Source organism: Lagenorhynchus albirostris, chromosome 4 (genome assembly GCF_949774975.1).
Source record: "Lagenorhynchus albirostris chromosome 4, mLagAlb1.1, whole genome shotgun sequence".
In the NCBI taxonomy this organism is placed as follows: domain Eukaryota; kingdom Metazoa; phylum Chordata; class Mammalia; order Artiodactyla; family Delphinidae; genus Lagenorhynchus; species Lagenorhynchus albirostris.
In genome coordinates, this window is record NC_083098.1 from 58,412,306 (window position 1) to 58,556,484 (window position 144,179).

Consider the following 144,179-nt stretch of genomic DNA (forward strand, 5'->3'; position numbering starts at 1 on the left):
TTCATGTAAGGAGAACGCCAGGGCTTTTTCAAAATCAGTGTCTCCCCGAAACCCAAACTGGGGAGTTTTTTAAGCTACGGCTACACATATGTTCATTAAGGGCCTTGGGAAGTAGGCAGAGTCCAAACTTTAGATGATTGAAGTCTTCAGGGTCAGAAGCACTCACCACCGGCTTCCCTTAGGTTACACTTTAACTGTCATTGATAGATGATGTCAATAAAAATATCTATTCTTTTTCCGATTATTTCCCCTTATAGGTTATTGCAAAATATTGAGTGTAGTTCCCTGTGCTATACAGTAGTTCCTTGTTGATGATCTACTTTATACACAGCAGTGTGTATGTGTTAATTCCAAACTGTTAATTTATCCCTCCTCCCACCTTTCCCCTTTGATAATAATAAATTATAAGATTTTATACTTCTCAGAAATGGGGGAGCTGAAAGAGAGGTATCATTTTCAATGGAAAAGCATTTAAAACAAGATTGAAGCTTTAACCAAGATTATTAGATGTACATCCTTGGAAAGAAATCACTTCATTTCTCTAATATTGACCTGACAAATAAGACAAACCTTTTCACTGAACTTGCTTATGATAAAGTGATGGAAATATCAAATGGAAGTGTTAGAAACATCTTATTTTACCCGAGCCTTATAAACGGTTCTATGTTAACTACAGTTTGGCTCACACATCTGTTCATTGAAGTTACAATAGTCTCAATTTCTGTTACTGATCCTCCAGAGTGGACCCCAACAAGTGTCCCCCTGCCCAGTGTCATTGGGGCCAACAGATCGAGACTGAGTTTGGTTCCCAAGCAAAGGAAACTTTATATTTTGATCAGAGAATGGAGAGGTGAGAGCATGCACTACCCCGTGGGCTGTGGGCTGGGCTGCTGTGTAGAGATCCTGTCAGAGTCAGTGGGAGGGAGGGGGCGGAGCTCTCGAGGGCCGGGTTGGCTGCAGCTCAGGCTCTATATCTCGGAGTCTGCACTGGGCCCCAGGAGCTGAGGTGTCGACCCAGCCATTCTGCACTAGGAAATCTGGTCTGAAGTGCCGGGTGTGGAACCTCTGCATGCGGGACCCTAGGAGCACGTGAAATTAGACAAAGCACAAAGGATAAAAAAGGTCAGACTTGACTTTATTGCCCAGATTCTATTTTTATCTCCCAGGGATTTTTAATGGGCTTTGCTGGGGACAAACCCCTCCTCTGCCTTTTGTCCCGTTCCTCATTCTTGGAATGCTGAGGGTGCAGACCCTTCTTCTGTAACTGCTGAGTGCTGAGTTGGGAGCCCTCATACCAGGGGACGAGGGTCAGAACTTCTCCCCAGCAGCCTCCAGGTGACGTTGATTGGCCCCAGGACCCCTGCCTCCCTGCTCGTCCGCCTGAGCACCAGCATTGGAAGTGTTATAGATTCTAATGACCTTTGAGGGTCCAGGAAAGAGATGTGCAGAGACGCTGTGGGGGCCGATTTCACCCCGCCCCACATTTGTTCGGCCACCTTAGGCTGACCGTTTCTGCCAGCCTAGATGCTCTGACCAGTAGTCTGCTCTTTCTTCAATTAGGCCCCTGAATTAACGTAAAAACAGCACCAGGTGTCAGAGCCTTGCCCGCTCAACTCCCAGACAGTCCAGGGTCAGTGGTGATCAAGGACCATGATGGCCACTGAGTCAACAGCCTTTTGAAGTAAACAGGAGTCCAGCCGGTCTTATTGACCACCATCATCACGGTGTCTGTAGGCTTTTCTATGGTGACAGTGTGATATACGGTTCCCCCGCCAAGATTATTAGCTCCCCTCCGGGTGCAGTAAGTCCTGCAAGCAGTAGTCTACTCCTTCGGGACACACTATTGTTGTTTTATGAGAGAAACTCCAGGTCAAGTGATGTTCACACGAGTCGTCATGGTGCCCTGTTGCCCCCGGTTATCTCTCTGGATGTTGGAGTTGGAGGGCCTCCTCACCCGAGGTCGGTGTGCCCACGGAGCGAACCCTGCAACTTCAGGGCATGGTTGGTGATTAGGATCACCACGTGGGGTCCTTTTCCCTTAGGAGGGAGGTGGCCTTTTGGGCTGCTGATTTCCAGGTTTTTAGATACCGCCAGTATCTTGGCCAGATGTGGCAGTGGGCCAAGCCCCTTGGTGACTGTAGTTTATCCTACCTGGATGGCATTCTTGCGTTGTTCCATTTCAAGTGGTCCCAGTTTTTGCACTAATTCTCCAATGGCGATTCACCTTTCACCGGGAATGGAAAGGTCAAAGGGTTTAGCTCAATTAGGGAGTTCCAGGGCAAGGGTCTGAATTGACTGCTCTTTCCATTCTTGAAAGGCCACTTCTGGATTCTGTTCAAAAGGATCATCATCTTTTCCTTTCAGTGTTTCATATAGAGGCCCAGCTAGTAGACTGTAGTTAGGGATCCAGAAGCAGCAAACCCCAAATCCAGAAGCAGCCTCCCCAGGAACCCCTAAGCTGTCTTCTAGTTTTAGAAAGGGGTAAGGCTGCAAATGGTTTCTTCCCTTTCCTGGGATGGGCTTCTCCGACCTTGTGTGAGAATGAAGCCCAGGCAGGTCACCGCAGTCTGTGATATTTGAGCTTTTTCTTGGACAACTTCTATCCTTTATTGGCTTGGTAGCTCAGAGGCCTCCTTAGTAGGGCTGGCGATCAGAATGTCATCTGCATATTGAAGGAGGGTTTCCTTTTCCAGAGGTAGAACTTTTCGGTCTTTAGCTAAGCTTTCCCCAAAGATGGTGTGGGAATTTTTGAACCCTTGGGGCAAGACGGCCCGGAAGTATTGTTTTAGTTGTATGTTGAGTCCTGCCACTCACAAGCCAAAATTTCTTGTGACTCTGGGACTAATGGAATACAAAAGAAGGCATCATTGAAGACTAATACAGAATACCATGTCCTGGTGGTTGGTAGAATGACCAGCATGGTGTAGGAATCAGGAGCAACTGGCGGTATATCCTCGGTGGCTTCACTGACTGTCCTGACATCCTTTACAAGGTCCCCAGCAGCCCATGGGGCTCTCGTGGTCAGGCCAATCCCAGGATATGGAGCTCTCCTGGGCAGGTACCCCACCCCCAACCCAGCCCACGGGGCTCTCGTGGTCAGGCCCCTCCCAGGATACAGAGCTACCCTTGCAGGTACCGTGGCAGGGCTGGGCACACAGGAACCGTGCACATAGCCCTCATTGAAGAGCACCCCCAGCTCACCTGTCGCTCAGAGCTGACACAGAGCACCTCAGAGCAGGACTTGAACTAACAAACAGCAGCTCCGACAGGTCTGTGACCCTGGGCATCACTCTGTGTGGCCTCCCTCCACCTGGTCTTCCAGACACTTCCACTGCACCCAGGGCACCAGGCCTCTGTCTCCAACCACCACCCACCCCTCCTCTCCCTGACTCCTGGGTTCCTCTCATTAGGAGAGGGTTTTCTTGAAGTTGTCTCCTACTCATGGGCCAGATAAAATGATTAGAAAACAAGCCAAAGCTGCAGCCCCTTGTCTATCCTGACTCTCAGGAGCCCACACCTGTTCCTTGGACCTGGCCGGTTCAGCAAGTTCCATTTTCTTCGACTGTGAGCCCCTGAGGGGTGATGATTGGCTGACCTGGGCAGCCTTACCGTGCCGGCCCGCCCTCCCCAGGTGTGCCTGGGTTGAGATCAACATAAATACCACTCCAGGCAGCAAGAGCCCCTGCAGCTGTGCCTGACGCCATTTTCTCTGCCCTGTCAGCAGTCTCGGGGCTGGGCTGGTGGGAGAGAGTGAGAGGCCACGGCTTTGTGGGTGGCCCAGTGTGAGTGGGGCTCTGCTGGACTTTCTGCAGCAGTTGCCAGGCTGCCACCTGCTAAAGAAGAGGATGTGTCACCCATACCTGCTGCTGGAATTTCTCCCTGGGCAGAGGTGAGGAAGGAAAAAAGCAGTGGGGGCAGGGACAGGACGGGTATCTCAGGCAGGGAAATGGGGAAATGGAAATCTTCCAGAAGAGCACCCAGGGCCAGGACCATCCTGGCTGGCCTGCAGGCACCAAGTCAGCTGGCATGCTGTCACTCGTGTGGCTCCATGGCCCTTCCTCTAGGCTTTCAAGTCCTTGTATATATTCAGGTGTTTTACCTGGGAAGGGTGGGAACAGTTCAGCAGCAACTGGCCTGGGGCTCAGCTCACGTTTACTCACAGATGCCTCGGCACGGTGCCCCAGCTTTGCAATGAGGACGCTTGTTGTGTGGGGGCTGCTGGCTGAATGGGAGACGATTCCCCACCACTGACCAACTTCAGAATTGTTTACAACTGGAGCAAGTGCCCTGATACAGTTTTCCTCTGTGTAACTGGTGGGTTCTGTTTTTTTTTTCTCTTTTTCATTTTTGGTTCAAGGTAGATTTTATTCCTCTTTTTTGTATTTACAGATATAAGCATGGAAATAATTTGTTCATATAAATACATGTATGTGAAGGGAATAATTGTCTTTTCTGTTTTATTTTTTAAATTTTATTTCTTTTTAATTTTGAATTTTATTTTATATTTTTATACAGCAGGTTCTTATTGGTTATCTATTTTATACATATAAATGTTTACATGCCAATCCCAATCTCTCAACTCCTCCCACCACCACACCCTCAAGAGCTTTCCCCCCTTGTGTCCATACGTTTGTTGTCTACATCTGTTGCTCTATTTATTCCTTGCAAAATGGTTAATCTGTACAGTTTTTCTAGGTTCCACATATATGCATGAATATACAAGATTTGTTTTTCTCTTTCTGACTTACTTCACTCTGTATGACAGTCTCTAGATCCATCGACGTCTCTACAAATGACCCAATTTCATTCCTTTCATGGCTTAGTAATATTCCACTTTATATATGTACCACATCTTTATGCATTCGTCTGTCTGTGGGCATTTAAGTTGCTTCCATTACCTCGATATTGTAAATAGAGATGCAATGAACATTGCGGTGAATGTCTCTTTTTGATTTATGGTTTTGTCTGGGTATATGTCCAGTACTGGGATTGCTGTATCATAGGGTAATTCTATTATTAGTTTCTTAAGAAACTCCATATTGTTGTCCATAGTGACTGTATCAATTTATATTCCCAACAGTAGTGAAAGAGGCTTCCTTTTCTCCACACCCTTTCCAGCATTTGTTGTTTGTAGATTTTCAGATGATGCCCATTCTAACAGGTGTGAGGTGATACCTCATTGTTGAGTCCATTTCGTTGAGCAAGGGGTAGGTCTTGTCTATTACATATTTGGCTTATGGAACGGTATCTGTGCTAATTTCAAACTCTGGTTTTATGCAGCACCCCAACTCACCTTTCCCCTTAAGCAAGCATAAGTTGGTTTTCTAAACTTGAGACCCTGTTCTGTTTTGTAATTCAGTTCCTGTGTAGCCAAGTTTACATTCCGTGCATTAGTGATACCTTATGATGTTTCTTTTTCTGTGTGACTTATTTCACTTAGAATCATCGTGCCTCAATCCACTCATTATGCTGGTACAGGCCTGGTGACACAGATTTCATTGCTGAGTGGTATTCTGTTGTACGTAAGTACCGCAACTTCTTTATCAATTATTTGTTCTCTGGGATATTTAACTTGAACTGTAGAAGAGGTTCCTGTAAACACAGCCGTCCCGAATTTTGGGGTGGCTGTGTCTTTTTGATTTTAATTTCCCTAAGCTATAGGCCCATAAGTGGAAATGCCCTAGACTCTGTTGCTTTGTTTTCCAGATGTATCAGGAAACACCATACACTTCTCCAGAGTGGCTGTTGGCAATTTACATCCAGCCCATCAGCATAACAAGGCTCCTTTTTCCCCATGGCCTGTCTTGCCTTTCTGGATTTTACACTTTTTTCAGATGGCCCTTTAGACCGGGGGGAAGTGACACTTCATAGTAGTTCGGATTTCCATTGCAAGCTTGCTTGGTTTGCCAAAAAGGGCGTATGTGTTTTTTCCTGAATATATTCAGGAACAAACTCATACGCCCTTTTTTGCCAAGTGCATCATTGTCGATGTTCTGCCTCTTTTCCTATGCTTTAAATGCAAATCCAGTCTACCTCCTGAAATCGGTTTCCTGAAATTCTGCCCTGCTTTCAAGTCCTCTTCGCAGCCTTACTTCAATATATTTTTGGACGTTATCTGTCATTTATAACTCTGCAGGTTTGTGAATTACAGTGCCCCTGAGCTCCTTTCTTCAACTCGCTTTCTTGTGAGCTGGCCGCAAACCTGCAAGACTGCTTCAGGCCCTAATCTGCTTCTGGCAGGGCACGCTGAGCCTTTGGTTAATTCCTCTTCCTGGTGGGAAATGAGTGTTAAATATGCCCGTCCAGACACCTACCTCACTCTCAACCCCTTGGTGATGTGGGTCCTCTGGTTTGTGGCCACCTTTGCTGGGTTCCTCACCTTTCGATGATGTGGCCCCACTAGTGTGAGGAGACTCCTGCCTGGTTCTCATCCACGTGGTTATGTGGACCCCCTGGTGAGAGTCTGTTCCTGGCTGTGTTCCTCACCCTTCTGTGAGGGAGACCCTCTGCTGATAGGTCACTCCTGCATGGCTGGCACACATTGCCTTGGTGAAGTCAGCCGTGTGGTGGCAGTTGGAGCGTGCTGGGAATCTCCTCCCCCCGGTGTTGAGGGCCCTCTTGCGTCAGGCCCTAACTGCTGGGCTCACCAACTTTTCTTAGTGAGCCCAGTGATGCTTTGGCACTCCTCTTAGGATCCCATCTCCATGGGGATGTGGGCCTTCTGCTCTGAGGTCCCAACGGCTGGGTTGTTCACATTTTCATGATGTGGGCTCTCTGGTGTTAGTTCACAGAGGCCTGGATCCCATAGCCTCTGTGCTCTTGGCCGCCTGCTGGGAGGTTCCAACTGCTGGATTCCTCACTTTTTTAATTTTTTGGGCCCTCTGTTGTGAGGATCCTCCTGCCTGCCTCACTCCCAGCCCCTTCGTGATGTGTGTCGTCTGGTTTGAGGCCACATGTGCTGGGTTCCTCACCTTTCGATGATGTGGGACCAATGGTCTTAGGAGACTCCTGCCTGGTTCACATCCCCTTGGTGATGTGGGCCCTCTGTTGAGAGTCTGATCCTGGCTGGGTTCCTCACCCATCTGTGAGGTGGGCCATCCGCTGTGAGGTCACTCCTGCCTGGCTTGCTCACCTCGCCTTGTGGACATGAGCCCTCTGGTGGCACTTGGAGCCTGCTGGGGGCCTCCTCCCCTTGGTGATGAGGGCCCTCTGGCGTCAGGCCCTAACTGCTGGGCTCCCCACATTTTGTGATGTGCGCCCAGTGGTGCGAGGACACTCCAGCCAGGTTCACATCCCCATTGGGATGTGGGCCTTCTGCTCTGAGGTCCCAACGCCTGGGTTGCTCACAGTTTCATGATGTGGGCTCTCTGCTGTTAGTTCACTCCTGCCTGCATCCCATAGCTTCTGTGCTCTCGGCCACCTGCTGGGAGGTTCCAACTGCTGGATTCCTCACCTTTCTTATTCTTTGGGCCCTCTGTTTTTAGGCTACTCCTGCCTGTCTCACTCCCATTCCCTTTGTGATATGTGTCCTCTGATTTGAGGCCACATGTGCTGGGTTCCGCACCTTTTGATGATGTGGCCCCACTGGAGGGAAGACTGTCCTGACTGGTTCCCATCCCCTTGCTGATGTGGGCCCTCAGGTGAGAATCTGATCCTGGCTGGGTTCCTCACCCTTCTGTGAGGTGGGCCCTCTGCTGTGAGGTCAATCATGCCTGTCTTGCACACGTCACCTTGGTGACATGGACCCTCTGGTGGCAGTTGGAGTGTGCTGGGATCCTCCTCCCCTCGGTGATGAGGGCCCTCTTGCCTTAGGCCATAACTGATGGGCTCCCCACATTTTCTGATGTGCGCCAAGTGAGTGAGGACACTCTTGCCATGTTCCCTTCCCCATTGGGATGTGGGCCTTCTGCTCTGAGGTCCCAACGCCTGGGTTGCTCACAGTTTCATGATGTGGGCCCTCTGCTGTGAGTTCACTCCGGCAAGGATCCCTTATCATCGGTGCTCTGAGCCACCTGCTGGGAGGTTCCAACTGCTGGATTCCTCAACTTTTTTATTCTATGTGCCCTCTGTTGTGAGGCTCCTCCTGCCTGCCTCACTGCCAGCCCCTTGGTGATGACTGCTCTATGGCTTGAGGCCACATGTGCTGCGTTCCTCACCTTTTGATGATGTGGCCCCACTCGTGTGAGGACACTCCTGCCGGGTTCCCATCCTCTTGGTGAGGTGGGCCCTCTGGCGAGAGTCTAATCCTGGCTGGGTTCCTCAACGTTCTGTGAGGTAGGCCCTCTGCTGTGAGGTCACTCCTGCCTGGCTGGCACACGTCACCTTGGAGACGTGAGCCCTCTGGTGGCAGTTGGAACATGCAGGGTGCCTCCTCCTCTCGGTGATGACGGCCCTCTGGCATCAGGCCCTAAATGGTGGGCTCCCCACATTTTCTGATGTGCGCCCAGTGGTGCGAGGACACTCCAGCCAGGTTCCCATTCCCATGGGGATGTGGGCCTTCTGTTCTGAGGTCCCAACGGCTGGGCTGCTCACAGGTTCATGATGTGGGCCCTCTGCTGTGAGTTCACTGCGGCCTGGATCCCATAGCCTCGGTGCTCTGGGCCGCTTGCTGGGAGGTTCCAACTGCTGGATTCCTCAACTTTTATATTTTGTGGACCCTGTGTTGTGAGGCCGGTCCTGCCAGCCTCATTCTGAACCCCTTGGTGATGTGGTTCCTCTGGTTTGAGGACACATGTGCTGGGATCCTCACCTTTCGATGATGATGTCCCACTGGTGTGGGGACACTCCTGCCTGGTTCCCATCCCCTTGGTGATGTGGGCCCTCTGGTGAGAGTCTGATCCTGGCTGTGTTCCTCACCCTTCTGTGAGGTGGGCCCTCTGCTGTGAGGTCACTCCTGCCTGGCTGGCACACATCGCCTTGGCGACGTTGGCCCTCTGGTGGCAGCTGGAGCCTGCTGGGAGCCTCCTCCTCTCGGTGATGAGTGCCCTCTAGCGTCAGGCCCTAACTTCTGAGCACCCCACGTTGTCTGATGTGAGCCCAGTGATGCCAGGACACTCCTGTCATGTTCCCATCACCATGGGGATGTGGGCCTTCTGCTCTGAGGTCCCAATGTCTGGGTTGCTCACAGTTTCATGATGTGGGCTGTCTGGTGTTAGTTCACTCCGGCCTGGATCCCCTAGCCTCTGTGCTCTGGGCCGCCTGCTGGGAGGTTCCAAATGCTGGATTCCTCACCTTTCTTATTTTTGGGCGCTCTGTTATGAGGCTCCTCCTGCCTGCCTCACTCCCAGCCCCTTGGTGATGGGTGTCCTATGGTTTGAAGCCACATGTTCTGGGTTCCTCACCTTTAGATGATGTGGCCCTACTCATGTGAGGACACTCCTGCCTGGTTCCAATCCATTTGGTGATGTGGGCCCTCTGGTGTGAGTCTGATCCTGACTGGGTTCGTCACACTTCTCTGAGGTGGGCCCTCTGCTGTGAGGTCATTCGTGCCTGGTTGGCACACATCGCCTTGGCGACGTCAGCCCTCTGGTGGCAGTTGGAGCCTGCTGGGGGCCTCCTTCCCTTGGTGATGAGGGTCCTCTGGCGTCAGGCCCTAACTGCTGGTCGCCCAAAATTTTCTGATATGTTCTCAGTGGTGCGAGGACACTCCTACCAGATTTCCATCCCCATGGGGATGTGGGCCTCCTGCTCTGAGGTCCCAATGGCTGGGTTGCTCAGTTTCATGACATGGGCCCTCTCCTGTGAGTTCAGAGTGGCCTGGATCCCATAGCCTCGGTGCTCTGGGCCGCCTACTGGGAGGTTCCAACTGCTGGATTCCTCACTTTTTTATTCTATGGGCCCAGTGTTGTGAGGCTACTCCTGCCTGCCTCACTCCAAGGCCCTTGGAGATGTGGGTCCTCTGGTTTGAGGACACATGTGCTGAGTACCTCACCTTTCGATGATGTGGCCCCACTGGTGTGAAGACACTCCTGCCTGGTTCCCATCCCCTTGGTGATGTAGGCCCTCTGGTGAGAGTCTGATGTTGGCTGGGTTTCTCACCCTTCTGTGAGGTGGGACCTCTGCTGTGAGGTAACTCCTGCCTGGCTTGCTCATGTTGCCTTGGCAATGTGAGCCCTCAGGTGGCAGTTGGAGGCTGCTGGGAATCTCCTCCCCTCAGTAATGAGAGCTCTGGATAAAACACATATGCCCGTTTTTGCCAAGTGCATTATTTTCCAAGTTCTGTCTCTATTCCTATGCTTTAAGAGCGACTCCCGATACCTCCTGAAATCCGTTTCCTGCAATTCTGCCCTGCTTTCTAGTCCTCTTCGCAGCCTTCCTTCAATATATTTTTGGATGATAGCTGTCATTTAGAACTCTGCACGTTTGTGAATGACAGTGCCCCTGAGCTCCTTTCTTCAACTCACTTTCTTGTGAGCTGGCCGCAACACCGCAGGATTGCTTCAGGCCCTAGTGTGGTTCCGGCATGGCACACTGAGCCTTTGGTTAATTCCTTTGCCTGGTGGGAAATGAGAGGTAAATTTGCCCGTCCAGACACCTCCAGCTAGTCTCTCATGTGCTCTCCCTATTCCTGTTCATTTTCCACAGAAATTGCAAACCGGGCCAAACAGGAGGTTAAAGGCACTGACTCTCCAAGTCGGGAGAGTGTTAGTAAAGCATCTGGAATGTTGCACCCGAGTACCAGGGACGAAAACTGAGACACATTTGGACACGTTTCCCGATCACACGGTGGATCATACTCTGGGTTCCACATGCATGTTTTAGCTGAAGGATGAATCCCTTAAACCTGGAGAGTTGAGACCCATGGAATGGGTACCATGCAATATGACTTCAAAGGGTCTGCATTTGCTCACCGAACCTCACCAATCCTATCACTGCTGCGTTTATGCCACTGTACACATGCTTGATTCTCTTTCGGAGACACATAAATCCATAGGTTTTAAGATTCTTACTAGTCAGGTATATTCTTAGGCGTTTAATATGGGGTGTTGAGTCCACTTCGTTGAGCAAGGAGTAGCTCTTGTCATTACATATTTGGCTTATGGAACGGTATCTGTGCTAATTTCAATCTCTGGTTTTATGCAGCACCCCAACTCACCTTTCCCCTTAAGCAAGCATAAGTTGGTTTTCTACATTTGAGACCCTGTTCTGTTTTGTAATTCAGTTCCTGTGTAGCCAAGTTTACATTCCGTGTATTAGTGATATCTTATGACGTTTCTTTTTCTGTGTGACTTATTTCACTTAGAATCATCGTACCTGAATCCACTCCTTGTGATGCTACGGGCCTGATGACATAGATTTCATTGCTGAGTGATACTGCATTGTATGTAAGTACCACAAGTTCTTTATCCGTTTTTCGCTTTCTGCGATATTGAACTTGTACCATAAATGAGGTTCTTCTAAACAGAGCCGTCCCAAAATTTGGGGTGGCTGTGTCTTTTTGAGTTTAATTTCCCTAAGCTATAGTACCATAAGTGGAAGTGCCCTAGGCTCTGTTGCTTTGTTTCTTAGATGTTTCAGGAAACACCATACACTTCTCCAGAGTGGCTGTTGGCAATTTACATCCCGCCCATCAGCATAACAAGGCTCCCAGTTCTCCATGGCCTGTCCTGCCTTTCTGGATTTTACACTTTTTTCAGATGGCCCTTTTGACTGGGGGCAGTGAGACTTCATTGTAGTGCAGATTTCCTTTGCAAGCTTGCTTGGTTGGCCAAAAAGGGCGTATGCGTTTTTTCCTGAATATATTCAGGAAAAAACGCATACGCCCTTTTTGGCCAAGTGCATCATTGTGGACGTTCTGCCTCTTTTCCTATGCTTTACATGCAATTCCAGTCTACCTCCTGAAATCGGTTTCCTGCAATTCTGCCCCGCTTTCAAATCCTCTTGGCAGCCTTACTTCAATATATTTTTGGACGATAGCTGTCATTTATAACTCTGCAGGTTTTTGAATTGCAGTTGCCCTTAGTTCCATTTTTCAGCTCTTATTTTTGTGATCTTGCCTCATATCCACAGGATTTCTTCAGGCCCTATTTTTCTTCTGGGGCGCCTTGTTGTGCCTTTTGTTAATTCTTCTTCCTATGTGAAATTAGAGTGACATTTGGGCATTGAAACCGCTACAGCTATTTTCTCACTGGTTCCCCCTATTCCCATTCATCCTCCGCACTAACTGCAGACTGTGCGATACCGGAACTTAAAGTCATTGACTCTCCATGTGGGGATGTTTTTAGTAAAGTGGCTGGAATGTTGATCCGGAGCCCCAGGAGAGGAAAATGAGGTGCGTTTTAGAAACCTTTCCTGATCATATGGTATACCATCTGCTGGATTTCCCATGCATGTTTTAGCTGTAGGAAGATTCCCTTCAACCTGCAGTGTTGGGACCCTTGGAATGAGTAGCATGAAGTATTGCATTAAACTTTCGGCAGTTGCTCAGCAAAGCTCACCAATCCTCTCAGCCCCAAGTGTCCAGCCTTATGTCTTATCCAGCTGTGGGTTTATATGTGGTCATTCCAGCTTGCATCACAGCCCCTGAGCGAATTTTGTAAGAAGTTTTCTCTCTTTCATTGTTTCTGCGTTTTGGTTTTAAAATTTATTTCTATAATGGGGTTTAGCTCATTTTTACTGCTGTGTTTGTGCCGCTCTGCACACACTTGATTCCCTTATGGAGATATATCAATACATGGGTTTTAAGATTCTTATTACTCAGATATATTTCTCTGCGGTGTATAGGGTGTGTTGAGGCCAGTTCATTGAGCAAGGTGTAGATCTTGTCTAATACCTATTTGGTTTATTGAACGGTATCTGTGCTTATTTCAAACTCTGGTTTTATGCATCACCCCACCTCTCCTTTCCCCTTAAGCTGACATAAGTGTGTTTTCTAAATGTGAGACACTGTTCTGTTTTGTAATTCATTTTTTGTGCAGCCATATTTATCCTCCCTCTATAAGTGATATCTTATGATATGTTTCTTTTTCTGTTTGACTTATTTCAAGTAGTATTATCGGACCTAAATCCACTCTTTATCCTTCTACTAGCCTTATTACATTGATTTCATGGTGAAGAGATATTCCATTGTACATAAGTACCACATTTTCTTTATCCATTGTTCTCTTTCCTGGGATATTTAAGGTGTACTGAAGTTGAGGTTCTTGTAAACAGAGTAGCCCTAAAATGTGGTGTGCTTGTGTCTTTTTGATTTTTAGACTTCCCTAGATATACTCCCATGATTGGAAGTGCCCTATGCTCTGTAGCTCTGTTTTTTAGATGATTTAGGAACCACCATACACTTCTCCAGAGTGGCTCTCGGCAGTTCACACACTGTCCAGCAGCGTATAAAGGCTCCCTGTTCTCCATGGCCTGTCCTGCATTACTGGTTTTTACAATTTTTTCAGATGGCCCTTTTGACCGGTGGGAAATGAGACTTCTTTGTTGTGCACATTTGCATTGCTTGCTTGCTTGGTTGCCCATAAAGGGCGTATGCGTTTTTTCCTGGATATATTCAGGAAAAAACGCATACTCCCTTTTGGGCCAACTGCATCATTGTCGAAATTCTGCCGCTTTTCATGTGCTTTAAAGACGAGTCCAATCTATCTCTTGAAATCTGTTTCTTGCAATTCTGTCTTGCATTCAGATCCTCTTCTTTGCCTTACCTCAACATATTTTTGGACGTTAGCTTTCATTTATAACTCTGCAGGTTTGTGAATTGCAGTGACCCTGAGCTCCATTTTTTAAGTTGCTCTTTTGTGAGCTGGCCTCAAAGCCGCAGGATTGCTTCAGGCCCTATTTTGGCTCCGGCGAGGCGGGCTGAGCCTTTTTTTAATTCTTATTCTTAATGGGAAATTAGAGTGACATGTGCCCGTCCAAACCCCTACAACTATTCTCTCATTGGTTCCCCCTCTTCCCGTTCATCCTCCTCACAATTTGCAAAATGTGTGAAACAGAAGTTTAAATGTGCTGATTCTCTAAGTGGGGAGATTCTAAGTAACATGGCTGGAATGATGAACAGGAGCACCAGGAGAGGATAAATGAGGTGCATTTTAGACACATCTCCCGATCACATGGTGTACAGTCCTCTGGGTTTTCCATGCATGTTTTAGCTGTAGGAAGATTCCTTGAACCTGCAGATTTGGGACCCATTGAATGGGTACCAGGTAGTATTACTTTAAAGGGTGTGCATTTCCTCACCCAACCTCACATTTCTCTTAGCGCGAACAGTTTCCAGTCTTATGTCTCATCCTGCTGTGGGTCTAGATGTGTTCAATCCATGTTGCATCACCGTCCCTGAGGAAAAGTTGTAAGAGGTTTTCTCTGTCTCTCTGTCGTTTATTTTTTGCAATTTATCACTATATTGGTTACAGCTGATTTTCAAAGCTCTGTTTCTTGCTGCTGTACATCCACTTGATTCACGTACAGAGAGACATCAATAAATTCTTTTTCAGATTCTTACCAGTCATAGATATTCTTTTCCAGTGACTTGAGTGTGCTGAGTGCAGTTCTTTTAGCTACCGTGTAGGCCTTGTTGATTATCAGTTTGGTATTTGGAATGGTATCTTTGCTAATTTCAACCTCCTGGATGATGCCTCACCCCTCCCCACCTTTCCTGTTCAGCAGCCTTACGTGTGCTTTCTACATATTTGACTATGTGTTTGTTTTGTAATTTATTTCATGTGTAGCCATGTTGGATTCCACCTTTAAGTGATATCTTATGATATGTGTCTTTTTCTTTTTGAATTCTGTCACTTAGAATGATCATACGTAACTCCTCCGGAGTTGTTACAACTGGCCATATCTCATTGATTTCCAGGCTGAGTAATATTCCACTCTACATAAGTACCACATCTCTATCCATTTTTTCCCTCCAGAGACATTTAAGTTCTATCCTAGTCGAGGATCTTTTAAACAGAGAGGCAGTAAACATTGGGGTGCCTGTGTCCTCTCGATTTTTGTTTTTCCCAAGATATACGCCCATGAGTGCAAGTGCCCTATGCTCTGTAGCTCATTTTTTAGATGCTTTAGTAAACACAATACACTTCTCCAGAATGGCCGTTGGCAATATACATTTCCACTATAAGCCTCACAGGGCTCCCTCTTCTCCTTGCCCTGTCCTGCATTTCTGGTGTTTACACTTTATGAGGATGGCTCTTCTGACTGATGCGAAGTGATATCTTTTGTAGTATTGATTTCCAGTGCCCACCTGTTTGGTTGGCTAAAAAAGTGTATGCCCTTTTCTTGAATATATACAGAAAAAAACGCATACAGCCTTTTTGGCCAACTGCAATGTTGGCAATGTTCAGCCCCTTTTCTTGTGCTTAATGGCGAGTCCTTTCTACCTCCTCAAATCCCTTTCCTGCCATTCTCCCTTGCTTACCAATCCTTTTCTCTGACTTTCCTCAAGACATTTTTCAGTGATAGATATTTTCAACTCTGCAGTTTCGTGAATTTTACTGCCCCTGAGTTCCATTGTTCAACTTGTGTTTATGGGAACTGGCCACAAAGCAGTGGGATTTCCTCAAGCCCTATACTGTTTCTATGGGCAACCCTAGCCGTTGGTCAATTCGTCTTCCTGATTGGAAATTAGAGTGACATGTGCCTGTCTGAACACCTAGGCACTCATTGTTCCTCATCCTTCCGCTTCATCCTCTGGACAAATTCCAAACTGTACGCAACAGGATGTTGACAGTGCTGACATCTCCAAGTGGGGAGACTGTTAGTAAAGACGCTGGAGGGGTAAACCCGAGCACCAGGAGATGAGGAGATGAGATGCCTTTTCCAAACTCTTCCCGATCAGACGGTATACCATCCTCTGGATGTGACAGACATGTTTTAGCAGTAGGAAGAGTCCCATTCATGTAAGGAGAACGCCAGGGCTTTTTCAAAATCAGTGTCTCCCCGAAACCCAAACTGGGGAGTTTTTTAAGCTACGGCTACACATATGTTCATTAAGGGCCTTGGGAAGTAGGCAGAGTCCAAACTTTAGATGATTGAAGTCTTCAGGGTCAGAAGCACTCACCACCGGCTTCCCTTAGGTTACACTTTAACTGTCATTGATAGATGATGTCAATAAAAATATCTATTCTTTTTCCGATTATTTCCCCTTATAGGTTATTGCAAAATATTGAGTGTAGTTCCCTGTGCTATACAGTAGTTCCTTGTTGATGATCTACTTTATACACAGCAGTGTGTATGTGTTAATTCCAAACTGTTAATTTATCCCTCCTCCCACCTTTCCCCTTTGATAATAATAAATTATAAGATTTTATACTTCTCAGAAATGGGGGAGCTGAAAGAGAGGTATCATTTTCAATGGAAAAGCATTTAAAACAAGATTGAAGCTTTAACCAAGATTATTAGATGTACATCCTTGGAAAGAAATCACTTCATTTCTCTAATATTGACCTGACAAATAAGACAAACCTTTTCACTGAACTTGCTTATGATAAAGTGATGGAAATATCAAATGGAAGTGTTAGAAACATCTTATTTTACCCGAGCCTTATAAACGGTTCTATGTTAACTACAGTTTGGCTCACACATCTGTTCATTGAAGTTACAATAGTCTCAATTTCTGTTACTGATCCTCCAGAGTGGACCCCAACAAGTGTCCCCCTGCCCAGTGTCATTGGGGCCAACAGATCGAGACTGAGTTTGGTTCCCAAGCAAAGGAAACTTTATATTTTGATCAGAGAATGGAGAGGTGAGAGCATGCACTACCCCGTGGGCTGTGGGCTGGGCTGCTGTGTAGAGATCCTGTCAGAGTCAGTGGGAGGGAGGGGGCGGAGCTCTCGAGGGCCGGGTTGGCTGCAGCTCAGGCTCTATATCTCGGAGTCTGCACTGGGCCCCAGGAGCTGAGGTGTCGACCCAGCCATTCTGCACTAGGAAATCTGGTCTGAAGTGCCGGGTGTGGAACCTCTGCATGCGGGACCCTAGGAGCACGTGAAATTAGACAAAGCACAAAGGATAAAAAAGGTCAGACTTGACTTTATTGCCCAGATTCTATTTTTATCTCCCAGGGATTTTTAATGGGCTTTGCTGGGGACAAACCCCTCCTCTGCCTTTTGTCCCGTTCCTCATTCTTGGAGTGCTGAGGGTGCAGACCCTTCTTCTGTAACTGCTGAGTGCTGAGTTGGGAGCCCTCATACCAGGGGACGAGGGTCAGAACTTCTCCCCAGCAGCCTCCAGGTGACGTTGATTGGCCCCAGGACCCCTGCCTCCCTGCTCGTCCGCCTGAGCACCAGCATTGGAAGTGTTATAGATTCTAATGACCTTTGAGGGTCCAGGAAAGAGATGTGCAGAGACGCTGTGGGGGCCGATTTCACCCCGCCCCACATTTGTTCGGCCACCTTAGGCTGACCGTTTCTGCCAGCCTAGATGCTCTGACCAGTAGTCTGCTCTTTCTTCAATTAGGCCCCTGAATTAACGTAAAAACAGCACCAGGTGTCAGAGCCTTGCCCGCTCAACTCCCAGACAGTCCAGGGTCAGTGGTGATCAAGGACCATGATGGCCACTGAGTCAACAGCCTTTTGAAGTAAACAGGAGTCCAGCCGGTCTTATTGACCACCATCATCACGGTGTCTGTAGGCTTTTCTATGGTGACAGTGTGATATACGGTTCCCCCGCCAAGATTATTAGCTCCCCTCCGGGTGCAGTAAGTCCTGCAAGCAGTAGTCTACTCCTTCGGGACACACTATTGTTGTTTTATGAGAGAAACTCCAGGTCAAGTGATGTTCACACGAGTCGTCATGGTGCCCTGTTGCCCCCGGTTATCTCTCTGGATGTTGGAGTTGGAGGGCCTCCTCACCCGAGGTCGGTGTGCCCACGGAGCGAACCCTGCAACTTCAGGGCATGGTTGGTGATTAGGATCACCACGTGGGGTCCTTTTCCCTTAGGAGGGAGGTGGCCTTTTGGGCTGCTGATTTCCAGGTTTTTAGATACCGCCAGTATCTTGGCCAGATGTGGCAGTGGGCCAAGCCCCTTGGTGACTGTAGTTTATCCTACCTGGATGGCATTCTTGCGTTGTTCCATTTCAAGTGGTCCCAGTTTTTGCACTAATTCTCCAATGGCGATTCACCTTTCACCGGGAATGGAAAGGTCAAAGGGTTTAGCTCAATTAGGGAGTTCCAGGGCAAGGGTCTGAATTGACTGCTCTTTCCATTCTTGAAAGGCCACTTCTGGATTCTGTTCAAAAGGATCATCATCTTTTCCTTTCAGTGTTTCATATAGAGGCCCAGCTAGTAGACTGTAGTTAGGGATCCAGAAGCAGCAAACCCCAAATCCAGAAGCAGCCTCCCCAGGAACCCCTAAGCTGTCTTCTAGTTTTAGAAAGGGGTAAGGCTGCAAATGGTTTCTTCCCTTTCCTGGGATGGGCTTCTCCGACCTTGTGTGAGAATGAAGCCCAGGCAGGTCACCGCAGTCTGTGATATTTGAGCTTTTTCTTGGACAACTTCTATCCTTTATTGGCTTGGTAGCTCAGAGGCCTCCTTAGTAGGGCTGGCGATCAGAATGTCATCTGCATATTGAAGGAGGGTTTCCTTTTCCAGAGGTAGAACTTTTCGGTCTTTAGCTAAGCTTTCCCCAAAGATGGTGTGGGAATTTTTGAACCCTTGGGGCAAGACGGCCCGGAAGTATTGTTTTAGTTGTATGTTGAGTCCTGCCACTCACAAGCCAAAATTTCTTGTGACTCTGGGACTAATGGAATACAAAAGAAGGCATCATTGAAGACTAATACAGAATACCATGTCCTGGTGGTTGGTAGAATGACCAGCATGGTGTAGGAATCAGGAGCAACTGGCGGTATATCCTCGGTGGCTTCACTGACTGTCCTGACATCCTTTACAAGGTCCCCAGCAGCCCATGGGGCTCTCGTGTTCAGGCCAATCCCAGGATATGGAGCTCTCCTGGGCAGGTACCCCACCCCCAACCCAGCCCACGGGGCTCTCATGGTCAGGCCCCTCCCAGGATACAGAGCTACCCTTGCAGGTACCGTGGCAGGGCTGGGCACACAGGAACCGTGCACATAGCCCTCATTGAAGAGCACCCCCAGCTCACCTGTCGCTCAGAGCTGACACAGAGCACCTCAGAGCAGGACTTGAACTAACAAACAGCAGCTCCGACAGGTCTGTGACCCTGGGCATCACTCTGTGTGGCCTCCCTCCACCTGGTCTTCCAGACACTTCCACTGCACCCAGGGCACCAGGCCTCTGTCTCCAACCACCACCCACCCCTCCTCTCCCTGACTCCTGGGTTCCTCTCATTAGGAGAGGGTTTTCTTGAAGTTGTCTCCTACTCATGGGCCAGATAAAATGATTAGAAAACAAGCCAAAGCTGCAGCCCCTTGTCTATCCTGACTCTCAGGAGCCCACACCTGTTCCTTGGACCTGGCCGGTTCAGCAAGTTCCATTTTCTTCAACTGTGAGCCCCTGAGGGGTGATGATTGGCTGACCTGGGCAGCCTTACCGTGCCGGCCCGCCCTCCCCAGGTGTGCCTGGGTTGAGATCAACATAAATACCACTCCAGGCAGCAAGAGCCCCTGCAGCTGTGCCTGACGCCATTTTCTCTGCCCTGTCAGCAGTCTCGGGGCTGGGCTGGTGGGAGAGAGTGAGAGGCCACGGCTTTGTGGGTGGCCCAGTGTGAGTGGGGCTCTGCTGGACTTTCTGCAGCAGTTGCCAGGCTGCCACCTGCTAAAGAAGAGGATGTGTCACCCATACCTGCTGCTGGAATTTCTCCCTGGGCAGAGGTGAGGAAGGAAAAAAGCAGTGGGGGCAGGGACAGGACGGGTATCTCAGGCAGGGAAATGGGGAAATGGAAATCTTCCAGAAGAGCACCCAGGGCCAGGACCATCCTGGCTGGCCTGCAGGCACCAAGTCAGCTGGCATGCTGTCACTCGTGTGGCTCCATGGCCCTTCCTCTAGGCTTTCAAGTCCTTGTATATATTCAGGTGTTTTACCTGGGAAGGGTGGGAACAGTTCAGCAGCAACTGGCCTGGGGCTCAGCTCACGTTTACTCACAGATGCCTCGGCACGGTGCCCCAGCTTTGCAATGAGGACGCTTGTTGTGTGGGGGCTGCTGGCTGAATGGGAGACGATTCCCCACCACTGACCAACTTCAGAATTGTTTACAACTGGAGCAAGTGCCCTGATACAGTTTTCCTCTGTGTAACTGGTGGGTTCTGTTTTTTTTTTCTCTTTTTCATTTTTGGTTCAAGGTAGATTTTATTCCTCTTTTTTGTATTTACAGATATAAGCATGGAAATAATTTGTTCATATAAATACATGTATGTGAAGGGAATAATTGTCTTTTCTGTTTTATTTTTTAAATTTTATTTCTTTTTAATTTTGAATTTTATTTTATATTTTTATACAGCAGGTTCTTATTGGTTATCTATTTTATACATATAAATGTTTACATGCCAATCCCAATCTCTCAACTCCTCCCACCACCACACCCTCAAGAGCTTTCCCCCCTTGTGTCCATACGTTTGTTGTCTACATCTGTTGCTCTATTTATTCCTTGCAAAATGGTTAATCTGTACAGTTTTTCTAGGTTCCACATATATGCATGAATATACAAGATTTGTTTTTCTCTTTCTGACTTACTTCACTCTGTATGACAGTCTCTAGATCCATCGACGTCTCTACAAATGACCCAATTTCATTCCTTTCATGGCTTAGTAATATTCCACTTTATATATGTACCACATCTTTATGCATTCGTCTGTCTGTGGGCATTTAAGTTGCTTCCATTACCTCGATATTGTAAATAGAGATGCAATGAACATTGCGGTGAATGTCTCTTTTTGATTTATGGTTTTGTCTGGGTATATGTCCAGTACTGGGATTGCTGTATCATAGGGTAATTCTATTATTAGTTTCTTAAGAAACTCCATATTGTTGTCCATAGTGACTGTATCAATTTATATTCCCAACAGTAGTGAAAGAGGCTTCCTTTTCTCCACACCCTTTCCAGCATTTGTTGTTTGTAGATTTTCAGATGATGCCCATTCTAACAGGTGTGAGGTGATACCTCATTGTTGAGTCCATTTCGTTGAGCAAGGGGTAGGTCTTGTCTATTACATATTTGGCTTATGGAACGGTATCTGTGCTAATTTCAAACTCTGGTTTTATGCAGCACCCCAACTCACCTTTCCCCTTAAGCAAGCATAAGTTGGTTTTCTAAACTTGAGACCCTGTTCTGTTTTGTAATTCAGTTCCTGTGTAGCCAAGTTTACATTCCGTGCATTAGTGATACCTTATGATGTTTCTTTTTCTGTGTGACTTATTTCACTTAGAATCATCGTGCCTCAATCCACTCATTATGCTGGTACAGGCCTGGTGACACAGATTTCATTGCTGAGTGGTATTCTGTTGTACGTAAGTACCGCAACTTCTTTATCAATTATTTGTTCTCTGGGATATTTAACTTGAACTGTAGAAGAGGTTCCTGTAAACACAGCCGTCCCGAATTTTGGGGTGGCTGTGTCTTTTTGATTTTAATTTCCCTAAGCTATAGGCCCATAAGTGGAAATGCCCTAGACTCTGTTGCTTTGTTTTCCAGATGTATCAGGAAACACCATACACTTCTCCAGAGTGGCTGTTGGCAATTTACATCCAGCCCATCAGCATAACAAGGCTCCTTTTTCCCCATGGCCTGTCTTGCCTTTCTGGATTTTACACTTTTTTCAGATGGCCCTTTAGACCGGGGGGAAGTGACACTTCATAGTAGTTCGGATTTCCATTGCAAGCTTGCTTGGTTTGCCAAAAAGGGCGTATGTGTTTTTTCCTGAATATATTCAGGAACAAACTCATACGCCCTTTTTTGCCAAGTGCATCATTGTCGATGTTCTGCCTCTTTTCCTATGCTTTAAATGCAAATCCAGTCTACCTCCTGAAATCGGTTTCCTGAAATTCTGCCCTGCTTTCAAGTCCTCTTCGCAGCCTTACTTCAATATATTTTTGGACGTTATCTGTCATTTATAACTCTGCAGGTTTGTGAATTACAGTGCCCCTGAGCTCCTTTCTTCAACTCGCTTTCTTGTGAGCTGGCCGCAAACCTGCAAGACTGCTTCAGGCCCTAATCTGCTTCTGGCAGGGCACGCTGAGCCTTTGGTTAATTCCTCTTCCTGGTGGGAAATGAGTGTTAAATATGCCCGTCCAGACACCTACCTCACTCTCAACCCCTTGGTGATGTGGGTCCTCTGGTTTGTGGCCACCTTTGCTGGGTTCCTCACCTTTCGATGATGTGGCCCCACTAGTGTGAGGAGACTCCTGCCTGGTTCTCATCCACGTGGTTATGTGGACCCCCTGGTGAGAGTCTGTTCCTGGCTGTGTTCCTCACCCTTCTGTGAGGGAGACCCTCTGCTGATAGGTCACTCCTGCATGGCTGGCACACATTGCCTTGGTGAAGTCAGCCGTGTGGTGGCAGTTGGAGCGTGCTGGGAATCTCCTCCCCCCGGTGTTGAGGGCCCTCTTGCGTCAGGCCCTAACTGCTGGGCTCACCAACTTTTCTTAGTGAGCCCAGTGATGCTTTGGCACTCCTCTTAGGATCCCATCTCCATGGGGATGTGGGCCTTCTGCTCTGAGGTCCCAACGGCTGGGTTGTTCACATTTTCATGATGTGGGCTCTCTGGTGTTAGTTCACAGAGGCCTGGATCCCATAGCCTCTGTGCTCTTGGCCGCCTGCTGGGAGGTTCCAACTGCTGGATTCCTCACTTTTTTAATTTTTTGGGCCCTCTGTTGTGAGGATCCTCCTGCCTGCCTCACTCCCAGCCCCTTCGTGATGTGTGTCGTCTGGTTTGAGGCCACATGTGCTGGGTTCCTCACCTTTCGATGATGTGGGACCAATGGTCTTAGGAGACTCCTGCCTGGTTCACATCCCCTTGGTGATGTGGGCCCTCTGTTGAGAGTCTGATCCTGGCTGGGTTCCTCACCCATCTGTGAGGTGGGCCATCCGCTGTGAGGTCACTCCTGCCTGGCTTGCTCACCTCGCCTTGTGGACATGAGCCCTCTGGTGGCACTTGGAGCCTGCTGGGGGCCTCCTCCCCTTGGTGATGAGGGCCCTCTGGCGTCAGGCCCTAACTGCTGGGCTCCCCACATTTTGTGATGTGCGCCCAGTGGTGCGAGGACACTCCAGCCAGGTTCACATCCCCATTGGGATGTGGGCCTTCTGCCTTGAGGTCCCAACGCCTGGGTTGCTCACAGTTTCATGATGTGGGCTCTCTGCTGTTAGTTCACTCCTGCCTGCATCCCATAGCTTCTGTGCTCTCGGCCACCTGCTGGGAGGTTCCAACTGCTGGATTCCTCACCTTTCTTATTCTTTGGGCCCTCTGTTTTTAGGCTACTCCTGCCTGTCTCACTCCCATTCCCTTTGTGATATGTGTCCTCTGATTTGAGGCCACATGTGCTGGGTTCTGCACCTTTTGATGATGTGGCCCCACTGGAGGGAAGACTGTCCTGACTGGTTCCCATCCCCTTGCTGATGTGGGCCCTCAGGTGAGAATCTGATCCTGGCTGGGTTCCTCACCCTTCTGTGAGGTGGGCCCTCTGCTGTGAGGTCAATCATGCCTGTCTTGCACACGTCACCTTGGTGACATGGACCCTCTGGTGGCAGTTGGAGTGTGCTGGGATCCTCCTCCCCTCGGTGATGAGGGCCCTCTTGCCTTAGGCCATAACTGATGGGCTCCCCACATTTTCTGATGTGCGCCAAGTGAGTGAGGACACTCTTGCCATGTTCCCTTCCCCATTGGGATGTGGGCCTTCTGCTCTGAGGTCCCAACGCCTGGGTTGCTCACAGTTTCATGATGTGGGCCCTCTGCTGTGAGTTCACTCCGGCAAGGATCCCTTATCATCGGTGCTCTGAGCCACCTGCTGGGAGGTTCCAACTGCTGGATTCCTCAACTTTTTTATTCTATGTGCCCTCTGTTGTGAGGCTCCTCCTGCCTGCCTCACTGCCAGCCCCTTGGTGATGACTGCTCTATGGCTTGAGGCCACATGTGCTGCGTTCCTCACCTTTTGATGATGTGGCCCCACTCGTGTGAGGACACTCCTGCCGGGTTCCCATCCCCTTGGTGAGGTGGGCCCTCTGGCGAGAGTCTAATCCTGGCTGGGTTCCTCAACGTTCTGTGAGGTAGGCCCTCTGCTGTGAGGTCACTCCTGCCTGGCTGGCACACGTCACCTTGGAGACGTGAGCCCTCTGGTGGCAGTTGGAGCATGCAGGGTGCCTCCTCCTCTCGGTGATGACGGCCCTCTGGCATCAGGCCCTAAATGGTGGGCTCCCCACATTTTCTGATGTGCGCCCAGTGGTGCGAGGACACTCCAGCCAGGTTCCCATTCCCATGGGGATGTGGGCCTTCTGTTCTGAGGTCCCAACGGCTGGGCTGCTCACAGGTTCATGATGTGGGCCCTCTGCTGTGAGTTCACTGCGGCCTGGATCCCATAGCCTCGGTGCTCTGGGCCGCTTGCTGGGAGGTTCCAACTGCTGGATTCCTCAACTTTTATATTCTGTGGACCCTGTGTTGTGAGGCCGGTCCTGCCAGCCTCATTCTGAACCCCTTGGTGATGTGGTTCCTCTGGTTTGAGGACACATGTGCTGGGATCCTCACCTTTCGATGATGATGTCCCACTGGTGTGGGGACACTCCTGCCTGGTTCCCATCCCCTTGGTGATGTGGGCCCTCTGGTGAGAGTCTGATCCTGGCTGTGTTCCTCACCCTTCTGTGAGGTGGGCCCTCTGCTGTGAGGTCACTCCTGCCTGGCTGGCACACATCGCCTTGGCGACGTTGGCCCTCTGGTGGCAGCTGGAGCCTCCTGGGAGCCTCCTCCTCTCGGTGATGAGTGCCCTCTAGCGTCAGGCCCTAACTTCTGAGCACCCCACGTTGTCTGATGTGAGCCCAGTGATGCCAGGACACTCCTGTCATGTTCCCATCACCATGGGGATGTGGGCCTTCTGCTCTGAGGTCCCAATGTCTGGGTTGCTCACAGTTTCATGATGTGGGCTGTCTGGTGTTAGTTCACTGCGGCCTGGATCCCCTAGCCTCTGTGCTCTGGGCCGCCTGCTGGGAGGTTCCAAATGCTGGATTCCTCACCTTTCTTATTTTTGGGCGCTCTGTTATGAGGCTCCTCCTGCCTGCCTCACTCCCAGCCCCTTGGTGATGGGTGTCCTATGGTTTGAAGCCACATGTTCTGGGTTCCTCACCTTTAGATGATGTGGCCCTACTCATGTGAGGACACTCCTGCCTGGTTCCAATCCATTTGGTGATGTGGGCCCTCTGGTGTGAGTCTGATCCTGACTGGGTTCGTCACACTTCTCTGAGGTGGGCCCTCTGCTGTGAGGTCATTCGTGCCTGGTTGGCACACATCGCCTTGGCGACGTCAGCCCTCTGGTGGCAGTTGGAGCCTGCTGGGGGCCTCCTTCCCTTGGTGATGAGGGTCCTCTGGCGTCAGGCCCTAACTGCTGGTCGCCCAAAATTTTCTGATATGTTCTCAGTGGTGCGAGGACACTCCTACCAGATTTCCATCCCCATGGGGATGTGGGCCTCCTGCTCTGAGGTCCCAATGGCTGGGTTGCTCAGTTTCATGACATGGGCCCTCTCCTGTGAGTTCAGAGTGGCCTGGATCCCATAGCCTCGGTGCTCTGGGCCGCCTACTGGGAGGTTCCAACTGCTGGATTCCTCACTTTTTTATTCTATGGGCCCAGTGTTGTGAGGCTACTCCTGCCTGCCTCACTCCAAGGCCCTTGGAGATGTGGGTCCTCTGGTTTGAGGACACATGTGCTGAGTACCTCACCTTTCGATGATGTGGCCCCACTGGTGTGAAGACACTCCTGCCTGGTTCCCATCCCCTTGGTGATGTAGGCCCTCTGGTGAGAGTCTGATGTTGGCTGGGTTTCTCACCCTTCTGTGAGGTGGGACCTCTGCTGTGAGGTAACTCCTGCCTGGCTTGCTCATGTTGCCTTGGCAATGTGAGCCCTCAGGTGGCAGTTGGAGGCTGCTGGGAATCTCCTCCCCTCAGTAATGAGAGCTCTGGATAAAACACATATGCCCGTTTTTGCCAAGTGCATTATTTTCCAAGTTCTGTCTCTATTCCTATGCTTTAAGAGCGACTCCCGATACCTCCTGAAATCCGTTTCCTGCAATTCTGCCCTGCTTTCTAGTCCTCTTCGCAGCCTTCCTTCAATATATTTTTGGATGATAGCTGTCATTTAGAACTCTGCACGTTTGTGAATGACAGTGCCCCTGAGCTCCTTTCTTCAACTCACTTTCTTGTGAGCTGGCCGCAACACCGCAGGATTGCTTCAGGCCCTAGTGTGGTTCCGGCATGGCACACTGAGCCTTTGGTTAATTCCTTTGCCTGGTGGGAAATGAGAGGTAAATTTGCCCGTCCAGACACCTCCAGCTAGTCTCTCATGTGCTCTCCCTATTCCTGTTCATTTTCCACAGAAATTGCAAACCGGGCCAAACAGGAGGTTAAAGGCACTGACTCTCCAAGTCGGGAGAGTGTTAGTAAAGCATCTGGAATGTTGCACCCGAGTACCAGGGACGAAAACTGAGACACATTTGGACACGTTTCCCGATCACACGGTGGATCATACTCTGGGTTCCACATGCATGTTTTAGCTGAAGGATGAATCCCTTAAACCTGGAGAGTTGAGACCCATGGAATGGGTACCATGCAATATGACTTCAAAGGGTCTGCATTTGCTCACCGAACCTCACCAATCCTATCACTGCTGCGTTTATGCCACTGTACACATGCTTGATTCTCTTTCGGAGACACATAAATCCATAGGTTTTAAGATTCTTACTAGTCAGGTATATTCTTAGGCGTTTAATATGGGGTGTTGAGTCCACTTCGTTGAGCAAGGAGTAGCTCTTGTCATTACATATTTGGCTTATGGAATGGTATCTGTGCTAATTTCAATCTCTGGTTTTATGCAGCACCCCAACTCACCTTTCCCCTTAAGCAAGCATAAGTTGGTTTTCTACATTTGAGACCCTGTTCTGTTTTGTAATTCAGTTCCTGTGTAGCCAAGTTTACATTCCGTGTATTAGTGATATCTTATGATGTTTCTTTTTCTGTGTGCCTTATTTCACTTAGAATCATCATACCTGAATCCACTCATTATGCTGCTACGGGCCTGATGACATAGATTTCATTGCTGAGTGATATTGCATTGTACATAAGTACCACAAATTCTTTATCCATTTTTCGCTTCTGTGATATTGAACTTGTATCATAAAGGAGGTTCTTGTAAACAGAGCCATCCCAAATTTTGGGGTGCCTGTGTCTTTTTGATTTTAATTTCCCTAAGCTATAGGACCATAAGTGGAAGTGCCCTAGGCTCTGTTGCTTTGTTTTTTAGATGTTTTAGGAAACACCATACACTACTCCAGAGTGGCTGTTGGCAATTTACATCACGCCCATCAGCATAACAAGGCTCCCAGTTATCTATGGCCTGTCCTGCCTTTCTGGATTTTACACTTTTTTCAGCTGGCCCTTTTGTCCCAGGGGCAGTGAGACTTCATTGTAGTGCAGATTTCATTTGCAAGCTTGCTTGGTTGGCCAAAAAGGGCGTATGCGTTTTTTCCTGAATATATTCAGGAAAAAATGCATACGCCCTTTTTGGCCAAGTGCATCATTGTGGACGTTCTGCCTCTTTTCCTATGCTTTACATGCAATTCCAGTCTACCTCCTGAAATCGGTTATCTGCAATTCTGCCCCGCATTCAAGTCCTCTTGTCTGCCTTACTTCAATATATTTTTGGATGATAGCTGTCATTTATAACTCTGCAGGTTTATGAATGACAGTGCCCCTGAGCTCCTTTCTTCAACTCGCTTTCTTGTGAGCTGGCCGCAACACCGCAGGATTGCTTCAGACCCTAGTACGGTTCCGGCACGGCACGCTGAGCCTTTGGTTAATTCCAATTCCTGGTGGGAAATGAGAGTAAAATTTGCCCGTCCAGACACCTCCAGCTAGTCTCTCATTGGTTCTCCCTATTCCTGTTCATTTTCCGCAGAAATTGCAAACTGGGCCAAACAGGAGGTTAAAGGCACTGACTCTCCAAGTGGGGAGAGTGTTAGTAAAGCTTCTGGAATGTTGCACCCGAGTACCAGTGGACGAAAACTGAGACACAATTGAACACGTTTCCCGAACACAAGGTGGATCATACTCTGGGTTCCACATGCATGTTTTAGCTGAAGGAAGAATCCCTTCAACCTGGAGAGTTGAGACCCATGGAATGGGTACCATGCAATACGACTTCAAAGGTTATGCATTTGCTCACCGATCCTCACCAGTGCTATCACTGCTGCGTTTATGCCGCTGTACACACGCTTGATTCTCTTTCGGAGACATATAAATCCATAGGTTTAAGATTCTTACTAGTCAGGTATATTCTTAGGCGTTTAATATGGGGTGTTGAGTCCACTTCGTTGAACAAGGAGTAGCTCTTGTCTATTACATATTTGGCTTATGGAACGGTATCTGTGCCAAGTTCAATCTCTGGTTTTATGCAGCACCCCAACTCACCTTTCCCCTTAAGAAAGCATAAGTTGCTTTTCTACATTTGAGACCCTGTTCTGTTTTGTAATTCAGTTCCTGTGTAGCCAAGTTTACATTCCGTGTATTAGTGATATCTTATGAAGTTTCTTTTTCTGTGTGCCTTATTTCTCTTAGAATCATCATACCTGAATCCACTCATTATGCTGCTACGGGCCTGATGACATAGATTTCATTGCTGAGTGATATTGCATTGTACATAAGTACCACAAATTCTTTATCCATTTTTCGCTTCTGTGATATTGAACTTGTACCATAAATGAGGTTCTTGTAAACAGAGCCATCCCAAATTTTTGGGTGGCTGTGTCTTTTTGATTTTAATTTCCCTAAGCTATAGGACCATAAGTGGAAGTGCCCTAGGCTCTGTTGCTTTGTTATTTAGTTGTTTCAGGAAACACCATACACTTCTCCAGAGTGGCTGTTGGCAATTTACATCCCGCCCATCAGCATAACAAGGCTCCCAGTTCTCCATGGCCTGTCCTGCATTTCTGGATTTTACACACTTTTAGGATGGCCCTTTTGACCGGGGGGGGGGCAGTGAGACTTCATTGTAGTGCAGATTTCATTTGCAAGCTTGCTTGGTTTGCCAAAAAGTGCGTACGCGATTTTTCCTCAATATATTCAGGAAAAAACGCATACGCCCTTTTTGGCCAAGTGCATCATTGTGGACGTTCTGCCTCTTTTCCTATGCTTTACATGCAATTCCAGTCTACCTCCTGAGATCGGTTATCTGCAATTCTGCCCCGCATTCAAGTCCTCTTGGCAGCCTTACTTCAATATATTTTTGGATGATAGCTGTCATTTATAACTCTGCAGGTTTATGAATGACAGTACCCCTGAGCTCCCTTCTTCAACTCGCTTTCTTGTGAGCTGGCCGCAACACCGCTGGATTTCTTCAGACCCTAGTACGGTTCCGGCACGGCACGCTGAGCCTTTGGTTAATTCCAATTCCTGGTGGGAAATGAGAGTAAAATTTGCCCATCCAGACACCTCCAGCTAGTCTCTCATGGGTTCTCCCTAATCCTGTTCATTTTCCGCAGAAATTGCAAACTGGGCCAAACAGGAGGTTAAAGGCACTGACTCTCCAAGTGGGGAGAGTGTTAGTAAAGCGTCTGGAACGTTGCACCCGAGTACCAGGGGACGAAAACTGAGACACATTTGAACACGTTTCCCGAACACACGGTGGATTATACTATGGGTTCCACATGCATGTTTTAGCTGAAGGAAGAATCCCTTAAACCTGGAGAGTTGATACCCATGGAATGGGTACCATGCAATATGACTTCAAAGGGTCTGCATTTGCTCACCGAACCTCACCAATCCTATCACTGCTGCGTTTATGCCGCTGTACACACGCTTGATTCTCTTTCGGAGATATATAAATCCATAGGTTTTAAGTTTCTTACTAGTCAGGTATATTCTTAGGCGTTTAATATGGGGTGTTGAGTCCACTTCGTGGAGCAAGGAGTAGCTCATGCCTATTACATATTTGGCTTATGGAAAGGTATCTGTGCTAATTTAAATCTCTGGTTTTATGCAGCCCCCCAACTCACCTTTCCCCTTAAGCAAGTATAAGTTGGTTTTCTACATTTGAGACACTGTTCTGTTTGTAATTCAGTTCCTGTGTAGCCAAGTTTACATTCCGTGTAGTAGTGATATCTTATGATGTTTCTTTTTCTGTGTGCCTTATTTCACTTAGAATCATGGTACCTGAATCCACTCATTATGCTGCTACGGGACTGATGACATAGATTTCATTGCTGAGTGATATTGCATTGTACGTAAGTACCACAACTTCTTTATCCATTTTTCGCTTTCTGTGATATTGAACTTGTACCGTAAACGAGGTTCTTGTAAACAGAGCCGTCCCAAACTTTGGGGTGGCTGTTTCTTTTTGATTTTAATTTCCCTAAGCTATAGGACCATAAGTCGAAGTGCCCTAGGCTCTGTTGCTTTGTTTCTTAGATGTTTCAGGAAACACCATACACTTCTCCAGAGTGGTGTTGGCAATTTACATCCCGGCCATCAGCATAACAAGGCTCCCAGTTCTCCATGGCCTGTCCTGCCTTTCTGGATTTTACACTTTTTTCAGCTGGCCCTTTTGACCGGGGGGCATTGAGATTTCATTGTAGTGCAGATTTCCTTTGCAAGCTTGCTTGGTTGGCCAAAAAGGGCGTATGCGTTTTTTCATGAATATATTCAGGAAAAAACGCATACGCCCTTTTTGGCCAAGTGCATCATTGTGGACGTTCTGCCTCTTTTCCTATGCTTTACATGCAATTCCAGTCTACCTCCTGAAATCGGTTTCCTGCAATTCTGCCCCGCTTTCAAGTCCTCTTGGCCGCCTTACTTCAATATATTTTTGGACGATAGCTGTCATTTATAACTCTGCAGGTTTGTGAGTTACAGAGTCCCTGAGCTCCTTTCTTCAACTCGCTTTCTTGTGAGCTGGCCGCAACACCGCAGGATTGCTTCAGGCCCTAGTGTGGTTCCGGCACGACACACTGAGCCTTTGGTTAATTCCTCTTCCTGGTGGGGAATGAGAGTTAAATTTGCCCGTCCAGACACCTCCATCTAGTCTCTCATTGGTTCTCCCTATTCCTGTTCATTTTCCACAGAAATTGCAAACTGGGCCAAACAGGAGGTTAAAGGCACTGACTCTCCAAGTGGGGAGAGTGTTAGTAAAGCGTCTGGAATGTTGCACCCGAGTACCAGGGGACGAAAACTGAGACACATTTGAACACGTTTCCCGAACACACGGTGGATCATACTCTGGGTTCCACATGCATGTTTCAGCTGAAGGAAGAATCCCGTAAAGCTGGAGAGTTGAGACCCATGGAATGGGTACCATGCAATATGACTTCAAAGGGTCTGCATTTGCTCACCGAACCTCACCAATCCTATCACTACTGCATTTATGCCGCTGTACACACGCTTGATTCTCTTTTGGAGACATATAAATCCATAGGTTTTAAGATTCTTACTAGTCAGGTATATTCTTAGGCGTTTAATAGGGGGTGTTGAGTCCACTTCGTTGAACAAGGAGTAGCTATTGTCTATTATATATTTGGCTTATGGAACGGTATCTGTGCCAATTTCAATACCTGGTTTTATGCAGCACCCCAACTCACCTTTCCCCTTAAGCAAGCATAAGTTGGTTTTCTACATTTGAGACCCTGTTCTGTTTTGTAATTCAGTTCCTGTGTAGCCAAGTTTACATTCCGTGTAGTAGTGATATCTTATGAAGTTTCTTTTTCTGTGTGACTTATTTCACTTAGAATTATCGAACCTGAATCCACTCATTATGCTGCTACGGGCCTGATGACATAGATTTCATTGCTGAGTGATATTGCATTGTACGTAAGTACCACAACTTCTTTATCCATTTTTCGATTTCTGTGATATTGAACTTGTACCATAAACGAGGTTCTTGTAAACAGAGCCGTCCCAAACTTTGGGGTGGCTGTGTCTTTTTGATTTTAATTTCCCTAAGCTATAGGACCATAAGTGGAAGTGCCCTAGGCTCTGTTTCTTTGTTTCTTAGATGTTTCAGGAAACACCATACACTTCTCCAGAGTGGCTGTTTGCAATTTACATCCCGCCCATCAGCATAACAAGGCTCTCAGTTCTCCATGGCCTGTCCTGCCTTTCTGGATTGCACACTTTTTTCAGATGACCCTTTTGAGCGTGGGGCAGTGAGACTTCATTGTAGTGCAGATTTCCTTTGCAAGCTTGCTTGGTTGGCCAAAAAGGGCGTATGCGTTTTTTCCTGAATATATTCAGGAAAAACCGCATACGCCCTTTTTGGTCAAGTGTATCATTGTGGACGTTCTGCCTCTTTTCCTATGCTTTCAATGCAATTCCAGTCTACCTCCTGAAATCGGTTTCCTGCAATTCTGCCCCGCTTTCAAGTCCTCTTGGCAGCCTTACTTCAATATATTTTTGGACGATAGCTATCATTTATAACTCTGCAGGTTTGTGAGTTACAGTGTCCCTGAGCTCCTTTCTTCAACTCGCTTTCTTGTGAGCTGGCCGCAACACCGCAGGATTGCTTCAGGCCCTAGTGTGTTTCCGGCACGACACGCTGAGCCTTTGGTTAATTCCTATTCCTGGTGGGGAATGAGAGTTAAATTTGCCCGTCCAGACACCTCCAGCTAGTCTCTCATTGGTTCTCCCTATTCCTGTTCATTTTCCGCAGAAATTGCAAGCTGGGCCAAACAGGAGGTTAAAGGCACTGACTCTCCAAGTGGGGAGAGTGTTAGTAAAGCGTCTGGAATGTTGCACCCGAGTACCAGGGGACGAAAACTGAGACACATTTGAACACGTTTCCCGAACACACGGTGGATCATACTCTGGGTTCCACATGCATGTTTTAGCTGAAGGAAGAATCCCTTAAACCTGGAGAGTTGAGACCCGTGGAATGGGTACCATGCAATATGACTTCAAAGGGTCTGCATTTGCTCACCGATCCTCATCAATCTTTTGACTTCTGCGTTTATGCTGCTATACACACACTTGATTCTCTTTCGGAGACATATAAATCCATAGGTTTTAAGATTCTTACTAGTCAGGTATATTCTTAGGCGTTTAATATGGGGTGTTGAGTCCACATCGTTGAACAAGGAGTAGCTCTTGTCTATTATATATTTGGCTTATGGATCGGTATCTGTGCCAAGTTCAATCTCTGGTTTTATGCAGCACCCCAACTCACCTTTCCCCTTAAGCAAGCATAAGTTGCTTTTCTACATTTGAGGCCGTGTTCTGTTTTGTAATTCAGTTCCTGTGTAGCCAAGTTTACATTCCGTGTAGTACTGATATCTTATGAAGTTTCTCTTTCTGTGTGACTTATTTCACTTAGAATCATCGTACCTGAATCCACTAATTATGCTGCTACGGACCTGATGACATAGATTTCATTGCTGAGTGATATTGCATTGTACGTAAGTACCACAACTTGTTTATCCATTTTTCGCTTTCTGCGATATTGAACTTGTACCATAAATGAGGTTCTTGTAAACAGAGCCTTCCCATAATTTGGGGTGGCTGTGTCTTTTTGAGTTTAATTTCCCGAAGCTATAGTACCATAAGTGGAAGTGCCCTAGGCTCTGTTGCTTTGTTTCTTAGATGTTTCAGGAAACACCATACACTTCTCCAGAGTGGCTGTTGGCAATTTACATCCCGCCCATCAGCATAACAAGGCTTCCAGTTCTCCATGGCCTGTCCTGCCTTTCTGGATTTTACACTTTTCTCAGATGACCCTTTTGACCGGGGCCAGTGAGACTTCATTGTAGTGCAGATTTCCTTGCAAGCTTGCTTGGTTGGCCAAAAAGGGCGTATGCGTTTTTTCCTGAATATATTCAGGAAAAAACGCATACGCCCTTTTTGGCCAAGTGCATCATTGTGGCCGTTCTGCCTCTTTTCCTATGCTTTACATGCAATTCCTGTCTACCTCCTGAAATCGGTTTCCTGCAATTCTGCCCCGCTTTCAAGTGCTCTTGGCAGCCTTACTTCAATATATTTTTGGACGATAGCTGTCATTTATAACTCTGCAGGTTTGTGAGTTGCAGTGTCCCTGAGCTCCTTTCTTCAACTCGCTTTCTTGTGAGCTGGCCGCAACACCGCAGGATTGCTTCAGGCCCTAGTGTGGTTCCGGGACGGCACACTGAGCCTTTGGTTAATTCCTCTTCCTTGTGGGGAATGAGAGTTAAATCTGCCCGTCCAGACACCTCCAGCTAGTCTCTCATTGGTTCTCCCTATTCCTGTTCATTTTCCGCAGAAATTGCAAACTGGGCCAAACAGGAGGTTAAAGGCACTGACTCTCCAAGTGGGGAGAGTGTTAGTAAAGCGTCTGGAATGTTGCACCCGAGTACCAGAGGACGAAAACTGAGACACATTTGAACACGTTTCCCGAACACACGGTGGATCATACTCTGGGTTCCACATGCATGTTTTAGCTGAAGGAAGAATCCCTTAAACCTGGAGAGTTGAGACGCATGGAATGGGTACCATGCAATATGACTTCAAAGGGTCTGCATTTGCTCACCGAACCTCACCAATCCTATCACTACTGCATTTATGCCGCTGTAAACACGCTTGATTCTCTTTCGGAGACATATAAATCCATAGGTTTTAAGATTCTTATTAGTCAGGTATATTCTTAGGCGTTTAATATGGGGTGTTGAGTCCACTTCGTTGAACAAGGAGTAGCTCTTGTCTATTATATATTTGGCTTTTGGAACGGTATCTGTGCCAAGTTCAATCTCTGGTTTTATGCAGCACCCCAACTCACCTTTCCCCTTAAGAAAGCATAAGTTGGTTTTCTACATTTGAGACCCTGTTCTGTTTTGTAATTCAGTTCCTGTGTAGCCAAGTTTACATTCCGTGTAGTAGTGATATCTTATGAAGTTTCTTTTTCTGTGTGACTTATTTCACTTAGAATCATCGTACCTGAATCCACTCATTATGCTGCTACGGGCCTGATGACATAGATTTCATTGCTGAGTGATATTGCATTGTACGTAAGTACCACAACTTCTTTATCCATTTTTCGCTTTCTGCGATATTGAACTTCTACCGTAAACGAGGTTCTTGTAAACAGAGCCTTCCCATAATTTGGGGTGGCTGTGTCTTTTTGAGTTTAATTTCCCGAAGCTATAGGACCATAAGTGGAAGTGCCCTAGGCTCTGTTGCTTTGTTTCTTAGATGTTTCAGGAAACACCATACACTTCTCCAGAGTGGCTGTTGGCAATTTACATCCCGCCCATCAGCATAACAAGGCTTCCAGTTCTCCATGGCCTGTCCTGCCTTTCTGGATTTTACACTTTTCTCAGATGCCCCTTTTGACCGGGGCCAGTGAGACTTCATTGTAGTGCAGATTTCCTTTGCAAGCTTGCTTGGTTGGCCAAAAAGGGCGTATGCGTTTTTTCCTGAATATATTCAGGAAAAAACGCATACGCCCTTTTTGGCCAAGTGCATCATTGTGGACGTTCTGCCTCTTTTCCTATGCTTTACATGCAATTCCAGTCTACCTCCTGAAATCGGTTTCCTGCAATTCTGCCCCGCTTTTACGTCCTCTTGGCAGCCTTACTTCAACATATTTTTGGACGATAGCTGTCATTTATAACTCTGCAGGTTTGTGAGTTACAGTGTCCCAGAGCTCCTTTCTTCAACTCGCTTTCTTGTGAGCTGGCCGCAACACCGCAGGATTGCTTCAGGCCCTAGTGTGGTTCCGGCACGGAACACTGAGCCTTTGGTTAATTCCTCTTCCTGGTGGGGAATGAGAGTTAAATTTGCCCGTCCAGACACCTCCAGCTAGTCTCTCATTGGTTCTCCCTATTCCTGTTCATTTTCCGCAGAAATTGCAAACTGGGCCAAACAGGAGGTTAAAGGCACTGACTCTCCAAGTGGGGAGAGTGTTAGTAAAGCGTCTGGAATGTTGCACCCGAGTACCAGGGGACGAAAACTGAGGCAGATTTGAACACGTTTCCCGAACACAAGGTGGATCATACTCTGGGTTACACATGCATGTTTTAGCTGAAGGAAAAATCCCTTAAACCTGGAGAGTTGAGACCCATGGAATGGGTACATGCAATATGACTTCAAAGGGTCTGCATTTGCTCACCGAACCTCACCAATCCTATCACTACTGCATTTATGCCGCTGTACACACGATTGATTCTCTTTCGGAGACATATAAATCCATAGGTTTTAAGATTCTTACTAGTCAGGTATATTCTTAGGCGTTTAATATGGGGTGTTGAGTCCACTTCCTTGAACAAGGAGTAGCTATTGTCTATTATATATTTGGCTTATGGAACGGTATCTGTGCCAAGTTCAATCTCTGGTTTTATGCAGCACCCCAACTCACCTTTCCCCTTAAGAAAGCATAAGTTGCTTTTCTACATTAGAGACCCTGTTCTGTTTTGTAATTCAGTTCCTGTGTAGCCAAGTTTACATTCCGTGTAGTAGTGATATCTTATGAAGTTTCTTTTTCTGTGTGACTTATTTTACTTAGAATCATCGTACCTGAATCCACTCATTATTCTGCTACGGGCCTGATGACATAGATTTCATTGCTGAGTGATATTGCATTGTACGTAAGTACCACAACTTCTTTATCCATTTTTCACTTTCTGCGATATTGAACTTGTACCATAAATGAGGTTCTTGTAAACAGAGCCGTCCCAAACTTTGGGGTGGCTGTGTCTTTTTGAGTTTAATTTCCCTAAGCTATAGGACCAAAAGTGGAAGTGCCCTAGGCTCTGTTGCTTTGTTTCTTAGATGTTTCAGGAAACACCATACACTTCTCCAGAGTGGCTGTTTGCAATTTACATCCCGCCCATCAGCATAACAAGGCTCCCAGTTCTCCATGGCCTGTCCTGCCTTTCTGGATTTTACACTTTTTTCAGATCACCCTTTTGACCGGGGGGCAGTGAGACTTCATTGTAGTGCAGATTTCCTTTGCAAGCTTGCTTGGTTGGCCAAAAAGGGCGTATGCGTTTTTTCCTGAATATATTCAGGAAAAAACGCATACGCCCTTTTTGGCCAAGTGCATCATTGTGGACGTTCTGCCTCTTTTCCTATGCTTTATATGCAATTCCAGTCTACCTCCTGAAATCGGTTTCCTGCAATTCTGCCCCGCTTTCAAGTCCTCTTGGCAGCCTTACTTCAATATATTTTTGGACGATAACTGTCATTTATAACTCTGTAAGTTTGCGAATGACAGTGTCCCAGAGCTCCTTTCTTTAACTCGCTTTCTTGTGAGCTGGCCGCAACACCATAAGATTGCTTCAGACACTAGTGTGGTTCTGGCATGGCACGCTGAGCCTTTGGTTAATTCCTCTTCCTGGTGGGAAATGAGAGTTAAATTTGCCCGTCCAGAAACTTCCAGCTACTCTTCATGGGTTCTCCCTATTCTTGTGCATTTTCCGCAGAAATTGCAAACTGGGCAAAAGAGGAGGTTAAAGGCACTGACTCTCAAAGTGGGGAGAGTGTTAGTAAAGCGTCTGGAATGTTGCACCCGAGTACCAGGGGACGAAAACTGAGACACATTTGAACACGTTTCCCGAACACACGGTGGATCATACTCTGGGTTCCACATGCATGTTTTAGCTGAAGGAAGAATCCCTTAAACCTGGAGATTTGAGACCCATGGAATGAGTACCATGCAATATGACTTCAAAGGGTCTGCATTTGCTCACCGAACCTCACCAATCCTATCATTGCTGCGATTATGCAGCTGTACACATGCTTGATTCTCTTTCGGAGACATATAAATCCCTAGGTTTTAAGATTCTTACAAGTCAGGTATATTCTTAGGCGTTTAATATGTGGTGTTGAGTCCACTTCATTGAACAAGGAGTAGCTATTGTCTATTATATATTTGGCTTATGGAATGGTAATTGTGCTAATTTCAATCTCTGGTTTTATGCAGCACCCCAACTCACCTTTCCCCTTAAGCAAGCATAAGTTGGTTTTCTTCATTTGAGGCCCTGTTCTGTTTTGTAATTCAGTTCCTGTGTAGCCAAGTTTACATTCCGTGTAGTAGTGATGTCTTATGAAGTTTCTTTTTCTGTGTGACTTATTTCACTTAGAATCATCGTACCTGAATCCACTCATTATGCTGCTACGGGCCTGATGACATAGATTTCATTGCTGAGTGATATTGCATTGTACGTGAGTACCACAACTTCTTTATCCATTTTTCGCTTTCTGCGATATTGAACTTGTACCATAAATGAGGTTCTTGTAAACAGAGGCGTCCCATAATTTGGGGTGGCTGTGTCTTTTTGAGTTTAATTTCCCTAAGCTATAGTACAATAAGTTTAAGTGCCCTAGGCTCTGTTGCTTTGTTTCTTAGATGTTTCAGGAAACACCATACACTTCTCCAGAGTGGCTGTTGGCAATTTACATCCCGCCCATCAGCATAACAAGGCTCCCAGTTCTCCATGGCCTGTCCTGCCTTTCTGGATTTTACACTTTTTTCTGATCACCCTTTTGACCGGGGGGCAGTGAGACTTCATTGTAGTGCAGATTTCCTTTGCAAGCTTGCTTGGTTGGCCAAAAAGGGCGTATGCGTTTTTTCCTGAATATATTCAGGAAAAAACGCATACGCCCTTTTTGGCCAAGTGCATCATTGTGGACGTTCTGCCTCTTTTCCTATGCTTTACATGCAATTCCAGTCTACCTCCTGAAATCGGTTTCTTGCAATTCTGCCCCGCTTTTACGTCCTCTTGGCAGCCTTACTTCAATATATTTTTGGACGATAGCTGTCATTTATAACTCTGCAGGTTTGTGAGTTACAGTGTCCCTGAGCTCCTTTCTTCAACTCGCTTTCTTGTGAGCTGGCCGCAACACCGCAGGATTGCTTCAGGCCCTAGTGTGGTTCCGGCACGGAACGCTGAGCCTTTGGTTAATTCCTCTTCCTGGTGGGGAATGAGAGTTAAATTTGCCCGTCCAGACACCTCCAGCTAGTCTCTCATTGGTTCTCCCTATTCCTGTTCATTTTCCGCAGAAATTGCAAACTGGGCCAAACAGGAGGTTAAAGGCACTGACTCTCCAAGTGGGGAGAGTGTTAGTAAAGCGTCTGGAATGTTGCACCCGGGTACCAGGGGACGAAATCTGAGACACATTTGAACACCTTTCCCGAACACACGGTTGATCATACTCTGGGTTCCACATGCATGTTTTAGCTGAAGGAAGAATCCCTTAAAATTGGATAGTTGAGACCCATGGAATGGGTACCATGCAATATGACTTCAAAGGCTCTGCATTTGCTCACCGATCCTCATCAATCCTTTGACTGCTGCGTTTATGCCGCTGGACACACACGTGATTTTCCTTCAGAGACATATAAATCCATAGGTTTTAAGATTCTTACTAGTCAGGTATATTCTTAGGCGTTTAATATGGGGTGTTGAGTCCACTTCATTGAACAAGGAGTAGCTATTGTCTATTATATATTTGGCTTATGGAATGGTATCTGTGCCAATTTCAATCCCTGGTTTTATGCAGGACCCCAACTCACCTTTCCCCTTAAGCAAGCATAAGTTGGTTTTCTACATTTGAGACCCTGTTCTGTTTTGTAATTCAGTTCCTGTGTAGCCAAGTTTACATTCCGTGTAGTAGTGATATCTTATGAAGTTTCTTTTTCTGTGTGACTTATTTCACTTAGAATCATTGTACCTGAATCCACTCATTATTCTGCTACGGGCCTGGTGACATAGATTTCATTGTTGAGTGATTTGCATTGTACGTAAGTACCACAACTTCTTTATCCATTTCTCGCATTCTGCGATATTGAACTTGTACCATAAACGAGGTTCTTGTAAACAGAGCCGTCCCAAACTTTGGGGTGGCTGTGTCTTTTTGATTTTAATTTCCCTAAGCTATAGGACCATAAGTGGAAGTGCCCTAGGCTCTGTTGCTTTGTTTCTTAGATGTTTCAGGAAACACCATACACTTCTCCAGAGTGGCTGTTTGCAATTTACATCCCGCCCATCAGCATAACAAGGCTCCCAGTTCTCCATGGCCTGTCCTGCATTTCTGGATTGTACACTTTTTTCAGATGACCCTTTTGACCGGGGAGCAGTGAGACTTCATTGTAGTGCAGATTTCCATGCAAGCTTGTTTGGTTGGCCAAAAAGGGCGTATGCGTTTTTTCCTGAATATATTCAGGAAAAAACGCATACGCCCTTTTTGGCCAAGTGCATCATTGTGGACGTTCTGCCTCTTTTCCTATGCTTTAAATGCAATTCCAGTCTACCTCCTGAAATCGGTTTCCTGCAATTCTGCCCCGCTTTCAAGTCCTCTTGGCAGCCTTACTTCAATATATTTTTGGACGATAACTGTCATTTATAACTCTGTAAGTTTGTGCATTACAGTGCCCCTGAGCTCCTTTCTTCAACTCGCTTTCTTGTGAGCTGGCCGCAACACCGTAGGATTGCTTCAGACCCTAGTGTGGTTCTGGCACGGCACGCTGAGCCTTTGGTTAATTCCTTTGCCTGGTGGGAAATGAGAGTTAAATTTGCCCGTCCAGACACGTCCAGCTAGTCTCTCATGGGTTCTCCCTATTCCTGTTCATTTTCCGCAGAAATTGCAAACTGGGCCAAACAGGAGGTTAAAGGCACTGACTCTCCAAGTGGGGAGAGTGTTAGTAAAGCGTCTGGAATGTTGCACCCGAGTACCAGGAGACGAAAACTGAGACACATTTGAACACGTTTCCCGATCACACGGTGGATCATACTCTGCGTTCCACATGCATGTTTTAGCTGAAGGAAGAATCCCTTGAACTTGGAGAGTGGAGACCCATGGAATGGGTACCATGCAATATGACTTCAAAGGGTCTGCATTTGCTCACCGAACCTCACCAATCCTATCACTACTGCATTTATGCCGTTGTACACACGCTTGATTCTCTTTCGGAGACATATAAATCCATAGGTTTTAAGATTCTTACTAGTCAGGTATATTCTTAGGCGTTTAATAAGTGGTGTTGAGTCCACTTCGTTGAACAAGGAGTAGCTATTGTCTATTATATATTTGGCTTATGGAACGGTATCTGTGCCAAGTTCAATCTCTGGTTTTATGCAGCACCCCAACTCACCTTTCCCCTTAAGCAAGCATAAGTTGGTTTTCTACATTTGAGACCCTGTTCTGTTTTGTAATTCAGTTCCTGTGTAGCCAAGTTTACATTCCGTGTAGTACTGATATCTTATGAAGTTTCTCTTTCTGTGTGACTTATTTCACTTAGAATCATCGTACCTGAATCCACTCATTATGCTGCTACGGGCCTGATGACATAGATTTCATTGCTGAGTGATATTGCATTGTACGTAAGTACCACAACTTCTTTATGCATTTTTCAAGTCCTGTGATATTGAACTTGTACCATAAACGAGGTTCTTGTAAACAGAGCCGTCCCAAACTTTGGGGTGGCTGTGTCTTTTTGATTTTAATTTCCCGAAGCTATAGGACCATAAGTGGAAGTGCCCTAGGCTCTGTTGCTTTGTTTCTTAGATGACTCAGGAAACACCATACACTTCTCCAGAGTGGCTGTTGGCAATTTACATCCCGCCCATCAGCATAACAAGGCTCCCAGTTCTCCATGGCCTGTCCTGCCTTTCTGGATTTTACACTTTTTTCAGATGACCCTTTTGAGCGTGGGGCAGTGAGACTTCATTGTAGTGCAGATTTCCTTTGCAAGCTTGCTTGGTTGGCCAAAAAGGGCGTATGCGTTTTTTCCTGAATATATTCAGGAAAAAACGCATACGCCCTTTTTGGCTAAGTGCATCATTGTGGACGTTCTGCCTCTTTTCCTATGCTTTACATGCAATTCCAGTCTACCTCCTTAAATCGGTTTCTTGCAATTCTGCCCCGCTTTTACGTCCTCTTGGCAGCCTTACTTCAATATATTTTTGGACGATAGCTGTCATTTATAACTCTGCAGGTTTGTGAGTTACAGTGTCCCTGAGCTCCTTTCTTCAACTCGCTTTCTTGTGAGCTGGCCGCAACACCGCAGGATTGCTTCAGGCCCTAGTGTGGTTCCGGCACGGCACGCTGAGCCTTTGGTTAATTCCTCTTCCTGGTGGGGAATGAGAGTTAAATTTGCCCGTCCAGACACCTCCAGCTAGTCTCTCATTGGTTCTCCCTATTCCTGTTCATTTTCCGCAGAAATTGCAAACTGGGCCAAACAGGAGGTTAAAGGCACTGACTCTCCAAGTGGGGAGAGTGTTAGTAAAGCGTCTGGAATGTTGCACCCGAGTACCAGGGGACGAAAACTGAGGCACATTTGAACACGTTTCCCGAACACAAGGTGGATCATACTCTGGGTTCCACATGCATGTTTTAGCTGAAGGAAAAATCCCTTAAACTTGGAGAGTTGAGACCCATGGAATGGGTACCATGCAATATGACTTCAAAGGGTCTGCATTTGCTCACCGAACCTCACCAATCCTATCACTACTGCATTTATGCCGCTGTACACACGCTTGATTCTCTTTCGGAGACATATAAATCCATAGGTTTTAAGATTCTTACTAGTCAGGTATATTCTTAGGCGTTTAATATGGGGTGTTGAGTCCACTTCGTTGAACAAGGAGTAGCTATTGTCTATTATATATTTGGCTTATGGAACGGTATCTGTGCCAAGTTCAATCTCTGGTTTTATGCAGCACCCCAACTCACCTTTCCCCTTAAGCAAGCATAAGTTAGTTTTCTACATTTGAGACCCTGTTCTGTTTTGTAATTCAGTTCCTGTGTAGCCAAGTTTACATTCCTTGTAGTAGGGATATCTTATGATGTTTCTTTTTCTGTGTGACTTATTTCACCTAGAATCATCGTACCTGAATCCACTCATTATGCTGCTACGGGCCTGATGACATAGATTTCATTGCTGAGTGATATTGCAATGTACGTAAGTACCACATCTTCTTTATCCATTTTTCGCTTTCTGTGATATTGAACTTCTACCATAAACGAGGTTCTTGTAAACAGAGCCATCCCAAAATTTGGGGTGGCTGTGTCTTTTTGAGTTTAATTACCCTAAGTTATAGGACCATAAGTGGAAGTGCCCTAGGCTCTGTTGCTTTGTTTTGTAGATGTTTCAGGAAACACCATACACTTCTCCAGAGTGGCTGTTGGCAATTTACATCCCACCCATCAGCATAAGAAGGCTCCCAGTTCTCCATGGCCTGTCCTGCCTTTCTGGATTTTACACTTTTTTCAGATGACCCTTTTGAGCGTGGGGCAGTGAGACTTCATTGTAGTGCAGATTTCCTTTGCAAGCTTGCTTGGTTGGCCAAAAAGTGCGTATGCGTTTTTTCCTGAATATATTCAGGAAAAAACGCATACGCCCTTTTTGGCCAAGTGCATCATTGTGGACGTTCTGCCTCTTTTCCTATGCTTTACATGCAATTCCAGTCTACCTCCTGAAATCGGTTTCCTGCAATTCTGCCCCGCTTTCAAGTCCTCTTGGCAGCCTTACTTCAATATATTTTTGGACGATAGCTATCATTTATAACTCTGCAGGTTTGTGAGTTACAGTGTCCCTGAGCTCCTTTCTTCAACTCGCTTTCTTGTGAGCTGGCCGCAACACCGCAGGATTGCTTCAGGCCCTAGTGTGGTTCCGGCACGGCACGCTGAGCCTTTGGTTAATTCCTCTTCCTGGTGGGGAATGAGAGTTAAATTTGCCCGTCCAGACACCTCCAGCTAGTCTCTCATTGGTTCTCCCTATTCCTGTTCATTTTCCGCAGCAATTGCAAACTGGGCCAAACAGGAGGTTAAAGGCACTGACTCTCCAAGTGGGGAGAGTGTTAGTAAAGCGTCTGGAATGTTGCACCCGAGTACCAGGGGACGAAAACTGAGGCACATTTGAACACGTTTCCCGAACACAAGGTGGATCATACTCTGGGTTCCACATGCATGTTTTAGCTGAAGGAAAAATCCCTTAAACTTGGAGAGTTGAGACCCATGGAATGGGTACCATGCAATATGACTTCAAAGGGTCTGCATTTGCTCACCGAACCTCACCAATCCTATCCCTACTGCATTTATGCTGCTGTACACACGCTTGATTCTCTTTCGGAGACTTATAAATCCATAGGTTTTAAGATTCTTACTAGTCAGGTATATTCTTAGGCGTTTAATATGGGGTGTTGAGTCCACTTCGTTGAACAAGGAGTAGCTATTGTCTATTATATATTTGGCTTATGGAACGGTATCTGTGCCAAGTTCAATCTCTGGTTTTATGCAGCACCCCAACTCACCTTTCCCCTTAAGCAAGCATAAGTTGGTTTTCTACATTTGAGACCCTGTTCTGTTTTGTAATTCAGTTCCTGTGTAGCCAAGTTTAAATTCCGTGTAGTACTGATATCTTATGAAGTTTCTCTTTCTGTGTGACTTATTTCACTTAGAATCATCGTACCTGAATCCACTCATTATGCTGCTACGGGCCTGATGACATAGATTTCATTGCTGAGTGATATTGCATTGTACGTAAGTACCACAACTTCTTTATGCATTTTTCACTTTCTGTGATATTGAACTTGTACCAAAAACGAGGTTCTTGTAAACAGAGCCGTCCCAAAATTTGGGGTGGCTGTGTCTTTTTGATTTTAATTTCCCGAAGCTATAGGACCATAAGTGGAAGTGCCCTAGGCTCTGTTGCTTTGTTTCTTAGATGTTTCAGGAAACACCATACACTTCTCCAGAGTGGCTGTTGGCAATTTACATCCCGCCCATCAGCATAACAAGGCTCCCAGTTCTCCATGGCGTGTCCTGCCTTTCTGGATTTTACACTTTATTCAGATGACCCTTTTGAGCGTGGGGCAGTGAGACTTCATTGTAGTGAAGATTTCCTTTGCAAGCTTGCTTGGTTGGCCAAAAAGGGCGTATGCGTTTTTTCCTGAATATATTCAGGAAAAAACGCATACGCCCTTTTTGGCCAAGTGCATCATTGTGGACGTTCTGCCTCTTTTCCTATGCTTTACATGCAATTCCAGTCTACCTCCTGAAATCGGTTTCCTGCAATTCTGCCCCACTTTTACGTCCTCTTGGCAGCCTTACTTCAATATATTTTTGGACGATAGCTATCATTTATAACTGTGCAGGTTTGTGAGTTACAGTGTCCCTGAGCTCCTTTCTTCAACTCGCTTTCTTGTGAGCTGGCCGCAACACCGCAGGATTGCTTCAGGCCCTAGTGTGTTCCGGCACGGCACGCTGAGCCTTTGGTTAATTCCTCTTCCTGGTGGGGAATGAGAGTTAAATTTGCCCGTCCAGACACCTCCAGCTAGTCTCTCATTGGTTCTCCCTATTCCTGTTCATTTTCCGCAGAAATTGCAAACTGGGCCAAACAGGAGGTTAAAGGCACTGACTCTCCAAGTGGGGAGAGTGTTAGTAAAGCGTCTGGAATGTTGCACCCGAGTACCAGGGGACGAAAACTGAGAGACATTTGAAAACGTTTCCCGAACACACGGTGGATCATACTCTGGGTTCCACATGCATGTTTCAGCTGAAGGAAGAATCCCTTAAACTTGGAGAGTTGAGACCCATGGAATGGGTACCATGCAATATGACTTCAAAGGGTCTGCATTTGCTCACCGAACCTCACCAATCCTATTACTACTGCATTTATGCCGCTGTACACACGCTTGATTCTCTTTCAGAGACATATAAATCCATAGGTTTTAAGATTCTTACTAGTCAGGTATATTCTTAGGCGTTTAATATGGGGTGTTGAGTCCACTTCGTTGAACAAGGAGTAGCTATTTTCTATTATATATTTGGCTTATGGAACGGTATCTGTGCTAATTACAATCTCTGGTTTTATGTAGCACCCCAACTCACCTTTCCCCTTAAGCAAGCATAAGTTGGTTTTCTACATTTGAGACCCTGTTCTGTTTTGTAATTCAGTTCCTGTGTAGCCAAGTTTACATTCCGTGTAGTAGTGATATCTTATGAAGTTTCTTTTTCTGTGTGACTTATTTCACTTAGAATCATCGTACCTGAATCCACTCATTATGCTGCTATGGACCTGATGACATAGATTTCATTGCTGAGTGATATTGCATTGTACCTAAGTACCACAAATTCTTTATCCATTTTTCGCTTTCTGCGATATTGAACTTGTACCATAAATGAGGTTCTTGTAAACAGAGCCGTCCCAAACTTTGGGGTGGCTGTGTCTTTTTGATTTTAATTTCCCTAAGCTATAGTACCATAAGTGGAAGTGCCCTAGGCTCTGTTGCTTTGTTTCTTAGACGTTTCAGGAAACACCATACACTTCTCCAGAGTGGCTCTTTTCAATTACATCCCGCCCATCAGCATAACAAGGCTCCCAGTTCTCCATGGCCTGTCCTGCCTTTCTGGATTTTACACTTTTTTCAGATGACCCTTTTGAGCGTGGGGCAGTGAGACTTCATTGTAGTGCAGATTTCCTTTGCAAGCTTGCTTGGTTGGCCAAAAAGGGCGTATGCGTTTTTTCCTGAATATATTCAGGAAAAAACGCATACGCCCTTTTTGGCCAAGTGCATCATTTTGGACGTTCTACCTCTTTTCCTATGCTTTACATGCAATTCCAGTCTACCTCCTGAAATCGGTTTCCTGCAATTCTGCCCCGCTTTCAAGTCCTCTTGGCAGCCTTACCTCAATATATTTTTGGACGATAGCTGTCATTTATAACTCTGCAGGTTTGTGAATGACAGTGCCCCTGAGCTCCTTTCTTCAACTCGCTTTCTTGTGAGCTGGCCGCAACACCGCAGGATTGCTTCAGGCACTAGTGTGGTTCTGGCATGGCACACTGAGCCTTTGGTTAATTCCTGTTCCTGGTGGGAAATGAGAGTTAAATTTGCCCGTCCAGACACCTCCAGCTAGTCTCTCGTAGATTCTCCCTATTCCTGTTCATTTTCCGCTGAAATTGCAAACTGGGCCAAACAGGACGTTAAAGGCACTGACTCTCCAAGTGGGGAGAGTGTTAGTAAAGCGTCTGGAATGTTGCACCCGAGTACCAGGGGACGAAAACTGAGACACATTTGAATACGTTTCCCGAACACACGGTGGATCATACTCTGGGTTCCACATGCATGTTTTAGCTGAAGGAAGAATCCCTTAAACTTGGAGAGTTGAGACCCATGGAATGGGTACCATGCAATATGACTTCAAAGGGTCTGCATTTGCTCACCGATCCTCATCAATCCTTTGACTGCTGCGTTTATGCCGCTGTACACACGCTTGATTCTCTTTCGGAGACATATAAATCCATAGGTTTTAAGATTCTTACTAGTCAGGTATATTCTTAGGCGTTTAATATGGGGTGTTGAGTCCACATCGTTGAACAAGGAGTAGCTATTGTCTATTATATATTTGGCTTATGGAACGGTATCTGTGCCAAATTCAATCTCTGGTTTTATGCAGCACCCCAACTCACCTTTCCCCTTAAGCAAGCATAAGTTGGTTTTCTACATTTGAGACCCTGTTCTGTTTTGTAATTCAGTTCCTGTGTAGCCAAGGTTACATTCCCTGTAGTAGTGATATCTTATGAAGTTTCTTTTTCTGTGTGACTTATTTCACTTAGAATCATTGTACCTGAATCCACTCATTATGCTGCTACGGGCCTGATGACATAGATTTCATTGCTGAGTGATATTGCATTGTACGTAAGTACCACAAATTCTTTATCCATTTTTCGCTTTCTGCGATATTGAACTTGTACCATAAATGAGGTTCTTGTAAACAGAGCCTTCCCATAATTTGGGGTGGCTGTGTCTTTTTGAGTTTAATTTCCCTAAGCTATAGTACCATAAGTGGAAGTGCCCTAGGCTCTGTTGCTTTGTTTCTTAGATGTTTCAGGAAACACCATACACTTCTCCAGAGTGGCTGTTGGCAATTTACATCCCGCCCATCAGCATAACAAGGCTCCCAGTTCTCCATGGCCTGTCCTGCCTTTCTGGATTTTACACTTTTTTCAGATGACCCTTTTGAGCGTGGGGCAGTGAGACTTCATTGTAGTGAAGATTTCCTTTGTAAGCTTGCTTGGTTGGCCAAAAAGTACGTATGCGTTTTTTCCTGAATATATTCAGGAAAAAAGGCATACGCCCTTTTTGGCCAAGTGCATCATTGTGGACGTTCTGCCTCTTTTCCTATGCTTTACATGCAATTCCAGTCTACCTCCTGAAATCGGTTTCCTGCAATTCTGCCCCGCTTTCAAATCCTCTTGGCAGCCTTACTTCAATATATTTTTGGACGATAGCTATCATTTATAACTCTGCAGGTTTGTGAGTTACAGTGTCCCTGAACTCCTTTCTTCAACTCGCTTTCTTGTGAGCTGGCCGCAGCACCGCAGGATTGCTTCAGGCCCTAGTGTGGTTCCGACACGGCACGCTGAGCCTTTGGTTAATTCCTCTTCCTGGTGGGGAATGAGAGTTATGTTTGCCAGTCCAGACACCTCCAGCTAGTCTCTCATTGGTTCTCCCGATTCCTGTTCATTTTCCGCAGAAATTGCAAACTGGGCCAAACAGGAGGTTAAAGGCACTGACTCTCCAAGTGGGGAGAGTTTTAGTAAAGCGTCTGGAATGTTGCACCCGAGTACCAGGGGACGAAAACTGAGACACATTTGAACACGTTTCCCGAACACACGGTTGATCATACTCTGGGTTCCACATGCATGTTTTAGCTGAAGGAAGAATCCCTTAAACTTGGAGAGTTGAGACCCATGGAATGGGTACCATGCAATATGACTTCAAAGGGTCTGCATTTGCTCACCGAACCTCACCAATCCTATCACTGCTGCGTTTATGCCGTTGTACACATGCTTGATTCTCTTTCGGAGACATATAAATCCATAGGTTTTAAGATTCTTACTAGTCAGGTATATTCTTAGGCGTTTAATATGGGGTGTTGAGTCCACTTCGTTGAACAAGGAGTAGCTATTGTCTATTATATATTTGGCTTATGGAACGGTATCTGTGCCAAATTCAATCTCTGGTATTATGCAGCACCCCAACTCACCTTTCCCCTTAAGCAAGCATAAGTTGGTTTTCTACATTTGAGACCCTGTTCTGTTTTGTAATTCAGTTCCTGTGTAGCCAAGGTTACATTCCGTGTAGTAGTGATATCTTATGAAGTTTCTTTTTCTGTGTTACTTATTTCACTTAGAATCATCGTACCTGAATCCACTCATTATGCTGCTACGGGCCTGATGACAAAGATTTCATTGCTGAGTGATATTGCATTGTACGTAAGTACCACAACTTCTTTATCCATTTTTCGCTTTCTGTGATATTGAACTTGTACCGTAAACGAGGTTCTTGTAAACACAGCCATCCCAAACTTTGGGGTGGCTGTGCCTTTTTGATTTTAATTTCCCTAAGCTTTAGGACCATAAGTGGAAGTGCCCTAGGCTCTGTTGCTTTGTTTCTTAGACGTTTCAGGAAACACCATACACTTCTCCAGAGTGGCTCTTTTCAATTACATCCCGCCCATCAGCATAACAAGGCTCCCAGTTCTCCATGGCCTGTCCTGCCTTTCTGGATTTTACACTTTTTTCAGATGACCCTTTTGAGCGTGGGGCAGTGAGACTTCATTGTAGTGCAGATTTCCTTTGCAAGCTTGCTTGGTTGGCCAAAAAGGGCGTATGCGTTTTTTCCTGAATATATTCAGGAAAAAACGCATACGCCCTTTTTGGCCAAGTGCATCATTTTGGACGTTCTACCTCTTTTCCTATGCTTTACATGCAATTCCAGTCTACCTCCTGAAATCGGTTTCCTGCAATTCTGCCCCGCTTTCAAGTCCTCTTGGCAGCCTTACCTCAATATATTTTTGGACGATAGCTGTCATTTATAACTCTGCAGGTTTGTGAATGACAGTGCCCCTGAGCTCCTTTCTTCAACTCGCTTTCTTGTGAGCTGGCCGCAACACCGCAGGATTGCTTCAGGCACTAGTGTGGTTCTGGCATGGCACACTGAGCCTTTGGTTAATTCCTGTTCCTGGTGGGAAATGAGAGTTAAATTTGCCCGTCCAGACACCTCCAGCTAGTCTCTCGTAGATTCTCCCTATTCCTGTTCATTTTCCGCTGAAATTGCAAACTGGGCCAAACAGGACGTTAAAGGCACTGACTCTCCAAGTGGGGAGAGTGTTAGTAAAGCGTCTGGAATGTTGCACCCGAGTACCAGGGGACGAAAACTGAGACACATTTGAATACGTTTCCCGAACACACGGTGGATCATACTCTGGGTTCCACATGCATGTTTTAGCTGAAGGAAGAATCCCTTAAACTTGGAGAGTTGAGACCCATGGAATGGGTACCATGCAATATGACTTCAAAGGGTCTGCATTTGCTCACCGATCCTCATCAATCCTTTGACTGCTGCGTTTATGCCGCTGTACACACGCTTGATTCTCTTTCGGAGACATATAAATCCATAGGTTTTAAGATTCTTACTAGTCAGGTATATTCTTAGGCGTTTAATATGGGGTGTTGAGTCCACATCGTTGAACAAGGAGTAGCTATTGTCTATTATATATTTGGCTTATGGAACGGTATCTGTGCCAAATTCAATCTCTGGTTTTATGCAGCACCCCAACTCACCTTTCCCCTTAAGCAAGCATAAGTTGGTTTTCTACATTTGAGACCCTGTTCTGTTTTGTAATTCAGTTCCTGTGTAGCCAAGGTTACATTCCCTGTAGTAGTGATATCTTATGAAGTTTCTTTTTCTGTGTGACTTATTTCACTTAGAATCATTGTACCTGAATCCACTCATTATGCTGCTACGGGCCTGATGACATAGATTTCATTGCTGAGTGATATTGCATTGTACGTAAGTACCACAAATTCTTTATCCATTTTTCGCTTTCTGCGATATTGAACTTGTACCATAAATGAGGTTCTTGTAAACAGAGCCTTCCCATAATTTGGGGTGGCTGTGTCTTTTTGAGTTTAATTTCCCTAAGCTATAGTACCATAAGTGGAAGTGCCCTAGGCTCTGTTGCTTTGTTTCTTAGATGTTTCAGGAAACACCATACACTTCTCCAGAGTGGCTGTTGGCAATTTACATCCCGCCCATCAGCATAACAAGGCTCCCAGTTCTCCATGGCCTGTCCTGCCTTTCTGGATTTTACACTTTTTTCAGATGACCCTTTTGAGCGTGGGGCAGTGAGACTTCATTGTAGTGAAGATTTCCTTTGTAAGCTTGCTTGGTTGGCCAAAAAGTACGTATGCGTTTTTTCCTGAATATATTCAGGAAAAAAGGCATACGCCCTTTTTGGCCAAGTGCATCATTGTGGACGTTCTGCCTCTTTTCCTATGCTTTACATGCAATTCCAGTCTACCTCCTGAAATCGGTTTCCTGCAATTCTGCCCCGCTTTCAAATCCTCTTGGCAGCCTTACTTCAATATATTTTTGGACGATAGCTATCATTTATAACTCTGCAGGTTTGTGAGTTACAGTGTCCCTGAACTCCTTTCTTCAACTCGCTTTCTTGTGAGCTGGCCGCAGCACCGCAGGATTGCTTCAGGCCCTAGTGTGGTTCCGACACGGCACGCTGAGCCTTTGGTTAATTCCTCTTCCTGGTGGGGAATGAGAGTTATGTTTGCCAGTCCAGACACCTCCAGCTAGTCTCTCATTGGTTCTCCCGATTCCTGTTCATTTTCCGCAGAAATTGCAAACTGGGCCAAACAGGAGGTTAAAGGCACTGACTCTCCAAGTGGGGAGAGTTTTAGTAAAGCGTCTGGAATGTTGCACCCGAGTACCAGGGGACGAAAACTGAGACACATTTGAACACGTTTCCCGAACACACGGTTGATCATACTCTGGGTTCCACATGCATGTTTTAGCTGAAGGAAGAATCCCTTAAACTTGGAGAGTTGAGACCCATGGAATGGGTACCATGCAATATGACTTCAAAGGGTCTGCATTTGCTCACCGATCCTCACCAATCCTATCACTGCTGCGTTTATGCCGTTGTACACATGCTTGATTCTCTTTCGGAGACATATAAATCCATAGGTTTTAAGATTCTTACTAGTCAGGTATATTCTTAGGCGTTTAATATGGGGTGTTGAGTCCACTTCGTTGAACAAGGAGTAGCTATTGTCTATTATATATTTGGCTTATGGAACGGTATCTGTGCCAAATTCAATCTCTGGTATTATGCAGCACCCCAACTCACCTTTCCCCTTAAGCAAGCATAAGTTGGTTTTCTACATTTGAGACCCTGTTCTGTTTTGTAATTCAGTTCCTGTGTAGCCAAGGTTACATTCCGTGTAGTAGTGATATCTTATGAAGTTTCTTTTTCTGTGTTACTTATTTCACTTAGAATCATCGTACCTGAATCCACTCATTATGCTGCTACGGGCCTGATGACAAAGATTTCATTGCTGAGTGATATTGCATTGTACGTAAGTACCACAACTTCTTTATCCATTTTTCGCTTTCTGTGATATTGAACTTGTACCGTAAACGAGGTTCTTGTAAACACAGCCATCCCAAACTTTGGGGTGGCTGTGCCTTTTTGATTTTAATTTCCCTAAGCTTTAGGACCATAAGTGGAAGTGCGCTACGCTCTGTTGCTTTGTTTTGTAGATGATTCAGGAAACACCATACACTTCTCCAGAGTGGCTGTTGGCAATTTACAACCCTTCCATCACCATAACAATCTCCACGTTCTCCATGGCCTATCCTGCCTTTCTGGATTTTACACTTTTTTCAGCTGGCCCTTTTGACCAGGGGGCAGTGAGACTTCATTGTAGTGCAGATTTCCTTTGCAAGCTTGCTTGGTTGGCCAAAAAGGGCGTATGCGTTTTTTCCTGAATATATTCAGGAAAAAAACGCATACGCCCTTTTTGGCCAAGTGCATCATTTTGGACGTTCTACCTCTTTTCCTATGCTTTACATGCAATTCCAGTCTACCTCCTGAAATCGGTTTCCTGCAATTCTGCCCCGCTTTCAAGTCCTCTTGGCAGCCTTACCTCAATATATTTTTGGACGATAGCTGTCATTTATAACTCTGCAGGTTTGTGAATGACAGTGCCCCTGAGCTCCTTTCTTCAACTCGCTTTCTTGTGAGCTGGCCGCAACACCGCAGGATTGCTTCAGGCCCTAGTGTGGTTCTGGCATGGCACACTGAGCCTTTGGTTAATTCCTGTTCCTGGTGGGAAATGAGAGTTAAATTTGCCCGTCCAGACACCTCCAGCTAGTCTCTCGTAGATTCTCCCTATTCCTGTTCATTTTCCGCTGAAATTGCAAACTGGGCCAAACAGGACGTTAAAGGCACTGACTCTCCAAGTGGGGAGAGTGTTAGTAAAGCGTCTGGAATGTTGCACCCGAGTACCAGGGGACGAAAACTGAGAGACATTTGAATACGTTTCCCGAACACACGGTGGATCATACTCTGGGTTCCACATGCATGTTTTAGCTGAAGGAAGAATCCCTTAAACTTGGAGAGTTGAGACCCATGGAATGGGTACCATGCAATATGACTTCAAAGGGTCTGCATTTGCTCACCGATCCTCATCAATCCTTTGACTGCTGCGTTTATGCCGCTGTACACACACTTGATTCTCTTTCGGAGACATATAAATCCATAGGTTTTAAGATTCTTACTAGTCAGGTATATTCTTAGGCGTTTAATATGGGGTGTTGTGTCCACATCGTTGAACAAGGAGTAGCTATTGTCTATTATATATTTGGCTTATGGAACGGTATCTGTGCCAAATTCAATCTCTGGTTTTATGCAGCACCCCAACTCACCTTTCCCCTTAAGCAAGCATAAGTTGGTTTTCTACATTTGAGACCCTGTTCTGTTTTGTAATTCAGTTCCTGTGTAGCCAAGGTTACATTCCCTGTAGTAGTGATATCTTATGAAGTTTCTTTTTCTGTGTGACTTATTTCACTTAGAATCATCGTACCTGAATCCACTCATTATGCTGCTACGGGCCTGATGACAAAGATTTCATTGCTGAGTGATATTGCATTGTACGTAAGTACCACAACTTCTTTATCCATTTTTCGCTTTCTGTGATATTGAACTTGTACCGTAAACGAGGTTCTTGTAAACACAGCCATCCCAAACTTTGGGGTGGCTGTGCCTTTTTGATTTTAATTTCCCTAAGCTTTAGGACCATAAGTGGAAGTGCGCTACGCTCTGTTGCTTTGTTTTGTAGATGATTCAGGAAACACCATACACTTCTCCAGAGTGGCTGTTGGCAATTTACAACCCTCCCATCAGCATAACAATCTCCACGTTCTCCATGGCCTATCCTGCCTTTCTGGATTTTACACTTTTTTCAGCTGGCCCTTTTGACCGGGGGGCAGTGAGACTTCATTGTAGTGCAGATTTCCTTTGCAAGCTTGCTTGGTTGGCCAAAAAGGGCGTATGCGTTTTTTCCTGAATATATTCAGGAAAAAACGCATACGCCCTTTTTGGCCAAGTGCATCATTTTGGACGTTCTACCTCTTTTCATATGCTTTACATGCAATTCCAGTCTACCTCCTGAAATCGGTTTCCTGCAATTCTGCCCCGCATTCAAGTCCTCTTGGCAGCCTTACTTCAATATATTTTTGGACGATAGCTATCATTTATAACTCTGCAGGTTTGTGAGTTACAGTGTCCCTGAGCTCCTTTCTTCAACTCGCTTTCTTGTGAGCTGGCCGCAACACCGCAGGATTGCTTCAGGCCCTAGTGTGGTTCTGGCATGGCACACTGAGCCTTTGGTTAATTCCTGTTCCTGGTGGGGAATGAGAGTTAAATTTGCCCGTCCAGACACCTCCAGCTAGTCTCTCGTAGATTCTCCCTATTCCTGTTCATTTTCCGCTGAAATTGCAAACTGGGCCAAACAGGAGGTTAAAGGCACTGACTCTCCAAGTGGGGAGAGTGTTAGTATAGCGTCTGGAATGTTGCACCCGAGTACCAGGGGACGAAAACTGAGACATATTTGAACACGTTTCCCGATCACACGGTGGATCATACTCTGGGTTCCGCATGCATGTTTTAGCTGAAGGAAGAATCGCTTAAACCTGGAGAGTTGAGACCCATGGAATGGGTACCATGCAATATGACTTCAAAGGGTCTGCATTTGCTCACCGAACCTCACCAATCCTATCACTGCTGCGTTTATGCCACTGTACACATGCTTCATTCTCTTTTGGAGACATATAAATCCATAGGTTTTAAGATTCTTACTAGTCAGGTATATTCTTAGGCATTTAATATGCGGTGTTGAGTCCACTTCATTGAGCAAGCAGTAGCTCTTGTCTATTACAAATGTGGCTTATGGAACGGTATCTGTGCTAATTTCCATCTCTGGTTTTAGGCAGCACCCCAACTCACCTTTCCCCTTAAGCAAGCATAAGTCGGTTTTCTACATTTGAGACCCTGTTCTGTTTTGTAATGCATTTCCTGTGTAGCCAAGTTTACATTCCTTGTATTAGTGATATCTTATGAAGTTTCTTTTTCTGTGTGACTTATTTCACTTACAATCATCGTACCTGAATCCACTCATTATGCTGCTACGGGCCTGATGACATAGATTTCATTGCTGAGTGATATTGCATTGTACGTAAGTACCACAACTTCTTTATCCATTTTTCGCTTTCTGTGATATTGAACTTGTACCGTAAACGAGGTTCTTGTAAACAGAGCCGTCCCAAACTTTGGGGTGGCTGTGTCTTTTTTATTTTAATTTCCCTAAGCTTTAGGACCATAAGTGGAAGTGCCCTACGCTCTGTTGCTTTGTTTTGTAGATGATTCAGGAAACACCAAACACTTCTCCAGAGTGGCTGTTGGCAATTTACATCCCGCCCATCAGCATAACAAGGCTCCCAGTTCTCCATGGCCTGTCCTGCCTTTCTGGATTTTAACTTTTTTCAGATGACCCTTTTGAGCAGGGGGCAGTGAGACTTCATTGTAGTGCAGATTTCCTTTGCAAGCTTGCTTGGTTGGCCAAAAAGGGCGTATGCGTTTTTTCCTGAATATATTCAGGAAAAAACGCATACGCCCTTTTTGGCCAAGTGCATCATTGTGGACGTTCTGCCTCTTTTCCTATGCTTTACATGCAATTCCAGTCTACCTCCTGAAATCGGTTTCCTGCAATTCTGCCCCGCTTTCAAGTCCTCTTGGCAGCCTTACTTCAATATATTTTTGGACGATAGCTATCATTTATAACTCTGCAGGTTTGTGAGTTACAGTGTCCCTGAGCTCCTTTCTTCAACTCGCTTTCTTGTGAGCTGGCCGCAACACCGCAGGATTGCTTCAGGCCCTAGTGTGGTTCCGGCACGGCACGCTGAGCCTTTGGTTAATTCCTCTTCCTGGTGGGGAATGAGAGTTAAGTTTGCCAGTCCAGACACCTCCAGCTAGTCTCTCATTGGTTCTCCCTATTCCTGTTCATTTTCCGCAGAAATTGCAAACTTGGCCAAACAGGAGGTTAAAGGCACTGACTCTCCAAGTGGGGAGAGTGTTAGTAAAGCGTCTGGAATGTTGCACCCGAGTACCAGGGGACGAAAACTGAGACACATTTGAACACGTTTCCCGAACACACGGTGGATCATACTCTGGGTTCCACATGCATGTTTTAGCTGAAGGAAGAATCCCTTAAACTTGGAGAGTTGAGACCCATGGAATGGGTACCATGCAATATGACTTCAAAGGGTCTGCATTTGCTCACCGATCCTCATCAATCCTTTGACTGCTGCGTTTATGCCGCTGTACACACGCTTGATTCTCTTTCGGAGACATATAAATCCATAGGTTTTAAGATTCTTACTAGTCAGGTATATTCTTAGGCGTTTAATATGGGGTGTTGAGTCCACTTCGTTGAACAAGGAGTAGCTATAGTCTATTATATATTTGGCTTATGGAACGGTATGTGTGCCAAATTCAATCTCTGGTTTTATGCAGCACCCCAACTCACCTTTCCCCTTAAGCAAGCATAAGTTGGTTTTCTGCATTTGAGACCCTGTTCTGTTTTGTAATTCAGTTCCTGTGTAGCCAAATTTACATTCCGTGTAGTAGTGATATCTTATGAAGTTTCTTTTTCTGTGTGACTTATTTCACTTAGAATCATCGTACCTGAATCCACTCATTATGCTGCTACGGGACTGATGACATTGATTTCATTGCTGAGTGATATTGCATTGTACGTAGGTAACACAACTTCTTTATCCATTTTTCGCTTTCTGCGATATTGAACTTGTACCATAAATGAGGTTCTTGTAAACAGAGCCTTCCCATAATTGGCGTGGCTGTGTCTTTTTGAGTTTAATTTCCCTAAGCTATAGTACCATAAGTGGAAGTGCCCTAGGCTCTGTTGCTTTGTTTCTTAGATGTTTCAGGAAACACCATACACTTCTCCAGAGTGGCTGTTGGCAATTTACATCCCGCCCATCAGCATAACAAGGCTCCCAGTTCTCCATGGCCTGTCCTGCCTTTCTGGATTTTACACTTTTTTCAGATGTCCCTTTTGAGCGTGGGGCAGTGAGACTTCATTGTAGTGCAGATTTCCTTTGCAAGCTTGCTTGGTTGGCCAAAAAGGGCGTATGCGTTTTTTCCTGAATATATTCAGGAAAAAACGCATACGCCCTTTTTGGCCAAGTGCATCATTGTGGACGTTCTGCCTCTTTTCCTATGCTTTACATGCAATTCCAGTCTACCTCCTGAAATCGGTTTCCTGCAATTCTGCCCCGCTTTCAAGTCCTCTTGGCAGCCTTACTTCAATATATTTTTGGACGATAGCTGTCATTTATAACTCTGCAGGTTTGTGAATGACAGTGTCCGTGATCTCCTTTCTTCAACTCGCTTTCTTGTGAGCTGGCCGCAACACCTCAGGATTGCTTCAGGCCCTAGTGTGGTTCCGGAACGGCACGCTGAGCCTTTGGTTAATTCCTCTTCCTGGTGGGGAATGAGAGTTAAATTTGCCCGTCCAGACACCTCCAGCTAGTCTCTCGTAGATTCTCCCTATTCCTTTTCATTTTCCGCAGAAATTGCAAACTGGGCCAAACAGGAGTTTAAAGGCACTGACTCTCCAAGTGGCGAGAGTGTTAGTAAAGCGTCTGGAATGTTGCACCCGAGTACCAGGGGACGAAAACTGAGACACATTTGAACACGTTTCCCGAACACACGGTGGATCATACTCTGGGTTCCACATGCATGTTTTAGCTGAAGGAAGAATCCCTTAAACCTGGAGAGTTGAGACCCATGGAATGGGTACCATGCAATATGACTTCAAAGGGTCTGCATTTGCTCACCGATCCTCATCAATCCTTTGACTGCTGCGTTTATGCCGCTGTACACACGCTTGATTCTCTTTCGGAGACATATAAATCCATAGGTTTTAAGATTCTTACTAGTCAGGTATATTCTTAGGCGTTTAATATGGGGTGTTGAGTCCACTTCGTTGAACAAGGAGTAGCTATAGTCTATTATATATTTGGCTTATGCAACGGTATGTGTGCCAAATTCAATCTCTGGTTTTATGCAGCACCCCAACTCACCTTTCCCCTTAAGCAAGCATAAGTTGGTTTTCTGCATTTGAGACCCTGTTCTGTTTTGTAATTCAGTTCCTGTGTAGCCAAATTTACATTCCGTGTAGTAGTGATATCTTATGAAGTTTCTTTTTCTGTGTGACTTATTTCACTTAGAATCATCGTACCTGAATCCACTCATTATGCTGCTACGGGACTGATGACATTGATTTCATTGCTGAGTGATATTGCATTGTACGTAAGTAACACAACTTCTTTATCCATTTTTCGCTTTCTGCGATATTGAACTTGTACCATAAATGAGGTTCTTGTAAACAGAGCCTTCCCATAATTGGCGTGGCTGTGTCTTTTTGAGTTTAATTTCCCTAAGCTATAGTACCATAAGTGGAAGTGCCCTAGGCTCTGTTGCTTTGTTTCTTAGATGTTTCAGGAAACACCATACACTTCTCCAGAGTGGCTGTTGGCAATTTACATCCCGCCCATCAGCATAACAAGGCTCCCAGTTCTCCATGGCCTGTCCTGCCTTTCTGGATTTTACACTTTTTTCAGATGTCCCTTTTGAGCGTGGGGCAGTGAGACTTCATTGTAGTGCAGATTTCCTTTGCAAGCTTGCTTGGTTGGCCAAAAAGGGCGTATGCGTTTTTTCCTGAATATATTCAGGAAAAAACGCATACGCCCTTTTTGGCCAAGTGCATCATTGTGGACGTTCTGCCTCTTTTCCTATGCTTTACATGCAATTCCAGTCTACCTCCTGAAATCGGTTTCCTGCAATTCTGCCCCGCTTTCAAGTCCTCTTGGCAGCCTTACTTCAATATATTTTTGGACGATAGCTGTCATTTATAACTCTGCAGGTTTGTGAATGACAGTGTCCGTGATCTCCTTTCTTCAACTCGCTTTCTTGTGAGCTGGCCGCAACACCGCAGGATTGCTTCAGGCCCTAGTGTGGTTCCGGAACGGCACGCTGAGCCTTTGGTTAATTCCTCTTCCTGGTGGGGAATGAGAGTTAAATTTGCCCGTCCAGACACCTCCAGCTAGTCTCTCGTAGATTCTCCCTATTCCTTTTCATTTTCCGCAGAAATTGCAAACTGGGCCAAACAGGAGTTTAAAGGCACTGACTCTCCAAGTGGCGAGAGTGTTAGTAAAGCGTCTGGAATGTTGCACCCGAGTACCAGGGGACGAAAACTGAGACACATTTGAACACGTTTCCCGAACACACGGTGGATCATACTCTGGGTTCCACATGCATGTTTTAGCTGAAGGATGAATCCCTTAAACTTGGAGAGTTGAGACCCATGGAATGGGTACCATGCAATATGACTTCAAAGGGTCTGCATTTGCTCACCGAACCTCACCAATCCTATCACTACTGCATTTATGCCGCTGTACACACGCTTGATTCTCTTTCGGAGACATATAAATCCATAGGTTTTAAGATTCTTACTAGTCAGGTATATTCTTAGGCGTTTAATATGGGGTGTTGAGTCCACTTCGTTGAAAAAGGAGTAGCTATTGTCTATTATATATTTGGCTTATGGAATGGTATCTGTGCCAAGTTCAATCTCTGGTTTTATGCAGCACCCCAACTCAACTTTCCCCTTAAGCAAGCATAAGTTGGTTTTCTACATTTGAGACCCTGTTCTGTTTTGTAATTCAGTTCCTGTGTAGCCAAGTTTACATTCCGTGTAGTAGTGATATCTTATGAAGTTTCTCTTTCTGTGTGACTTATTTCACTTAGAATCATCGTACCTGAATCCACTCATTATGCTGCTACGGGCCTGATGACATAGATTTCATTGCTGAGTGATATTTCATTGTACGTAAGTACCACAACTTCTTTATCCATTTTTCGCTTTCTGTGATATTGAACTTGTACCATAAACGAGGTTCTTGTAAACAGAGCCGTCCCAAAATTTGGGGTGGCTGTGTCTTTTTGATTTTAATTTCCCGAAGCTATAGGACCATAAGTGGAAGTGCACTAGGCTCTGTTGCTTTGTTTCTTAGATGTTTCAGGAAACACCATACACTTCTCCAGAGTGGCTGTTGGCAATTTACATCCCGCCCATCAGCATAACAAGGCTCCCAGTTCTCCATGGCCTGTCCTGCCTTTCTGGATTGTACAGTTTTTTCAGATGACCCTTTTGACCAGGGGGCAGTGAGACTTCATTGTAGTGCAGATTTCCTTTGCAAGCTTGCTTGGTTGGCCAAAAAGGGCGTATGCGTTTTTTCCTGAATATATTCAGGACAAAACGCATACGCCCTTTTTGGCCAAGTGCATCATTGTGGACGTTCTGCCTCTTTTCCTATGCTTTACATGCAATTCCAGTCTACCTCCTGAAATCGGTTTCCTGCAATTCTGCCCCGCTTTCAAGTCCTCTTGGCAGCCTTACTTCAATATATTTTTGGACGATAGCTGTCATTTATAACTCTGCAGGTTTGTGAGTTACAGTGTCCCTGAGCTCCTTTCTTCAACTCGCTTTCTTGTGAGCTGGCCGCAGCACCACAGGATTGCTTCAGGCCCTAGTGTGGTACCGGCACGGCACGCTGAGCCTTTGGTTAATTCCTCTTCCTGGTGGGGAATGAGAGTTAAGTTTGCCCGTCCAGACACCTCCAGCTAGTCTCTCATTGGTTCTCCCTATTCCTGTTCATTTTCCGCAGAAATTGCAAACTGGGCCAAACAGGATGTTAAAGGCACTGACTCTCCAAGTGGGGAGAGTGTTAGTAAAGCGTCTGGAATGTTGCACCCGAGTACCAGGGGACGAAAACTGAGAGACATTTGAACACGTTTCCCGAACACATGGTGGATCATACTCTGGGTTCCACATGCATGTTTTAGCTGAAGGAAGAATCCCTTAAACTTGGAGAGTTGAGACCCATGGAATGGGTACCATGCAATATGACTTCAAAGGGTCTGCATTTGCTCACCGAACCTCACCAATCCTATCACTACTGCATTTATGCCGCTGTACACACGCTTGATTCTCTTTCGGAGACATATAAATCCATAGGTTTTAAGATTCTTACTAGTCAGGTTTATTCTTAGGCGTTTAATATGGTGTGTTGAGTCCACTTCGTTGAACAAGGAGTAGCTATTGTCTATTATATATTTGGCTTATGGAACGGTATCTGTGCCAAGTTCAATCTCTGGTTTTATGCAGCACCCCAACTCACCTTTCCCCTTAAGAAAGCATAAGTTGGTTTTCTACATTTGAGACACTGTTCTGTTTTGTAATTCAGTTCCTGTGTAGCCAAGTTTACATTCCGTGTAGTAGTGATATCTTATGAAGTTTCTTTTTCTGTGTGACTTATTTCACTTAGAATCATCGTACCTGAATCCACTCATTATTCTGCTACGGGCCTGAAGACATAGATTTCATTGCTGAGTGATATTGCATTGTACGTAAGTACCACAACTTCTTTATCCATTTTTCGCTTTCTGCGATATTGAACTGGTACCATAAACGAGGTTCTTGTAAACAGAGCCGTCCCAAACTTTGGGGTGGCTGTGTCTTTTTGAGTTTAATTTCCCTAAGCTATAGGACCATAAGTGGAAGTGCCCTAGGCTCTGTTGCTTTGTTTCTTAGATGTTTCAGGAAACACCATACACTTCTCCAGAATGGCTGTTGGCAATTACATCCCGCCCATCAGCATAACAAGGCTCCCAGTTCTCCATGGCCTGTCCTGCCTTTCTGGATTTTACACTTTTTTCAGATGGCCCTTTTGACCGGGGGGCAGTGAGACTTCATTGTAGTGCAGATTTCCTTTGCAAGCTTGCTTGCTTGGCCAAAAAGGGCGTATGCGTTTTTTCCTGAATATATTCAGGAAAAAACGCATACGCCCTTTTTGGCCAAGTGCATCATTGTGGACGTTCTGCCTCTTTTCCTATGCTTTACATGCAATTCCAGTCTACCTCCTGAAATCGGTTTCCTGCAATTCTGCCCCGCTTTCAAGTCCTCTTGGCAGCCTTACTTCAATATATTTTTGGACGATAGCTGTCATTTATAACTCTGCAGGTTTGTGAGTTACAGTGCCCCTGAGCTCCTTTCTTCAACTCGCTTTCTTGTGAGCTGGCCGCAGCACCGCAAGATTGCTTCAGGCCCTAGTGTGGTACCGGCACGGCACGCTGAGCCTTTGGTTAATTCCTCTTCCTGGTGGGGAATGAGAGTTAAGTTTGACAGTCCAGACACCTCCAGCTAGTCTCTCATTGGTTCGCCCTATTCCTGTTCATTTTCCATAGAAATTGCAAACTGGGCCAAACAGGAGGTTAAAGGCACTGACTCTCCAAGTGGGGAGAGTGTTAGTAAAGCGTCTGGAATGTTGCACCCGAGTACCAGGGGACGAAAACTGAGACACATTTGAACACGTTTCCCGAACACACGGTGGATCATACTCTGGGTTCCACATGCATGTTTTAGCTGAAGGAAGAATCCCTTAAACTTGGAGAGTTGAGACCCATGGAATGGGTACCATGCAATATGACTTCAAAGGGTCTGCATTTGCTCACTGATCCTCATCAATCCTTTGACTGCTGCGTTTATGCCGCTGTACACACGCTTGATTCTCTTTCGGAGACATATAAATCCATAGGTTTTAAGATTCTTACTAGTCAGGTATATTCTTAGGCGTTTAATATGGGGTGTTGAGTCCACTTCGTTGAACAAGGAGTAGCTATAGTCTATTATATATTTGGCTTATGGAACGGTATGTGTGCCAAATTCAATCTCTGGTTTTATGCAGCACCCCAACTCACCTTTCCCCTTAAGCAAGCATAAGTTGGTTTTCTGCATTTGAGACCCTGTTCTGTTTTGTAATTCAGTTCCTGTGTAGCCAAATTTACATTCCGTGTAGTAGTGATATCTTATGAAGTTTCTTTTTCTGTGTGACTTATTTCACTTAGAATCATCGTACCTGAATCCACTCATTATGCTGCTACGGGACTGATGACATTGAATTCATTGCTGAGTGATATTGCATTGTACGTAAGTACCACAACTTCTTTATCCATTTTTCGCTTTCTGCGATATTGAACTTGTACCATAAATGAGGTTCTTGTAAACAGAGCCTTCCCATAATTGGCGTGGCTGTGTCTTTTTGAGTTTAATTTCCCTAAGCTATAGTACCATAAGTGGAAGTGCCCTAGGCTCTGTTGCTTTGTTTCTTAGATGTTTCAGGAAACACCATACACTTCTCCAGAGTGGCTGTTGGCAATTTACATCCCGCCCATCAGCATAACAAGGCTCCCAGTTCTCCATGGCCTGTCCTGCCTTTCTGGATTTTACACTTTTTTCAGATGTCCCTTTTGAGCGTGGGGCAGTGAGACTTCATTGTAGTGCAGATTTCCTTTGCAAGCTTGCTTGGTTGGCCAAAAAGGGCGTATGCGTTTTTTCCTGAATATATTCAGGAAAAAACGCATACGCCATTTTTGGCCAAGTGCATCATTGTGGACGTTCTGCCTCTTTTCCTATGCTTTACATGCAATTCCAGTCTACCTCCTGAAATCGGTTTCCTGCAATTCTGCCCCGCTTTCAAGTCCTCTTGGCAGCCTTACTTCAATATATTTTTGGACGATAGCTGTCATTTATAACTCTGCAGGTTTGTGAGTTACAGTGTCCCTGAGCTCCTTTCTTCAACTCGCTTTCTTGTGAGCTGTCCGCAGCACCGCAAGATTGCTTCAGGCCCTAGTGTGGTACCGGCACGGCACGCTGAGCCTTTGGTTAATTCCTCTTCCTGGTGGGGAATGAGAGTTAAGTTTGACAGTCCAGACACCTCCAGCTAGTCTCTCATTGGTTCGCCCTATTCCTGTTCATTTTCCACAGAAATTGCAAACTGGGCCAAACAGGAGGTTAAAGGCTCTGACTCTCCAAGTGTGGAGAGTGTTAGTAAAGCGTCTGGAATGTTGCACCCGAGTACCAGGGGACGAAAACTGAGACACATTTGAACACGTTTCCCGAACACACGGTGGATCATACTCTGGGTTCCACATGCATGTTTTAGCTGAAGGAAGAATCCCTTAAACTTGGAGAGTTGAGACCCATGGAATGGGTACCATGCAATATGACTTCAAAGGGTCTGCATTTGCTCACCGATCCTCATCAATCCTTTGACTGCTGCGTTTATGCCGCTGTACACACGCTTGATTCTCTTTCGGAGACATATAAATCCATAGGTTTTAAGATTCTTACTAGTCAGGTATATTCTTAGGCGTTTAATATGGGGTGTTGAGTCCACTTCGTTGAACAAGGAGTAGCTATAGTCTATTATATATTTGGCTTATGGAACGGTATGTGTGCCAAATTCAATCTCTGGTTTTATGCAGCACCCCAACTCACCTTTCCCCTTAAGCAAGCATAAGTTGGTTTTCTGCATTTGAGACCCTGTTCTGTTTTGTAATTCAGTTCCTGTGTAGCCAAATTTACATTCCGTGTAGTAGTGATATCTTATGAAGTTTCTTTTTCTGTGTGACTTATTTCACTTAGAATCATCGTACCTGAATCCACTCATTATGCTGCTACGGGACTGATGACATTGATTTCATTGCTGAGTGATATTGCATTGTACGTAAGTACCACAACTTCTTTATCCATTTTTCGCTTTCTGCGATATTGAACTTGTACCATAAATGAGGCTCTTGTAAACAGAGCCTTCCCATAATTGGCGTGGCTGTGTCTTTTTGAGTTTAATTTCCCTAAGCTATAGGACCATAAGTGGAAGTGCCCTAGGCTCTGTTGCTTTGTTTCTTAGATGTTTCAGGAAACAGCATACACTTCTCCAGAGTGGCTGTTGGCAATTTACATCCCGCCCATCAGCATAACAAGGCTCCCAGTTCTCCATGGCCTGTCCTGCCTTTCTGGATTTTACACTTTTTTCAGATGACCCTTTTGAGCGTGGGGCAGTGAGACTTCATTGTAGTGCAGATTTCCTTTGCAAGCTTGCTTGGTTGGCCAAAAAGGGCGTATGCGTTTTTTCCTGAATATATTCAGGACAAAACGCATACGCCCTTTTTGGCCAAGTGCATCATTGTGGACGTTCTGCCTCTTTTCCTATGCTTTACATGCAATTCCAGTCTACCTCCTGAAATCGGTTTCCTGCAATTCTGCCCCGCTTTCAAGTCCTCTTGGCAGCCTTACTTCAATATATTTTTGGACGATAGCTATCATTTATAACTCTGCAGGTTTGTGAGTTACAGTGTCCCTGAGCTCCTTTCTTCATCTCGTTTTCTTGTGAGCTGGCCGCAACACCGCAGGATTGCTTCAGGGCCTAGTGTGGTTCCGGCACGGCACGCTGAGCCTTTGGTTAATTCCTCTTCCTGGTGGGAAATGAGAGTTAAATTTGCCCGTCCAGACACGTCCAGCTAGTCTCTCATTGGTTCTCCCTATTCCTGTTCATTTTCTGCAGAAATTGCAAACTGGGCCAAACAGGAGGTTAAAGGCACTGACTCTCCAAGTGGGGAGAGTGTTAGTAAAGCGTCTGGAATGTTGCACCCGAGTACAAGGGGACGAAAACTGAGACACATTTGAACACGTTTCCCGAACACACGGTGGATCATACTCTGGGTTCCACATGCATGTTTTAGCTGAAGGAAGAATCCCTTAAACTTGGAGAGTTGAGACCCATGGAATGGGTACCATGCAATATGACTTCAAAGGGTCTGCATTTGCTCACCGATCCTCATCAATCCTTTGACTGCTGCGTTTATGCCGCTGTACACACGCTTGATTCTCTTTCGGAGACATATGAATCCATAGGTTTTAAGATTCTTACTAGTCAGGTATATTCTTAGGCGTTTAATATGGGGTGTTGAGTCCACTTCGTTGAACAAGGAGTAGCTATTGTCTATTATATATTTGGCTTATGGAACGGTATCTGTGCCAAATTCAATCTCTGGTTTTATGCAGCACCCCAACTCACCTTTCCCCTTAAGCAAGCATAAGTTGGTTTTCTACATTTGAGACCCTGTTCTGTTTTGTAATTCAGTTCCTGTGTAGCCAAGGTTACATTCCGTGTAGTAGTGATATCTTATGAAGTTTCTTTTTCTGTGTGACTTATTTCACTTAGAATCATCGTACCTGAATCCACTCATTATGCTGCTACGGGCCTGATGACATAGATTTCATTGCTGAGTGATATTGCATTGTACGTAAGTACCACAACTTCTTTATCCATTTTTCGCTTTCTGCGATATTGAACTTGTACCATAAATGAGGTTCTTGTAAACAGAGCCGTCCCAAACTTTGGGGTGGCTGTGTCTTTTTGATTTTAATTTCCCTAAGCTATAGGACCATAAGTGGAAGTGCCCTAGGCTCTGTTGCTTTGTTTCTTAGATGTTTCAGGAAACACCATACACTTCTCCAGAGTGGCTGTTGGCAATTTACATCCCGCCCATCAGCATAACAAGGCTCCCAGTTCTCCATGGCCTGTCCTGCCTTTCTGGATTTTACACTTTTTTCAGATGACCCTTTTGAGCGTGGGGCAGTGAGACTTCATTGTAGTGCAGATTTCCTTTGCAAGCTTGCTTGGTTGGCCAAAAAGGGCGTATGCGTTTTTTCCTGAATATATTCAGGAAAAAACGCATACGCCCTTTTTGGCCAAGTGCATCATTGTGGACGTTCTGCCTCTTTTCCTATGCTTTACATGCAATTCCAGTCTACCTCCTGAAATCGGTTTCCTGCAATTCTGCCCCGCTTTCAAGTCCTCTTGGCAGCCTTACTTCAATATATTTTTGGACGATAGCTGTCATTTATAACTCTGCAGGTTTGTGAATGACAGTGTCCGTGATCTCCTTTCTTCAACTCGCTTTCTTGTGAGCTGGCCGCAACACCGCAGGATTGCTTCAGGCCCTAGTGTGGTTCCGGAACGGCACGCTGAGCCTTTGGTTAATTCCTCTTCCTGGTGGGGAATGAGAGTTAAATTTGCCCGTCCAGACACCTCCAGCTAGTCTCTCGTAGATTCTCCCTATTCCTTTTCATTTTCCGCAGAAATTGCAAACTGGGCCAAACAGGAGTTTAAAGGCACTGACTCTCCAAGTGGCGAGAGTGTTAGTAAAGCGTCTGGAATGTTGCACCCGAGTACCAGGGGACGAAAACTGAGACACATTTGAACACGTTTCCCGAACACACGGTGGATCATACTCTGGGTTCCACATGCATGTTTTAGCTGAAGGAAGAATCCCTTAAACCTGGAGAGTTGAGACCCATGGAATGGGTACCATGCAATATGACTTCAAAGGGTCTGCATTTGCTCACCGATCCTCATCAATCCTTTGACTGCTGCGTTTATGCCGCTGTACACACGCTTGATTCTCTTTCGGAGACATATAAATCCATAGGTTTTAAGATTCTTACTAGTCAGGTATATTCTTAGGCGTTTAATATGGGGTGTTGAGTCCACTTCGTTGAACAAGGAGTAGCTATAGTCTATTATATATTTGGCTTATGGAACGGTATGTGTGCCAAATTCAATCTCTGGTTTTATGCAGCACCCCAACTCACCTTTCCCCTTAAGCAAGCATAAGTTGGTTTTCTGCATTTGAGACCCTGTTCTGTTTTGTAATTCAGTTCCTGTGTAGCCAAATTTACATTCCGTGTAGTAGTGATATCTTATGAAGTTTCTTTTTCTGTGTGACTTATTTCACTTAGAATCATCGTACCTGAATCCACTCATTATGCTGCTACGGGACTGATGACATTGAATTCATTGCTGAGTGATATTGCATTGTACGTAAGTACCACAACTTCTTTATCCATTTTTCGCTTTCTGCGATATTGAACTTGTACCATAAATGAGGTTCTTGTAAACAGAGCCTTCCCATAATTGGCGTGGCTGTGTCTTTTTGAGTTTAATTTCCCTAAGCTATAGTACCATAAGTGGAAGTGCCCTAGGCTCTGTTGCTTTGTTTCTTAGATGTTTCAGGAAACACCATACACTTCTCCAGAGTGGCTGTTGGCAATTTACATCCCGCCCATCAGCATAACAAGGCTCCCAGTTCTCCATGGCCTGTCCTGCCTTTCTGGATTTTACACTTTTTTCAGATGACCCTTTTGACCAGGGGGCAGTGAGACTTCATTGTAGTGCAGATTTCCTTTGCAAGCTTGCTTGGTTGGCCAAAAAGGGCGTATGCGTTTTTTCCTGAATATATTCAGGAAAAAACGCATACGCCCTTTTTGGCCAAGTGCATCATTGTGGACGTTCTGCCTCTTTTCCTATGCTTTACATGCAATTCCAGTCTACCTCCTGAAATCGGTTTCCTGCAATTCTGCCCCGCTTTCAAGTCCTCTTGGCAGCCTTACTTCAATATATTTTTGGACGATAGCTGTCATTTATAACTCTGCAGGTTTGTGAATGACAGTGTCCGTGATCTCCTTTCTTCAACTCGCTTTCTTGTGAGCTGGCCGCAACACCGCAGGATTGCTTCAGGCCCTAGTGTGGTTCCGGAACGGCACGCTGAGCCTTTGGTTAATTCCTCTTCCTGGTGGGGAATGAGAGTTAAATTTGCCCGTCCAGACACCTCCAGCTAGTCTCTCGTAGATTCTCCCTATTCCTTTTCATTTTCCGCAGAAATTGCAAACTGGGCCAAACAGGAGTTTAAAGGCACTGACTCTCCAAGTGGCGAGAGTGTTAGTAAAGCGTCTGGAATGTTGCACCCGAGTACCAGGGGACGAAAACTGAGACACATTTGAACACGTTTCCCGAACACACGGTGGATCATACTCTGGGTTCCACATGCATGTTTTAGCTGAAGGATGAATCCCTTAAACTTGGAGAGTTGAGACCCATGGAATGGGTACCATGCAATATGACTTCAAAGGGTCTGCATTTGCTCACCGAACCTCACCAATCCTATCACTACTGCATTTATGCCGCTGTACACACGCTTGATTCTCTTTCGGAGACATATAAATCCGTAGGTTTTAAGATTCTTACTAGTCAGGTATATTCTTAGGCGTTTAATATGGGGTGTTGAGTCCACTTCGTTGAAAAAGGAGTAGCTATTGTCTATTATATATTTGGCTTATGGAATGGTATCTGTGCCAAGTTCAATCTCTGGTTTTATGCAGCACCCCAACTCAACTTTCCCCTTAAGCAAGCATAAGTTGGTTTTCTACATTTGAGACCCTGTTCTGTTTTGTAATTCAGTTCCTGTGTAGCCAAGTTTACATTCCGTGTAGTAGTGATATCTTATGAAGTTTCTCTTTCTGTGTGACTTATTTCACTTAGAATCATCGTACCTGAATCCACTCATTATGCTGCTACGGGCCTGATGACATAGATTTCATTGCTGAGTGATATTGCATTGTACGTAAGTACCACAACTTCTTTATCCATTTTTCGCTTTCTGTGATATTGAACTTGTACCATAAACGAGGTTCTTGTAAACAGAGCCGTCCCAAAATTTGGGGTGGCTGTGTCTTTTTGATTTTAATTTCCCGAAGCTATAGGACCATAAGTGGAAGTGCACTAGGCTCTGTTGCTTTGTTTCTTAGATGTTTCAGGAAACACCATACACTTCTCCAGAGTGGCTGTTGGCAATTTACATCCCGCCCATCAGCATAACAAGGCTCCCAGTTCTCCATGGCCTGTCCTGCCTTTCTGGATTGTACACTTTTTTCAGATGACCCTTTTGAGCGTGGGGCAGTGAGACTTCATTGTAGTGCAGATTTCCTTTGCAAGCTTGCTTGGTTGGCCAAAAAGGGCGTATGCGTTTTTTCCTGAATATATTCAGGAAAAAACGCATACGCCCTTTTTGGCCAAGTGCATCATTGTGGACGTTCTGCCTCTTTTCCTATGCTTTACATGCAATTCCAGTCTACCTCCTGAAATCGGTTTCCTGCAATTCTGCCCCGCTTTCAAGTCCTCTTGGCAGCCTTACTTCAATATATTTTTGGACGATAGCTGTCATTTATAACTCTGCAGGTTTGTGAGTTACAGTGTCCCTGAGCTCCTTTCTTCAACTCGCTTTCTTGTGAGCTGGCTGCAGCACCGCAGGATTGCTTCAGGCCCTAGTGTGGTACCGGCACGGCACGCTGAGCCTTTGGTTAATTCCTCTTCCTGGTGGGGAATGAGAGTTAAGTTTGCACGTCCAGACACCTCCAGCTAGTCTCTCATTGGTTCTCCCTATTCCTGTTCATTTTCCGCAGAAATTGCAAACTGGGCCAAACAGGAGGTTAAAGGCACTGACTCTCCAAGTGGGGAGAGTGTTAGTAAAGCGTCTGGAATGTTGCACCCGAGTACCAGGGGACGAAAACTGACACATATTGGAACACGTCTCCCGATCACACGGTGGATCATACTCTGGGTTCCACATGCATGTTTTAGCTGAAGGAAGAATCCCTTAAACTTGGAGAGTTGAGACCCATGGAATGGGTACCATGCAATATGACTTCAAAGGGTCTTCATTTGCTCACCGAACCTCACCAATCCTATCACTACTGCATTTATGCCGCTGTACACACGCTTGATTCTCTTTCGGAGACATATAAATCCATAGGTTTTAAGATTCTTACTAGTCAGGTATATTCTTAGGCGTTTAATATGGGGTGTTGAGTCCACTTCGTTGAACAAGGAGTAGCTATTGTCTATTATATATTTGGCTTATGGAACGGTATCTGTGCCAAGTTCAATCTCTGGTTTTATGCAGCACCCCAACTCACCTTTCCCCTTAAGAAAGCATAAGTTGGTTTTCTACATTTGAGACCCTGTTCTGTTTTGTAATTCAGTTCCTGTGTAGCCAAGGTTACATTCCGTGTAGTAGTGATATCTTATGAAGTTTCTTTTTCTGTGTGACATTTAACTTAGAATCATCGTACCTGAATCCACTCATTATGCTGCTACGGGCCTGATGACATAGATTTCATTGCTGAGTGATATTGCATTATACGTAAGTACCACAACTTCTTTATCCATTTTTCGCTTTCTGCGATATTGAACTGGTACCATAAACGAGGTTCTTGTAAACAGAGCCGTCCCAAACTTTGGGGTGGCTGTGTCTTTTTCATTTTAATTTCCCTAAGCTATAGGACCATATGTGGAAGTGCCCTAGGCTCTGTTGCTTTGTTTCTTAGATGTTTCAGGAAACACCATACACTTCTCCAGAGTGGCTGTTGGCAATTTACATCCCGCCCATCAGCATAACAAGGCTCCCAGTTCTCCATGGCCTGTCCTGCCTTTCTGGATTTTACACTTTTTTCAGATGACCCTTTTGAGCGTGGGGCAGTGAGACTTCATTGTAGTGCAGATTTCCTTTGCAAGCTTGCTTGGTTGGCCAAAAAGGGCGTATGCGTTTTTTCCTGAATATATTCAGGAAAAAACGCATACGCCCTTTTTGGCCAAGTGCATCATTGTGGACGTTCTGCCTCTTTTCCTATGCTTTACATGCAATTCCAGTCTACCTCCTGAAATTGGTTTCCTGAAATTCTGCCCTGCTTTCAAGTCCTCTTCGCAGCCTTACTTCAATATATTTTTGGACGTTATCTGTCATTTATAACTCTGCAGGTTTGTGAATTACAGTGCCCCTGAGCTCCTTTCTTCAACTCGCTTTCTTGTGAGCTGGCCGCACACCTGCAAGACTGCTTCAGGCCCTAATCTGCTTCTGGCAGGGCACGCTGAGCCTTTGGTTAATTCCTCTTCCTGGTGGGAAATGAGTGTTAAATATGCCCGTCCAGACACCTACCTCACTCTCAACCCCTTGGTGATGTGGGTCCTCTGGTTTGTGGCCACCTTTGCTGGGTTCCTCACCTTTCAATGATGTGGCCCCACTAGTGTGAGGACACTCCTGCCTGGTTCTCATCCACGTGGTTATGTGGACCCCCTGGTGAGAGTCTGTTCCTGGCTGTGTTCCTCACCCTTCTGTGAGGGAGACCCTCTGCTGATAGGTCACTCCTGCATGGCTGGCACACATTGCCTTGGTGAAGTCAGCCGTGTGGTGGCAGTTGGAGCGTGCTGGGAATCTCCTCCCCCCCGGTGTTGAGGGCCCTCTTGCGTCAGGCCCTAACTGCTGGGCTCACCAACTTTTCTTAGTGAGCCCAGTGATGCTTTGGCACTCCTCTTAGGATCCCATCTCCATGGGGATGTGGGCCTTCTGCTCTGAGGTGCCAACGGCTGGGTTGTTCACATTTTCATGATGTGGGCTCTCTGGTGTTAGTTCACAGAGGACTGGATCCCATAGCCTCTGTGCTCTTGGCCGCCTGCTGGGAGGTTCCAACTGCTGGATTCCTCAACTTTTATATTCTATGGACCCTGTGTTGTGAGGCTGGTCTTGCCAGCCTCATTCTGAACCCCTTGGTGATGTGGTTCCTCTGGTTTGAGGACACATGTGCTGGGATCCTCACCTTTCGATGATGATGTCCCACTGGTGTGGGGACACTCCTGCCTGGTTCCCATCCCCTTGGTGATGTGGGCCCTCTGGTGAGAGTCTGATCCTGGCTGTGTTCCTCACCCTTCTGTGAGGTGGGCCCTCTGCTGTGAGGTCACTCCTGCCGGGCTGGCACACATTGCCTTGGCGACGTTGGCCCTCTGGTGGCAGCTGGAGCCTGCTGGGAGCCTCCTCCTCTCGGTGATGAGTGCCCTCTAGCGTCAGGCCCTAACTTCTGAGCACCCCACGTTTTCTGATGTGAGCCCAGTGATGCCAGGACACTCCTGTCATGTTCCCATCACTATGGGGATGTGGGCCTTCTGCTCTGAGGTCCCAATGTCTGGGTTGCTCACAGTTTCATGATGTGGGCTGTCTGGTGTTAGTTCACTCCGGCCTGGATCCCCTAGCCTCTGTGCTCTGGGCCGCCTGCTGGGAGGTTCCAAATGCTGGATTCCTCACCTTTCTTATTTTTGGGCGCTCTGTTATGAGGCTCCTCCTGCCTGCCTCACTCCCAGCCCCTTGGTGATGGGTGTCCTATGGTTTGAAGCCACATGTTCTGGGTTCCTCACCTTTAGATGATGTGGCCCTACTCATGTGAAGACACTCCTGCCTGGTTCCAATCCATTTGGTGATGTGGGCCCTCTGGTGCGAGTCTGATCCTGACTGGGTTCGTCACACTTCTCTGAGGTGGGCCCTCTGCTGTGAGGTCATTCGTGCCTGGTTGGCACACATCGCCTTGGCGACGTCAGCCCTCTGGTGGCAGTTGGAGCCTGCTGGGAACCTCCTTCCCTTGGTGATGAGGGTCCTCTGGCGTCAGGCCCTAACTGCTGGTCGCCCAAAATTTTCTGATATGTTCTCAGTGGTGCGAGGACACTCCTACCAGATTTCCATCCCCATGGGGATGTGGGCCTCCTGCTCTGAGGTCCCAATGGCTGGGTTGCTCAGTTTCATGACATGGGCCCTCTTCTGTGAGTTCAGAGCGGCCTGGATCCCATAGCCTCGGTGCTCTGGGCCGCCTGCTGGGAGGTTCCAACTGCTGGATTCCTCACTTTTTTATTCTATGAGCCCAGTGTTGTGAGGCTACTCCTGCCTGCCTCACTCCGAGGCCCTTGGAGATGTGGGTCCTCTGGTTTGAGGACACATGTGCTGAGTACCTCACCTTTCGATGATGTGGCCCCACTGGTGTGAAGACACTCCTGCCTGGTTCCCATCCCCTTGGTGATGTGGGCCCTCTGGTGAGAGTCTGATGTTGGCTGGGTTTCTCACCCTTCTGTGAGGTGGGACCTCTGCTGTGAGGTAACTCCTGCCTGGTTTGCTCATGTTGCCTTGGCAATGTGAGTCCTCAGGTGGCAGTTGGAGGCTGCTGGGAATCTCCTCCCCTCAGTTATGAGAGCTCTGGATAAAACACATATGCCCTTTTTTGCCAAGGGCATTATTTTCCAAGTTCTGTCTCTTTTCCTATGCTTTAAGAGCGACTCCCGATACCTCCTGAAATGGGTTTCCTGCAATTCTGCCCCGCTTTCTAGTCCTCTTGGCAGCCTTACTTCAATATATTTTTGGACGATAGCTGTCATTTAGAACTCTGCAGGTTTGTGAATTACAGTGCCCCTGAGCTCCTTTCTTCAACTCGCTTTCTTGTGAGCTGGCCGCAACACCGCAGGATTGCTTCAGGCCCTAGTGTGGTTCCGGCACGGCACGCTGAGCCTTTGGTTAATTCCTCTTCCTGGCGGGAAATGAGAGTTAAATTTGCCCGTCCAGACACCTCCAGCTAGTCTCTCATTGGTTCTCCCTATTCCTGTTCATTTTCCGCAGAAATTGCAAACTGGGCCAAACAGGAGGTTAAAGGCACTGACTCTCCAAGTGGGGAGAGTGTTAGTAAAGCGTCTGGAATGTTGCACCCGAGTACCAGGGGACGAAAACTGAGACACATTTGAACACGTTTCCCGATCACACGGTGGATCATACTCTGGGTTCCACATGCATGTTTTAGCTGAAGGAAGAATCCCTTAATCCTGGAGAGTTGAGACCCATGGAATGGGTACCATGCAATATGACTTCAAAGGGTCTGCATTTGCTCACGGAACCTCACCAATCCTATCACTGCTGCGTTTGTGCAGCTGTACACACACTTGATTCTCTTTCGGAGACATATAAATCCATAGGTTTTAAGATTCTTACTAGTCAGGTATATTCTTAGGCGTTTAATATGGGGTGTTGAGTCCACTTCGTTGAGCAAGGAGTAGCTCTTGTCTATTACATATTTGGCTTATGGAACGGAATCTGTGCTAATTTTTATCTCTGGTTTTATGCAGCACCCCAACTCACCTTTCCCCTTAAGCAAGCATAAGTTGGTTTTCTACATTTGAGACCCTCTTCTGTTTTGTAATTCATTTCCTGTGTAGCCAAGTTTACATTCCGTGTATTAGTGATATCTTATGATGTTTCTTTTTCTGTGTGACTTATTTCACTTAGAATCATCGTACCTGAATCCACTCATTATGCTGTTATGTGCCTGATGACATAGATTTCATTGCTGAGTGATATTGCATTGTACGTGAGTACCACAACTTCTTTATCCATTTTTCGCTTTCTGTGATATTGAACTTGTACCGTAAATGAGGTTCTTGTAAACAGAGCCATTCCAAACTTTGGGGTGGCTGTGTCTTTTTGATTTTAATTTCCCTAAGCTTTAGGACCATAAGTGGAAGTGCCCTATGCTCTGTTGCTTTGTTTTTTAGATGTTTCAGGAAACACCATACACTTCTCCAGAGTGGCTGTTGGCAATTTACATCCCACCCATCAGCATAACAAGGCTCCCAGTTCTCCATGGCCTGTCCTGCCTTTCTGGATTTTACACTTTTTTCAGATGACCCTTTTGACGGGGGGGCATTGAGACTTCATTGTAGTGCAGATTTCCTTTGCAAGCTTGCTTGGTTGGCCAAAAAGGGCGTATGCGTTTTTTCCTGAATATATTCAGGAAAAAACGCATACGCCCTTTTTGGCCAAGTGCATCATTGTGGACGTTCTGCCTCTTTTCCTATTCTTTACATGCAATTCCAGTCTACCTCCTGAAATCGGTTTCCTGCGATTCTGCCTTGCTGTCAGTGCCTCTTCATAGTCTTACCTCAATATAGTTTTGGAAAATAGTTGGCCTTTATAACTCTGCAGGTTTTTGAATTGCAGTTGCCCTTAGTTCCATTTTTCAGCTCTTATTTTTGTGATCTTGCCTCATATCCACAGGATTTCTTCAGGCCCTATTTTTCTTCTGGGGCGCCTTGTTGTGCCTTTGGTTAATTCTTCTTCCTATGTGAAATTAGAGTGACATGTGGGCATTGAAACCGCTGCAGCTATTTTCTCACTGGTTCCCCTTATTCCCATTCATCCTCCGCACTATCTGCAGACTGTGCGATACCGGAAGTTAAAGTCATTGACTCTCCATGTGGGGATGTTGTTAGTAAAGTGGCTGGAATGTTGATCCGGAGCCCCAGGAGAGGAAAATGAGGTGCGTTTTAGAAACCTTTCCTGATCATATGGTATACCATCTGCTGGATTTCCCATGCATGTTTTAGCTGTAGGAAGATTCCCTTCAACCTGCAGTTTTGGGACCCTTGGAATGAGTAGCATGAAGTATTGCATTAAACTTTCGGCAGTTGCTCAGCAAAGCTCACCAATCCTCTCAGCCCCAAGTGTCCAGCCTTATGTCTTATCCAGCTGTGGGTTTATATGTGGTCATTCCAGGTTGCATCACAGCCCCTGAGCGAATTTTGTAAGAAGTTTTCTCTCTTTCATTGTTTCTGCGTTTTGGTTTTAAAATTTATTTCTATAATGGGGTTTAGCTCATTTTCACTGCTGTGTTTGTGCCGCTCTGCACACACTTGATTCCCTTATGGAGATATATCAATACATGGGTTTTAAGATTCTTATTACTCAGATATATTTCTCTGCGGTGTATAGGGTGTGTTGAGGCCAGTTCATTGAGCAAGGTGTAGATCTTGTCTAATACCTATTTGGTTTATTGAACGGTATCTGTGCTTATTTCAAACTCTGGTTTTATGCATCACCCCATCTCTCCTTTCCCCTTAAGCTGACATAAGTGTGTTTTCTAAATGTGAGACACTGTTCTGTTTTGTAATTCATTTTTTGTGCAGCCATATTTATCCTCCCTCTATAAGTGATATCTTATGATATGTTTCTTTTTCTGTTTGACTTATTTCAAGTAGTATTATCGGACCTAAATCCACTCTTTATCCTTCTACTAGCCTTATTACATTGATTTCATGGTGAAGAGATATTCCATTGTACATAAGTACCACATTTTCTTTATCCATTTTTCTCTTTCCTGGGATATTTAAGGTGTACTGAAGTTGAGGTTCTTGTAAACAGAGTAGCCCTAAACTGTGGTGTGCTTGTGTCTTGTTGATTTTTAGACTTCCCTAGATATACTCCTGTGATTGGAAGTGCCCTATGCTCTGTAGCTCTGTTTTTTAGATGATTTAGGAACCACCATACACTTCTCCAGAGTGGCTCTCGGCAGTTCACACACTGTCCAGCAGCGTATAAAGGCTCCCTGTTCTCCATGGCCTGTCCTGCATTTCTGGTTTTTACAATTTTTTCAGATGGCCCTTTTGACCGGTGGGAAATGAGACTTCTTTGTTGTGCACATTTGCATTGCTTGCTTGCTTGGTTGCCCATAAAGGGCGTATGCGTTTTTTCCTGGATATATTCAGGAAAAAACGCATACTCCCTTTTGGGCCAACTGCATCATTGTCGAAATTCTGCCGCTTTTCATGTGCTTTAAAGACGAGTCCAATCTATCTCTTGAAATCTGTTTCTTGCAATTCTGTCTTGCATTCAGATCCTCTTCTTTGCCTTACCTCAACATATTTTTGGACGTTAGTTTTCATTTATAACTCTGCAGGTTTGTGAATTGCAGTGACCCTGAGCTCCATTTTTTAAGTTGCTCTTTTGTGAGCTGGCCTCAAAGCCGCAGGATTGCTTCAGGCCCTATTTTGGCTCCGGCGAGGCGGGCTGAGCCTTTTTTTATTCTTATTCTTAATGGGAAATTAGAGTGACATGTGCTCGTCCAAACCCCTACAACTATTCTCTCATTGGTTCCCCCTCTTCCCGTTCATCCTCCTCACAATTTGCAAAATGTGTGAAACAGAAGTTTAAATGTGCTGATTCTCTAAGTGGGGAGATTCTAAGTAACATGGCTGGAATGATGAACAGGAGCACCAGGAGAGGATAAATGAGGTGCATTTTAGACACATCTCCCGATCACATGGTGTAAAGTCCTCTGGGTTTTCCATGCATGTTTTAGCTGTAGGAAGATTCCTTGAACCTGCAGATTTGGGACCCATTGAATGGGTACCAGGTAGTATTACTTTAAAGGGTGTGCATTTCCTCACCCAACCTCACATTTCTCTTAGCGCGAACAGTTTCCAGTCTTATGTCTCATCCTGCTGTGGGTCTAGATGTGTTCAATCCATGTTGCATCACCGTCCCTGAGGAAAAGTTGTAAGAGGTTTTCTCTGTCTCTCTGTCGTTTATTTTTTGCAATTTATCACTATATTGGTTACAGCTGATTTTCAAAGCTCTATTTCTTGCTGCTGTACATCCACTTGATTCACGTACAGAGAGACATCAATAAATTCTTTTTCAGATTCTTACCAGTCATAGATATTCTTTTCCGGTGACTTGAGTGTGCTGAGTGCAGTTCTTTTAGCTACCGTGTAGGCCTTGTTGATTATCAGTTTGGTATTTGGAATGGTATCTTTGCTAATTTCAACCTCCTGGATGATGCCTCACCCCTCCCCACCTTTCCCGTTCAGCAGCCTTACGCGTGCTTTCTACATATTTGACTATGTGTTTGTTTTGTAATTTATTTCATGTGTAGCCATGTTGGATTCCACCTTTAAGTGATATCTTATGATATGTGTCTTTTTCTTTTTGAATTCTGTCACTTAGAATGATCATACGTAACTCCTCCGGAGTTGTTACAACTGGCCATATCTCATTGATTTCCAGGCTGAGTAATATTCCACTCTACATAAGTACCACATCTCTATCCATTTTTTCCCTCCAGAGACATTTAAGTTCTATCCTAGTCGAGGATCTTTTAAACAGAGAGGCAGTAAACATTGGGGTGCCTGTGTCCTCTCGATTTTTGTTTTTCCCAAGATATACGCCCATGAGTGCAAGTGCCCTATGCTCTGTAGCTCATTTTTTAGATGCTTTAGTAAACACAATACACTTCTCCAGAATGGCCGTTGGCAATATACATTTCCACTATAAGCCTCACAGGGCTCCCTCTTCTCCTTGCCCTGTCCTGCATTTCTGGTGTTTACACTTTATGAGGATGGCTCTTCTGACTGATGCGAAGTGATATCTTTTGTAGTATTGATTTCCAGTGCCCACCTGTTTGGTTGGCTAGAAAAGTGTATGCCCTTTTCTTGAATATATACAGAAAAAAACGCATACAGCCTTTTTGGCCAACTGCAATGTTGGCAATGTTCAGCCCCTTTTCTTGTGCTTAATGGCGAGTCCTTTCTACCTCCTCAAATCCCTTTCCTGCCATTCTCCCTTGCTTACCAATCCTTTTCTCTGACTTTCCTCAAGACATTTTTCAGTGATAGATATTTTCAACTCTGCAGTTTCGTGAATTTTACTGCCCCTGAGTTCCATTGTTCAACTTGTGTTTATGGGAACTGGCCACAAAGCAGTGGGATTTCCTCAAGCCCTATACTGTTTCTATGGGCAACACTAGCCTTTGGTCAATTCGTCTTCCTGATTGGAAATTAGAGTGACATGTGCCTGTCTGAACACCTAGGACTTGTCTCTCATTGTTCCTCATCCTTCCGCTTCATCCTCTGGACAAATTCCAAACTGTACGCAACAGGATGTTGACAGTGCTGACATCTCCAAGTGGGGAGACTGTTAGTAAAGACGCTGGAGGGGTAAACCCGAGCACCAGGAGATGAGGAGATGAGATGCCTTTTCCAAACTCTTCCCGATCAGACGGTATACCATCCTCTGGATGTGACAGACATGTTTTAGCAGTAGGAAGAGTCCCATTCATGTAAGGAGAACGCCAGGGCTTTTTCAAAATCAGTGTCTCCCCGAAACCCAAACTGGGGAGTTTTTTAAGCTACGGCTACACATATGTTCATTAAGGGCCTTGGGAAGTAGGCAGAGTCCAAACTTTAGATGATTGAAGTCTTCAGGGTCAGAAGCACTCACCACCGGCTTCCCTTAGGTTACACTTTAACTGTCATTGATAGATGATGTCAATAAAAATATCTATTCTTTTTCCGATTATTTCCCCTTATAGGTTATTGCAAAATATTGAGTGTAGTTCCCTGTGCTATACAGTAGTTCCTTGTTGATGATCTACTTTATACATAGCAGTGTGTATGTGTTAATTCCAAACTGTTAATTTATCCCTCCTCCCACCTTTCCCCTTTGATAATAATAAATTATAAGATTTTATACTTCTCAGAAATGGGGGAGCTGAAAGAGAGGTATCATTTTCAATGGAAAAGCATTTAAAACAAGATTGAAGCTTTAACCAAGATTATTAGATGTACATCCTTGGAAAGAAATCACTTCATTTCTCTAATGTTGACCTGACAAATAAGACAAACCTTTTCACTGAACTTGCTTATGATAAAGTGATGGAAATATCAAATGGAAGTGTTAGAAACATCTTATTTTACCCGAGCCTTCTAAACTGTTCTATGTTAACTACAGTTTGGCTCACACATCTGTTCATTGAAGTTACAATAGTCTCAATTTCTGTTACTGATCCTCCAGAGTGGACCCCAACAAGTGTCCCCCTGCCCAGTGTCATTGGGGCCAACAGATCGAGACTGAGTTTGGTTCCCAAGCAAAGGAAACTTTATATTTTGATCAGAGAATGGAGAGGTGAGAGCATGCACTACCCCGTGGGCTGTGGGCTGGGCTGCTGTGTAGAGATCCTGTCAGAGTCAGTGGGAGGGAGGGGGCGGAGCTCTCGAGGGCCGGGTTGGCTGCAGCTCAGGCTCTATATCTCGGAGTCTGCACTGGGCCCCAGGAGCTGAGGTGTCGACCCAGCCATTCTGCACTAGGAAATCTGGTCTGAAGTGCCGGGTGTGGAACCTCTGCATGCGGGACCCTAGGAGCACGTGAAATTAGACAAAGCACAAAGGATAAAAAAGGTCAGACTTGACTTTATTGCCCAGATTCTATTTTTATCTCCCAGGGATTTTTAATGGGCTTTGCTGGGGACAAACCCCTCCTCTGCCTTTTGTCCCGTTCCTCATTCTTGGAGTGCTGAGGGTGCAGACCCTTCTTCTGTAACTGCTGAGTGCTGAGTTGGGAGCCCTCATACCAGGGGACGAGGGTCAGAACTTCTCCCCAGCAGCCTCCAGGTGACGTTGATTGGCCCCAGGACCCCTGCCTCCCTGCTCGTCCGCCTGAGCACCAGCATTGGAAGTGTTATAGATTCTAATGACCTTTGAGGGTCCAGGAAAGAGATGTGCAGAGACGCTGTGGGGGCCGATTTCACCCCGCCCCACATTTGTTCGGCCACCTTAGGCTGACCGTTTCTGCCAGCCTAGATGCTCTGACCAGTAGTCTGCTCTTTCTTCAATTAGGCCCCTGAATTAACGTAAAAACAGCACCAGGTGTCAGAGCCTTGCCCGCTCAACTCCCAGACAGTCCAGGGTCAGTGGTGATCAAGGACCATGATGGCCACTGAGTCAACAGCCTTTTGAAGTAAACAGGAGTCCAGCCGGTCTTATTGGCCACCATCATCACGGTGTCTGTAGGCTTTTCTATGGTGACAGTGTGATATACGGTTCCCCCGCCAAGATTATTAGCTCCCCTCCGGGTGCAGTAAGTCCTGCAAGCAGTAGTCTACTCCTTCGGGACACACTATTGTTGTTTTTTGAGAGAAACTCCAGGTCAAGTGATGTTCACACGAGTCGTCATGGTGCCCTGTTGCCCCCGGTTATCTCTCTGGATGTTGGAGTTGGAGGGCCTCCTCACCCGAGGTCGGTGTGCCCACGGAGCGAACCCTGCAACTTCAGGGCATGGTTGGTGATTAGGATCACCACGTGGGGTCCTTTTCCCTTAGGAGGGAGGTGGCCTTTTGGGCTGCTGATTTCCAGGTTTTTAGATACCGCCAGTATCTTGGCCAGATGTGGCAGTGGGCCAAGCCCCTTGGTGACTGTAGTTTATCCTACCTGGATGGCATTCTTGCGTTGTTCCATTTCAAGTGGTCCCAGTTTTTGCACTAATTCTCCAATGGCGATTCACCTTTCACCGGGAATGGAAAGGTCAAAGGGTTTAGCTCAATTAGGGAGTTCCAGGGCAAGGGTCTGAATTGACTGCTCTTTCCATTCTTGAAAGGCCACTTCTGGATTCTGTTCAAAAGGATCATCATCTTTTCCTTTCAGTGTTTCATATAGAGGCCCAGCTAGTAGACTGTAGTTAGGGATCCAGAAGCAGCAAACCCTGGCCTCCCCAGGAACCCCTAAGCTGTCTTCTAGTTTTAGAAAGGGGTAAGGCTGCAAATGGTTTCTTCCCTTTCCTGGGATGGGCTTCTCCGACCTTGTGCGAGAATGAAGCCCAGGCAGGTCACCGCAGTCTGTGATATTTGAGCTTTTTCTTGGACAACTTCTATCCTTTATTGGCTTGGTAGTTCAGAGGCCTCCTTAGTAGGGCTGGCGATCAGAATGTCATCTGCATATTGAAGGAGGGTTTCCTTTTCCAGAGGTAGAACTTTTCGGTCTTTAGCTAAGCTTTCCCCAAAGATGGTGTGGGAATTTTTGAACCCTTGGGGCAAGACGGCCTGGAAGTATTGTTTTAGTTGTATGTTGAGTCCTGCCACTCACAAGCCAAAATTTCTTGTGACTCTGGGACTAATGGAATACAAAAGAAGGCATCATTGAAGACTAATACAGAATACCATGTCCTGGTGGTTGGTAGAATGACCAGCAGGGTGTAGGAATCAGGAGCAACTGGAGGTATATCCTCGGTGGCTTCACTGACTGTCCTGACATCCTTTACCAGGTCCCCAGCAGCCCATGGGGCTCTCGTGGTCAGGCCAATCCCAGGCTATGGAGCTCTCCTGGGCAGGTACCCCACCCCCAACCCAGCCCACGGGGCTCTCATGGTCAGGCCCCTCCCAGGATACAGAGCTACCCTTGCAGGTACCGTGGCAGGGCTGGGCACACAGGAACCGTGCACATAGCCCTCATTGAAGAGTACCCCCAGCTCACCTGTCGCTCAGAGCTGACACAGAGCACCTCAGAGCAGGACTTGAACTAACAAACAGCAGCTCCGACAGGTCTGTGACCCTGGGCATCACTCTGTGTGGCCTCCCTCCACCTGGTCTTCCAGACACTTCCACTGCACCCAGGGCACCAGGCCTCTGTCTCCAACCACCACCCACCCCTCCTCTCCCTGACTCCTGGGTTCCTCTCATTAGGAGAGGGTTTTCTTGAAGTTGTCTCCCACTCATGGGCCAGATAAAATGATTAGAAAACAAGCCAAAGCTGCAGCCCCTTGTCTATCCTGACTCTCAGGAGCCCACACCTGTTCCTTGGACCTGGCCGGTTCAGCAAGTTCCATTTTCTTCAACTGTGAGCCCCTGAGGGGTGATGATTGGCTGACCTGGGCAGCCTTACCGTGCCGGCCTGCCCTCCCCAGGTGTGCCTGGGTTGAGATCAACATAAATACCACTCCAGGCAGCAAGAGCCCCTGCAGCTGTGCCTGACGCCATTTTCTCTGCCCTGTCAGCAGTCTCGGGGCTGGGCTGGTGGGAGGGAGTGAGAGGCCACGGCTTTGTGGGTGGCCCAGTGTGAGTGGGGCTCTGCTGGACTTTCTGCAGCAGTTGCCAGGCTGCCACCTGCTAAAGAAGAGGATGTGTCACCCATACCTGCTGCTGGAATTTCTCCCTGGGCAGAGGTGAGGAAGGAAAAAAGCAGTGGGGGCAGGGACAGGACGGGTATCTCAGGCAGGGAAATGGGGAAATGGAAATCTTCCAGAAGAGCACCCAGGGCCAGGACCATCCTGGCTGGCCTGCAGGCACCAAGTCAGCTGGCATGCTGTCACTCGTGTGGCTCCATGGCCCTTCCTCTAGGCTTTCAAGTCCTTGTATATATTCAGGTGTTTTACCTGGGAAGGGTGGGAACAGTTCAGCAGCAACTGGCCTGGGGCTCAGCTCACGTTTACTCACAGATGCCTCGGCACGGTGCCCCAGCTTTGCAATGAGGACGCTTGTTGTGTGGGGGCTGCTGGCTGAATGGGAGACGATTCCCCACCACTGACCAACTTCAGAATTGTTTACAACTGGAGCAAGTGCCCTGATACAGTTTTCCTCTGTGTAACTGGTGGGTTCTGTTTTTTTTTTCTCTTTTTCATTTTTGGTTCAAGGTAGATTTTATTCCTCTTTTCTGTATTTACAGATATAAGCATGGAAATAATTTGTTCATATAAATACATGTATGTGAAGGGAATAATTGTTTTTTCTGTTTTATTTTTTAAATTTTATTTCTTTTTAATTTTGAATTTTATTTTATATTTTTATACAGCAGGTTCTTATTGGTTATCTATTTTATACATATAAATGTTTACATGCCAATCCCAATCTCTCAACTCCTCCCACCACCACCCCCTCAAGAGCTTTCCCCCCTTGTGTCCATACGATTGTTGTCTACATCTGTTGCTCTATTTATTCCTTGCAAAATGGTTAATCTGTACAGTTTTTCTAGGTTCCACATATATGCATGAATATACAAGATTTGTTTTTCTCTTTCTGACTTACTTCACTCTGTATGACAGTCTCTAGATCCATCGACGTCTCTACAAATGACCCAATTTCATTCTTTTCATGGCTTAGTAATATTCCACTTTATATATGTACCACATCTTTATGCATTCGTCTGTCTGTGGGCATTTAGGTTGCTTCCATTACCTCGATATTGTAAATAGAGATGCAATGAACATTGCGGTGAATGTCTCTTTTTGATTTATGGTTTTGTCTGGGTATATGTCCAGTACTGGGATTGCTGTATCATAGGGTAATTCTATTATTAGTTTCTTAAGAAACTCCATATTGTTCTCCATAGTGACTGTATCAATTTATATTCCCAACAATAGTGAAAGAGGCTTCCTTTTCTCCACACCCTTTCCAGCATTTGTTGTTTGTAGATTTTCAGATGATGCCCATTCTAACAGGTGTGAGGTGATACCTCATTGTTGAGTCCATTTCGTTGAGCAAGGGGTAGGTCTTGTCTATTACATATTTGGCTTATGGAACGGTATCTGTGCTAATTTCAAACTCTGGTTTTATGCAGCACCCCAACTCACCTTTCCCCTTAAGCAAGCATAAGTTGGTTTTCTAAACTTGAGACCCTGTTCTGTTTTGTAATTCAGTTCCTGTGTAACCAAGTTTACATTCCGTGCATTAGTGATACCTTATGATGTTTCTTTTTCTGTGTGAATAATTTCACTTAGAATCATCGTGCCTCAATCCACTCATTATGCTGGTACAGGCCTGGTGACACAGATTTCATTGCTGAGTGGTATTCTGTTGTACGTAAGTACCGCAACTTCTTTATCAATTATTTGTTCTCTGGGATATTTAACTTGAACTGTAGAAGAGGTTCCTGTAAACACAGCCGTCCCGAATTTTGGGGTGGCTGTGTCTTTTTGATTTTAATTTCCCTAAGCTATAGGCCCATAAGTGGAAATGCCCTAGACTCTGTTGCTTTGTTTTCCAGATGTATCAGGAAACACCATACACTTCTCCAGAGTGGCTGTTGGCAATTTACATCCAGCCCATCAGCATAACAAGGCTCCTTTTTCCCCATGGCCTGTCTTGCCTTTCTGGATTTTACACTTTTTTCAGATGGCCCTTTAGACCGGGGGGAAGTGACACTTCATAGTAGTTCGGATTTCCATTGCAAGCTTGCTTGGTTTGCCAAAAAGGGCGTATGTGTTTTTTCCTGAATATATTCAGGAACAAACTCATACGCCCTTTTTTGCCAAGTGCATCATTGTCGATGTTCTGCCTCTTTTCCTATGCTTTAAATGCAAATCCAGTCTACCTCCTGAAATCGGTTTCCTGAAATTCTGCCCTGCTTTCAAGTCCTCTTCGCAGCCTTACTTCAATATATTTTTGGACGTTATCTGTCATTTATAACTCTGCAGGTTTGTGAATTACAGTGCCCCTGAGCTCCTTTCTTCAACTCGCTTTCTTGTGAGCTGGCCGCAAACCTGCAAGACTGCTTCAGGCCCTAATCTGCTTCTGGCAGGGCACGCTGAGCCTTTGGTTAATTCCTCTTCCTGGTGGGAAATGAGTGTTAAATATGCCCGTCCAGACACCTACCTCACTCTCAACCCCTTGGTGATGTGGGTCCTCTGGTTTGTGGCCACCTTTGCTGGGTTCCTCACCTTTCGATGATGTGGCCCCACTAGTGTGAGGACACTCCTGCCTGGTTCTCATCCACGTGGTTATGTGGACCCCCTGGTGAGTGTCTGTTCCTGGCTGTGTTCCTCACCCTTCTGTGAGGGAGACCCTCTGCTGATATCACTCCTGCATGGCTGGCACACATTGCCTTGGTGAAGTCAGCCGTGTGGTGGCAGTTGGAGCGTGCTGGGAATCTCCTCCCCCCCGGTGTTGAGGGCCCTCTTGCGTCAGGCCCTAACTGCTGGGCTCACCAACTTTTCTTAGTGAGCCCAGTGATGCTTTGGCACTCCTCTTAGGATCCCATCTCCATGGGGATGTGGGCCTTCTGCTCTGAGGTGCCAACGGCTGGGTTGTTCACATTTTCATGATGTGGGCTCTCTGGTGTTAGTTCACAGAGGACTGGATCCCATAGCCTCTGTGCTCTTGGCCACCTGCTGGGAGGTTCCAACTGCTGGATTCCTCAACTTTTATATTCTATGGACCCTGTGTTGTGAGGCCGGTCTTGCCAGCCTCATTCTGAACCCCTTGGTGATGTGGTTCCTCTGGTTTGAGGACACATGTGCTGGGATCCTCACCTTTCGATGATGATGTCCCACTGGTGTGGGGACACTCCTGCCTGGTTCCCATCCCCTTGGTGATGTGGGCCCTCTGGTGAGAGTCTGATCCTGGCTGTGTTCCTCACCCTTCTGTGAGGTGGGCCCTCTGCTGTGAGGTCACTCCTGCCGGGCTGGCACACATCGCCTTGGCGACGTTGGCCCTCTGGTGGCAGCTGGAGCCTGCTGGGAGCCTCCTCCTCTCGGTGATGAGTGCCCTCTAGCGTCAGGCCCTAACTTCTGAGCACCCCACGTTTTCTGATGTGAGCCCAGTGATGCCAGGACACTCCTGTCATGTTCCCATCACTATGGGGATGTGGGCCTTCTGCTCTGAGGTCCCAATGTCTGGGTTGCTCACAGTTTCATGATGTGGGCTGTCTGGTGTTAGTTCACTCCGGCCTGGATCCCCTAGCCTCTGTGCTCTGGGCCGCCTGCTGGGAGGTTCCAAATGCTGGATTCCTCACCTTTCTTATTTTTGGGCGCTCTGTTATGAGGCTCCTCCTGCCTGCCTCACTCCCAGCCCCTTGGTGATGGGTGTCCTATGGTTTGAAGCCACATGTTCTGGGTTCCTCACCTTTAGATGATGTGGCCCTACTCATGTGAAGACACTCCTGCCTGGTTCCAATCCATTTGGTGATGTGGGCCCTCTGGTGCGAGTCTGATCCTGACTGGGTTCGTCACACTTCTCTGAGGTGGGCCCTCTGCTGTGAGGTCATTCGTGCCTGGTTGGCACACATCGCCTTGGCGACGTCAGCCCTCTGGTGGCAGTTGGAGCCTGCTGGGAACCTCCTTCCCTTGGTGATGAGGGTCCTCTGGCGTCAGGCCCTAACTGCTGGTCGCCCAAAATTTTCTGATATGTTCTCAGTGGTGCGAGGACACTCCTACCAGATTTCCATCCCCATGGGGATGTGGGCCTCCTGCTCTGAGGTCCCAATGGCTGGGTTGCTCAGTTTCATGACATGGGCCCTCTTCTGTGAGTTCAGAGCGGCCTGGATCCCATAGCCTCGGTGCTCTGGGCCGCCTGCTGGGAGGTTCCAACTGCTGGATTCCTCACTTTTTTATTCTATGAGCCCAGTGTTGTGAGGCTACTCCTGCCTGCCTCACTCCGAGGCCCTTGGAGATGTGGGTCCTCTGGTTTGAGGACACATGTGCTGAGTACCTCACCTTTCGATGATGTGGCCCCACTGGTGTGAAGACACTCCTGCCTGGTTCCCATCCCCTTGGTGATGTGGGCCCTCTGGTGAGAGTCTGATGTTGGCTGGGTTTCTCACCCTTCTGTGAGGTGGGACCTCTGCTGTGAGGTAACACCTGCCTGGTTTGCTCATGTTGCTTTGGCAATGTGAGTCCTCAGGTGGCAGTTGGAGGCTGCTGGGAATCTCCTCCCCTCAGTTATGAGAGCTCTGGATAAAACACATATGCCCTTTTTTGCCAAGGGCATTATTTTCCAAGTTCTGTCTCTTTTCCTATGCTTTAAGAGCGACTCCCGATACCTCCTGAAATGGGTTTCCTGCAATTCTGCCCCGCTTTCTAGTCCTCTTGGCAGCCTTACTTCAATATATTTTTGGACGATAGCTGTCATTTAGAACTCTGCAGGTTTGTGAATTACAGTGCCCCTGAGCTCCTTTCTTCAACTCGCTTTCTTGTGAGCTGGCCGCAACACCGCAGGATTGCTTCAGGCCCTAGTGTGGTTCCGGCACGGCACGCTGAGCCTTTGGTTAATTCCTCTTCCTGGTGGGAAATGAGAGTTAAATTTGCCCGTCCAGACACCTCCAGCTAGTCTCTCATTGGTTCTCCCTATTCCTGTTCATTTTCCGCAGAAATTGCAAACTGGGCCAAACAGGAGGTTAAAGGCACTGACTCTCCAAGTGGGGAGAGTGTTAGTAAAGCGTCTGGAATGTTGCACCCGAGTACCAGGGGACGAAAACTGAGACACATTTGAACACGTTTCCCGATCACACGGTGGATCATACTCTGGGTTCCACATGCATGTTTTAGCTGAAGGAAGAATCCCTTAATCCTGGAGAGTTGAGACCCATGGAATGGGTACCATGCAATATGACTTCAAAGGGTCTGCATTTGCTCACGGAACCTCACCAATCCTATCACTGCTGCGTTTGTGCAGCTGTACACACACTTGTTTCTCTTTCAGAGACATATAAATCCATAGGTTTTAAGATTCTTACTAGTCAGGTATATTCTTAGGCGTTTAATATGGGGTGTTGAGTCCACTTCGTTGAGCAAGGAGTAGCTCTTGTCTATTACATATTTGGCTTATGGAACGGAATCTGTGCTAATTTTTATCTCTGGTTTTATGCAGCACCCCAACTCACCTTTCCCCTTAAGCAAGCATAAGTTGGTTTTCTACATTTGAGACCCTCTTCTGTTTTGTAATTCATTTCCTGTGTAGCCAAGTTTACATTCCGTGTATTAGTGATATCTTATGATGTTTCTTTTTCTGTGTGACTTATTTCACTTAGAATCATCGTACCTGAATCCACTCATTATGCTGTTATGTGCCTGATGACATAGATTTCATTGCTGAGTGATATTGCATTGTACGTGAGTACCACAACTTCTTTATCCATTTTTCGCTTTCTGTGATATTGAACTTGTACCGTAAATGAGGTTCTTGTAAACAGAGCCATCCCAAACTTTGGGGTGGCTGTGTCTTTTTGATTTTAATTTCCCTAAGCTTTAGGACCATAAGTGGAAGTGCCCTATGCTCTGTTGCTTTGTTTTTTAGATGTTTCAGGAAACACCATACACTTCTCCAGAGTGGCTGTTGGCAATTTACATCCCACCCATCAGCATAACGAGGCTCCCAGTTCTCCATGGCCTGTCCTGCCTTTCTGGATTTTACACTTTTTTCAGATGACCCTTTTGACGGGGGGGCATTGAGACTTCATTGTAGTGCAGATTTCCTTTGCAAGCTTGCTTGGTTGGCCAAAAAGGGCGTATGCGTTTTTTCCTGAATATATTCAGGAAAAAACGCATACGCCCTTTTTGGCCAAGTGCATCATTGTGGACGTTCTGCCTCTTTTCCTATGCTTTACATGCAATTCCAGTCTACCTCCTGAAATCGGTTTCCTGCGATTCTGCCTTGCTGTCAGTGCCTCTTCATAGTCTTACCTCAATATAGTTTTGGAAAATAGTTGGCCTTTATAACTCTGCAGGTTTTTGAATTGCAGTTGCCCTTAGTTCCATTTTTCAGCTCTTATTTTTGTGATCTTGCCTCATATCCACAGGATTTCTTCAGGCCCTATTTTTCTTCTGGGGCGCCTTGTTGTGCCTTTGGTTAATTCTTCTTCCTATGTGAAATTAGAGTGACATGTGGGCATTGAAACCGCTGCAGCTATTTTCTCACTGGTTCCCCTTATTCCCATTCATCCTCCGCACTATCTGCAGACTGTGCGATACCGGAACTTAAAGTCATTGACTCTCCATGTGGGGATGTTGTTAGTAAAGTGGCTGGAATGTTGATCCGGAGCCCCAGGAGAGGAAAATGGCGTGCGTTTTAGAAACCTTTCCTGATCATATGGTATACCATCTGCTGGATTTCCCATGCATGTTTTAGCTGTAGGAAGATTCCCTTCAACCTGCAGTGTTGGGACCCTTGGAATGAGTAGCATGAAGTATTGCATTAAACTTTCGGCAGTTGCTCAGCAAAGCTCACCAATCCTCTCAGCCCCAAGTGTCCAGCCTTATGTCTTATCCAGCTGTGGGTTTATATGTGGTCATTCCAGGTTGCATCACAGCCCCTGAGCGAATTTTGTAAGAAGTTTTCTCTCTTTCATTGTTTCTGCGTTTTGGTTTTAAAATTTATTTCTATAATGGGGTTTAGCTCATTTTCACTGCTGTGTTTGTGCCGCTCTGCACACACTTGATTCCCTTATGGAGATATATCAATACATGGGTTTTAAGATTCTTATTACTCAGATATATTTCTCTGCGGTGTATAGGGTGTGTTGAGGCCAGTTCATTGAGCAAGGTGTAGATCTTGTCTAATACCTATTTGGTTTATTGAACGGTATCTGTGCTTATTTCAAACTCTGGTTTTATGCATCACCCCATCTCTCCTTTCCCCTTAAGCTGACATAAGTGTGTTTTCTAAATGTGAGACACTGTTCTGTTTTGTAATTCATTTTTTGTGCAGCCATATTTATCCTCCCTCTATAAGTGATATCTTATGATATGTTTCTTTTTCTGTTTGACTTATTTCAAGTAGTATTATCGGACCTAAATCCACTCTTTATCCTTCTACTAGCCTTATTACATTGATTTCATGGTGAAGAGATATTCCATTGTACATAAGTACCACATTTTCTTTATCCATTTTTCTCTTTCCTGGGATATTTAAGGTGTACTGAAGTTGAGGTTCTTGTAAACAGAGTAGCCCTAAACTGTGGTGTGCTTGTGTCTTGTTGATTTTTAGACTTCCCTAGATATACTCCCGTGATTGGAAGTGCCCTATGCTCTGTAGCTCTGTTTTTTAGATGATTTAGGAACCACCATACACTTCTCCAGAGTGGCTCTCGGCAGTTCACACACTGTCCATCAGTGTATAAAGGCTCCCTGTTCTCCATGGCCTGTCCTGCATTTCTGGTTTTTACAATTTTTTCAGATGGCCCTTTTGACCGGTGGGAAATGAGACTTCTTTGTTGTGCACATTTGCATTGCTTGCTTGCTTGGTTGCCCATAAAGGGCGTATGCGTTTTTTCCTGGATATATTCAGGAAAAAACGCATACTCCCTTTTGGGCCAACTGCATCATTGTCGAAATTCTGCCGCTTTTCATGTGCTTTAAAGACGAGTCCAATCTATCTCTTGAAATCTGTTTCTTGCAATTCTGTCTTGCATTCAGATCCTCTTCTTTGCCTTACCTCAACATATTTTTGGACGTTAGTTTTCATTTATAACTCTGCAGGTTTGTGAATTGCAGTGACCCTGAGCTCCATTTTTTAAGTTGCTCTTTTGTGAGCTGGCCTCAAAGCCGCAGGATTGCTTCAGGCCCTATTTTGGCTCCGGCGAGGCGGGCTGAGCCTTTTTTTAATTGTTATTCTTAATGGGAAATTAGAGTGACATGTGCCCGTCCAAACCCCTACAACTATTCTCTCATTGGTTCCCCGTCTTCCCGTTCATCCTCCTCACAATTTGCAAAATGTGTGAAACAGAAGTTTAAATGTACTGATTCTCTAACTGGGGAGATTCTAAGTAACATGGCTGGAATGATGAACAGGAGCACCAGGAGAGGATAAATGAGGTGCATTTTAGACACATCTCCCGATCACATGGTGTACAGTCCTCTGGGTTTTCCATGCATGTTTTAGCTGTAGGAAGATTCCTTGAACCTGCAGATTTGGGACCCATTGAATGGGTACCAGGTAGTATTACTTTAAAGGGTGTGCATTTCCTCACCCAACCTCACATTTCTCTTAGCGCGAACAGTTTCCTGTCTTATGTCTCATCCTGCTGTGGGTCTAGATGTGTTCAATCCATGTTGCATCACCGTCCCTGAGGAAAAGTTGTAAGAGGTTTTCTCTGTCCCTCTGTCGTTTATTTTTTGCAATTTATCACTATATTGGTTACAGCTGATTTTCAAAGCTCTATTTCTTGCTGCTGTACATCCACTTGATTCACGTACAGAGAGACATCAATAAATTCTTTTTCAGATTCTTACCAGTCATAGATATTCTTTTCCGGTGACTTGAGTGTGCTGAGTGCAGTTCTTTTAGCTACCGTGTAGGCCTTGTTGATTATCAGTTTGGTATTTGGAATGGTATCTTTGCTAATTTCAACCTCCTGGATGATGCCTCACCCCTCCCCACCTTTCCCGTTCAGCAGCCTTACGCGTGCTTTCTACATATTTGACTATGTTTTTGTTTTGTAATTTATTTCATGTGTAGCCATTTTGGATTCCACCTTTAAGTGATATCTTATGATATGTGTCTTTTTCTTTTTGAATTCTGTCACTTAGAATGATCATACGTAACTCCTCCGGAGTTGTTACAACTGGCCATATCTCATTGATTTCCAGGCTGAGTAATATTCCACTCTACATAAGTACCACATCTCTATCCATTTTTTCCCTCCAGAGACATTTAAGTTCTATCCTAGTCGAGGATCTTTTAAACAGAGAGGCAGTAAACATTGGGGTGCCTGTGTCCTCTCGATTTTTGTTTTTCCCAAGATATACGCCCATGAGTGCAAGTGCCCTATGCTCTGTAGCTCATTTTTTAGATGCTTTAGTAAACACAATACACTTCTCCAGAATGGCCGTTGGCAATATACATTTCCACTATAAGCCTCACAGGGCTCCCTCTTCTCCTTGCCGTGTCCTGCATTTCTGGTGTTTACACTTTATGAGGATGGCTCTTCTGACTGATGCGAAGTGATATCTTTTGTAGTATTGATTTCCAGTGCCCACCTGTTTGGTTGGCTAGAAAAGTGTATGCCCTTTTCTTGAATATATACAGAAAAAAACGCATACAGCCTTTTTGGCCAACTGCAATGTTGGCAATGTTCAGCCCCTTTTCTTGTGCTTAATGGCGAGTCCTTTCTACCTCCTCAAATCCCTTTCCTGCCATTCTCCCTTGCTTACCAATCCTTTTCTCTGACTTTCCTCAAGACATTTTTCAGTGATAGGTATTTTCAACTCTGCAGTTTCGTGAATTTTACTGCCCCTGAGTTCCATTGTTCAACTTGTGTTTATGGGAACTGGCCACAAAGCAGTGGGATTTCCTCAAGCCCTATACTGTTTCTATGGGCAACCCTAGCCTTTGGTCAATTCGTCTTCCTGATTGGAAATTAGAGTGACATGTGCCTGTCTGAACACCTAGGACTTGTCTCTCATTGTTCCTCATCCTTCCGCTTCATCCTCTGGACAAATTCCAAACTGTACGCAACAGGATGTTGACAGTGCTGACATCTCCAAGTGGGGAGACTGTTAGTAAAGACGCTGGAGGGGTAAACCCGAGCACCAGGAGATGAGGAGATGAGATGCCTTTTCCAAACTCTTCCCGATCAGACGGTATACCATCCTCTGGATGTGACAGACATGTTTTAGCAGTAGGAAGAGTCCCATTCATGTAAGGAGAACGCCAGGGCTTTTTCAAAATCAGTGTCTCCCCGAAACCCAAACTGGGGAGTTTTTTAAGCTACGGCTACACATATGTTCATTAAGGGCCTTGGGAAGTAGGCAGAGTCCAAATTTTAGATGATTGAAGTCTTCAGGGTCAGAAGCACTCACCACCGGCTTCCCTTAGGTTACACTTTAACTGTCATTGATAGATGATGTCAATAAAAATATCTATTCTTTTTCCGATTATTTCCCCTTATAGGTTATTGCAAAATATTGAGTGTAGTTCCCTGTGCTATACAGTAGTTCCTTGTTGATGATCTACTTTATACATAGCAGTGTGTATGTGTTAATTCCAAACTGTTAATTTATCCCTCCTCCCACCTTTCCCCTTTGATAATAATAAATTATAAGATTTTATACTTCTCAGAAATGGGGGAGCTGAAAGAGAGGTATCATTTTCAATGGAAAAGCATTTAAAACAAGATTGAAGCTTTAACCTAGATTATTAGATGTACATCCTTGGAAAGAAATCACTTCATTTCTCTAATGTTGACCTGACAAATAAGACAAACCTTTTCACTGAACTTGCTTATGATAAAGTGATGGAAATATCAAATGGAAGTGTTAGAAACATCTTATTTTACCCGAGCCTTCTAAACTGTTCTATGTTAACTACAGTTTGGCTCACACATCTGTTCATTGAAGTTACAATAGTCTCAATTTCTGTTACTGATCCTCCAGAGTGGACCCCAACAAGTGTCCCCCTGCCCAGTGTCATTGGGGCCAACAGATCGAGACTGAGTTTGGTTCCCAAGCAAAGGAAACTTTATATTTTGATCAGAGAATGGAGAGGTGAGAGCATGCACTACCCCGTGGGCTGTGGGCTGGGCTGCTGTGTAGAGATCCTGTCAGAGTCAGTGGGAGGGAGGGGGCGGAGCTCTCGAGGGCCGGGTTGGCTGCAGCTCAGGCTCTATATCTCGGAGTCTGCACTGGGCCCCAGGAGCTGAGGTGTCGACCCAGCCATTCTGCACTAGGAAATCTGGTCTGAAGTGCCGGGTGTGGAACCTCTGCATGCGGGACCCTAGGAGCACGTGAAATTAGACAAAGCACAAAGGATAAAAAAGGTCAGACTTGACTTTATTGCCCAGATTCTATTTTTATCTCCCAGGGATTTTTAATGGGCTTTGCTGGGGACAAACCCCTCCTCTGCCTTTTGTCCCGTTCCTCATTCTTGGAGTGCTGAGGGTGCAGACCCTTCTTCTGTAACTGCTGAGTGCTGAGTTGGGAGCCCTCATACCAGGGGACGAGGGTCAGAACTTCTCCCCAGCAGCCTCCAGGTGACGTTGATTGGCCCCAGGACCCCTGCCTCCCTGCTCGTCCGCCTGAGCACCAGCATTGGAAGTGTTATAGATTCTAATGACCTTTGAGGGTCCAGGAAAGAGATGTGCAGAGACGCTGTGGGGGCCGATTTCACCCCGCCCCACATTTGTTCGGCCACCTTAGGCTGACCGTTTCTGCCAGCCTAGATGCTCTGACCAGTAGTCTGCTCTTTCTTCAATTAGGCCCCTGAATTAACGTAAAAACAGCACCAGGTGTCAGAGCCTTGCCCGCTCAACTCCCAGACAGTCCAGGGTCAGTGGTGATCAAGGACCATGATGGCCACTGAGTCAACAGCCTTTTGAAGTAAACAGGAGTCCAGCCGGTCTTATTGACCACCATCATCACGGTGTCTGTAGGCTCTTCTATGGTGACAGTGTGATATACGGTTCCCCCGCCAAGATTATTAGCTCCCCTCCGGGTGCAGTAAGTCCTGCAAGCAGTAGTCTACTCCTTCGGGACACACTATTGTTGTTTTATGAGAGAAACTCCAGGTCAAGTGATGTTCACACGAGTCGTCATGGTGCCCTGTTGCCCCCGGTTATCTCTCTGGATGTTGGAGTTGGAGGGCCTCCTCACCCGAGGTCGGTGTGCCCACGGAGCGAACCCTGCAACTTCAGGGCATGGTTGGTGATTACGATCACCACATGGGGTCCTTTTCCCTTAGGAGGGAGGTGGCCTTTTGGGCTGCTGATTTCCAGGTTTTTAGATACCGCCAGTATCTTGGCCAGATGTGGCAGTGGGCCAAGCCCCTTGGTGACTGTAGTTTATCCTACCTGGATGGCATTCTTGCGTTGTTCCATTTCAAGTGGTCCCAGTTTTTGCACTAATTCTCCAATGGCGATTCACCTTTCACCGGGAATGGAAAGGTCAAAGGGTTTAGCTCAATTAGGGAGTTCCAGGGCAAGGGTCTGAATTGACTGCTCTTTCCATTCTTGAAAGGCCACTTCTGGATTCTGTTCAAAAGGATCATCATCTTTTCCTTTCAGTGTTTCATATAGAGGCCCAGCTAGTAGACTGTAGTTAGGGATCCAGAAGCAGCAAACCCCAAATCCAGAAGCAGCCTCCCCAGGAACCCCTAAGCTGTCTTCTAGTTTTAGAAAGGGGTAAGGCTGCAAATGGTTTCTTCCCTTTCCTGGGATGGGCTTCTCCGACCTTGTGTGAGAATGAAGCCCAGGCAGGTCACCGCAGTCTGTGATATTTGAGCTTTTTCTTGGACAACTTCTATCCTTTATTGGCTTGGTAGCTCAGAGGCCTCCTTAGTAGGGCTGGCGATCAGAATGTCATCTGCATATTGAAGGAGGGTTTCCTTTTCCAGAGGTAGAACTTTTCGGTCTTTAGCTAAGCTTTCCCCAAAGATGGTGTGGGAATTTTTGAACCCTTGGGGCAAGACGGCCCGGAAGTATTGTTTTAGTTGTATGTTGAGTCCTGCCACTCACAAGCCAAAATTTCTTGTGACTCTGGGACTAATGGAATACAAAAGAAGGCATCATTGAAGACTAATACAGAATACCATGTCCTGGTGGTTGGTAGAATGACCAGCAGGGTGTAGGAATCAGGAGCAACTGGAGGTATATCCTCGGTGGCTTCACTGACTGTCCTGACATCCTTTACAAGGTCCCCAGCAGCCCATGGGGCTCTCGTGGTCAGGCCAATCCCAGGCTATGGAGCTCTCCTGGGCAGGTACCCCACCCCCAACCCAGCCCACGGGGCTCTCATGGTCAGGCCCCTCCCAGGATACAGAGCTACCCTTGCAGGTACCGTGGCAGGGCTGGGCACACAGGAACCGTGCACATAGCCCTCATTGAAGAGCACCCCCAGCTCACCTGTCGCTCAGAGCTGACACAGAGCACCTCAGAGCAGGACTTGAACTAACAAACAGCAGCTCCGACAGGTCTGTGACCCTGGGCATCACTCTGTGTGGCCTCCCTCCACCTGGTCTTCCAGACACTTCCACTGCACCCAGGGCACCAGGCCTCTGTCTCCAACCACCACCCACCCCTCCTCTCCCTGACTCCTGGGTTCCTCTCATTAGGAGAGGGTTTTCTTGAAGTTGTCTCCCACTCATGGGCCAGATAAAATGATTAGAAAACAAGCCAAAGCTGCAGCCCCTTGTCTATCCTGACTCTCAGGAGCCCACACCTGTTCCTTGGACCTGGCCGGTTCAGCAAGTTCCATTTTCTTCAACTGTGAGCCCCTGAGGGGTGATGATTGGCTGACCTGGGCAGCCTTACCGTGCCGGCCTGCCCTCCCCAGGTGTGCCTGGGTTGAGATCAACATAAATACCACTCCAGGCAGCAAGAGCCCCTGCAGCTGTGCCTGACGCCATTTTCTCTGCCCTGTCAGCAGTCTCGGGGCTGGGCTGGTGGGAGGGAGTGAGAGGCCACGGCTTTGTGGGTGGCCCAGTGTGAGTGGGGCTCTGCTGGACTTTCTGCAGCAGTTGCCAGGCTGCCACCTGCTAAAGAAGAGGATGTGTCACCCATACCTGCTGCTGGAATTTCTCCCTGGGCAGAGGTGAGGAAGGAAAAAAGCAGTGGGGGCAGGGACAGGACGGGTATCTCAGGCAGGGAAATGGAAATCTTCCAGAAGAGCACCCAGGGCCAAGACCATCCTGGCTGGCCTGCAGGCACCAAGTCAGCTGGCATGCTGTCACTCGTGTGGCTCCATGGCCCTTCCTCTAGGCTTTCAAGTCCTTGTATATATTCAGGTGTTTTACCTGGGAAGGGTGGGAACAGTTCAGCAGCAACTGGCCTGGGGCTCAGCTCACGTTTACTCACAGATGCCTCGGCACGGTGCCCCAGCTTTGCAATGAGGACGCTTGTTGTGTGGGGGCTGCTGGCTGAATGGGAGACGATTCCCCACCACTGACCAACTTCAGAATTGTTTACAACTGGAGCAAGTGCCCTGATACAGTTTTCCTCTGTGTAACTGGTGGGTTCTGTTTTTTTTTTCTCTTTTTCATTTTTGGTTCAAGGTAGATTTTATTCCTCTTTTTTGTATTTACAGATATAAGCATGGAAATAATTTGTTCATATAAATACATGTATGTGAAGGGAATAATTGTTTTTTCTGTTTTATTTTTTAAATTTTATTTCTTTTTAATTTTGAATTTTATTTTATATTTTTATACAGCAGGTTCTTATTGGTTATCTATTTTATACATATAAATGTTTACATGCCAATCCCAATCTCTCAACTCCTCCCACCACCACCCCCTCAAGAGCTTTCCCCCCTTGTGTCCATACGATTGTTGTCTACATCTGTTGCTCTATTTATTCCTTGCAAAATGGTTAATCTGTACAGTTTTTCTAGGTTCCACATATATGCATGAATATACAAGATTTGTTTTTCTCTTTCTGACTTACTTCACTCTGTATGACAGTCTCTAGATCCATCGACGTCTCTACAAATGACCCAATTTCATTCTTTTCATGGCTTAGTAATATTCCACTTTATATATGTACCACATCTTTATGCATTCGTCTGTCTGTGGGCATTTAGGTTGCTTCCATTACCTCGATATTGTAAATAGAGATGCAATGAACATTGCGGTGAATGTCTCTTTTTGATTTATGGTTTTGTCTGGGTATATGTCCAGTACTGGGATTGCTGTATCATATGGTAATTCTATTATTAGTTTCTTAAGAAACTCCATATTGTTCTCCATAGTGACTGTATCAATTTATATTCCCAACAATAGTGAAAGAGGCTTCCTTTTCTCCACACCCTTTCCAGCATTTGTTGTTTGTAGATTTTCAGATGATGCCCATTCTAACAGGTGTGAGGTGATACCTCATTGTTGAGTCCATTTCGTTGAGCAAGGGGTAGGTCTTGTCTATTACATATTTGGCTTATGGAACGGTATCTGTGCTAATTTCAAACTCTGGTTTTATGCAGCACCCCAACTCACCTTTCCCCTTAAGCAAGCATAAGTTGGTTTTCTAAACTTGAGACCCTGTTCTGTTTTGTAATTCAGTTCCTGTGTAACCAAGTTTACATTCTGTGCATTAGTGATACCTTATGATGTTTCTTTTTCTGTGTGAATAATTTCACTTAGAATCATCGTGCCTCAATCCACTCATTATGCTGGTACAGGCCTGGTGACACAGATTTCATTGCTGAGTGGTATTCTGTTGTACGTAAGTACCGCAACTTCTTTATCAATTATTTGTTCTCTGGGATATTTAACTTGAACTGTAGAAGAGGTTCCTGTAAACACAGCCGTCCCGAATTTTGGGGTGGCTGTGTCTTTTTGATTTTAATTTCCCTAAGCTATAGGCCCATAAGTGGAAATGCCCTAGACTCTGTTGCTTTGTTTTCCAGATGTATCAGGAAACACCATACACTTCTCCAGAGTGGCTGTTGGCAATTTACATCCAGCCCATCAGCATAACAAGGCTCCTTTTTCCCCATGGCCTGTCTTGCCTTTCTGGATTTTACACTTTTTTCAGATGGCCCTTTAGACCGGGGGGAAGTGACACTTCATAGTAGTTCGGATTTCCATTGCAAGCTTGCTTGGTTTGCCAAAAAGGGCGTATGTGTTTTTTCCTGAATATATTCAGGAACAAACTCATACGCCCTTTTTTGCCAAGTGCATCATTGTCGATGTTCTGCCTCTTTTCCTATGCTTTAAATGCAAATCCAGTCTACCTCCTGAAATCGGTTTCCTGAAATTCTGCCCTGCTTTCAAGTCCTCTTCGCAGCCTTACTTCAATATATTTTTGGACGTTATCTGTCATTTATAACTCTGCAGGTTTGTGAATTACAGTGCCCCTGAGCTCCTTTCTTCAACTCGCTTTCTTGTGAGCTGGCCGCAAACCTGCAAGACTGCTTCAGGCCCTAATCTGCTTCTGGCAGGGCACGCTGAGCCTTTGGTTAATTCCTCTTCCTGGTGGGAAATGAGTGTTAAATATGCCCGTCCAGACACCTACCTCACTCTCAACCCCTTGGTGATGTGGGTCCTCTGGTTTGTGGCCACCTTTGCTGGGTTCCTCACCTTTCGATGATGTGGCCCCACTAGTGTGAGGACACTCCTGCCTGGTTCTCATCCACGTGGTTATGTGGACCCCCTGGTGAGTGTCTGTTCCTGGCTGTGTTCCTCACCCTTCTGTGAGGGAGACCCTCTGCTGATATCACTCCTGCATGGCTGGCACACATTGCCTTGGTGAAGTCAGCCATGTGGTGGCAGTTGGAGCGTGCTGGGAATCTCCTCCCCCCCGGTGTTGAGGGCCCTCTTGCGTCAGGCCCTAACTGCTGGGCTCACCAACTTTTCTTAGTGAGCCCAGTGATGCTTTGGCACTCCTCTTAGGATCCCATCTCCATGGGGATGTGGGCCTTCTGCTCTGAGGTGCCAACGGCTGGGTTGTTCACATTTTCATGATGTGGGCTCTCTGGTGTTAGTTCACAGAGGCCTGGATCCCATAGCCTCTGTGCTCTTGGCCGCCTGCTGGGAGGTTCCAACTGCTGGATTCCTCACTTTTTTAATTTTTTGGGCCCTCTGTTGTGAGGATCCTCCTGCCTGCCTCACTCCCAGCCCCTTCGTGATGTGTGTCATCTGGTTTGAGGCCACATGTGCTGGGTTCCTCACCTTTCGATGATGTGGGACCAATGGTCTTAGGAGACTCCTGCCTGGTTCACATCCCCTTGGTGATGTGGGCCCTCTGTCGAGAGTCTGATCCTGGCTGGGTTCCTCACCCATCTGTGAGGTGGGCCGTCCGCTGTGAGGTCACTCCTGCCTGGCTTGCTCACCTCGCCTTGTGGACATGAGCCCTCTGGTGGCACTTGGAGCCTGCTGGGGGCCTCCTCCCCTTGGTGATGAGGGCCCTCTGGCGTCAGGCCCTAACTGCTGGGCTCCCCACATTTTGTGATGTGCGCCCAGTGGTGCGAGGACACTCCAGCCAGGTTCACATCCCCATTGGGATGTGGGCCTTCTGCTCTGAGGTCCCAACGCCTGGGTTGCTCACAGTTTCATGATGTGGGCTCTCTGCTGTTAGTTCACTCCTGCCTGCATCCCATAGCTTCTGTGCTCTCGGCCGCCTGCTGGGAGGTTCCAACTGCTGGATTCCTCACCTTTCTTATTCTTTGGGCCCTCTGTTTTTAGGCTACTCCTGCCTGCCTCACTCCCATTCCCTTTGTGATATGTGTCCTCTGATTTGAGGCCACATGTGCTGGGTTCCGCACCTTTTGATGATGTGGCCCCACTGGAGGGAAGACTGTCCTGACTGGTTCCCATCCCCTTGCTGATGTGGGCCCTCAGGTGAGAATCTGATCCTGGCTGGGTTCCTCACCCTTCTGTGAGGTGGGCCCTCTGCTGTGAGGTCAATCATGCCTGTCTTGCACACGTCACCTTGGTGACATGGGCCCTCTGGTGGCAGTTGGAGTGTGCTGGGATCCTCCTCCCCTCGGTGATGAGGGCCCTCTTGCCTTAGGCCATAACTGCTGGGCTCCCCACATTTTCTGATGTGCGCCAAGTGAGTGAGGACACTCTTGCCATGTTCCCTTCCCCATGGGGATATGGGCCTTCTGCTCTGAGGTCAAAACGGCTGGCTTGCTCACAGTACCATGATGTGGGCCCTCTGCTGTGAGTTCACTGCGGCCTGGATCCCATAGCCTCGGTGCTCTGGGCCGCTTGCTGGGAGGTTCCAACTGCTGGATTCCTCAACTTTTATATTCTATGGACCCTGTGTTGTGAGGCCGGTCTTGCCAGCCTCATTCTGAACCCCTTGGTGATGTGGTTCCTCTGGTTTGAGGACACATGTGCTGGGATCCTCACCTTTCGATGATGATGTCCCACTGGTGTGGGGACACTCCTGCCTGGTTCTCATCCCCTTGGTGATGTGGGCCCTCTGGTGAGAGTCTGATCCTGGCTGTGTTCCTCACCCTTCTGTGAGGTGGGCCCTCTGCTGTGAGGTCACTCCTGCCTGGCTGGCACACATCGCCTTGGCGACGTTGGCCCTCTGGTGGCAGCTGGAGCCTGCTGGGAGCCTCCTCCTCTCGGTGATGAGTGCCCTCTAGCGTCAGGCCCTAACTTCTGAGCACCCCACGTTTTCTGATGTGAGCCCAGTGATGCCAGGACACTCCTGTCATGTTCCCATCACTATGGGGATGTGGGCCTTCTGCTCTGAGGTCCCAATGTCTGGGTTGCTCACAGTTTCATGATGTGGGCTGTCTGGTGTTAGTTCACTCCGGCCTGGATCCCCTAGCCTCTGTGCTCTGGGCCGCCTGCTGGGAGGTTCCAAATGCTGGATTCCTCACCTTTCTTATTTTTGGGCGCTCTGTTATGAGGCTCCTCCTGCCTGCCTCACTCCCAGCCCCTTGGTGATGGGTGTCCTATGGTTTGAAGCCACATGTTCTGGGTTCCTCACCTTTAGATGATGTGGCCCTACTCATGTGAAGACACTCCTGCCTGGTTCCAATCCATTTGGTGATGTGGGCCCTCTGGTGCGAGTCTGATCCTGACTGGGTTCGTCACACTTCTCTGAGGTGGGCCCTCTGCTGTGAGGTCATTCGTGCCTGGTTGGCACACATCGCCTTGGCGACGTCAGCCCTCTGGTGGCAGTTGGAGCCTGCTGGGAACCTCCTTCCCTTGGTGATGAGGGTCCTCTGGCGTCAGGCCCTAACTGCTGGTCGCCCAAAATTTTCTGATATGTTCTCAGTGGTGCGAGGACACTCCTACCAGATTTCCATCCCCATGGGGATGTGGGCCTCCTGCTCTGAGGTCCCAATGGCTGGGTTGCTCAGTTTCATGACATGGGCCCTCTTCTGTGAGTTCAGAGCGGCCTGGATCCCATAGCCTCGGTGCTCTGGGCCGCCTACTGGGAGGTTCCAACTGCTGGATTCCTCACTTTTTTATTCTATGGGCCCAGTGTTGTGAGGCTACTCCTGCCTGCCTCACTCCGAGGCCCTTGGAGATGTGGGTCCTCTGGTTTGAGGACACATGTGCTGAGTACCTCACCTTTCGATGATGTGGCCCCACTGGTGTGAAGACACTCCTGCCTGGTTCCCATCCCCTTGGTGATGTAGGCCCTCTGGTGAGAGTCTGATGTTGGCTGGGTTTCTCACCCTTCTGTGAGGTGGGACCTCTGCTGTGAGGTAACTCCTGCCTGGCTTGCTCATGTTGCCTTGGCAATGTGAGCCCTCAGGTGGCAGTTGGAGGCTGCTGGGAATCTCCTCCCCTCAGTTATGAGAGCTCTGGATAAAACACATATGCCCTTTTTTGCCAAGTGCATTATTTTCCAAATTCTGTCTCTCTTCCTATGCTTTAAGAGCGACTCCCGATACCTCCTGAAATCGGTTTCCTGCAATTCTGCACCGCTTTCTAGTCCTCTTGGCAGCCTTACTTCAATATATTTTTGGACGATAGCTGTCATTTTGGACTCTGCACGATTGTGAATTACAGTGCCCCTGAGCTCCTTTCTTCAACTCGCTTTCTTGTGAGCTGGCCGCAACACCGCAGGATTGCTTCAGGCCCTAGTGTGGTTCTGGCATGGCACACTGAGCCTTTGGTTAATTCCTATTCCTGGTAGGAAATGAGAGTTAAATTTGCCCGTCCAGACACCTCCAGCTAGTCTCTCATGTGTTCTCCCTATTCCTGTTCATTTTCCACAGAAATTGCAAACTGGACCAAACAGGAGGTTAAAGGCACTGACTCTCCAAGTGGGGAGAGTGTTAGTAAAGCATCTGGAATGTTGCACACGAGTACCAGGGGACGAAAACTGAGACACATTTGAACACGTTTCCCGAACACACGGTGGATCATACTCTGGGTTCCACATGCATGTTTTAGCTGAAGGAAGAATCCCTTAAACCTGGAGAGTTGAGACCCATGGAATGGGTACCATGAAATATGACTTCAAAGGATCTGCATTTGCTCACCGATCCTCATCAGTCCTATGACTGCTGCGTTTATGCCGCTGTACACAAGCTTGATTCTCTTTCGGAGACATATAAATCCATAGGTTTTAAGATTCTTACTAGTCAGGTATATTCTTAGGCGTTTAATATGGGGTGTTGAGTCCACTTCGTTGAACAAGGAGTAGCTCTTGTCTGTTATATATTTGGCTTATGGAACGGTATCTGTGCCAAGTTCAATCTCTGCTTTTATGCAGCCACCCAACTCACCTTTCCCCTTAAGCAAGCATAAGTTGGTTTTCTTCATTTGAGACCCTGTTCTGTTTTGTAATTCAGTTCCTGTGTAGCCAAGTTTACATTCCGTGCACTAGTGATATCTTATGAAGTTTCTTTTTCTGTGTGACTTATTTCACTTAGAATCATCGTACCTGAATCCACTCATTATGCTTCTACGGGCCTGATGACATAGATTACATTGCTGAGTGATATTGCATTGTACGTAAGTACCACAACATCTTTATCCATTTTTCGCTTTCTGCGATATTGAACTTGTACCATAAATGAGGTTCTTGTAAACAGAGCCTTCCCATAATTTGGGGTGGCTGTGTCTTTTTGACTTTAATTTCCCTAAGCTTTAGGACCATAAGTGGAAGTGCCCTAGGCTCTGTTGCTTTATTTTTTAGATGTTTCAATAAACACCATACACTTCTCCAGAGTGGCTGTTGGCAATTTACATCCCGCCCATCAGCATAACAAGGCTCCCAGTTCTCCATGGCCTGTCCTGCCTTTCTGGATTTTACACTTTTGTCAGATGGCCCTTTTGAAAGGGGGCAGTGAGACTTCATTGTACTGCAGGTTTCCTTTGCAAGCTTGCTTGGTTGGCCAAAAAGGGCGTATGCGTTTTTTCCTGAATATATTCAGGAAAAAACGCATACGCCCTTTTTGGCCAAGTGCATCATTGTGGACGTTCTGCCTCTTTTCCTATGCTTTACATGCAATTCCAGTCTACCTCCTGAAATCGGTTTCCTGCAATTCTGCCCCGCTTTCAAGTCCTCTTGGCAGCCTTACTTCAATATATTTTTGGACGATAGCTATCATTTATAACTCTGCAGGTTTGTGAGTTACAGTGTCCCTGAGCTCCTTTCTTCAACTCGCTTTCTTGTGAGCTGGCCGCAACACCGCAGGATTGCTTCAGTCCCTAGTGTGGTTCCCCACGGCACGCTGAGCCTTTGGTTAATTCCTCTTCCTTGTGGGAAATGAGAGTTAAATTTGCCTGACCAGACACCTCCAGCTAGTCTCTCATTGGTTCTCCCTATTCCTGTTCACTTTCCGCAGAAATTGCAAACTGGGCCAAACAGGAGGTTAAAGGCACTGACTCTCCAAGTGGGGAGAGTGTTAGTAAAGCGTCTGGAATGTTGCACCCGAGTACCAGGGGACGAAACCTGAGACACATTTGAACACGTTTCCCCAACACACAGAGGATCATACTCTGGGTTCCACATGCATGTTTTAGCTGAAGGAAGAATCCCTTAAACCTGGAGAGTTGAGACCCATGGAATAGGTACCATGCAATATGACTTCAAAGGATCTGCATTTGCTCACCGATCCTCATCAATCCTATCACTGCTGCGTTTATGCCGCTGTACACAACCTTGATTCTCTTTTGGAGACATATAAATCCATAGGTTTTAAGATTATTACTAGTCAGGTATATTCTTAGGCGTTTAATATGGGGTGTTAAGTCCACTTCGTTGAACAAGGAGTAGCTCTTGTCTATTATATATTTGGCTTATGGAACGGTATCTGTGCCAAGTTCAATCTCTGGTTTTATGCAGCACCCCAACTCACCTTTCCCCTTAAGCAAGCATAAGTTGGTTTTCTACATTTGAGACCCTGTTCTGTTTTGTAATTCAGTTCCTGTGTAGCCAAGTTTACATTCCGTGTAGTAGTGATACCTTTTGATGTTTCTTTTTCTGTGTGACTTATTTCACTTAGAATCATCGTAGCTTAAGCCACTCATTATGCTGCTACGGGCCTGGTGACTTAGATTTCATTGCTGAGTGATATTGCATTGTACGTAAGTACCACAACTTCTTTATCCATTTTTCGCTTTCTGCGATATTGAACTTGTACCATAAACGAGGTTCTTGTAAACAGAGCCGTCCCAAAATTTGGGGTGGCTGTGTCTTTTTGATTTTAATTTCCCTAAGCTATAGTACCATAAGTGGAAGTGCCCTAGGCTCTGTTGTTTTGTTTCTTAGATGTTTCAGGAAACACCATACACTTCTCCAGAGTGGCTGTTGGCAATTGACATCCCGCCCATCAGCATTACAAGGCACCCAGTTCTCCATGGCCTGTCCTGCCTTTCTGGATTTTACACTTTTTTCAGATGACCCTTTTGAGTGTGGGGCAGTGAGACTTCATTGTAGTGCAGATTTCCTTTGCAAGCTTGCTTGGTTGGCCATAAAGGGCGTATGCGTTTTTTCCTGAATATATTCAGGAAAAAACGCATACGCCCTTTTTGGCCAAGTGCATCATTGTGGACGTTCTGCCTCTTTTCCTATGCTTTACATGCAATTCCAGTCTACCTCCTGAAATCGGTTTCCTGCAATTCTACCCCGCATTCAAGTCCTCTTGGCAGCCTTACTTCAATATATTTTTGGACGATAGCTGTCATTTATACCTCTGCAGGTTTGTGAGTTACAGTGTCCCTGAGCTCCTTTCTTCAACTCGCTTTCTTGTGAGCTGGCCGCAACACCGCAGGATTGCTTCAGGCCCTAGTGTGGTTCCGGAACGGCACGCTGAGCCTTTGGTTAATTCCTCTTCCTGGTGGGGAATGAGAGTTAAAATTGCCCGTCCAGACACCTCCAGCTAGTCTCTCATTGGTTCTCCCTATTCCTGTTCATTTTCCGCAGAAATTGCAAACTGGGCCAAACAGGAGGTTAAAGGCACTGACTCTCCAAGTGGGGAGAGTGTTAGTAAAGCGTCTGGAATGTTGCACCCGAGTACCAGGGGACGAAACCTGAGACACGTTTGAACACGTTTCCCGAACACACAGTGGATCATACTCTGGGTTCCACATGCATGTTTTAGCTGAAGGAAGAATCCCTTAAACCTGGAGAGTTGAGACCCATGGAATGGGTACCATGCAATATGCCTTCTAAGGGTCTGCATTTGCTCACCGAACCTCACCAATCCTATCACTACTGCATTTATGCCGCTGTACACACGCTTGATTCTCTTTCGGAGACATATAAATCCATAGGTTTTAAGATTCTTACTAGTCAGGTATATTCTTAGGCGTTTAATATGGGGTGTTGAGTCCACTTCGTTGAACAAGGAGTAGCTATTGTCTATTATATATTTGGCTTATGGAACGGTATCTGTGCCAAGTTCAATCTCTGGTTTTATGCAGCACCCCAACTCACCTTTCCCCTTAAGCAAGCATAAGTTGGTTTTCTACATTTGAGACCCTGTTCTGTTTTGTAATTCAGTTCCTGTGTAGCCAAGTTTACATTCCGTGTAGTAGTGATATCTTATGAAGTTTCTCTTTCTGTGTGACTTATTTCACTTAGAATCATCGTACCTGAATCCACTCATTATGCTGCTACGGGCCTGATGACATAGATTTCATTGCTGAGTGATATTGCATTGTACGTAAGTACCACAACTTCTTTATCCATTTTTCGCTTTCTGCGATATTGAACTTGTACCATAAATGAGGTTCTTGTAAACAGAGCCTTCCCATAATTTAGGGTGGCTGTGTCTTTTTGAGTTTAATTTCCCTAAGCTATAGTACCATAAGTGGAAGTGCCCTAGGCTCTGTTGCTTTGTTTCTTAGATGTTTCAGGAAACACCATACACTTCTCCAGAGTGGCTGTTGGCAATTTACATCCCGCCCATCAGCATAACAAGGCTCCCAGTTCTCCATGGCCTGTCCTGCCTTTCTGGATTTTACACATTTTTCAGATGGCCCTTTTGACCGGGGGGGGGGGGCAGTGAGACTTCATTGTAGTGCAGATTTCCTTTGCAAGCTTGCTTGGTTGGCCAAAAAGGGCGTATGCGTTTTTTCCTGAATATATTCAGGAAAAAACGCATACGCCCTTTTTGGCCAAGTGCATCATTGTGGACGTTCTGCCTCTTTTCATATGCTTTAAATGCAATTCCAGTCTACCTCCTGAAATCGGTTTCCTGCAATTCTGCCCCGCTTTCAAGTCCTCTTGCAGCCTTACTTCAATATATTTTTGGACGATACCTGTCATTTATAACTCTGCATGTTTGTGAATCACAGGGTCCCTGAGCTCCTTTCTTCAACTTGCTTTCTTGTGAGCTGGCCGCAACACCGCAGCATTGCTTCAGGCCCTAGTGTGGTTCCGGCACGGCACGCTGAGCCTTTGGTTAATTCCTCTTCCTGGTGGGAAATGAGAGTTAAATTTGCCCGTCCAGACACCTCCAGCTAGTCTGTCATTGGTTCTCCCTATTCCTGTTCATCTTCCGCAGAAATTGCAAACTGGGCCAAACAGGAGGTTAAAGGCACTGACTCTCCAAGTCGGGAGAGTGTTAGTAAAGCGTCTCGAATGTTGCACCCGAGTACCAGGGGACGAAAACTGACACATATTGGAACACGTCTCCCGATCACACGGTTGATCATACTCTGGGTTCCACATGCATGTTTTAGCTGAAGGAAGAATACCTTCAACCTGGAGAGTTGAGACCCGTGGAATGGGTACCATGCAATATGACTTCAAAGGGTTTTCATTTGCTCACAGAACCTCTCCAATCCTATCACTGCTGCGATTATGCCCCTGAACACATGCTTGATTCTCTTTTGGAGACATAGCAATCCATAGGTTTTAAGATACTTCCTAGTCAGGTACATTCTTAGGTGTTTAATATGGGGTGTTGAATCCATTTCGTTGAGCAAGGAGTAGCTCTTGTCGATTCCATATTTAGCTTAAGGAACTTTATCTGTGCTCATTTCAATCTCTGGTTTTATGCAGCACCCCAACTCACCTTTCCCCTTAAGCAAGCATAAGTTGGGTTTCTAAATTTGCGACCCTGTTCTGTTTTGTAATTCAGTTCCTGTGTAGCCAAGTTTACATTCCGTGTATTAGTGATATCTTATGATGTTTCTTTTTCTGTGTGACTTATTTCAGTTAGAATCATCATACCTGAATCCACTCATTATGCTGCTACGGGCCTGATGACATAGATTTCATTGCTGAGTGATATTGCATTGTACGTAAGTACCACAACTTCTTTATCCATTTTTCACTTTCTGCGATATTGAACTTGTACCGTAAACCAGGTTCTTGTAAACAGAGCCGTCCCAACCTTTGGGGTGGCTGTGTCTTTTGATTTTAATTTCCCTAAGCTATAGGACCATAAGTGGAAGTGCCCTAGGCTCTGTTGCTTTGTTTTTTAGATGTTTCAGGAAACACCATACACTTCTCCCGAGTGGCTGTTGGCAATTTACATCCCGCCCATCAGCATAACAAGGCTCCCAGTTCTCCATGGCCTGTCCTGCCTTTCTGGATTTTACACTTTTTTCAGATGGCCCTTTTGACCGGGGGGAAGTGAGACTTCACTGTAGTGCAGATTTCCTTTGCAAGCTTGCTTGGTTGGCCAAAAAGGGCGTATGCGTTTTTTCCTGAATATATTCAGGAAAAAACGCATACGCCCTTTTTGGCCAAGTGCATCATTGTGGACGTTCTGCCTCTTTTCCTATGCTTTAAATGCAATTCCAGTCTACCTCCTGAAATCGGTTTCCTGCAATTCTGCCCCGCTTTCAAGTCCTGTTGGCAGCCTTACTTCAGTATATTTTTGGACGATAGCTGTCATTTATAACTCTGCAGGTTTGTGAATTACAGTGCCCCTGAGCTCCTTTCTTCAACTCGCTTTCTCGTGAGCTGGCCGCATCACCGCAGGATTGCTTCAGGCCCTAATCTGGTTCCGGCACGGCACGCTGAGCCTTTGGTTAATTCCTCTTCCTGGTGGGAAATGAGAGTTAAATTTGCCCGTCCAGACACCTCCAGCTAGTCTCTCATTGGTTCTCCCTATTCCTGTTCATCTTCCGCAGAAATTGCAAACTGGGCCAAACAGGAGGTTAAAGGCACTGACTCTCCAAGTCGGGAGAGTGTTAGTAAAGCGTCTGGAATGTTGCACCCGAGTACCAGGGGACGAAAACTGACACATATTGGAACACGTCTCCCGATCACACGGTTGATCATACTCTGGGTTCCACATGCATGTTTTAGCTGAAGGAAGAATACCTTCAACCTGGAGAGTTGAGACCCGTGGAATGGGTACCATGCAATATGACTTCAAAGGGTCTTCATTTGCTCACCGAACTTCTCCAATCCTATCACTGCTGCGTTTATGCCCCTGAACACACGCTTGATTCTTTTTCGGAGACATAGCAATCCATAGGTTTTAAGATACTTCCTAGTCAGGTACATTCTTAGGTGTTTAATATGGGGTGTTGAGTCCATTTCGTTGAGCAAGGAGTAGCTCTTGTCTATTCCATATTTGGCTTAAGGAACTTTATCTGTGCTCATTTCAATCTCTGGTTTTATGCAGCACCCCAACTCACCTTTCCCCTTAAGCAAGCATAAGTTGGGTTTCTAAATTTGCGACCCTGTTCTGTTTTGGAATTCAGTTCCTGTGTAGCCAAGTTTACATTCCATGTATTAGTGATATCTTATGATGTTTCTTTTCCTGTGTGACTTATTTCAGTTAGAATCATCACACCTGAATCCACTCATTATGCTGCTACGGGCCTGATGACATAGATTTCATTGCTGAGTGATATTGCATTGTACGTAAGTACCACAACTTCTTTATCCATTTTTCACTTTCTGCGATATTGAACTTGTACCGTAAACCAGGTTCTTGTAAACAGAGCCGTCCCAACCTTTGGGGTGGCTGTGTCTTTTGATTTTAATTTCCCTAAGCTATAGGACCATAAGTGGAAGTGCCCTAGGCTCTGTTGCTTTGTTTTTTAGATGTTTCAGGAAACACCATACACTTCTCCCGAGTGGCTGTTGGCAATTTACATCCCGCCCATCAGCATAACAAGGCTCCCAGTTCTCCATGGCCTGTCCTGCCTTTCTGGATTTTACACTTTTTTCAGATGGCCCTTTTGACCGGGGGGAAGTGAGACTTCACTGTAGTGCAGATTTCCTTTGCAAGCTTGCTTGGTTGGCCAAAAAGGGCGTATGCGTTTTTTCCTGAATATATTCAGGAAAAAACGCATACGCCCTTTTTGGCCAAGTGCATCATTGTGGACGTTCTGCCTCTTTTCCTATGCTTTAAATGCAATTCCAGTCTACCTCCTGAAATCGGTTTCCTGCAATTCTGCCCCGCTTTCAAGTCCTCTTGGCAGCCTTACTTCAGTATATTTTTGGACGATAGCTGTCATTTATAACTCTGCAGGTTTGTGAATTACAGTGCCCCTGAGCTCCTTTCTTCAACTCGCTTTCTTGTGAGCTGGCCGCATCACTGCAGGACTGCTTCCGGCCCTAATCTGGTTCCGGCACGGCACGCTGAGCCTTTGGTTAATTCCTCTTCCTGGTGGGAAATGAGAGTTAAATTTGCCCGTCCAGACACCTCCAGCTAGTCTGTCATTGGTTCTCCCTATTCCTGTTCATCTTCCGCAGAAATTGCAAACTGGGCCAAACAGGAGGTTAAAGGCACTGACTCTCCAAGTCGGGAGAGTGTTAGTAAAGCGTCTGGAATGTTGCACCCGAGTACCAGGGGACGAAAACTGACACATATTGGAACACGTCTCCCGATCACACGGTTGATCATACTCTGGGTTCCACATGCATGTTTTAGCTGAAGGAAGAATACCTTAAACCTGGAGAGTTGAGACCCGTGGAATGGGTACCATGCAATATGACTTCAAAGGGTCTTCATTTGCTCACCGAACTTCTCCAATCCTATCACTGCTGCGTTTATGCCCCTGAACACACGCTTGATTCTTTTTCGGAGACATAGCAATCCATAGGTTTTAAGATACTTCCTAGTCAGGTACATTCTTAGGTGTTTAATATGGGGTGTTGAATCCATTTCGTTGAGCAAGGAGTAGCTCTTGTCTATTCCATATTTGGCTTAAGGAACTTTATCTGTGCTCATTTCAATCTCTGGTTTTATGCAGCACCCCAACTCACCTTTCCCCTTAAGAAAGCATAAGTTGGTTTTCTAAATTTGAGACCCTGTTCTGTTTTGTAATTCAGTTCCTATGTAGCCAAGTTTACATTCCGTGTATTAGTGATATCTTATGATGTTTCTTTTCCTGTGTGACTTATTTCAGTTAGAATCATCATACCTGAATCCACTCATTATGCTGCTACGGGCCTGATGACATAGATTTCATTGCTGAGTGATACTGCATTGTACGTATGTACCACAACTTCTTTATCCATTTTTCACTTTCTGCGATATTGAACTTGTACCGTAAACCAGGTTCTTGTAAACAGAGCCGTCCCAACCTTTGGGGTGGCTGTGTCTTTTGATTTTAATTTCCCTAAGCTATAGGACCATAAGTGGAAGTGCCCTAGGCTCTGTTGCTTTGTTTTTTAGATGTTTCAGGAAACACCATACACTTCTCCCGAGTGGCTGTTGGCAATTTACATCCCGCCCATCAGCATAACAAGGCTCCCAGTTCTCCATGGCCTGTCCTGCCTTTCTGGATTTTACACTTTTTTCAGATGGCCCTTTTGACCGGGGGGAAGTGAGACTTCACTGTAGTGCAGATTTCCTTTGCAAGCTTGCTTGGTTGGCCAAAAAGGGCGTATGCGTTTTTTCCTGAATATATTCAGGAAAAAACGCATACGCCCTTTTTGGCCAAGTGCATCATTGTGGACGTTCTGCCTCTTTTCCTATGCTTTAAATGCAATTCCAGTCTACCTCCTGAAATCGGTTTCCTGCAATTCTGCCCCGCTTTCAAGTCCTCTTGGCAGCCTTACTTCAGTATATTTTTGGACGATAGCTGTCATTTATAACTCTGCAGGTTTGTGAATTACAGTGCCCCTGAGCTCCTTTCTTCAACTCGCTTTCTTGTGAGCTGGCCGCATCACTGCAGGACTGCTTCAGGCCCTAATCTGGTTCCGGCACGGCACGCTGAGCCTTTGGTTAATTCCTCTTCCTGGTGGGAAATGAGAGTTAAATTTGCCCGTCCAGACACCTCCAGCTAGTCTGTCATTGGTTCTCCCTATTCCTGTTCATCTTCCGCAGAAATTGCAAACTGGGCCAAACAGGAGGTTAAAGGCACTGACTCTCCAAGTCGGGAGAGTGTTAGTAAAGCGTCTGGAATGTTGCACCCGAGTACCAGGGGACGAAAACTGACACATATTGGAACACGTCTCCCGATCACACGGTTGATCATACTCTGGGTTCCACATGCATGTTTTAGCTGAAGGAAGAATACCTTAAACCTGGAGAGTTGAGACCCGTGGAATGGGTACCATGCAATATGACTTCAAAGGGTCTTCATTTGCTCACCGAACTTCTCCAATCCTATCACTGCTGCGTTTATGCCCCTGAACACACGCTTGATTCTTTTTCGGAGACATAGCAATCCATAGGTTTTAAGATACTTCCTAGTCAGGTACATTCTTAGGTGTTTAATATGGGGTGTTGAATCCATTTCGTTGAGCAAGGAGTAGCTCTTGTCTATTCCATATTTGGCTTAAGGAACTTTATCTGTGCTCATTTCAATCTCTGGTTTTATGCAGCACCCCAACTCACCTTTCCCCTTAAGCAAGCATAAGTTGGTTTTCTAAATTTGAGACCCTGTTCTGTTTTGTAATTCAGTTCCTATGTAGCCAAGTTTACATTCCGTGTATTAGTGATATCTTATGATGTTTCTTTTCCTGTGTGACTTATTTCAGTTAGAATCATCATACCTGAATCCACTCATTATGCTGCTACGGGCCTGATGACATAGATTTCATTGCTGAGTGATACTGCATTGTACGTAAGTACCACAACTTCTTTATCCATTTTTCACTTTCTGCGATATTGAACTTGTACCGTAAACCAGGTTCTTGTAAACAGAGCCGTCCCAACCTTTGGGGTGGCTGTGTCTTTTGATTTTAATTTCCCTAAGCTATAGGACCATAAGTGGAAGTGCCCTAGGCTCTGTTGCTTTGTTTTTTAGATGTTTCAGGAAACACCATACACTTCTCCCGAGTGGCTGTTGGCAATTTACATCCCGCCCATCAGCATAACAAGGCTCCCAGTTCTCCATGGCCTGTCCTGCCTTTCTGGATTTTACACTTTTTTCAGATGGCCCTTTTGACCGGGGGGAAGTGAGACTTCACTGTAGTGCAGATTTCCTTTGCAAGCTTGCTTGGTTGGCCAAAAAGGGCGTATGCGTTTTTTCCTGAATATATTCAGGAAAAAACGCATACGCCCTTTTTGGCCAAGTGCATCATTGTGGACGTTCTGCCTCTTTTCCTATGCTTTCAATGCAATTCCAGTCTACCTCCTGAAATCGGTTTCCTGCAATTCTGCCCCGCTTTCAAGTCCTCTTGGCAGCCTTACTTCAGTATATTTTTGGACGATAGCTGTCATTTATAACACTGCAGGTTTGTGAATTACAGTGCCCATGAGCTCCTTTCTTCAACTCGCTTTCTCGTGAGCTGGCCGCATCACCGCAGGATTGCTTCAGGCCCTAATCTGGTTCCGGCACGGCACGCTGAGCCTTTGGTTAATTCCTCTTCCTGGTGGGAAATGAGAGTTAAATTTGCCCGTCCAGACACCTCCAGCTAGTCTGTCATTGGTTCTCCCTATTCCTGTTCATCTTCCGCAGAAATTGCAAACTGGGCCAAACAGGAGGTTAAAGGCACTGACTCTCCAAGTCGGGAGAATGTTAGTAAAGCGTCTGGAATGTTGCACCCGAGTACCATGGGACGAAAACTGACACATATTGGAACACGTCTCCCGATCACATGGTTGATCATACTCTGGGTTCCACATGCATGTTTTAGCTGAAGGAAGAATACCTTAAACCTGGAGAGTTGAGACCCGTGGAATGGGTACCATGCAATATGACTTCAAAGGGTTTCATTTGCTCACCGAACCTCACCAATCGTATCACTGCTGCGTTTATGCCGCTGTACACACGCTTGATTCTCTTTCGGAGACATATAAATCCATAGGTTTTAAGATTCTTACTAGTCAGGTATATTCTTAGGCGTTTAATATGGGGTGTTGAGTCCATTTCGTTGAGCAAGGAGTAGCACTTGTCTATTCCATATTTGGCTTAAGGAACGTTATCTGTGCTCATTTCAATCTCTGGTTTTATGCAGCACCACAACTCACCTTTCCCCTTAAGCAAGCATAAGTTGGTTTTCTAAATTTGAGACCCTGTTCTGTTTTGTAATTCAGTTCCTGTGTAGCCAAGTTTACATTCCGTGTATTAGTGATATCTTATGATGTTTCTTTTCCTGTGTGACTTATTTCAGTTAGAATCATCATACCTGAATCCACTCATTATGCTGCTACGGGCCTGATGACATAGATTTCATTGCTGAGTGATACTGCATTGTACGTAAGTACCACAACTTCTTTATCCATTTTTCACTTTCTGCGATATTGAACTTGTACCATAAACCAGGTTCTTGTAAACAGAGCCGTCCCAACCTTTGGGGTGGCTGTGTCTTTTGATTTTAATTTCCCTAAGCTATAGGACCATAAGTGGAAGTGCCCTAGGCTCTGTTGCTTTGTTTTTTAGATGTTTCTGGAAACACCATACACTTCTCCCGAGTGGCTGTTGGCAATTTACATCCCGCCCATCAGCATAACAAGGCTCCCAGTTCTCCATGGCCTGTCCTGCATTTCTGGATTTTACACTTTTTTCAGATGGCCCTTTTGACCGGGGGGAGGTGAGACTTCATTGTAGTGCAGATTTCCTTTGCAAGCTTGCTTGGTTGGCCAAAAAGTGCGTATGCGTTTTTTCCTGAATATATTCAGGAAAAAACGCATACGCCCTTTTTGGCCAAGTGCATCATTGTGGACGTTCTGCCTCTTTTCCTATGCTTTACATGCAATTCCAGTCTACCTCCTGAACTCGGTTTCCTGCAATTCCGCCCCGCTTTCAAATCCTCTTGGCAGCCTTACTTCAATATATTTTTGGATGATAGCTGTCATTTATAACTCTGCAGGTTTGTGAAATACAGTGCCCCTGAGCTCCTTTCTTCAACTCGCTTTCTTGTGAGCTGGCCGCAACACCGCAGGATTGCTTCAGGCCCTAGTGTGGTTCCGGCACGGCACGCTGAGCCTTTGGTTAATTCCTCTTCCTGGTGGGAAATGAAAGTTAAATTTGCCCGTCCAGACACCTCCAGCTAGTCTCTCATTTGTTCTCCCTATTCCTCTTCATTTTCCGCAGAAATTGCAAACTGAGCCAAACAGGAGTTTAAAGGCACTGACTCTCCAAGTGGGGCGAGTGTTAGTAAAGCGTCTGGAATGTTGCACCCGAGTACCAGGGGACGAAAACTGAGACACATTTGAACACGTTTCCTGAACACACAGAGGATCATACTCTGGGTTCCACATACATGTTTTAGCTGAAGGAACAATCCCTTAAACCTGGAGAGTTGAGACCCATGGAATGGGTACCATGCAATATGACTTCAAAGGATCTGCATTTGCTCACCGAACCTCATCAATCCTATCACTACTGCACTTATGCCGCTGTACACACGCTTGATTCTCTTTCGGAGACATATAAATCCATAGGTTTTAAGATTCTTACTAGTCAGGTATATTCTTAGGCGTTTAATATGGGGTGTTGAGTCCACTTCGTTGAACAAGGAGTAGCTCTTGTGTATTATATATTTGGCTTATGGAACTGTATCTGTGCCAAATTCAATCTCTGGTTTTATGCAGCACCCCAACTCACCTTTCCCCTTAAGCAAGCATAAGTTGGTTTTCTACATTTGAGACCCTGTTCTGTTTTGTAATTCAGTTCCTGTGTAGCCAAGTTTACATTCCGTGCACTAGTGATATCTTATGAAGTTTCTTTTTCTGTGTGACTTATTTCACTTAGAATCATCGTACCTGAATCCACTCATTATGCTGCTACGGGCCTGATGACATAGATTTCATTGCTGAGTGATATTGCATTGTACGTAAGTAACACAACTTCTTTATCCATTTTTCGCTTTCTGCGATATTGAACTTGTACCATAAACCAGGTTCTTGTAAACAGAGCCGTCCCAAACTTTGGGGTGGCTGTGTCTTTTTGATTTTAATTTCCCTAAGCTATAGTACCATAAGTGGAAGTGCCCTAGGCTCTGTTGCTTTGTTTCTTAGATGTTTCAGGAAACACCATACACTTCTCCAGAGTGGCTGTTGGCAATTTCCATCCCGCCCATCAGCATTACAAGGCACCCAGTTCTCCATGGCCTGTCCTGCCTTTCTGGATTTTACACTTTTTTCAGATGACCCTTTTGAGTGTGGGGCAGTGAGACTTCATTGTAGTGCAGATTTCCTTTGCAAGCTTGCTTGGTTGGCCAAAAAGGGCGTATGCGTTTTTTCCTGAATATATTCAGGAAAAAACGCATACGCCCTTTTTGGCCAAGTGCATCATTGTGGACGTTCTGCCTCTTTTCCTATGCTTTAAATGCAATTCCAGTCTACCTCCTGAAATCGGTTTCCTGCAATTCTGCCCCGCTTTCAAGTCCTCTTGGCAGCCTTAGTTCAATATATTTTAGGACGATAGCTATCATTTATAACTCTGCAGATTTGTGAGTTACAGTGTCCCTGAGCTCCTTTCTTCAACTCGCTTTCTGCTGAGCTGGCTGCAACACCGCAGGATTGCTTCAGGCCCTAGTGTGGTTCCGGAACGGCACGCAGAGCCTTTGGTTAATTCCTCTTCCTGGTGGGAAATGAGAGTTAAATTTGCCTGACCAGACACCTCCAGCTTGTCTCTCATTGGTTCTCCCTATTCTTGTTCATTTTCCGCAGAAATTGCAAACTGGGCCAAACAGGAGGTTAAAGGCACTGACTCTCCAAGTGGGGAGAGTGTTAGTAAAGCGTCTGGAATGTTGCACCCGAGTACCAGGTGACGAAAACTGAGACACATTTGAACACGTTTCCCGAACACACGGTGGATCATACTCTGGGTTCCACATGCATGTTTTAGCTGAAGGAAGAATCCCTTAAACTTGGAGAGTTGAGACCCATGGAATGGGTACCATGCAATATGACTTCAAAGGGTCTGCATTTGCTCACCGAACCTCACCAATCCTATCACTACTGCATTTTTGCCGCTGTACACACGCTTGATTCTCTTTCAGAGACATATAAATCCATAGGTTTTAAGATTCTTACTAGTCAGGTATATTCTTAGGCGTATAATATGGGGTGTTGAGTCCACTTCGTTGAACAAGGAGTAGCTCTTGTCTATTATATATTTGGCTTATGGAACGGTATCTGTGCCAAATTCAATCTCTGGTTTTATGCAGCACCCCAACTCACCTTTCCCCTTAAGCAAGCATAAGTTGGTTTTCTACATTTGAGACCCTGTTCTGTTTTGTAATTCAGTTCCTGTGTAGCCAAGTTTTCATTCCGTGTAGTAGTGATATCTTATGAAGTTTCTTTTTCTGTGTGACTTATCTCACTTAGAATCATCGTACCTGAATCCACTCATTATGCTGCTACGGGCCTGATGACATAGATTTCATTGCTGAGTGATATTGCATTGTACGTAAGTACCACAACTTCTTTATCCATTTTTCGCTTTCTGCGATATTGAACTTGTACCATAAATGAGGTTCTTGTAAACAGAGCCTTCCCATAATTTGGGGTGGCTGTGTCTTTTTGAGTTTAATTTCCCTAAGCTATAGTACCATAAGTGGAAGTGCCCTAGGCTCTGTTGCTTTGTTTTGTAGATGATTCAGGAAACACCATACACTTCTCCAGAGTGGCTGTTGGCAATTTACATCCCGCCCATCAGCATAACAAGGCTCCCAGTTCTCCATGGCCTGTCCTGTCTTTCTGGATTTTACACTTTTTTCAGATGGCCCTTTTGACTGGGGGCAGTGAGACTTCATTGTAGTGCAGATTTCCTTTGCAAGCTTGCTTGGTTGGCCAAAAAGGGCGTATGCGTTTTTTCCTGAATATATTCAGGAAAAAACGCATACGCCCTTTTTGGCCAAGTGCATCATTGTGGACATTCTGCCTCTTTTCCTATGCTTTACATGCAATTCCAGTCTACCTCCTGAAATCGGTTTCCTGCAATTCTGCCCCGCTGTCAAGTCCTCTTGGCAGCCTTACTTTAATATATTTTTGGACGATAGCTGTCATTTATAACTCTGCAGGTTTGTGAATTACAGTGCCCCTGAGCTCTTTTCTTCAACTCGCTTTCTTGTGAGCTGGCCGCAACACCGCAGGATTGCTTCAGGCCCTAGTGTGGTTCCGGCACGGCACGCTGAGCCTTTGGTTAATTCCTCTTCCTGGTGGGAAATGAGAGTTAAAATTGCCTGTCCAGACACCTCCAGCTAGTCTCTCATTGGTTCTCCCTATTCCTGTACATTTTCCGCAGAAATTGCAAACTGGGCCAAACAGTAGGTTAAAGGCACTGACTCTCCAAGTGGGGAGAGTGTTAGTAAAGCGTCTGGAATGTTGCACCCGAGTACCAGGGGACGAAACCTGAGACACATTTGAACACGTTTCCCGAACACACAGAGGATCATACTCTGGGTTCCACATGCATGTTTTAGCTGAAGGAAGAATCCCTTAAACCTGGAGAGTTGAGACCCTTGGAATGGGTACCATGCAATATGACTTCAAAGGATCTGCATTTGCTCACCGATCCTCATCAATCCTATGACTGCTGCGTTTATGCCGCTGTACACAACCTTGATTCTCTTTCGGAGACCTATAAATCAATAGGTTTTAAGATTATTACTAGTCAGGTATATTCTTAGGCGTTTAATATGGGGTGTTAAGTCCACTTCGTTGAACAAGGAGTAGCTCTTGTCTATTATATATTTGGCTTATGGAACGGTATCTGTTCCAAGTTCAATCTCTGGTTTTATGCAGCACCCCAACTCACCTTTCCCCTTAAGCAAGCATAAGTTGGTTTTCTACATTTGAGACCCTGTTCTGTTTTGTAATTCAGTTCCTGTGTAGCCAAGTTTACATTCCGTGTAGTAGTGATACCTTTTGATGTTTCTTTTTCTGTGTGACTTATTTCACTTAGAATCATCGTAGCTTAAGCCACTCATTATGCTGCTACGGGCCTGGTGACTTAGATTTCATTGCTGAGTGATATTGCATTGTACGTAAGTACCACAACTTCTTTATCCATTTTTCGCTTTCTGCGATATTGAACTTGTACCATAAATGAGGTTCTTGTAAACAGAGCCTTCCCATAATTTGGGGTGGCTGTGTCTTTTTGAGTTTAATTTCCCTAAGCTATAGGACCATAAGTGGAAGTGCCCTAGGCTCTGTTGCTTTGTTTCTTAGATGTTTCAGGAAACACCATACACTTCTCCAGAGTGGCTGTTGGCAATTTACATCCCGCCCATCAGCATAACAAGGCTCCCAGTTCTCCATGGCCTGTCCTGTCTTTCTGGATTTTACACTTTTTTCAGATGGCCCTTTTGACTGGGGGCAGTGAGACTTCATTGTAGTGCAGATTTCCTTTGCAAGCTTGCTTGGTTGGCCAAAAAGGGCGTATGCGTTTTTTCCTGAATATATTCAGGAAAAAACGCATACGCCCTTTTTGGCCAAGTGCATCATTGTGGACGTTCTGCCTCTTTTCCTATGCTTTACATGCAATTCCAGTCTACCTCCTGAAATCGGTTTCCTGCAATTCTGCCCCGCTGTCAAGTCCTCTTGGCAGCCTTACTTTAATATATTTTTGGACGATAGCTGTCATTTATAACTCTGCAGGTTTGTGAATTACAGTGCCCCTGAGCTCTTTTCTTGAACTTGCTTTCTTGTGAGCTGGCCGCAACACCGCAGGATTGCTTCAGGCCCTAGTGTGGTTCCGGCACGGCACGCTGAGCCTTTGGTTAATTCCTCTTCCTGGTGGGAAATGAGAGTTAAAATTGCCCGTCCAGACACCTCCAGCTAGTCTCTCATTGGTTCTCCGTATTCCTGTACATTTTCCGCAGAAATTGCAAACTGGGCCAAACAGTAGGTTAAAGGCACTGACTCTCCAAGTGGGGAGAGTGTTAGTAAAGCGTCTGAAATGTTGCACCCGAGTACCAGGGGACGAAACCTGAGCCACATTTGAACACGTTTCCCGAACACACAGAGGATCATACTCTGGGTTCCACATGCATGTTTTAGCTGAAGGAAGAATCCCTTAAACCTGGAGAGTTGAGACCCTTGGAATGGGTACAATGCAATTTGACTTCAAAGGATCTGCATTTGCTCACCGATCCTCATCAATCCTATGACTGCTGCGTTTATGCCGCTGTACACAACCTTGATTCTCTTTCGGAGACATATAAATCAATAGGTTTTAAGATTATTACTAGTCAGGTATATTCTTAGGCGTTTAATATGGGGTGTTAAGTCCACTTCGTTGAACAAGGAGTAGCTCTTGTCTATTATATATTTGGCTTATGGAATGGTATCTGTTCCAAGTTCAATCTCTGGTTTTATGCAGCACCCCAACTCACCTTTCCCCTTAAGCAAGCATAAGTTGGTTTTCTACATTTGAGACCCTGTTCTGTTTTGTAATTCAGTTCCTGTGTAGCCAAGTTTACATTCCGTGTAGTAGTGATACCTTTTGATGTTTCTTTTTCTGTGTGACTTATTTCACTTAGAATCATCGTAGCTTAAGCCACTCATTATGCTGCTACGGGCCTGGTGACTTAGATTTCATTGCTGAGTGATATTGCATTGTACGTAAGTACCACAACTTCTTTATCCATTTTTCGCTTTCTGCGATATTGAACTTGTACCATAAATGAGGTTCTTGTAAACAGAGCCTTCCCATAATTTGGGGTGGCTGTGTCTTTTTGAGTTTAATTTCCCTAAGCTATAGGACCATAAGTGGAAGTGCCCTAGGCTCTGTTGCTTTGTTTCTTAGATGTTTCAGGAAACACCATACACTTCTCCAGAGTGGCTGTTGGCAATTTACATCCCGCCCATCAGCATAACAAGGCTCCCAGTTCTCCATGGCCTGTCCTGCCTTTCTGGATTTTACACTTTTTTCAGATGACCCTTTTGAGCATGGGGCAGTGAGACTTCATTGTAGTGTAGATTTCCTTTGTAAGCTTGCTTGGTTGGCCAAAAAGGGCGTATGCGTTTAATCCTGAATATATTCAGGAAAAAACGCATACGCCCTTTTTGGCCAAGTGCATCATTGTGGACGTTCTGCCTCTTTTCCTATGCTTTACATGCAATTCCAGTCTACCTCCTGAAATCGGTTTCCTGCAATTCTGCCCCGCTTTCAAGTCCTCTTGGCAGCCTTACTTCAATATATTTTTGGACGATAGCTGTCATTTATAACTCTGCAGGTTTGTGAGTTACAGTGTCCCTGAGCTCCTTTCTTCAACTCGCTTTCTTGTGAGCTGGCCGCAACACCGCAGGATTGCTTCAGGCCCTAGTGTGGTTCCGCCGTGGAACGCTGAGCCTTTGGTTAATTCCTCTTCCTGGTGGGGAATGAGAGTTAAATATGCCCGTCCAGACACCTCCAGCTAGTCTCTCATTGGTTCTCCCTATTCCTGTTCATTTTCCGCAGAAATTGCAAACTGGGCCAAACAGGAGGTTAAAGGCACTGACTCTCCAAGTGGGGAGAGTGTTAGTAAAGCGTCTGGAATGTTGCACCCGAGTACCAGGGGACGAAACCTGAGACACATTTGAACACGTTTCCCGAACACACAGAGGATCATATTCTGGGTTCCACATGCATGTTTTAGCTGAAGGAAGAATCCCTTAAACCTGGAGAGTTGAGACCCATGGAATGGGTACCATGCAATATGACTTCAAAGGATCTGCATTTGCTCACCGATCCTCATCAATCCTATGACTGCTGTGTTTATGCCGCTGTACACAACCTTGATTCTCTTTCGGAGACATATAAATCAATAGGTTTTAAGATTATTACTAGTCAGGTATATTCTTAGGCGTTTAATATGGGGTGTTAAGTCCACTTCGTTGAACAAGGAGTAGCTCTTGTCTATTATATATTTGGCTTATGGAACGGTATCTGTTCCAAGTTCAATCTCTGGTTTTATGCAGCACCCCAACTCACCTTTCCCCTTAAGCAAGCATAAGTTGGTTTTCTACATTTGAGACCCTGTTCTGTTTTGTAATTCAGTTCCTGTGTAGCCAAGTTTACATTCCGTGTAGTAGTGATACCTTTTGATGTTTCTTTTTCTGTGTGACTTATTTCACTTAGAATCATCGTAGCTTAAGCCACTCATTATGCTGCTACGGGCCTGGTGACTTAGATTTCATTGCTGAGTGATATTGCATTGTACGTAAGTACCACAACTTCTTTATCCTTTTTTCGCTTTCTGCGATATTGAATTTGTACCATAAACGAGGTTCTTGTAAACAGAGCCTTCCCATAATATGAGTGGCTGTGTCTTTTTGAGTTTAATTTCCCTAAGCTATAGTACCATAAGTGGAAGTGCCCTAGGCTCTGTTGCTTTGTTTCTTAGATGTTTCAGGAAACACCATACACTTCTCCAGAGTGGCTGTTGGCAATTTACATCCCGCCCATCAGCATAACAAGGCTCCCAGTTCTCCATGGCCTGTCCTGCCTTTCTGGATTTTACACTTTTTTCAGATGACCCTTTTGAGCGTGGGGCAGTGAGACTTCATTGTAGTGTAGATTTCCTCTGTAAGCTTGCTTGGTTGGTCAAAAAGGGCGTATGCGTTTTTTCCTGAATATATTCAGGAAAAAACGCATACGCCCTTTTTGGCCAAGTGCATCATTGTGGACGTTCTGCCTCTTTTCCTATGCTTTACATGCAATTCCAGTCTACCTCCTGAAATCGGTTTCCTGCAATTCTACCCCGCTTTCAAGTCCTCTTGGCAGCCTTACTTCAATATATTTTTGGACGATAGCTGTCATTTATAACTCTGCAGGTTTGTGAGTTACAGTGTCCCTGAGCTCCTTTCTTCAACTCGCTTTCTTGTGAGCTGGCCGCAACACCGCAGGATTGCTTCAGTCCCTAGTGTGGTTCCCCACGGCACGCTGAGCCTTTGGTTAATTCCTCTTCCTTGTGGGAAATGAGAGTTAAATTTGCCTGACCAGACATCTCCAGCTAGTCTCTCATTGGTTCTCCCTATTCCTGTTCATTTTCCGCAGAAATTGCAAACTGGGCCAAACAAGAGGTTAAAGGCACTGACTCTCCAAGTGGGGAGAGTGTTAGTAAAGCGTCTGGAATGTTGCACCCGAGTACCAGGGGACGAAAACTGAGACACATTTGAACACGTTTCCCCAACACACAGAGGATCATACTCTGGGTTCCACATGCATGTTTTAGCTGAAGGAAGAATCCCTTAAACCTGGAGAGTTGAGACCCATGGAATAGGTACCATGCAATATGACTTCAAAGGATCTGCATTTGCTCACCGATCCTCATCAATCCTATCACTGCTGCGTTTATGCCGCTGTACACAACCTTGATTCTCTTTTGGAGACATATAAATCAATAGGTTTTAAGATTATTACTAGTCAGGTATATTCTTAGGCGTTTAATATGGGGTGTTAAGTCCACTTCGTTGAACAAGGAGTAGCTCTTGTCTATTATATATTTGGCTTATGGAACGGTATCTGTGCCAAGTTCAATCTCTGGTTTTATGCAGCACCCCAACTCACCTTTCCCCTTAAGCAAGCATAAGTTGGTTTTCTACATTTGAGACCCTGTTCTGTTTTGTAATTCAGTTCCTGTGTAGCCAAGTTTACATTCCGTGTAGTAGTGATACCTTTTGATGTTTCTTTTTCTGTGTGACTTATTTCACTTAGAATCATCGTAGCTTAAGCCATTCATTATGCTGCTACGGGCCTGGTGACTTAGATTTCATTGCTGAGTGATATTGCATTGTACGTAAGTACCACAACTTCTTTATCCATTTTTCGCTTTCTGCGATATTGAACTTGTACCATAAACGAGGTTCTTGTAAACAGAGGCGTCCCAAAATTTGGGGTGGCTGTGTCTTTTTGATTTTAATTTCCCTAAGCTATAGGACCAGAAGTGGAAGTGCCCTAGGCTCTGTTGTTTTGTTTCTTAGATGTTTCAGGAAACACCATACACTTCTCCAGAGTGGCTATTGGCAATTTCCATCCCGCCCATCAGCATTACAAGGCACCCAGTTCTCCATGGCCTGTCCTGCCTTTCTGGATTTTACACTTTTTTCAGATGACCCTTTTGAGTGTGGGGCAGTGAGACTTCATTGTAGTGCAGATTTCCTTTGCAAGCTTGCTTGGTTGGCCATAAAGGGCGTATGCGTTTTTTCCTGAATATATTCAGGAAAAAACGAATACGCCCTTTTTGACCAAGTGCATCATTGTGGACGTTCTGCCTCTTTTCCTATGCTTTACATGCAATTCCAGTCTACCTCCTGAAATCGGTTTCCTGCAATTCTACCCCGCATTCAAGTCCTCTTGGCAGCCTTACTTCAATATATTTTTGGACGATAGCTGTCATTTATAACTCTGCAGGTTTGTGAGTTACAGTGTCCCTGAGCTCCTTTCTTCAACTCGCTTTCTTGTGAGCTGGCCGCAACACCGCAGGATTGCTTCAGGCCCTAGTGTGGTTCCGGAACGGCACGCTGAGCCTTTGGTTAATTCCTCTTCCTGGTGGGGAATGAGAGTTAAAATTGCCCGTCCAGACACCTCCAGCTAGTCTCTCATTGGTTCTCCCTATTCCTGTTCATTTTCCGCAGAAATTGCAAACTGGGCCAAACAGGAGGTTAAAGGCACTGACTCTCCAAGTGGGGAGAGTGTTAGTAAAGCGTCTGGAATGTTGCACCCGAGTACCAGGGGACGAAAACTGAGACACATTTGAACACGTTTCCCGAACACACAGTGGATCATACTCTGGGTTCCACATGCATGTTTTAGCTGAAGGAAGAATCCCTTAAACCTGGAGAGTTGAGACCCATGGAATGGGTACCATGCAATATGCCTTCTAAGGGTCTGCATTTGCTCACCGAACCTCACCAATCCTATCACTACTGCATTTATGCCGCTGTACACACGCTTGATTCTCTTTCGGAGACATATAAATCCATAGGTTTTAAGATTCTTACTAGTCAGGTATATTCTTAGGCGTTTAATATGGGGTGTTGAGTCCACTTCGTTGAACAAGGAGTAGCTATTTTCTATTATATATTTGGCTTATGGAACGGTATCTGTGCCAAGTTCAATCTCTGGTTTTATGCAGCACCCCAACTCACCTTTCCCCTTAAGCAAGCATAAGTTGGTTTTCTACATTTGAGACCCTGTTCTGTTTTGTAATTCAGTTCCTGTGTAGCCAAGTTTACATTCCGTGTAGTAGTGATATCTTATGAAGTTTCTCTTTCTGTGTGACTTATTTCACTTAGAATCATCGTACCTGAATCCACTCATTATGCTGCTACGGGCCTGATGACATAGATTTCATTGCTGAGTGATATTGCATTGTACGTAAGTACCACAACTTCTTTATCCATTTTTCGCTTTCTGCGATATTGAACTTGTACCATAAATGAGGTTCTTGTAAACAGAGCCTTCCCATAATTTAGGGTGGCTGTGTCTTTTTGAGTTTAATTTCCCTAAGCTATAGTACCATAAGTGGAAGTGCCCTAGGCTCTGTTGCTTTGTTTCTTAGATGTTTCAGGAAACACCATACACTTCTCCAGAGTGGCTGTTGGCAATTTACATCCCGCCCATCAGCATAACAAGGCTCCCAGTTCTCCATGGCCTGTCCTGCCTTTCTGGATTTTACACTTTTTTCAGATGGCCCTTTTGACCGGGGGGCAGTGAGACTTCATTGTAGTGTAGATTTCCTCTGTAAGCTTGCTTGGTTGGTCAAAAAGGGCGTATGCGTTTTTTCCTGAATATATTCAGGAAAAAACGCATACGCCCTTTTTGGCCAAGTGCATCATTGTGGACGTTCTGCCTCTTTTCCTATGCTTTACATGCAATTCCAGTCTACCTCCTGAAATCGGTTTCCTGCAATTCTACCCCGCTTTCAAGTCCTCTTGGCAGCCTTACTTCAATATATTTTTGGACGATAGCTGTCATTTATAACTCTGCAGGTTTGTGAGTTACAGTGTCCCTGAGCTCCTTTCTTCAACTCGCTTTCTTGTGAGCTGGCCGCAACACCGCAGGATTGCTTCAGTCCCTAGTGTGGTTCCCCACGGCACGCTGAGCCTTTGGTTAATTCCTCTTCCTTGTGGGAAATGAGAGTTAAATTTGCCTGACCAGACATCTCCAGCTAGTCTCTCATTGGTTCTCCCTATTCCTGTTCATTTTCCGCAGAAATTGCAAACTGGGCCAAACAAGAGGTTAAAGGCACTGACTCTCCAAGTGGGGAGAGTGTTAGTAAAGCGTCTGGAATGTTGCACCCGAGTACCAGGGGACGAAAACTGAGACACATTTGAACACGTTTCCCCAACACACAGAGGATCATACTCTGGGTTCCACATGCATGTTTTAGCTGAAGGAAGAATCCCTTAAACCTGGAGAGTTGAGACCCATGGAATAGGTACCATGCAATATGACTTCAAAGGATCTGCATTTGCTCACCGATCCTCATCAATCCTATCACTGCTGCGTTTATGCCGCTGTACACAACCTTGATTCTCTTTTGGAGACATATAAATCAATAGGTTTTAAGATTATTACTAGTCAGGTATATTCTTAGGCGTTTAATATGGGGTGTTAAGTCCACTTCGTTGAACAAGGAGTAGCTCTTGTCTATTATATATTTGGCTTATGGAACGGTATCTGTGCCAAGTTCAATCTCTGGTTTTATGCAGCACCCCAACTCACCTTTCCCCTTAAGCAAGCATAAGTTGGTTTTCTACATTTGAGACCCTGTTCTGTTTTGTAATTCAGTTCCTGTGTAGCCAAGTTTACATTCCGTGTAGTAGTGATACCTTTTGATGTTTCTTTTTCTGTGTGACTTATTTCACTTAGAATCATCGTAGCTTAAGCCACTCATTATGCTGCTACGGGCCTGGTGACTTAGATTTCATTGCTGAGTGATATTGCATTGTACGTAAGTACCACAACTTCTTTATCCATTTTTCGCTTTCTGCGATATTGAACTTGTACCATAAACGAGGTTCTTGTAAACAGAGGCGTCCCAAAATTTGGGGTGGCTGTGTCTTTTTGATTTTAATTTCCCTAAGCTATAGGACCAGAAGTGGAAGTGCCCTAGGCTCTGTTGTTTTGTTTCTTAGATGTTTCAGGAAACACCATACACTTCTCCAGAGTGGCTATTGGCAATTTCCATCCCGCCCATCAGCATTACAAGGCACCCAGTTCTCCATGGCCTGTCCTGCCTTTCTGGATTTTACACTTTTTTCAGATGACCCTTTTGAGTGTGGGGCAGTGAGACTTCATTGTAGTGCAGATTTCCTTTGCAAGCTTGCTTGGTTGGCCATAAAGGGCGTATGCGTTTTTTCCTGAATATATTCAGGAAAAAACGAATACGCCCTTTTTGACCAAGTGCATCATTGTGGACGTTCTGCCTCTTTTCCTATGCTTTACATGCAATTCCAGTCTACCTCCTGAAATCGGTTTCCTGCAATTCTACCCCGCATTCAAGTCCTCTTGGCAGCCTTACTTCAATATATTTTTGGACGATAGCTGTCATTTATAACTCTGCAGGTTTGTGAGTTACAGTGTCCCTGAGCTCCTTTCTTCAACTCGCTTTCTTGTGAGCTGGCCGCAACACCGCAGGATTGCTTCAGGCCCTAGTGTGGTTCCGGAACGGCACGCTGAGCCTTTGGTTAATTCCTCTTCCTGGTGGGGAATGAGAGTTAAAATTGCCCGTCCAGACACCTCCAGCTAGTCTCTCATTGGTTCTCCCTATTCCTGTTCATTTTCCGCAGAAATTGCAAACTGGGCCAAACAGGAGGTTAAAGGCACTGACTCTCCAAGTGGGGAGAGTGTTAGTAAAGCGTCTGGAATGTTGCACCCGAGTACCAGGTGACGAAAACTGAGACACATTTGAACACGTTTCCCGAACACACAGTGGATCATACTCTGGGTTCCACATGCATGTTTTAGCTGAAGGAAGAATCCCTTAAACCTGGAGAGTTGAGACCCATGGAATGGGTACCATGCAATATGCCTTCTAAGGGTCTGCATTTGCTCACCGAACCTCACCAATCCTATCACTACTGCATTTATGCCGCTGTACACACGCTTGATTCTCTTTCGGAGACATATAAATCCATAGGTTTTAAGATTCTTACTAGTCAGGTATATTCTTAGGCGTTTAATATGGGGTGTTGAGTCCACTTCGTTGAACAAGGAGTAGCTATTTTCTATTATATATTTGGCTTATGGAACGGTATCTGTGCCAAGTTCAATCTCTGGTTTTATGCAGCACCCCAACTCACCTTTCCCCTTAAGCAAGCATAAGTTGGTTTTCTACATTTGAGACCCTGTTCTGTTTTGTAATTCAGTTCCTGTGTAGCCAAGTTTACATTCCGTGTAGTAGTGATATCTTATGAAGTTTCTCTTTCTGTGTGACTTATTTCACTTAGAATCATCGTACCTGAATCCACTCATTATGCTGCTACGGGCCTGATGACATAGATTTCATTGCTGAGTGATATTGCATTGTACGTAAGTACCACAACTTCTTTATCCATTTTTCGCTTTCTGCGATATTGAACTTGTACCATAAATGAGGTTCTTGTAAACAGAGCCTTCCCATAATTTAGGGTGGCTGTGTCTTTTTGAGTTTAATTTCCCTAAGCTATAGTACCATAAGTGGAAGTGCCCTAGGCTCTGTTGCTTTGTTTCTTAGATGTTTCAGGAAACACCATACACTTCTCCAGAGTGGCTGTTGGCAATTTACATCCCGCCCATCAGCATAACAAGGCTCCCAGTTCTCCATGGCCTGTCCTGCCTTTCTGGATTTTACACTTTTTTCAGATGGCCCTTTTGACCGGGGGGCAGTGAGACTTCATTGTAGTGCAGATTTCCTTTGCAAGCTTGCTTGGTTGGCCAAAAAGGGCGTATGCGTTTTTTCCTGAATATATTCAGGAAAAAACGCATACGCCCTTTTTGGCCAAGTGCATCATTGTGGACGTTCTGCCTCTTTTCATATGCTTTAAATGCAATTCCAGTCTACCTCCTGAAATCGGTTTCCTGCAATTCTGCCCCGCTTTCAAGTCCTCTTGCAGCCTTACTTCAATATATTTTTGGACGATAGCTGTCATTTATAACTCTGCATGTTTGTGAATCACAGTGTCCCTGAGCTCCTTTCTTCAACTTGCTTTCTTGTGAGCTGGCCGCAACACCGCAGCATTGCTTCAGGCCCTAGTGTGGTTCCGGCACGGCACGCTAGCCTTTGGTTAATTCCTCTTCCTGGTGGGAAATGAGAGTTAAATTTGCCCGTCCAGACACCTCCAGCTAGTCTCTCATTGGTTCTCCCTATTCCTGTTCATTTTCCGCAGAAATTGCAAACTGGGCCAAACAGGAGGTTAAAGGCACTGACTCTCCAAGTGGGGCGAGTGTTAGTAAAGCGTCTGGAATGTTGCACCCGAGTACCAGGGGACGAAAACTGAGACACATTTGAACACGTTTCCTGAACACACAGAGGATCATACTCTGGGTTCCACATACATGTTTTAGCTGAAGGAAGAATCCCTTAAACCTGGAGAGTTGAGACCCATGGAATGGGTACCATGCAATATGACTTCAAAGGATCTGCATTTGCTCACCGAACCTCATCAATCCTATCACTACTGCACTTATGCCGCTGTACACACGCTTGATTCTCTTTCGGAGACATATAAATCCATAGGTTTTAAGATTCTTACTAGTCAGGTATATTCTTAGGCGTTTAATATGGGGTGTTGAGTCCACTTCGTTGAACAAGGAGTAGCTCTTGTGTATTATATATTTGGCTTATGGAACTGTATCTGTGCCAAATTCAATCTCTGGTTTTATGCAGCACCCCAACTCACCTTTCCCCTTAAGCAAGCATAAGTTGGTTTTCTACATTTGAGACCCTGTTCTGTTTTGTAATTCAGTTCCTGTGTAGCCAAGTTTACATTCCGTGTAGTAGTGATATCTTATGAAGTTTCTTTTTCTGTGTGAGTTATTTCACTTAGAATCATCGTACCTGAATCCACTCATTATGCTGCTACGGGCCTGATGACATAGATTTCATTGCTGAGTGATATTGCATTGTACGTAAGTACCACAACTTCTTTATCCATTTTTCGCTTTCTGCGATATTGAACTTGTACCATAAACGAGGTTCTTGTAAACAGAGTCGTCCCAAACTTTGGGGTGGCTGTGTCTTTTTGATTTTAATTTCCCTAAGCTATAGTACCATAAGTGGAAGTGCCCTAGGCTCTGTTGCTTTGTTTCTTAGATGTTTCAGGAAACACCATACACTTCTCCAGAGTGGCTGTTGGCAATTTCCATCCCGCCCATCAGCATTACAAGGCACCCAGTTCTCCATGGCCTGTCCTGCCTTTCTGGATTTTACACTTTTTTCAGATGACCCTTTTGAGTGTGGGGCAGTGAGACTTCATTGTAGTGCAGATTTCCTTTGCAAGCTTGCTTGGTTGGTCAAAAAGGGCGTATGCATTTTTCCCTGAATATATTCAGGAAAAAACGCATACGCACTTTTTGGCCAAGTGCATCATTGTGGACGTTCTGCCTCTTTTCCTATGCTTTACATGCAATTCTAGTCTACCTCCTGAAATCGGTTTCCTGCAATTCTGCCCCGCTTTCAAGTCCTCTTGGCAGCCTTAGTTCAATATATTTTAGGACGATAGCTATCATTTATAACTCTGCAGATTTGTGAGTTACAGTGTCCCTGAGCTCCTTTCTTCAACTCGCTTTCTGCTGAGCTGGCCGCAACACCGCAGGATTGCTTCAGGCCCTAGTGTGGTTCCGGAACGGCACGCAGAGCCTTTGGTTAATTCCTCTTCCTGGTGGGAAATGAGAGTTAGATTTGCCTGACCAGACACCTCCAGCTTGTCTCTCATTGGTTCTCCCTATTCTTGTTCATTTTCCGCAGAAATTGCAAACTGGGCCAAACAGGAGGTTAAAGGCACTGACTCTCCAAGTGGGGAGAGTGTTAGTAAAGCGTCTGGAATGTTGCACCCGAGTACCAGGTGACGAAAACTGAGACACATTTGAACACGTTTCCCGAGCACACGGTGGATCATACTCTGGGTTCCACATGCATGTTTTAGCTGAAGGAAGAATCCCTTAAACTTGGAGAGTTGAGACCCATGGAATGGGTACCATGCAATATGACTTCAAAGGGTCTGCATTTGCTCACCGAACCTCACCAATCCTATCACTACTGCATTTTTGCCGCTGTACACACGCTTGATTCTCTTTCAGAGACATATAAATCCATAGGTTTTAAGATTCTTACTAGTCAGGTATATTCTTAGGCGTATAATATGGGGTGTTGTGTCCACTTCGTTGAACAAGGAGTAGCTCTTGTCTATTATATATTTGGCTTATGGAACGGTATCTGTGCCAAATTCAATCTCTGGTTTTATGCAGCACCCCAACTCACCTTTCCCCTTAAGCAAGCATAAGTTGGTTTTCTACATTTGAGACCCTGTTCTGTTTTGTAATTCAGTTCCTGTGTAGCCAAGTTTTCATTCCGTGTAGTAGTGATATCTTATGAAGTTTCTTTTTCTGTGTGACTTATCTCACTTAGAATCATCGTACCTGAATCCACTCATTATGCTGCTACGGGCCTGATGACATAGATTTCATTGCTGAGTGATATTGCATTGTACGTAAGTACCACAACTTCTTTATCCATTTTTCGCTTTCTGCGATATTGAACTTGTACCATAAATGAGGTTCTTGTAAACAGAGCCTTCCCATAATTTGGGGTGGCTGTGTCTTTTTGAGTTTAATTTCCCTAAGCTATAGTACCATAAGTGGAAGTGCCCTAGGCTCTGTTGCTTTGTTTTGTAGATGATTCAGGAAACACCATACACTTCTCCAGAGTGGCTGTTGGCAATTTACATCCCGCCCATCAGCATAACAAGGCTCCCAGTTCTCCATGGCCTGTCCTGTCTTTCTGGATTTTACACTTTTTTCAGATGGCCCTTTTGACTGGGGGCAGTGAGACTTCATTGTAGTGCAGATTTCCTTTGCAAGCTTGCTTGGTTGGCCAAAAAGGGCGTATGCGTTTTTTCCTGAATATATTCAGGAAAAAACGCATACGCCCTTTTTGGCCAAGTGCATCATTGTGGACGTTCTGCCTCTTTTCCTATGCTTTACATGCAATTCCAGTCTACCTCCTGAAATCGGTTTCCTGCAATTCTGCCCCGCTGTCAAGTCCTCTTGGCAGCCTTACTTTAATATATTTTTGGACGATAGCTGTCATTTATAACTCTGCAGGTTTGTGAATTACAGTGCCCATGAGCTCTTTTCTTCAACTCGCTTTCTTGTGAGCTGGCCGCAACACCGCAGGATTGCTTCAGGCCCTAGTGTGGTTCCGGCACGGCACGCTGAGCCTTTGGTTAATTCCTCTTCCTGGTGGGAAATGAGAGTTAAAATTGCCTGTCCAGACACCTCCAGCTAGTCTCTCATTGGTTCTCCCTATTCCTGTACATTTTCCGCAGAAATTGCAAACTGGGCCAAACAGTAGGTTAAAGGCACTGACTCTCCAAGTGGGGAGAGTGTTAGTAAAGCGTCTGGAATGTTGCACCCGAGTACCAGGGGACGAAACCTGAGACACATTTGAACACGTTTCCCGAACACACAGAGGATCATATTCTGGGTTCCACATGCATGTTTTAGCTGAAGGAAGAATCCCTTAAACCTGGAGAGTTGAGACCCATGGAATGGGTACCATGCAATATGACTTCAAAGGATCTGCATTTGCTCACCGATCCTCATCAATCCTATGACTGCTGCGTTTATGCCGCTGTACACAACCTTGATTCTCTTTCGGAGACATATAAATCAATAGGTTTTAAGATTATTACTAGTCAGGTATATTCTTAGGCGTTTAATATGGGGTGTTAAGTCCACTTCGTTGAACAAGGAGTAGCTCTTGTCTATTATATATTTGGCTTATGGAACGGTATCTGTTCCAAGTTCAATCTCTGGTTTTATGCAGCACCCCAACTCACCTTTCCCCTTAAGCAAGCATAAGTTGGTTTTCTACATTTGAGACCCTGTTCTGTTTTGTAATTCAGTTCCTGTGTAGCCAAGTTTACATTCCGTGTAGTAGTGATACCTTTTGATGTTTCTTTTTCTGTGTGACTTATTTCACTTAGAATCATCGTAGCTTAAGCCACTCATTATGCTGCTACGGGCCTGGTGACTTATATTTCATTGCTGAGTGATATTGCATTGTACGTAAGTACCACAACTTCTTTATCCTTTTTTCGCTTTCTGCGATATTGAATTTGTACCATAAACGAGGTTCTTGTAAACAGAGCCTTCCCATAATATGAGTGGCTGTGTCTTTTTGAGTTTAATTTCCCTAAGCTATAGTACCATAAGTGGAAGTGCCCTAGGCTCTGTTGCTTTGTTTCTTAGATGTTTCAGGAAACACCATACACTTCTCCAGAGTGGCTGTTGGCAATTTACATCCCGCCCATCAGCATAACAAGGCTCCCAGTTCTCCATGGCCTGTCCTGCCTTTCTGGATTTTACACTTTTTTCAGATGACCCTTTTGAGCGTGGGGCAGTGAGACTTCATTGTAGTGTAGATTTCCTCTGTAAGCTTGCTTGGTTGGTCAAAAGGGCGTATGCGTTTTTTCCTGAATATATTCAGGAAAAAACGCATACGCCCTTTTTGGCCAAGTGCATCATTGTGGACGTTCTGCCTCTTTTCCTATGCTTTACATGCAATTCCAGTCTACCTCCTGAAATCGGTTTCCTGCAATTCTACCCCGCTTTCAAGTCCTCTTGGCAGCCTTACTTCAATATATTTTTGGACGATAGCTGTCATTTATAACTCTGCAGGTTTGTGAGTTACAGTGTCCCTGAGCTCCTTTCTTCAACTCGCTTTCTTGTGAGCTGGCCGCAACACCGCAGGATTGCTTCAGTCCCTAGTGTGGTTCCCCACGGCACGCTGAGCCTTTGGTTAATTCCTCTTCCTTGTGGGAAATGAGAGTTAAATTTGCCTGACCAGACATCTCCAGCTAGTCTCTCATTGGTTCTCCCTATTCCTGTTCATTTTCCGCAGAAATTGCAAACTGGGCCAAACAAGAGGTTAAAGGCACTGACTCTCCAAGTGGGGAGAGTGTTAGTAAAGCGTCTGGAATGTTGCACCCGAGTACCAGGTGACGAAACCTGAGACACATTTGAACACGTTTCCCCAACACACAGAGGATCATACTCTGGGTTCCACATGCATGTTTTAGCTGAAGGAAGAATCCCTTAAACCTGGAGAGTTGAGACCCATGGAATAGGTACCATGCAATATGACTTCAAAGGATCTGCATTTGCTCACCGATCCTCATCAATCCTATCACTGCTGCGTTTATGCCGCTGTACACAACCTTGATTCTCTTTTGGAGACATATAAATCAATAGGTTTTAAGATTATTACTAGTCAGGTATATTCTTAGGCGTTTAATATGGGGTGTTAAGTCCACTTCGTTGAACAAGGAGTAGCTCTTGTCTATTATATATTTGGCTTATGGAACGGTATCTGTGCCAAGTTCAATCTCTGGTTTTATGCAGCACCCCAACTCACCTTTCCCCTTAAGCAAGCATAAGTTGGTTTTCTACATTTGAGACCCTGTTCTGTTTTGTAATTCAGTTCCTGTGTAGCCAAGTTTACATTCCGTGTAGTAGTGATACCTTTTGATGTTTCTTTTTCTGTGTGACTTATTTCACTTAGAATCATCGTAGCTTAAGCCACTCATTATGCTGCTACGGGCCTGGTGACTTAGATTTCATTGCTGAGTGATATTGCATTGTACGTAAGTACCACAACTTCTTTATCCATTTTTCGCTTTCTGCGATATTGAACTTGTACCATAAACGAGGTTCTTGTAAACAGAGGCGTCCCAAAATTTGGGGTGGCTGTGTCTTTTTGATTTTAATTTCCCTAAGCTATAGGACCATAAGTGGAAGTGCCCTAGGCTCTGTTGTTTTGTTTCTTAGATGTTTCAGGAAACACCATACACTTCTCGAGAGTGGCTATTGGCAATTTCCATCCCGCCCATCAGCATTACAAGGCACCCAGTTCTCCATGGCCTGTCCTGCCTTTCTGGATTTTACACATTTTTCAGATGACCCTTTTGAGTGTGGGGCAGTGAGACTTCATTGTAGTGCAGATTTCCTTTGCAAGCTTGCTTGGTTGGCCAAAAAGGGCGTATGCGTTTTTTCCTGAATATATTCAGGAAAAAACGCATACGCCCTTTTTGGCCAAGTGCATCATTGTGGACGTTCTGCCTCTTTTCCTATGCTTTACATGCAATTCCAGTCTACCTCCTGAAATCGGTTTCCTGCAATTCTACCCCGCATTCAAGTCCTCTTGGCAGCCTTACTTCAATATATTTTTGGACGATAGCTGTCATTTATAACTCTGCAGGTTTGTGAGTTACAGTGTCCCTGAGCTCCTTTCTTCAACTCGCTTTCTTGTGAGCTGGCCGCAACACCGCAGGATTGCTTCAGGCCCTAGTGTGGTTCCGGAACGGCACGCTGAGCCTTTGGTTAATTCCTCTTCCTGGTGGGGAATGAGAGTTAAAATTGCCCGTCCAGACACCTCCAGCTAGTCTCTCATTGGTTCTCCCTATTCCTGTTCATTTTCCGCAGAAATTGCAAACTGGGCCAAACAGGAGGTTAAAGGCACTGACTCTCCAAGTGGGGAGAGTGTTAGTAAAGCGTCTGGAATGTTGCACCCGAGTACCAGGGGACGAAAACTGAGACACATTTGAACACGTTTCCCGAACACACAGTGGATCATACTCTGGGTTCCACATGCATGTTTTAGCTGAAGGAAGAATCCCTTAAACCTGGAGAGTTGAGACCCATGGAATGGGTACCATGCAATATGCCTTCTAAGGGTCTGCATTTGCTCACCGAACCTCACCAATCCTATCACTACTGCATTTATGCCGCTGTACACACGCTTGATTCTCTTTCGGAGACATATAAATCCATAGGTTTTAAGATTCTTACTAGTCAGGTATATTCTTAGGCGTTTAATATGGGGTGTTGAGTCCACTTCGTTGAACAAGGAGTAGCTATTGTCTATTATATATTTGGCTTATGGAACGGTATCTGTGCCAAGTTCAATCTCTGGTTTTATGCAGCACCCCAACTCACCTTTCCCCTTAAGCAAGCATAAGTTGGTTTTCTACATTTGAGACCCTGTTCTGTTTTGTAATTCAGTTCCTGTGTAGCCAAGTTTACATTCCGTGTAGTAGTGATATCTTATGAAGTTTCTCTTTCTGTGTGACTTATTTCACTTAGAATCATCGTACCTGAATCCACTCATTATGCTGCTACGGGCCTGATGACATAGATTTCATTGCTGAGTGATATTGCATTGTACGTAAGTACCACAACTTCTTTATCCATTTTTCGCTTTCTGCGATATTGAACTTGTACCATAAATGAGGTTCTTGTAAACAGAGCCTTCCCATAATTTAGGGTGGCTGTGTCTTTTTGAGTTTAATTTCCCTAAGCTATAGTACCATAAGTGGAAGTGCCCTAGGCTCTGTTGCTTTGTTTCTTAGATGTTTCAGGAAACACCATACACTTCTCCAGAGTGGCTGTTGGCAATTTACATCCCGCCCATCAGCATAACAAGGCTCCCAGTTCTCCATGGCCTGTCCTGCCTTTCTGGATTTTACACTTTTTTCAGATGGCCCTTTTGACCGGGGGGCAGTGAGACTTCATTGTAGTGCAGATTTCCTTTGCAAGCTTGCTTGGTTGGCCAAAAAGGGCGTATGCGTTTTTTCCTGAATATATTCAGGAAAAAACGCATACGCCCTTTTTGGCCAAGTGCATCATTGTGGACGTTCTGCCTCTTTTCATATGCTTTAAATGCAATTCCAGTCTACCTCCTGAAATCGGTTTCCTGCAATTCTGCCCCGCTTTCAAGTCCTCTTGCAGCCTTACTTCAATATATTTTTGGACGATAGCTGTCATTTATAACTCTGCATGTTTGTGAATCACAGTGTCCCTGAGCTCCTTTCTTCAACTTGCTTTCTTGTGAGCTGGCCGCAACACCGCAGCATTGCTTCAGGCCCTAGTGTGGTTCCGGCATGGCACGCTGATCCTTTGGTTAATTCCTCTTCCTGGTGGGAAATGAGAGTTAAATTTGCCCGTCCAGACACCTCCAGCTAGTCTCTTATTGGTTCTCCCTATTCCTGTTCATTTTCCGCAGAAATTGCAAACTGGGCCAAACAGGAGGTTAAAGGCACTGACTCTCCAAGTGGGGCGAGTGTTAGTAAAGCGTCTGGAATGTTGCACCCGAGTACCAGGGGACGAAAACTGAGACACATTTGAACACGTTTCCTGAACACACAGAGGATCATACTCTGGGTTCCACATACATGTTTTAGCTGAAGGAACAATCCCTTAAACCTGGAGAGTTGAGACCCATGGAATGGGTACCATGCAATATGACTTCAAAGGATCTGCATTTGCTCACCGAACCTCATCAATCCTATCACTACTGCACTTATGCCGCTGTACACACGCTTGATTCTCTTTCGGAGACATATAAATCCATAGGTTTTAAGATTCTTACTAGTCAGGTATATTCTTAGGCGTTTAATATGGGGTGTTGAGTCCACTTCGTTGAACAAGGAGTAGCTCTTGTGTATTATATATTTGGCTTATGGAACTGTATCTGTGCCAAATTCAATCTCTGGTTTTATGCAGCACCCCAACTCACCTTTCCCCTTAAGCAAGCATAAGTTGGTTTTCTACATTTGAGACCCTGTTCTGTTTTGTAATTCAGTTCCTGTGTAGCCAAGTTTACATTCCGTGTAGTAGTGATATCTTATGAAGTTTCTTTTTCTGTGTGAGTTATTTCACTTAGAATCATCGTACCTGAATCCACTCATTATGCTGCTACGGGCCTGATGACATAGATTTCATTGCTGAGTGATATTGCATTGTACGTAAGTAACACAACTTCTTTATCCATTTTTCGCTTTCTGCGATATTGAACTTGTACCATAAACGAGGTTCTTGTAAACAGAGCCGTCCCAAACTTTGGGGTGGCTGTGTCTTTTTGATTTTAATTTCCCTAAGCTATAGTACCATAAGTGGAAGTGCCCTAGGCTCTGTTGCTTTGTTTCTTAGATGTTTCAGGAAACACCATACACTTCTCCAGAGTGGCTGTTGGCAATTTCCATCCCGCCCATCAGCATTACAAGGCACCCAGTTCTCCATGGCCTGTCCTGCCTTTCTGGATTTTACACTTTTTTCAGATGACCCTTTTGAGTGTGGGGCAGTGAGACTTCATTGTAGTGCAGATTTCCTTTGCAAGCTTGCTTGGTTGGTCAAAAAGGGCGTATGCATTTTTCCCTGAATATATTCAGGAAAAAACGCATACGCCCTTTTTGGCCAAGTGCATCATTGTGGACGTTCTGCCTCTTTTCCTATGCTTTACATGCAATTCTAGTCTACCTCCTGAAATCGGTTTCCTGCAATTCTGCCCCGCTTTCAAGTCCTCTTGGCAGCCTTAGTTCAATATATTTTAGGACGATAGCTATCATTTATAACTCTGCAGATTTGTGAGTTACAGTGTCCCTGAGCTCCTTTCTTCAACTCGCTTTCTGCTGAGCTGGCCGCAACACCGCAGGATTGCTTCAGGCCCTAGTGTGGTTCCGGAACGGCACGCAGAGCCTTTGGTTAATTCCTCTTCCTGGTGGGAAATGAGAGTTAGATTTGCCTGACCAGACACCTCCAGCTTGTCTCTCATTGGTTCTCCCTATTCTTGTTCATTTTCCGCAGAAATTGCAAACTGGGCCAAACAGGAGGTTAAAGGCACTGACTCTCCAAGTGGGGAGAGTGTTAGTAAAGCGTCTGGAATGTTGCACCCGAGTACCAGGTGACGAAAACTGAGACACATTTGAACACGTTTCCCGAGCACACGGTGGATCATACTCTGGGTTCCACATGCATGTTTTAGCTGAAGGAAGAATCCCTTAAACTTGGAGAGTTGAGACCCATGGAATGGGTACCATGCAATATGACTTCAAAGGGTCTGCATTTGCTCACCGAACCTCACCAATCCTATCACTACTGCATTTTTGCCGCTGTACACACGCTTGATTCTCTTTCAGAGACATATAAATCCATAGGTTTTAAGATTCTTACTAGTCAGGTATATTCTTAGGCGTATAATATGGGGTGTTGAGTCCACTTCGTTGAACAAGGAGTAGCTCTTGTCTATTATATATTTGGCTTATGGAACGGTATCTGTGCCAAATTCAATCTCTGGTTTTATGCAGCACCCCAACTCACCTTTCCCCTTAAGCAAGCATAAGTTGGTTTTCTACATTTGAGACCCTGTTCTGTTTTGTAATTCAGTTCCTGTGTAGCCAAGTTTTCATTCCGTGTAGTAGTGATATCTTATGAAGTTTCTTTTTCTGTGTGACTTATCTCACTTAGAATCATCGTACCTGAATCCACTCATTATGCTGCTACGGGCCTGATGACATAGATTTCATTGCTGAGTGATATTGCATTGTACGTAAGTACCACAACTTCTTTATCCATTTTTCGCTTTCTGCGATATTGAACTTGTACCATAAATGAGGTTCTTGTAAACAGAGCCTTCCCATAATTTGGGGTGGCTGTGTCTTTTTGAGTTTAATTTCCCTAAGCTATAGTACCATAAGTGGAAGTGCCCTAGGCTCTGTTGCTTTGTTTTGTAGATGATTCAGGAAACACCATACACTTCTCCAGAGTGGCTGTTGGCAATTTACATCCCGCCCATCAGCATAACAAGGCTCCCAGTTCTCCATGGCCTGTCCTGTCTTTCTGGATTTTACACTTTTTTCAGATGGCCCTTTTGACTGGGGGCAGTGAGACTTCATTGTAGTGCAGATTTCCTTTGCAAGCTTGCTTGGTTGGCCAAAAAGGGCGTATGCGTTTTTTCCTGAATATATTCAGGAAAAAACGCATACGCCCTTTTTGGCCAAGTGCATCATTGTGGACGTTCTGCCTCTTTTCCTATGCTTTACATGCAATTCCAGTCTACCTCCTGAAATCGGTTTCCTGCAATTCTGCCCCGCTGTCAAGTCCTCTTGGCAGCCTTACTTTAATATATTTTTGGACGATAGCTGTCATTTATAACTCTGCAGGTTTGTGAATTACAGTGCCCATGAGCTCTTTTCTTCAACTCGCTTTCTTGTGAGCTGGCCGCAACACCGCAGGATTGCTTCAGGCCCTAGTGTGGTTCCGGCACGGCACGCTGAGCCTTTGGTTAATTCCTCTTCCTGGTGGGAAATGAGAGTTAAAATTGCCTGTCCAGACACCTCCAGCTAGTCTCTCATTGGTTCTCCCTATTCCTGTACATTTTCCGCAGAAATTGCAAACTGGGCCAAACAGTAGGTTAAAGGCACTGACTCTCCAAGTGGGGAGAGTGTTAGTAAAGCGTCTGGAATGTTGCACCCGAGTACCAGGGGACGAAACCTGAGACACATTTGAACACGTTTCCCGAACACACAGAGGATCATACTCTGGGTTCCACATGCATGTTTTAGCTGAAGGAAGAATCCCTTAAACCTGGAGAGTTGAGACCCTTGGAATGGGTACCATGCAATATGACTTCAAAGGATCTGCATTTGCTCACCGATCCTCATCAATCCTATGACTGCTGCGTTTATGCCGCTGTACACAACCTTGATTCTCTTTCGGAGACATATAAATCAATAGGTTTTAAGATTATTACTAGTCAGGTATATTCTTAGGCGTTTAATATGGGGTGTTAAGTCCACTTCGTTGAACAAGGAGTAGCTCTTGTCTATTATATATTTGGCTTATGGAATGGTATCTGTTCCAAGTTCAATCTCTGGTTTTATGCAGCACCCCAACTCACCTTTCCCCTTAAGCAAGCATAAGTTGGTTTTCTACATTTGAGACACTGTTCTGTTTTGTAATTCAGTTCCTGTGTAGCCAAGTTTACATTCCGTGTAGTAGTGATACCTTTTGATGTTTCTTTTTCTGTGTGACTTATTTCACTTAGAATCATCGTAGCTTAAGCCACTCATTATGCTGCTACGGGCCTGGTGACTTAGATTTCATTGCTGAGTGATATTGCATTGTACGTAAGTACCACAACTTCTTTATCCATTTTTCGTTTTCTGCGATATTGAACTTGTACCATAAATGAGGTTCTTGTAAACAGAGCCTTCCCATAATTTGGGGTGGCTGTGTCTTTTTGAGTTTAATTTCCCTAAGCTATAGGACCATAAGTGGAAGTGCCCTAGGCTCTGTTGCTTTGTTTCTTAGATGTTTCAGGAAACACCATACACTTCTCCAGAGTGGCTGTTGGCAATTTACATCCCGCCCATCAGCATAACAAGGCTCCCAGTTCTCCATGGCCTGTCCTGTCTTTCTGGATTTTACACTTTTTTCAGATGGCCCTTTTGACTGGGGGCAGTGAGACTTCATTGTAGTGCAGATTTCCTTTGCAAGCTTGCTTGGTTGGCCAAAAAGGGCGTATGCGTTTTTTCCTGAATATATTCAGGAAAAAACGCATACGCCCTTTTTGGCCAAGTGCATCATTGTGGACGTTCTGCCTCTTTTCCTATGCTTTACATGCAATTCCAGTCTACCTCCTGAAATCGGTTTCCTGCAATTCTGCCCCGCTGTCAAGTCCTCTTGGCAGCCTTACTTTAATATATTTTTGGACGATAGCTGTCATTTATAACTCTGCAGGTTTGTGAATTACAGTGCCCCTGAGCTCTTTTCTTGAACTTGCTTTCTTGTGAGCTGGCCGCAACACCGCAGGATTGCTTCAGGCCCTAGTGTGGTTCCGGCACGGCACGCTGAGCCTTTGGTTAATTCCTCTTCCTGGTGGGAAATGAGAGTTAAAATTGCCCGTCCAGACACCTCCAGCTAGTCTCTCATTGGTTCTCCGTATTCCTGTACATTTTCCGCAGAAATTGCAAACTGGGCCAAACAGTAGGTTAAAGGCACTGACTCTCCAAGTGGGGAGAGTGTTAGTAAAGCGTCTGGAATGTTGCACCCGAGTACCAGGGGACGAAACCTGAGACACATTTGAACACGTTTCCCGAACACACAGAGGATCATACTCTGGGTTCCACATGCATGTTTTAGCTGAAGGAAGAATCCCTTAAACCTGGAGAGTTGAGACCCTTGGAATGGGTACCATGCAATATGACTTCAAAGGATCTGCATTTGCTCACCGATCCTCATCAATCCTATGACTGCTGCGTTTATGCCGCTGTACACAACCTTGATTCTCTTTCGGAGACATATAAATCAATAGGTTTTAAGATTATTACTAGTCAGGTATATTCTTAGGCGTTTAATATGGGGTGTTAAGTCCACTTCGTTGAACAAGGAGTAGCTCTTGTCTATTATATATTTGGCTTATGGAATGGTATCTGTTCCAAGTTCAATCTCTGGTTTTATGCAGCAGCCCAACTCACCTTTCCCCTTAAGCAAGCATAAGTTGGTTTTCTACATTTGAGACCCTGTTCTGTTTTGTAATTCAGTTCCTGTGTAGCCAAGTTTACATTCCGTGTAGTAGTGATACCTTTTGATGTTTCTTTTTCTGTGTGACTTATTTCACTTAGAATCATCGTAGCTTAAGCCACTCATTATGCTGCTACGGGCCTGGTGACTTAGATTTCATTGCTGAGTGATATT